Below are 143,041 nucleotides of genomic sequence, written 5' to 3'. Positions count from 1 at the left end.
CAATAAGAAACAGAACTGAATCTAAAAGAAAACATAAAACTACAGTAAAGAGACACAAAACCAACTGACAAAGACACAGAGCATTTCTGCAAAGACAGACAAGATGACCCAAAAGGGACACAAATGACAGCAGAGCTACACGAAACCGCCAAATTCATCTTCGTAGCTTTTCCAACCTAGGGCCGTTGTGCACGCTACAACCTATCCCAACCTACACAGTTTGATGGGGAAGGAGTGGGGGCCAACCTTGGACAGGTTACTGGTCCATCACGGGGCTAACACAGGAAGACAGACACCAACACAACCACTCACATTCACACCTACAGCGAGTTAGAATCATCATTTCGCCTAATCGGCTTGCATTTTAGCCTGTGGGAGGAAGCCGAAGTATCCAGAGAGAACCCATATGGACACAGGAAGAACATGCAGCTCCACACAGTAGCAGACCAGGAAGTCTGAAACAGAAACCTTCTAGCTGTGACGCAGTCACCACTGCCCCCTGAATAGGACAAGATGTTGAATACAAGCATAGATAAGTCTCTCTCTCTCTCTCTCTCTCTCTGTGTGTGTGTGTGTGTGTGTGTGTGTGTGTGTGTGTGTGTGTGTGTGTGTGTGTGTGTCAGAGTGACACAAAATAAAAAAAACTGATTGATGGATTAATGATCCTATTAGTTATTAATGACTTTTTGTGTCCTTTAAATGTTCACTCTTTACTATGCTAACATTATAGCATCAATTGACATTTTTAGTCCATCTTTTAACATAATACAACCACGATGCATAAGTTTAATAACTAAGCAGCCTTCTTTCCACAATGCCTTTGCTTTGTTGCCAATACAACTTATCTAATTAGGGAATATGACCACTTGTGATTTAACACGTGGACCAGAATGATATTCCTGGCATTAGTGCTTTGTCAATATGGACCAATACACCCAGGATCAATACTTTGTCAATATTTGTTTATCTCGCTCTACATTTGTGTGTGTGTGTGTACATGTGTATGTATGTGTGGCTCTGTTTGTGTGTGGAGAGAGGGCTGCTTGCCAGCTGTGCAATCTGTTCAGTAATCTCAGGTCTGGTCTGTGCACACACTCCACAATCTGCTCCAGTAAATCTGGCCATACCCTCGACCCCCCCCCCCCCCCCGACCCCCCCAAACACACACACACATGCACATTGATCCTTCATTTCTGAAGGCATCAGACTTTAATCCTAAAATAAATTTCTTTTAAAAAAGCTGCGCATTGTAGGAATTCTACATGGTGTTTAAATTCAGCACAAGCGTGCTTCCGATTCTCAGTGGATCTGTGCAGACTCTTCTATAGACAACAAGCCCCACTGAACATTATTTCTCCCTCCAAGTATTCTGTAAGAATATTAAAATCATTGCTCGCCACGCACTGCTACTTCCCAGCAGCTAACCCACTCTCTTCCTGATTCACAATAACCCTTATCAGCCCAATTTCCCTTTTCTCTTCCTTTTGCCCATTTTAACACGCCACCCTGTTTGTTGTTTAAATGGAAGAGAGAGAAAATTGGCCACTTTTGCCGTTCAGAAACTCCCGCAGCTGTCAGTAATCACTGCATGTGTGTGTGTGTGTATGCGCACGCGTGCCGTGGTAATGTGCAGTTACCACAGTGGGGATGCATGGGGTGGGGGCGTGGAGAGAGGGGTCATGGCGTGTGGCGGAGAAAGCGCTATTAGGAGAAAATGATAGGCCTGTCCCTGAAACTCCATTACACACCAAACACTTAAAAGACTGGACCGGCTTCATTACAGGGCAACATGAATCATGCAGCACTCACACAAGCAACCGGCCTCTCTCTTTTTCTCTGTGTCCCACTCTCTCCCCCAGCATTGCCTTCTGTTTAAACTGGAGGATCGCCAGGAAAGAGGGTTGGAGAGGGATGGAGGGAGGGAGCAGAGTAAAGAGGAGCAGAAGAGGCTTCAGTGTTGCCGAGAGCCAAGCCTGTTTGCCTCAGGTCTGACAAACAGGAAGAGGACAGGCAAGAGGAGAGGACAAAAGAAGAGTAGAGGGAAGGAAATGGGGGAGGAGATATATCTAATAGGTGAAAAAGAAAGGAGTTTAAGAGAAGAAAGATAAAAAGAAAAATGAAATGGGAGCAGAAGATAAGGAAAAAATTAGAAAAGTACATGTGGTGAGGAAAGAACTGAGGAAGAGATGTAATTAATATAGCAGAAAAGCAACGTACAGAAGGAGTTAAGAAATGATGACGAGTGGAGGGGAAATACAAAAGGCCATAAGAAATAAGAGGAGATGAAAAGAAGAGCGGAGGGAAAGGGGGAAAGAGGAGGAGACATGAAATAGAGAAGAGGTGAAATATACTATATTGACAAAAGCATTTGCTTGCCTTCACACGCATATAAATTCAAGTGACATCCCATTCTTAATCCATAGGGTTTGATATGATGTCAGCCCACTATTCTACTCTGGGAAAGGCTTTACACGAGGTTTAAGAGTGTTTATGGGAATTTCTCACCATTCTTCCAGAAGCGCATTTGTGAGGTCAGATACTGGTGTTAGACAAGCTCACAGTGTCTTCTCTAATTCATCCCAAAGGTGTTTTATCAGGTTGAGGTCAGGGCAGTCAAGTTCTTCCACACTAAACTCGTTCATTCATGTCTTTATGGACCTTGCTTTGCTCACTGGTGTGCAGTCATGTTGGAATGGGAAGGGGCCATCCCCCAAACTGTTCCCACAAAGTTGGGAGCATGAAATTGTCCAAAATGTCTGGGTATGCTGAAGCATTAAAAGTTATTTTCATGGAAACTAAGCGGAGGAGCCCAACTCCTTAAACACAACCCCACACAATAACACCCCCCCCCCCCCCCCCCCCCCCCCCTCTACCAAACTTTACACTTGGCACAGTGTAGTAGGATAAATACCGTTCTCCTGGCAACCACCAAACCCAGACTCACCCATCAGATTGCCAGACAGAGAAGCCACTCTAAAGAACACGTCTCCACCGCTCTACAGTCCAGTGGCAGCGCGCTGCATCTGATGCTTTGAGTTGTGCTTGGTGATGTAAGCCTTGGATGCAGCTACTCAGCCATGGAAACCCATTCCATGAAGCTCTCTACACACTTTTCCTAAACTAATCTGAAGGCTGCATGAAGTTTGGAGGTCAGTAGTTATTGACTCTGCAGAAAGCTGGTGCCACTAACCCCACTCATCAACTTGTGGCTGAGTTGTTGTCCTTCACAATCACTTCCACTTTGTAATGATATGACTAACAGCTAACTGTGGAATACTTATTAGCAAGGAAATTTCAACTAGACTCTTTGCACAGGTGGCACCTTATCAAAGTCAAGTCAAAGTAAACTTTACTCACTAATGTAAAGAGTGAGTACACACAATAATAACTTGGACTGAACCACCACTTACAACCACTGGCATAACTACTGTATAATTTATCCTTATATCTCATTGATCTCGACTGCACTACTGTAAATGCTGTATAGACAATCATACTGTACAATACAATAATTATAGTTTTATATAGCTTTTCAAATTTATAACCATACGTATAACCTGTTCAGGCCTGTACATAGCTTGTACATTCACTTCAGTTATAGCCTGTACATACTTACTGTACATACATACTGAAATCTAATTCTAATTGTAATTCTAGAATGTACAGAGAGTGTACAGAAGCGCAACAAAAAGTCAAATATGGCATATACATAAAGAATTTGAATTTGAGTTTAAACACCTGTAGTCATGGAAGTGATTGGAACATGTGAATCCAGTGATTTGGATGGGTGAGTGAATACTATTGGCAGTATAGTGTATGAGTTGATAAGAGGAGTAAAGGAAAATTAAGTGAAGGAAGGAAAGGAGGAGAAGAGAAGAGTGGAGACTAAGAGAAGAGTTTATGACAACTGAGCAAAGGAGAGAAAACTAATGAGAAACCAAAACTACGAGAAGCAGGGAAAGGAAGGGAGGGGGAAAGTAGGGAAGGAAAGGGATGAGAGATAAAAGAAAGTATAGAAAGCAAGGATGCAGTCATGTAGGAATAGATTAAAGTAAAAAACAATTCTGTGGGATTGGGTTTGGGAAAGATATGTGGAACTGTGAGGCAAAGCAAAAAAGGAAACAGGTGAGAAGGGGCCATAGGAGATAGAAGGAAATGGAAGAGGGGAAGACATCACATAGCACTAAGTAGGGAAAAAAATAGTTTGAAGAAGAAAGGAAAGAAAACAGTGATGAGTAGTGTCATGATTTCATCATCATAATAATAATAATAATAATAATAATAATAATAATAATAATAATAATAATAATAATAATAATACATTTTATTTAAAAATAGCACCTTTCAGAGCACCTAAGGACAATGTACAACAGATAAAAGAGATATATATTTTAAAAAAACCAAACAGAAAAACTAGAAATATACATTTGATACATTTGGCAAAAGATGGATCCAAAGAGGAGACTCAGACAGAAGTTGGCAGGTTTAAAGTGTTTATTGTCAAGGAGTGAATGGTTTGCTGATAGAGAGTAGTTGGCAGGGAGATTCAGCAGCACTACAGGTTTCTACACAGGAGCTCTGTCAGAAAAGAGATAAGGAATTAGCAGGAGTCCAAGAGGAGAACTTGGTTCACTTGTGATATCTTGATAGCTAATAACAGTTTGTGGTTAGGAATGAATACAGAGTTGGAGGGAGTTTGTGGGCAGCTGGTGGTTATCCAAGAGTTGGTGGAGATGGCAGATGGAGAGCGGGTAGGCAGACGAGCAGGTAACTCCTTCCTTTGACAGGTTACAGAGAGCTGCTGTCAGAGCAGGTAAGCAGAGCTGGAGGTTTCCACCAGCAACACTGAGGTGAGTGAGGTTTCTGTTTGGACACAAGAAGAGACAGAAGTAAAAGAAGCAGGCGATTACAAACAACAGGTCAGTGGCCTGATCTTCATCATAATGGCAACAACAATCTGGCAGAGAACTTTTGCGTCCTCCAGCCTTGATATACTCCACATTTGATTATTAGACAACGGCAGGTCTGCTCCAACAGAAATTCCTCCCAGGGGCGGGCCCAGAGAGAGGAGCCAGCAGAGCTACTCCACCTGAGACTTAGCATTGCAAAAAAAGGTTAATGAACAATAAAAACAGATATCCAGTCCAGCCAGCTGCCCCACGACAAGTAGAGAAAGTAGAAGGAAAAGGGCACAAGGAAAAGAGGAAGTAAGAGGAAAGATTGACAGTTACAAGAGAAAAGACGCAAGAAAAAGATGGTATGTAAGAAGGAAGCAATGTAAGAAAGGAGATAAAACGAGGCTGGAGTGGGAAGTTGCTGAAGAGACTGGAGAGCAGAAAAACGACATGGGGCAGGACAGGCTAACAACAAAAAGAAAGGAAATAAAAGGAGGAGAGTAGACTTGTCGAGGCATGCAATGGTAGTGTGTTGGAAAGAAAGTGTGACTTCAAGTTGTCTGTTTGTGTGTTCACACTTGCCTGTGCCTCTGTCTTTATTTGCCTGTGTGACTGCACACACATGTGTAAAGACCGCCTGTTAGCATTTGTGTATGTTTGTAATGAGCATGTGTGAAGAGTGTGTCCCTATATGTGCACAGGCATAGTAAGCATGTGTTTTTATTTGCGTGCATGTGTGTACATGTGTGTGTGTGCGCACGCTCCAGAGCGTCTCGCAGCATGCTGCCAAAGGGCCGGGGCAGGCAGCCAGACCCAGGGCACAGCATGACACTGCATCCCGATCTGTGTTGTGACTGCCTCAATTACCCATCATCCTGACAGCGAGAGACGGAGAGAGCGAGAGGGAGTATGTGTGTAGCTGTAAACGGAGATGGATGATTCCTTATTCTTGTGTCTTTTATCTCCAGCAAGCTGATGTTTCCCCAATCTCCACTTATTTTTTTGAGTGTGCACTCGTGTTCTCATCTGCTATTTCACAGACACTTAAATCCAAAGCACAGTGTCCTCACCAAACCTTCTATCTCCACTTCTTTTCATGTTTTTCATCACACTGGCACAAGCAGCTGGATTACTAACCAAGCAAAGCTCCCATCCCAAGACATTTGTATTACCTCATATAAATTTAGTTGACATAATTTGATTAATGAAAAATATGTTGGAAAATTGCTCCAGTGACGGGGCCCTCTGTATACCATCTTTTTCATTTGTTTGGACCTATAAGAAAACATATTAAATAAAACGTTTATAACAATACGAGTCAGTATAATGAATACTCACAGAATGATTTTTTGGGGGGATATTTTTATAGTGGTACTGACTGAAGTATTTTAGTTCAGTCAAGACCACTACCAAAAGAAGATTATTACTTCCTCCTGCAGTAATTTATATATCTCTGTGACAACGAACATTCCTCATGTTGCACCAAAACGTGGAAATACACAGACAGCCACAACACAACCAAAGGTTTCACTGCCAACCTCCTAATGCCAGATACAACAAAGAAAACCCCAAGAGGGCCAGTATCTATGCCTTGAAGATGATAATCATATTTGTGTGGTACATTATATTTGCCACGGGTGACCGTGGCTCAGGGGGTTGGGAATCGCATCTGTAACCGGAAGGTCGCCGGTTCGATCCCTGGGCTCTCTGTCCTGGTCGTTGTGTCCTTGGGCAAGACACTTTACCCTACTTGCCTACTGGTGTTGGCCAGAGGGGCCGATGGCGTGATATGGCAGCCTCGCTTCTGTCAGTCTGCCCCAGGGCAGCTTTGGCTACAACTGTAGTTTACCTCCACCAGTGAGTGAATGAATAGTGGTATTGTAAAGCGCTTTGGGTGCCTTGAAAAGCGCTATATAAATCCATTATTATTATTATATATCATTATATTTAAACCATGTGCAAAAAACATCAAAACCTGTATAAAATAATAAATAAATAATGAAATAATAGATAAATACAAATAATATGATATTCAGCAAGTCATTTAATTGTGGCTGATAGATCATTTTCATAAAGAAACTGAGGCTAGTAAAAGATTTTGCCCCACATTTCTTTATTTGTAATACCAGATGGTATTACATGATAGATCTAACTCTGGTGAGATGTTTGTGCATTCATAGTTCCATCAGTTTTGATAAGATAGGAAACACCTCAAACATGTAGACACCCAACTGTTGTACTTCTCTCCGGATTTCCTTTGGATATACTTTTAACAATTTGAAACCAAAAATGTCAAATTTGGATTCATCACACCATAAGACCTGCTTCTGAGTCCAGCTTTTTTCTAACCTGACATACCTCAGAGGGTTTTTTTTGTTTGTTTGTTTCTATGAGGCTCCTATAAGGCCTTTCCAGCTGAGAGAACATTTCTGATGAGGCTTTTCCAAACAGTAGATGGATCTCCCAGGTCCTGTGTCAGGTCTTTACTGGATTTTTTTCCTATTTCCTTTAAGATACCATTCATTTGCTGTAAATAGATTTTTAGGGTTACCACTGCTTGTTTTGTACCGCACTTTGCTATAATTCACAAAAGTGTGCTGCACTGTGTCCGGTACTGCACACATTTTGTATTATATTTTTGGGTATTATGTTGTTGGTGCAGAGAAGGGAGCCGGAGATCGACAGACTGATTGGTGCTGCAGCCACGGTGATGTGGACGCTGCACCGGTCCGTAGTGGTGAAGAGAGAGTAAAAGCGAAGCTCTCGATTTACCGGTCGATCTACATCCCTACCCTATGGCCCCGAGCAATGTACCCTCTAATTTTTCATGTGTCTGAGCGAACACACAAACTCCCTGAGCGGTTCCTTGGACCACTGTGAGCAACAGTAGACGTGGTCACTGTCAGGGCTGGACCGGCCCACCAGGTATTACAGGAAAAGCCATAAAGCCTTTGAATGAAAACAGATGCTGTTGTGACAGTGATGTACACTGTCTTGTTGGTATATTTATGATTTCTATACATTTTACATCAGATAAAAACTTTGGTTGTAAGATTCAGACAATTATTTAATAAAAGCTAAACATTTTAAATGAGAATAAAAAAGAAAAGTATTTCTTTGTGCCCCCCTCTCCCTGTTACCTGTCCCCTGGCAAAACTTTGCTAGACCCGCCCCTGCACAGTTACCAGCTGTCAGCTACGTAGAAAAGGATCCTGGTGTTATTTGTCTCTCAGAAACAGTTCATAACTTCCCTTGAACTCATTCATATCACCTAAAAGGTAAACCTGTTTCTCCATCACAGCTCTGATGATTCAGTAAGAACATCTCCTGGTTTCATCTTCATGTTTCCCTCTCACCACATATCCAAACCGACATCATGACCAGCAGGTTTACAGCTGTGGCTGCAGCAAACATCAGCTGATACTAGAAATTAAAATAAATTCTAACAACAGCTGTTGCTGCTGTTGTTTAGCGTGACATCCGCTGGTTGACTCTTTCTGGCGCAAAGTGGACGATAAACAAACAAGAGAGAAAAGCCGATCAGCTGATCATTGATCAGTTTCATGATTGAAGTAGCAACAGGAGAGGAAGGGGAGAGAATGAGAGAAGAAGAGGCAGCTGTGCAGCAAAGACACAGAATAAATCCAGCTTTGTGTGTTTTTCCATTCTAGCTGAAGTCCGGGACAAACTGTGTTCCTTTTCAGCTCAATACAAAACGCGTAATATTTTCTCTGAATACGGGACGGTTGGCAACTCTAACTAACCTTATGAATAAAATAAAGTTCACTATCAGAAACATCATAGCACCCACCCAGCTGTATAGAAACTTATTGTATTGTAACTGTCTGTAAAAAGTCAGCACAACGAAAATAAACTCCACCTAAACTTGGTTGATATCTGACCCAGATAGACTGCAGGTCATAACTTCTTACCTGAAGTTCAGTTCACCTGACACTCGGACCGGCGGCTGCCTCGGGTCTTTCCTCCTCCTGCCTAACCTTTTCCTCATCCACCTGCTGGCCTCTGTGGAAGCTCCGCCATAGCCACCACCAAACAACTGAGTTATTTTTACACACCGGTCAGCATCTGGACAATCCACCACCTTACATTGTTTATACTGTTACAAAAAAAAAAAATCATCGGCCCATAAAAACTAAAAATCACCATCGGCCCACCGGGCAAATGCCCGGTATGCCCGATGGCCAGTCCAGCTATGGTCACTGTGGTCACGCCAGCATCGAATCCATCCAAGTTACAGGGTTTATTAAAATAACCAAATTACAGCATTTACATTTATGTTAGACTACTTTTAATTAACTGCTTTAGCCCACTTACAATGAAATTTTAAATAAAATCTTGTTCATGACCTGTGTAGTATGTTAACACTATTGGAAGTAAAAATAACTTGAACTTCAATTTTGAAAACAAAACTTTCTTTCTTTCTTCTTCTTTTTTTTTTTTTTAATGAAGCGCTGACTTGTATCATGAATCTGTGGTCTGGGAGAGAGTCCTGTAACTCTCTGTCTGCAAAATACAGTATATAATGACCAATGTTGGGCAATTAATTATATAGTTACTTCTTCAAAAAAGTAACTGAGTTATGCAAACAACAAAGTTTTTTGCAGCTGTTTACCTAAAAATGCAGCCAAGGCGTTTGTGTAAATAAATATTTCAATTTACAGAACAATCAGCTGTTCTGCATCAAATTTGATGCCACACAAATTATTTGTGCCACTCCAAAAAAATTATTTCTGTCCACTATGAGATAAAGGAGAACAACAGCCTGATACCTGCAGGCCTGACAACAGGAGATGTATCACTCCTGTAACACCTTTAACATTCAGTAGTCGCCTCATTGTTCTGACACACACAACAAAACTATTGACTACACTAACTGCACAAGATTTACGTTAAACGTGCAAATATCTCACATCTCAAAACACCGCTGTCACTTCTAAAACTTCCCCCTTCCTAAACAACTAAATGCCATGTTGCCATATTATTTTTTGATTGGTCCACATGGTACATTTTTCGACCAATGGTGGAAAGTGTCTTTGAGCTTTTTCCTTATAAAACGCCGTTTTTACAGTTTCTTCCCACAGTAAGAAAACCAAACATTTTATATATTTTTATCATAACTCTGGTTTTACGTGGCCTATCAACACAATTTAAAAACTGGTATAAAGTCCACACTTTTTCCGTCAATTGTTCCGTCGGTCCTGCTCACATCTCCAATGGCTGTGAATAGTTCCTGTTTCTTTCTCAGGCACTCTTTCCTTTGAAATATTCAAAGTGTAACAATGGAATTTCCTTTCAATCCTAAATCAACAGTAGCTATAAAGAATACAACTGTGGCTGTGCGACAGTTTTCCTCACAACTCAAAGTATAAAACTCCCTAAAACCTTATTTAAAAGCATGGTTCTTATTGGATTTCTAGATGCTAATAGCTAATTCTACCCTTTTCCTTAAGATAATCAACATTTTCTGCAGTTTTATTTTTTCTACTTATACCCTTAAAATCAACAACAACAAAAACAAACTTGTATTTTTAAACAACCAAAAGAGTTTTATCCACAATTCAGCATTATATAAAACTATTCTTCACAGGTAGAAATATGATTATTATATTCACCAAAATTTGCAAGGTGGGATTGCAGAGAACAGTTCTAACTCTTATGCCTCAATGCATATCTGGTATTGCAAATACATTTCTACATACAGAATGCAATGAAAGCAGACTTTTTAGAGGATAAAATAAGTATTGGTGATTTGGCTGAGCATGAAATGCCAGTGCTGAATCACTTACCAGCACACGCAACCATTTGCTGTCTAAAGGTAACTTTAAGTAAATGCGGTGATGTTTGCTAGTCTATTTGAAAGTCCAAAATATCTAATTTTTCCAACATCAGAGCATCCACAATGCAAACAAACAGAAAAAAGCAGCTGATGTGGTAAATATAAAATACTGAAGTAATATCACTCTTTTGTCATCCATTTGTTTTTATTGGATATAATATCAGTGTGTAACAGCATCTATCTCAATGTGTTTTAAGTTGCAAGGGCAAGACCTTACCATGACAGAAAGAAACATGCAGTCCTCTATCACTTTTTTGTCACATTAGTGAAAACAGTGGTTGTAGAACATGGCCATATGACCTGTGTCAAAAGTAAGTGTGGAAATGGTCTTAATCAACTAGTGAAGTGTATATAGTATATATACTGTAAGTATATAGTATTCAGGGAGAACACATAGAAAACATTCCTAAATAAATCATTCTTAATATTAGAACATTTATAAATAAAGACTTTGAAACATAATAACAGAGAACAGGATAAAGTTCATTTCTAGAGTGCCAACCTTTCACTCCACCGTTTCTCTTCTATTTCGTGTTTGCTGTGCTTACAAGTCTCTCTCCCCTAACTACAGTGCTATGAAAAAGGATTTGTCCCCTTTCTGATTTCTTGGTTTTGTGCATATTTGTCATGCTTATATGTTTCAGATCATCAAACTAATTTTAACATTGGACAAAGTCAACCTGGTTAAATACAAAATGCAGTTTTTAAAGGATGATTTCATTTATTAAGGGAAAAATTTATCCGAATCTAGCTTTGTACTACTTTGCAGTAACTCGTAACAAGTCTTTCACTTCAATGTGGAGGATTTTTAGTCCATTATTCCTTACAATTTTTTTATTTAGTCACACTGGAGGATTTTCAAGCATGAATGGCTTGTTTAAGGTTGTGCCAAAGCATCTCAATCAGATAGGAGTCTTTACACAGTCCACGTCAAACTTCTTTTCTTTTTTTTTAGAGATGGATTTGGTCTGGTGCAGATCATTGCTACATAACTTGCTGCTACATAACTTAAATGAACTTGACCTTCAGGGCATGAACTTATAACATTTGATCCAGCATTTTCTGGTAAAAAGCAGCTTTGGATCCATTATTTACAGCAAGTTGTCCAGGTCCTGAAGCATCTTCAGACCATCACATTACCACCACCATGTTTAACAGTTGGTATGAAATACTTTTTATGTTAAGTTTATGGCAGATGAAACTGAATGCAAACCTTCCAAAAAGTTCAACTTTTTTTGTCCATGTGATATCTTTCTAAAAGGTCTTGGGGATCATCCAGATGTTTCTTTTTGGCAAATGTGAGATGAACCTTTGTGTTCTTTTTGATTAGCAGTGGCTTGTCTGGGAACTCTCTCGTTTATCATTTATTTGCCCAGTCTCTTTCTTATTGATGTGTCATGAACAATAACCTTAACTGAGTCAAGTGAGTTTTGCAGTTCTTTACATGATGTTCTTGGTTCTTTTTTGAGCTCCAGGATGAGTTGTTGATTCACTCTTTGGAAGTTTCACCACTGTTTTATCCATTTGTAGATAATGGCCCTCACCATCATTCACTGAACTTGGAATCCTAACAAATAGCTTTGTAACTCCTTCCAGACTGAGAGATGTATATAATTTTGTTTCTATCGTGGGCCCTGAGTTTCAAGTTTTTGTGGCTTTAGAGAGGTGATTAGATTAAGAGGAGATTACAAGTTTTGTTAAGAGTATTTGTATTTCCTAGTGGTCATGAGTTTTAATATTTGTGCCTCCTAGTCTTAGTTTAGTTATTAGTGACTCCAGGTTTATTAGTTCCTCCTTGTATTTTCTTCTTGTTCCCTCACTCTTGTCTTCGTGTCAGTCCTGTCCCTGTATTTATTTTCTCTGTGCCACGTTTATCTGTTTTATTTTCTTAATCCTTGCCCCTGTGTTCTGTTTTACTTTCCCTAGTCTTGTATTTCCCAAGAGTTTCAGCTGCTTTCCCCCAGTCTTTCCTCTCTGCCCCAATAAACCTTCTGTGTATTTATACTTGCTGTCTTCTGTCTTTGCCCAGTGTTATTCTGTTCCACTTCTCCATGTCCTGTGAGTTTTCTCTCTTGAACTTTGTTTTTCATTTGTCTTTGTCTTTTGCCATATTCTCTTCACATCAGCTTAGATAAATGACTCGCCTTTTGTTTGGCCTCAACCTGTCTCTCTGCGTCTGCATATCGGGCCCTCACTCATCAAACTTGACAGTTTCTCATCTGTTTTTTTTTGCATTGTGTCATGGTGTGTTGCATTTTGAGATTTTTTTTTTAGCCTACTTCACTTTGTCAGACAAGTTTTATTTAACTCATTTCTTGATTCAGTAGGTCTGTCAGTAATCAGGTTTGGGTGTTGCTTGTGAGAAACTGACCTTTCCAAAATTTACCTTTCCAAAAGAGTATGGTTAATCACAGTACATTTTAATTTAACTACAGAGGCACTTAGTTATTCACATAGGATCAGGCAGATTTGGAGTTTTTTCCCCCCTTAATAAATAAAATCATAATTTAAAAATTGCAGGAAGGAAGTGAATATCTTTTTCAGGCATTTGGTAAGAACACAAGCAATAAGTATTGTTCCCAAAGTAATAAAACTTAATACATATATTGAGTAGAGTTTACATACATATAAAATACATACATGCTTTTTGTTTGTGTGTGTGTGTTCATGAGTTTGTGTGGGTGGGTGTTGGGGGAGGGGTCTTAAATATTTATGATATGCCATTTTTGGAATGCAGTTTCATGCATTTCTCTTTTTTCTGTCATCATGGCTCATTATTATAATTAGGCTGTTATAGATATTCATGCATGAAGGTGAGTCACTTTTAAAGATACTGGTATGTACACCAAATAGTCTCTCTCTCTCTCTGTCTCTTACTTGTATTTCATATTTTTTACTGATTACAGCGATGGTTCGTACGCTCAGAAAGACAAATTAAAGGACAATACAAACACTGATTTTATTTTAGCCTAACTTAACGCCAATAAAAGATTTTGGACTGATGTGCTAAATACCTCTCTCCACTACCATCATCAAAACACCAGCATTTTAATTTTAAATGTTACTCATGTGTAAATCTTCCAGTTACTGTTGAAGATGTAATATGAATCCTGGCAAATCCAAGCCATCCAAGAGGTTGGAAAACAGCATCATGTGAAGTTGTCGTTGGCTTACTGTAATTCTGCCTTACATGTTCCATGGCAACTGGTCAAACACTTATCCAAAGAGTGCTGAGCTTTACACAGACTAGAAGTACTGCACTACAATTTGATGAAGAACCTTTTTTTTTTTTGTTTTATTTCTTTACAAAAATTAAAAATGAATTTTCAATCTGTAGGAGTTGTAGGAGTAGATATGTGACATAAAAATAGCAATGCTTTTAAAAAGACTATAAATTAATTGACTGGGAAAAAATCACAGAAAGTAATGTTTTATGAATTTCTTGTTTTCTCTTTCCAGCCACAAAATATACTACCAGGGGGAGCTTTGGAAGTCACACAATATGCAGTACTATGCCAATGTTTTAGTCACTAAAAGTAAAGTGGAGATGCTTTCAAATATAATTCCATCAATAGGTTTTATTTATCGCTTCCAAGAAAGTGGAGTAAACAGAAAAAAACAAAACAAAAAAACAAAATCAAATCAATTTGGCATGACTACCCTTTGCCTTTCTGACAGCACGGTGCCGAAGACACATGCACTCACGCACAGTTTTGCAAAGTACTTAGCAGGCTGTTTGAAGCATATTGGAGAACTTGCTAGATTTCTTCTGAGGATGCAGGTTGTGTCTCTTCATGTAGTCCCAGACCGACCAAAGACTCCCTGTTCGCCTCCCAAGAAAATTCTTTATTGCCTCTTTTCTACAACTGCTGAGAGTGATGCTGGGCCAGTTTTGCCTTTAACTTTTTAGAATATCTCCATGTCTTTTTTATAGGTTTGAGATTTTCAGACTTTCATTGCTTTACTACCAAAAGTTAAAATCTCGGGGCTGCATATCCCTGTCATTGTTTGTCATGTGATAGCCCATCCCATAACCACAGTGGTTAGTGATAGACTACTTCTGTCCATTTTCTTGCAGCTTTTAAATGCTGTTAACTTGAAGATTTTAACGTGGGAGTCTACGGGGACTGACTTGCTTTTAGAACCTGCGTGTAATAAATGAAGTATCTGCATTGGCTTCATTTTTCAGTCTTGAAGCTTGCTGCTTAGCTGTAATAGGACACAGATTATGGATGTTTAAGTTATGGTGCTTGTTGAAACTAGCATGGTAAAATGTTTCATGTCCATGTAGCATTTCTTTAGAGCATTTGTAGCTTTTCCAGTATGTCCTTCATTCCATTTGGCATCTTTTGCTGCTGTGGGCATGGTAGAATCTGCTAAAACAGGAGGATGACTTGACACTGAAGTGCTGGCTCCATATCACACAAGCTCTTAGAAACGACTGAGATGTCCACATTTGCAGTTATTCGCTACAGCGGGATGAATTTAATTTATGCAGCACCTGGGATCATTAACATTTTTTATCTCACCATGGAAGTGAAGTATCTCAATGAAGGATTAGATGTTTCATCGATGCGTCTACAACACAGGTCTTTCTTTGCTCCTCTATCGCTGTGAACAGATAAGCTACGTGTGCAAGTAAAACAAGTTGAGGCTGGAGAAAAAGGTGACAGCATCAGTGAGCCATCTTGAATTTAGCTAGGGCTAGTTGGTTACTATGGCTACCATTTATGTATACATATAGTGTATATACTAACTCTTGACACACACTTCTTTAGACCTGACCTTCTTCCCTCCCTCCTTCACTATCATAGCTTCACTCACAATCGGCCCTGTCCCATTCTCCTCCCCACCAGCATAATGACATTTGCATACAGATGTCTCACTTGTGCTGATAATGCATTCACCAGTCTGTGTGTGTGTGTGTGTGTGTGTGTGTGTGTGTGTGTGTGTGTGTGTGTGTGTGTGTGTGTGTGTGTGTGTGTGCAGTTTGCAACTGTAATCAGCTGACATCTGAGCACAGGTTAAGGCTTCAAGGCAGAGCAGCACGTGCAACCTTTTGAGGGAAAAAAGCCTCATTACTGTCATTATCGGGGTCATTATCAGAAGTAAGACAGCTTCTTTGGCTTGGAAAAATAGCAGCAGAAAGAAGGCTCCAAAGTGAGTGATTTGGGGGAGGAAGTGAGGATGGAGTGATGGGAGAATTGAGAGAGAAAAAACACTCCTTCTACTTTGCTGGAACAACTGTGCCTGGCAGACAGAAGTAAAAAGGGGGATTGAGTTGAACTTGTCAGGGCCAGGTTCTAAATCTGTGGTCCTTCCCCCGCCCTCCCTCTGTCTCTTTTTCTTCTTCTTCTTCTTCGTCTTCTTCTTGTAGCATTTTCTTCTCTTGCCTCATGAAACAAGCCACCTACACTTTAGGACATCTGCTAAGCTGATTTTCTGGAGCTTAGCAGCACCACAGTGGTATCAAAGAGATTAGGTGAAACAACATCCAACTCTGGCTTTGTGCTGTGTTTCAATAATGTAGCGCCGTGCAACCATGCGCAAGTGTTTGTTGTGCCTGTTTTGCCTCCAGTGCACGCTTTGCTTTGCTCGCTGGCGCGCAAGCTCGGCTGTGTATGTGTGTGGGTGTGCGTATTATGCTCAGTGTTATAGTGCCATAAGTCACAGAGCTGGTGTAATACAGTTGGATCTGGAGTGTGAGCTTTTTTTGTGTGTAAGGATTCAGACAGCATAACCAGAGAGCTGCTTCAGAGGATCTCTCAAGTCTTTGTTTTTGAGCCAAGCCCATTATCACTGGAGAAAAATCATTTCCATAAAATAAACTGGTGTTTGGCTGTGCTGGAAATACACTAAATGTTAGGACTTACTATTGCCTTGCGAGGCCTTACACTAATGCATACTTGTATTTTCCTTTTTCTCACGTAAATATGCACCACATATGTGTTCACTCGGTGTTCTCCTGCCATACATTTGGTAATGAAAGGGGTGCTTTATGAAGCAAAGTAACTATACTGAACTGGATTATGCATGCATGATGGCTAACACTTAGTAACTATCCACACACGTAATTAAGTAGTGAAATGTAATAATGTAATTTATCCCTCTGGGTTTAGGGTTTAAATAATTGCTGCAGAGTCAGCCTACTGTGCATTGTGTGTGTGTGTGTGTGTGTGTGTGTGTGTGTGTGTGTGTGTGTGTGTGTGTGTGTGTGTGTGTGTGAGAGAGAGAGAGAGAGAGAGAGAGAGAGAGAGAGAGAGAGAGAGAGACCATGGTTGCATGCTTTCTTTTTATTCCTTATGTGTGAGACAGAGATCAAGAAAGGGAGTTCTCAATTAGTTTTTTTCTTTCTCTCTAGCAGCTTTCACTTTTTTGTGTTCACTAACTAGAGAAAAAAGAGTGGAGAGGGGAAAAGAGGGAGTGGGAGGGAGAAGGAGGGGGTGAAAGAAGAAAAGAGAGCAAGCCAAAGAGCGTCGGGTGCTGTGTCAGTCTGATATTTTCCGTAGTGACAGCTGGGCCCAGAAGCTCAGACCCTTTTCTTCTGGCACACAAAGCCCATTAAGTATGCCACTCGCTCAATGGCCCCCACAGCCTCCAAATTGCTCCAAGCTCCTCCCTAAAGTGTGGCAGCCTTTGTCATTGTAATCAGGCCTTGTTTTTGAAGTGCTGCCTGTATTTACCGCTGCTCGGGCTGCATATTTGCCAAGCCTGCTGCCGCTGCTGCTGCCCGGTCTGAGAGGGGGTGAGAAACTGTACGTGGAGAGGGCTAAAAGACAGGGAGGGAAAGATGGAAAGCTGGAGAGAGAAAAAGAGGAGATGGAAGCAGTTGTCGACATGAGTAGAGAGAGGATGAAAGGATGGGAGGGGTCAAGTGTGGAGAGAAGGTGCGGTGACTCCAGATGGAGAAAGAGAAGTGAAGAAATCAGCCTGGAGAGGCCTGGAAGAATTTGACTTATCGACTTGGAGGGTGACAAGAGGTCAGGCGGGTGACCTCAGCGGGGGCACAGAGTGTAGGACGCGGGGGGGGGGGGGGGGGGGGGGGGGAGTGTGCTAGGATGCTAGTCTGTACCACTGGATTGACAAGGAGGGGGGTGGAAGAGGAGGGCTTATTTACAACTCCGATGCTGCATTGTGGCTCAAGCTCACTTTAAGATATTCATATTCAAGTCAGAGAAAGAGAGAAAAAGTCCTGCAGTGTAGATTTGTGTAAGTGACAGGCAACGTGACAGAGCGGTACAGAGGACAGACAGAGGAGCAGACGACGCAGAGGAGCTGAACGACGTGATGCATTTTGGCAGAGCTGCCCACCACTCCCACCCACCCCATGGGGAGGCTCAGGCTGCGGATGGGGTTGGGTACGCAGGGGAGGGGTCTCTAGAGATGACGGTCATCAGAAGTGGCATCCAGACCCAACTTTGTCTGTCTCTTGGCCTTTTCCTTTCACTCTGAGTGTATGTGTGTGCACGCCTGTTACAAATTCATAACTCCCACAAAAGACAGAGGAAGGAGAAGGGGAATCTGTGAGTAATGAAGAGCTACAGGCAGCTTGTGTCTTCATCATGCTACAACAGCATATATTTTGACTGCATATGAGTTGATTATGGTAGAGAGTTGGTTCACAGTTTTAGAGCTAAGTGCACATTCGAGGTGTAGATTAAAATCGATGTCACTTGCTATCATCTAGAGCTCACAAAACGTCTGATATAGATATGTCATTCTATGTCAAACATCTGACCTCTTACAGATTGTTGTGGATTGGATAAGCAGATGGATGGATGAAAGGAAACAGTGATGTAAATGTATGGTTATTCCTACACAGTATTTGAATTGACGTTGTTTCCAATTTGCAGCGCTGCATTTCACAAATGAGGGCCACTCTGCATCATTTTTTTGTATTAGGTCTTGTTTAAAACAATAAAAAATAAAAATGGTAAATGTCAATGAGCATATACACAGATATAGATGTATCTGTGATATGCTCACTAACACTTGGCTTACCCATGCTTGAAACTTACCCGTTAAGCTTCGAGCACGACAGTGAACTTAACTATGCTTGTGGTTTCAACCAGCCACAAGACTTAAGAAATCAGGGAGCACTTTGACTCCTTCTCCTCAGTGTTTCTCCTCAGGATTTCCTTTATAAAATATCATCAGTTTCTCAGATAATGAGGTCAGTGTACGTACAAGTAACAGATGTTCAGGTTTCAGACGGCTCTCTACATCCAGTCTTCAGGAAGTCTTTACTCTTGGATCTGTATGATGTGTGTGTGGTCTACATCCACCTGCTATTGACATGTTCCGATTAGGAGGGACAGCCAATCAGAGGTAAGGTGGATTACAGAGAGGGGTACAGTGTTCCAGTCAGAGGTTGAACTGAAAGCCTGCAATAAGGATTGTTCCGAACTATGGCTCATTCAAAGTTACCTAAACAGTGTTAAAAAAATAAATGTATGGAGCTGGGAATTAGCAGCATATCTTTATGTAGTTTATTATATTGTGACTTGTATCTTATCATGGGCTATTATGGCACATAATGGTCTTTTTATTTTACTCTTTTTGTGTACAGCGCTTTCTAAATCTTTGTCTGTGACATAAATAAACTTTACTTGCTTACACCTGAGAACCATGGGAATGCCAACTCTGTTTCAAAATGTGAACATTTTAAGACTGTTTGTGCATCTATATCACTTTGTCACATATCCACAATACATAAAAACAAGGAAATTCAGAAGCAGTCTAACGTCTATAAGATTTTACACTATATGCTAGTCTAATGGCAACTATGATTTGATTTTATCCACCAGCTGAATTGCTAAGGCTTAGCTGTCATGATACGCACTTCCATTGTAAGTGATGTTGGACATAGTCCTCATGTCACCAAAAATACATGAGATAGTTTAGGCAAAAGTAACATGGCTCTCTGTTTGTATCAGCTTTTCTTTTGCTCAGCAGGAACAAATAATGGGGAAACAAAAAGGAAACTACTTAAAGCAGACCTGAAACTATTAAGGGAAATCAAAACATATTTACTATTTTGATTGATCTATAGTTCAGTCTTCAAAAGCTGTGAAGAATACCAAAACCCTGCTTTCAAAGACATCACCTTGGATTTCTACTTTATTTTCCCTCAGTCCGTTTAACATTTAACAAAACAAAGTGGGGGTCTTTACATCTTAGATGTGGAGTTCCTACACAGCCTGTACATGTAGTGCCCATCTCTCCATCAGCAATTCTGTTTTCAGATAAAGTCCTGCTGTGATCTTCTCCATGACAAACATCATCTTAACCCTTTCTCTCAGTGCTTTTTTTTTTTTTTGGGGGGGGGGGGGGGGGGGGGGGTATGGTTTTAGCTGAAAGATAGCAAATCTTTGCTTTCCTACAAGCAGCAGAAGAGATCTGACTGGATGATTTTATTTAGTTAATCTGCTGATTAATTAACAATGCAAATACTCATTATTTGCAGCCTTCTTATTTCATTAAAAAATTTGAAGTCATGTCTATCAGAAGATATTTCAGTATGGGTGTGTTATTATTTTAGACCAGCCTGAAAAAAGTGAAGCTGTCCTTTAGCAAAACACTGCTGGGTGGACATTTAAAATCATGGATTTCTCAGAAATCCAAGCACCTTGGCTTATCTGTATCTAATGAAAGCTGACAGATATGGGTATGATAAAGATGCATGCATGTTGGAGAGAAAGAAGAAGCAAGGTTGGGGGTATGACAGTAAGAGAGGGGTTGGAGGGAGGGGGCATGTAGGAAAATAAAGTCATCATGTTATGAATCTGATTGTTGTCACAAGAGTGGACTCTGGTGTCCATCTGTGCACGAAACCAGGATGTGTTTCTGTGTCAAAGTGAGCGTGCGTCTAGTTGCTATTTTTTTAAAAAAAGAAATAAAGCTCTTTATTTTGCTTAACAAATTATTCACATCGTTCACATCATTTGTTACTTCAAACACAAATTTGCTCGTTTATCAAAGAGAAAAACTTTTTCCCTTCCGGTGGAGCACTGACTCTTACGTCTTTCCACCAGCGCAGCCCAAAGTTGTTCCAAATAGAGATGCTGAATAATGATAATGAAAGCGTAGGAGTGAACATTTAAGAGGACTTTTGAATAACGATGATGATGAAGATGGAGTGAAATTTCCATTAATTAACTCACGGGAGTCATTTTCTCAACAATGTTCTGTTTCCTGCTCGTCCCTGTGTGTGTTTCTGCGTGTATTTGTTTAAACTTTATTGTCACTGGTGTCTCTAGGACAGCTGGAGGCTATGTCAGAGTTCAGCTGCTTGTTATACAGAGCAGAGAATGAGAGGAGAGAGGGTTGGGGGTGGGGTGGTATGGTGTGGGGAGGAGTGTTCACATTCATTTGCGTGCGTTTGCATATGCCTGTGAATGTGTAGTGTGTGTGTGTGTGTGTGTGTGTGTGTGTGTGTGTGTGTGTGTGTGTGTGTGCATGTTTAGTCCTATCTGGGTAGTGGAACAGAAGGGTGAAGGGGGGTGAATAGTGAAGTTAATGGGCTAATGAGAGCACCGTGCTTAGGAAGAATACAAGAGGCTGTCTGGCATGGCCAGATAAAAAAAACTTGCAGAGGCATTAGTGGAGACCCAGCAGTCCTCCTTAACGGCGACACGTTCTTTGTCCACGCACACCAAAAGCCACTTTAATAAGCAGTGAATTCATTATAGATGTGTTTCTCTCGTTTTTTGGAGCCATAAAAGCAAAGAGATGGAGAGTGAAGGGATGTGGAGAGCAGATGTGTAAACTAGAAAACCACATCCAGTTTTTTAGGAGCATTAGTTTCAGTTTAATGTTTAGATATGGTTAGCTTTGTTGTTCACTCGATGATAAGAATAAACATGAAAACTACGCTTCAGTTAAAGGCTGTGTCGGTCAGATATTTGTTGACAGCATTTAGAACCACACTTCTGTGCACATTCAAGTAAGTTTAGCTCAGATGCGCACGGCTAAAACTAAAATTCATCTAGTTAGTTTCATTTCATTCAATGTTTAGTTCAGTAATCAGAGTTTGGGCTCAAATAAGCAGATTAAGTTGATTTTGTTTTATTTGATCTAGTTGGACTTCTTAGTTTTAAGTAATTTTTAAGTAAGCACTTTAGTTTAGTTTAGTTTAGTTTAGTTTAGTTTAGTTTAGTTTAGTTTAGTTTAGTTTAGTTTAGTTTAGTTTAGTTTAGTTTAGTTTAAGCCCCGTGGCAGCATGTAGAGCTTGTACCACACCTTTTACCTTATGTCAGCTGGAACAGGTTACAGTCCCTCTGCAACCCCATTTAAACAAGCCTCCAACAGTCTGTTTAAGGGCATTTGCAGCAGCTGTTTCAGTTAGGTTTAGTTTAGCTTCATTTAATTTAATCTGTTGGAGTTTAGTTTTGGTTGACACAAGTTGAGTTGAGTTTAGCATACACAGTTGTTGTCAGCTGTTCAGATTTGTCTGTTTGTTTTCTAATTCAGTTACGTTTTATTTGAATATCTTTAGTCTTCAGTGTTGAAAATTCAGGCTTTATGAAGCAAGTTAAGGGATTTTTCTTTGGGTCAAGAGGAATGCATTTCGTGCAGATTTGTTACATTTGTTACAGTACAAACGGGCTAGGAGCGAGCTTTGTGAATTTAGTTTTGTTTTCTTTCATTCTGTCTTTCATTTTCTATTTTCCAGCTTGGTGAAACAATTATTGACTTGTTCTAATAATTCCTTTTTTATGATGAAGACTGGAAATTTGACTGTAGTCCGACTGTGTTAATTTACTGTGCTGTCACAGCTTAGTTTAGTTTGGGGGGATTTTAAAAGTTTTTCCAAGTCATCCAAGTTCTTTTTATTTTTGTTTAATTTAGCAGCATTGATTCTTCTAATAATGTATACAGGTAGCTTAGCTTGGTTTAGTCACTTACATCTACTGTGCTTACACAGAAAGGGAAAGTTGAATTCAGTGTAGTTTAGTTTATTTATTGTGACCATTCAAGTTTAGAAGTGAGTCAAGCAAATGTGGGGTTTTTTTGGTTTTGCTTGAGTTTGTCTTTTAGCTTACTCTAGTAACATATAGTTATTTGCTAGCGAAGCTTATACTCTGGTTAAGGATAATGAAATTTAGTTTAATTCACTTCAATTGAGCAAAAAGGGAGGCTAAACCGAATCTGGTTTTACATTAACACTACAAATTTCAAAGTGTAGACAAGCACACGCCTCCAAGAAAGGAGAGGATATTGTTTGGCAATGTGCAACTCTCTTCAACAAACAATAGCAATAAGCAATCAGAACATTAAATGTACATGAAAAGGCTGTAGAATGTGTTGAGGTTGCTTTACCCCCCATTACATCTTGGAGAGATGGGGATGGGGGTAATGGGAGCAAGCAATGGGAGAGCTCATTATCTGGCAGACCATCTGCTATTGGGAGGGAGGAACTGTCTGTCTGTCCCAGACACAGACGCTCTGAATAGGCCTGAAGTTCCAGTGAAAATGCTCCTCTAACTTCCCTAAATTAGCTGTACATCTGGTACATTTGGTCACACGTGATGAGGGAGGCTGGTGGAAACTGACCAATCATGTTTTAAAAAAAAGTAGAGAAAAGAAAAGAGATGTTGCTAACATAAGCAGAATGTAGAAAAATATACCTTGCTTTAATTCCATGTTTGTTTACAGCTAGATTCATCATTCTGCAGCTCGGTTCTACTTCATTACGTGTCCATGCAGTTGTCCACGAGTTTGTGGTGGACTTGTGAGATATTTGTGATCTAATCCCGCGAAGCTCTTTGTGCAACACGTTTGAATCTATGTTTGATGTCTGTGGACGTTTTCAGTGCAGCAGCATGTGCAGGTTGATGTAAATGAAGCAGATGAGAGTTTATGTGCATTCAGTCAGATCGCTGGGGGAGCGTGAGTGTGAGAAGTTGCCCGGCGCAGCAGATGCTCTTTGTTGCTGTTGTTCGGGCTATTGTTGTTGAAAGCTGACACTGAAGGGGCGGGATAGGCTCCAGCTCTTGGCAGCAGGAGGGCAGCCTTCCTTCCTATTGGCTCCCGCGCGTGTCGGTCAGTGGTCTGTCACCGCCCCTCGTCACTCCGTCGGGAAGTTGAAGTAAAGTTTGAGCAACTTTGTTAGGCTGAAGTAAACTTGCCAGCAGCACTTGACGGCCGCTGCGGGACTTTTCAGAGGGACCGAGAGAAGGAGCACCGCAGAGATGAAGCTGTGCCGCACTTTTCTAGGTTCGTATCGCTCACTTTTTTAAACTGTAGAGGAGCAACTTTGAAACTTAGTGTTTAAACTTTGTGTCTCGGCATCTCCATCTCTCTTTAGAATCATTGTGCTGACGCAGATATAAGCAGACAGTCAACAGACACGCGCCGGAACTTTGTTTTAAAAAGTTGCAGCAGCTCTGTTAGCGTCCAAGAAATCCCTTTAGAGACATTGTGACCATCGCTGTACTGAATTAAAAGACGCTTACAGCTCTGTCTGGTTACACCAGTTGTAACTTCAAAACATCTCCGCGGGGCAAACTCATCGCATGCAAGCATTTCGAAATAAACTTAAGAAATGTAAACTTGAGTTCTGAGTACACAGCAGAGATAAACTCCAGCCTCTTCGGATAAAAACTGGCCAGACAAAGGACAGTCGGTCCCTGGGGGACCGTGTGGCCCCGGTACCATGGGGACACTGCCAAAGCTGCGGGCTTATTAAAAAGTTTTTTTTCTTTCTCTCTCTCGGAGTGTGTGTGTGTGTGTGTGTGTGTGTGTGTGTGTGTGTGTGTGTGTGTGTGTGTGTGTGTGTGTGTGTGTGTGTGTGTTTAGTCTGTCGGCTTGTTCCATCTGTCGAGGGACTATAGGGGCCTCCCCCGGTCCCATCCTAAGCGCTCACTCAGCTGCTGCCCCCATGTAATATTTATACTGGCTGCCTGCACTCCGCACAATATAGCCACCATACAAGAGCTATAGTGCTGCAGGCCTCTGCCATCTGCATCTGCAGACAGACTTTAGAACAACAGAGGAACAAGTTTTCCCAGCTCGTGCACCGGCTGCTCGATTACTCACACTCAGCCTTCAGAAGAAAGTTTTTGTTTTCAGTTTTTATTTCTTCAAAATAATAGCCACAAGGGGCGACCGATTACAAATGTTAAACTGTGCCAACATAGGCTTATACAAAGTGACACGGTGTATTTTACTTTTTCTTTCCGAATGAAGTGAGTTTACCCGTGTCTTACCCTTCAAAATAAAAGGCAAGAACAAGTGAATGACTTGATATTGTAAAGTTTTCAAACGTATACATTAAATAGGTTTAGATCTGTCCATTCATGAAAGTGATATTTATTTATGTATTTATTTATTTATTTATTTATTTATTTATTTATTTACGGGGGGGGGGGGCAGTTTGGGGTGAGTATGGAAAATAGTTTTATATATATTTATATATGTTTTCAAAGTAAAAACGTAAATAGATCGACTATAAATACGAGTCATTAGATATTTAAATTAAAGACAGTTTAATTTTCAGAGCTTGGACTTATAAAAGCTGCATTCTGCTTTGTTTATTTCAGTTTATATTAAGGATGAAATGATTGTACTTTATTTTGTCAATGTTTCCGTTCAAAAAATAAATAAAATGCAGTGGTGATATGATAAAGTTTTTAGACCTTTAAATGGAATAAACATTAGTTTTGGATATTCATTTTTCATAGATTTGGCATTCCGTTTTGTCTGTATTAGTTTATAACGAAGGCAAATATGGTTCAAGTTTTATCCTTCAAAATAAAAGCCACAACAGTAAAAAAACAACAACAACAAAAACCCACCCACTTGGTACTCTTGTGACAGTGTGTTCAACAGTATTGAAGTTTACATGTAAGCATTCATATTATTAGTGTAAAATGATTTTACTTGAAACCATAAGATTTACCTTTTAAAATAAAATATGAAAAACTGACAAGTTTGAAGCAACGTTATCAATGATTGGGACAAATGGAGCAAATATTGCCTATTTTAAAGGTGAAATATTATCATTTTAAAAATAGAACCTTTGTTTGATGCCATTAAAGTTAGCTGATGGCAGATAGTTAGTGTCAACAGTGGGCAGACAAACGCTTTTGTTGCCTCAACAATGAGCTGTAGTAGATATTGTTTGCCAGAGCTGTCCACGGTTCTGAACACGCACAGAATCTCTGGAGCAGCACTTTGGAGCTGTCCGCAGTGCTGATAGCAGCGAGCGATTGTGATTTGAGATTTGAGGCCTTTTCTCTCTTCTCTTTTACCGCCAGAAAACCTCCGTGTGTCTCTAGTTCACACCTGACCTACAGGCCTCAACTTTGCGACACCGGTCCACCCTGTGCTGGATCATGGCCCAGGATATTTCCTATCCCCCCTCTCTTTTGTTTATTGGGTTGTCGATGGCGTTGTTGTGAATCCATTCTCTCTCTCTGCGTGTCTCTTTCTGCACACCACTGTCTGAAATCATACTGATGGCGGCTGCACGGCCGGTGATTGATTTCAGCTCCAATGCATAACAATGGGATTTCACAAAAAGAGCCTGCTGCAAAGAGATAAGAATTTAATAGAATTTCTGAAAGCTGAAGGTTGGGCTTTTTGAATATTCCCTACGTGCGCGGCGTGGAGACAGCAGATAAAGGATGGCATTTGTGGGGACTATTCTCAAATGGCTTGTAATGAATGGTTGTCATTTCCACTAATGGTTTCAAAACGGCAAAGCAAAAAGCATGATGTGAGCAACATTTGGGAGTGACTCCAAGTTGCTCTGTTAAGACCGGCTGTTTGTTGTTCGGAGCTGCGGCGGTCAGCCTAAAAACGATGAGCAGATCAGGAAGTGAGAGTGATTAGTTGTCTTAGTAAACTCCTGCTTCTCTTTTTATTCAAACCGATATCACACTTCAGTCCTTTCGTCGCCTCCCCTGAGCATAAATATTTTTTATGCTCGGGGGAGACATATAATCTCCCTCTTTGCCTATATGTCGTTAACCCCCACCCCCTTCTTCCCATACGGAGGAGTTATCAGATGCTGTCAGCGCTGCGCGCATATCCAGACTCTGCTACTACATCAATTCACGGTCCTCGACTAAAAAAAAAAAAAAAAAAAAGTCCCCCTGAATGAATTATTGGACGGTACCACTTTCCGGGGTGCGTTGGGGGTGGTGAAGGATTACAGTAATGCTTTTGGGAGACATCAAGAACTTGTCAGCGGGTGAAATGTATAAAACATGAGCTAATTCTGGTGTCTAATATTGTGTTGGAGCCCAGAGGCGTAGAGATGCTTCACCAACGATTACACGCTGATAATGGTGTTTATGGGATGTTTGGGGAAATGGAAACTTTATTTTCATATGTGGGAAATGGCGCGCAGATAGAGTCAAATCTGGTTTAAAGTTGTACGTTTCGCTGGCTTGAGACATGCTTAGGAGAGAGGAAGGACGAAAGTCAGGGAGGGGTGTGTGTGTGTGTGTGTGTGTGTGTGTGTGTGTGTGTGTGTGTGTGTGTGTGTGTGTGTGTGTGTGTGTGCACATATGCCCATTGAGTTAGTGTGTAGTAAGAGGGGACTTCAAGCCCTGCCCATCTGATGCTGGAGGTTTTACTACAGCTTCCGTGATGTCATGGCAAAGGGCGGAGGGAGGAGTTGAAAGGGGCGGGTGGGGAGTTGAGAGGGGATGGGATGGATGGAGGGAGGAAGGGAAGGGTGGAGGGAGGGGGTGGTACAATGGCTCATGAGGGAAAGGTAAGTCAATATTACGTTTTTTCTCCCCTCCTCGCTGACAAAGGCAAATGAAGCCATGTTTTTTGCTTACAAACAAGTAACATCTTAACGCCCGGATACGGAGCCGTGCGCCGATGCGCTGCGCAAGAGAGGCCGGTGCAACCTTCAGCTCGCTCTTCTTATTTATCACATCTGGACGTTTAGAACGGGATAGACGATTGCTTTTTACAAGAAAAAAACAAACACATAGAGCTTTTACTCGGGATATCGTGCCTCTTTAAAGAAAACTACTTGGCCTGCAACTCTAAAAAGAGAGCGAGAACGCGGCGCCGAAACCACAGAGGAAATATTATCGGATACAGGTAATCAGAAATGTTTTGAGTGTTTAGATCTGTGATGATTCATCTGGAATTACCCAGCCTTTGTGCGTGACTTTGACTGTGTGATATTTAAAAGCATCCCCCCACAGCGCGATTTAGCACCGGTTTAGTGTTGATGTCACATTTTTATATTTCCTAATTCCCCGGTGTGGATTAAAACTTACCCACAGCTGCGATCTCCCCACAGTTTGACCTGATTTTTTTTCTTCTTTTTTCCATTTATTTACGTTGTCAGCTGCTATTAGTATTTTCCGCTCAGGATGGAGATGAAGCTATATTTTAGCCCCTTCCATGCTGCGTGTGTTTACACCGGCGCCGTGTAATAAGTGGGAATAAACCAACTATGGCGCTTTCTCGGAACCTCAGTTGATGCGTGCACTTCTCTGCCACTCTGCCCCTGTCGAATAGTTCATCATCAGAGTGTGGGGCTTGAAGAAGACACACTCAGTACGATGCTCCATCCTCTGCTCCGTCCTCTAGTTTCACCTTCCTGTCTCCAGGAATAAATTTGCTCGTTTACTGTACCACGTCCCACCCTTTCTAGTAAATTGAGATATGTGTGCAGAGTTTGTATTATTAGAAAGGTAGAGCAGCAGGAGTCCTGCGTGTGTTTGTGTGTGGACAGATGGATGGATGGAGTGAGTGTGATTGCGAGAAAGAGAGAAAGGCAAAGGGAAGGATGGAGGGAGGGGTTGACCATTTGATCCTCTGCAGCAAAAAACAGAGATGCTCTCTTCAAATGTCAGCCGCCTTTAGTAGTGCGCAGATGAAAAAAAAAGTCCTCAGAAGCGCACTGAAAATAGACGCCGGGGAGGGGAGCCTCGAGTGGCACGTTTCACTGGATCTTTTCGGACTGTGGCACGGTGCAGAAAGCGAGCCCGTGCGTCTGTGCTGTTGTTGTTTTTTTTTCTTGTTTTTTATCCCTCACACCCCCCACTCCCTTCTCTTGCTCACCCCACCTTCTTGCCTTGCTTAGATGGCCGCGTGATGTGTGCGCCTCGCGGCTTGTCAAAGCACCCGCGTCCTAAGATGGAGGAAAGAGATGGGGCTGCCGATGATGGTGATACACAGAGTGTTATGTCACCCGCTCTTTAAGTTTCTCCCCACTCCACTGTAGCAGTAGTAACCTCAGAAGAGAGTGGGAGAAACTTGAGCTGCCCGTCAGGAAAGCTTTCGGCGTTACTTTGCTTCCTGGTTTTCGCCGTTGGAAACGCGGACTTTAAACGGCAGAATGTCTCCGCTGCTTTTAAATATCTGCGGCTTTAAAATAGTTTTTACAATCTTCCACTGGAGTTGGTTAAAGCTCATTTAAATGCATGGAAAAAGCATCCGCAGGCCTATTGTTTGGCTTAATGTAGAATAAATACCGAGCCACACATGTAACGCATCCTAGGCAGAAAAGATAAAACACCTATTGTTTTTCTTCTGTTTACGTTTCCAGTGAAATGTAGCCTAGTTTTGGAGGGGGATTACCGAATTAGGTTATTGGTGCCTTATGCTGCTACAGCAGCGTATAGAGCTGCGTGTAGCAGCCTCTGATATGACCTGCTCCTGTGTGTGTGTGTGTGTGTGTGTGTGTGTGTGTGTGTGTGTGTGTGTGTGTGTGTGTGTGTGTGTGTGTGTGTGTTTGTAGTTACTGTGATAGGAGGAAACCTCGCTATTTATGAAGGGTTGAATAGGCGATGGTGAGGACAGCAGGTGCCGGAGGAGGGAGCGCAATAAACGCACTGGAGGAGCAGCTGGGGCCAAATTGCACCCTCGTCATTCAAAGCCTATCAGAAATCTAAGCAATACAAGCAAAGGTCAGGGTTGGCCCTGGCTTTCAGTAGAGAGGAAGCATTTCAACTGAAAGGCTGGAAATAATGAATTTCGTGCCTGCATTGAAATGGGAAATAAATAAAAAAGAAAAGTGAAAATTAATTAAAAAAGCAAGACAAAAGTGCACAGATTCTTCGAGAGAGGAACGCAACTTGGAGAAGTGTTTGGAAAACGGAGAGGTACAGATTTTCAGGTGTGCGGCTCAGTTTAGTCTTAGAAGCAGCGGTTTGTGTCATTTTCTCAGAGGTCAAGGTGACCCTCAGGGGAGCTCCCCCCTCCTAAAAGCTGGTTGCCATGGTGCTGTTGCCTTTCCATCCAATCCCCATCACTAAACTGATAGTAGCATCTTGCAAGCTGCCCCTCTTTTAGTCACCTTTCCTGTTTAATTTGCCCTTCAAGCTAGGATCTTTAAATCACAAATTTGCTTTTCACACCTGCCTCATAATCTGGAAACTCTCCTTTCTTTTGTGCTTTGACACAAAGAAACCAACAGAGTAACATGAAACCACCCCGCCGGTGCACAACTTTTGATTTCTCGCTCCCGTCTGCTCAGCTCGCTGTAATCACACTAAGTTGTCTCTAAATCCTGCTTAACAGGGGGCCAGGGGTGTACAGCTGGCCCCAGCGCTGTACACACACTAATGCTGTTACAGACAGTTCACCCTGGTATTTAATCTAACTATGGATTTAGACCTCTTTGCTCTATTGTCCCAGTACAGTAAGCCGTAGTCCTGTAATGGTATTACTTCAGCCTAAACTTTGTTTTCAGGTAAAAGGTTTTCTTTTTTGGATCAGGTATTGATTCTTATCATTTATTTTCTTTGTGTGCAGATAACTGGCAAATCTGCCCCTCAATAACAAAAAAACCCAAGCTAAAAACCCATTCATTTTGCATTCACTCCCACCTACCGTCTCACTTCTGATTAACCAAACATCCCCGGTGAATGGCTAATTGTCTCATACTCCTCCAACTTTTGCTGTAAAATAATGAGCTGTGAGTCTTTTAGATGGAGAAAGAGCAGCATGTGATCAAAGAATCAGAGAGAGCAGATCCTGAGCACGCGAGGTTCAAATCAGTTTTCTAATTTCCTTTTTTTTGTTCTAAATTTAACACAAGATGCCAAAGAAGGGTTAATTCTGACACCTCTTTCTGTGATGAATCGCTTCAGCTTTGGTTCCAGCTGTATTCTCTCTCTCTCTCTCTCTCTCTCTCTCTCTCTCTCTGTGTGTGTGTGTGTGTGTGTGTGTGTGTGTGTGTGTGTGTGTGTGTGTGTGTGTGTGTGTGTGCAGCACGAGGTCAAGACTAAGCAGAGTGAACGGGGGGCTGCTGACACACGGCCCCAGGCTATGTGTCCTAATAGAGTGCTGTTATATGTTTGGCATTTAGGAAGGGCTCTCAGCTCCTTGTCCCCAAAACTAACAATACAGGATGGATGCTCACTTCACTTCACTTTAAAAGGAGGGAGAAAGACCAGAGAGGAAGCAAAATAGGCATGGGAGTTTGCCTACTTGTGTGTGTATGTGTTTGTGTGGAGATAGCTGAGACAGAGATAGAGATGCAGACCTAAAGTATTGCTGCTGTAATCACTTTTTCACTCTGGGGTGGGGTGGTGGTGAAAGTTGATAAACAAGCATTTTGTAAATGGCTGAGCTTTGGTGTGTCAGGGTGTGTGTGTGTGTGTGTTGGGAAAGGGGAGGGGGTGTTCAAGGGGTCTGCTTCAGGACCCCTTGGATGCGGACACACAGCCTTTTGTTGTCTCGTCCACCATTGCTCTCACTGCTTTTAGTGCGCCACTCTCACTCACGGGTTCACGCACAGGACAGTCAAGCATGGAAATAAAGAATAAAAAAACTTAAGAGAAATGAAAAGGTAGGGATGCAGTCAATAAAGGCCGAGGATTTGTTCAGAGAGCTTTAGGTTTTGTTGCCTCAGAAGACTGCTGGAGGTTATTTGTAAGAGCTGCATTAGTTATTTAAAAACATTCTATCTTGAATTCCCACCACAAATTCTGAGTTCTGGGCATGATTGCTCTCAAGCACCACTGCAGCTTCCATTTACATTTTCAACAGAGTGGCCCAAATGCCTGGTCATACAGTCAGTCTAAGCTGAAGGACGCTTTCTCTTTCAGAGTGTTCTGATATATATCTATATCTATATATATATCTATATATATATATATATATATATATATATATATATATATATATATATATATATATATTTATGTGTATATATATATATATATATATATATATATACACATAAATATATATATATATATATATATATATATATATATACACATAAATATATGTGTGTATCTCAGAAAGGATCAGATTTCACTGTACCAGCTCAGCAGTGCTTGAAAACCGAGTGGGAGAAAGAGACAGAGCTGAAGCGACACGAGTTGCAAAGTTCAGCCTTGAGCACTCCCAGAAAAAAGAAAAATCTACACTTTATTTCCCCACCTGATCTTGAAACTACGTCTCTGTTTTGTATTTAACACCTGCACTGGCATCACTATGAGCACAAAGGGATTTGTAATACTGTGTTTGTCTCAGGCCGTCATCACAAAGATAAACTGAAGAGCTATTACCTTGATGAAAAAAGAGTGAGGGGGGGAGGAAGAAGAGCGGTTTGATTTATGTGCGATTCATTATATGCTAGCCATTCTTCAACCTCTCTCCCCTGACATTGCTCCCCAGCACCACCACCATCACCACTACCACCACCCCATTTCTTCATATATACGCTCCCTGAAAAACTTGATAAAAATGCACAAATTTGATTGATTCTAATAGTAGACTGACAGGGATCCCAGCTGGGGCACTTAACTGTGCCTCGGTGTGTGTGTGTGTGTGTGTGTGTGTGTGTGTGTGTGTGTGTGCGCGTGCGCCCACGAGATGCATACATACTTGTCTTTTAGTTAATAAAGGATCGTCTGCAGCACGCTTGAGTGCCCCAGCATTCCCTCAAAGTAAAACCCCCACCCTCTTCTCTCTTCCTCTAACCACACACTGCCCATCTACTGGCGCTGATGATTTCACATGACAACTCTCTCTCTTTTTCCCTTCTTTTTCTTTCTCCCAAATCTGTCCCCTCTCCTAACCCATCCCTTTCTCTTGCCCCACCTCTTGCTCTTGTTTCTTCCTTTTCTACCAACAGAAAATGAGTTTCGGGGTGAGCTGGTGAACCAGCGGTGGACACGAGGCGAGAGGACCAGCAGCCGCTGTCAGGCCTCCCAGAGACTGCAGAGCCGTCGACCAATCATGGTGAGTGACAACACAGCCCCCTTGTACATCCCCACCCGCTTCATCACTCGCCACCACACCCCTTTCCAATCTGATTCTGCTTCCTGAGCATTTCCCTCCAATCCCCAACTCAGCAGGGGAAAGTCAAAAAGGGTGGAGGCAGATGGAGCAGAGGGCAATAAAGCAGGCTGTGTATATGTATGTGTGTGTGTGTGTGTCTTAGGGTGCAGGGTATTTTAGACAGCCATGCAGGACAGAAAAAACATGAATCAAACAGCACATCAAATCTCCCGCTTGGCCCTGCCCATCTTTTGCCTCGGCCCCACTCAGCTTAGTTAAGCTCAGCGTGGCACAGCTCAGCGTTTTCCTGCTACTGCTGAGTTCACTTCACAGGGTTTTTTTTCCTATTGAAACACAATAAAAAAAGAAACTCAAAAGGATGTCCTTGAGCTGCTCATACTTTTTTTAAGTGCATGATATTCTGCCTTATCAGCAGAGGAGAAAAATGCTCCCTTCCACCAACACCTCTTTTCTTCTCTTTAACCTGCTCTGCCGTGTCTAAAACTTCTGACCTGCTTTGCCATCCTTTCAAGGAGGTTTCTCCATTCTGAAAACAACAGTCTGACAGTCCTCTCTGAGATTTTCAGACACAGCCCAAATAAATTCCGGCAAGGACTCCCATTCTCAAAGCAACTCTGAACAAGGAAGGGACTAAAACGTTTACATTTTGAAACTGATAGCCACTGTGACATCACTGATGGGTTTTGGACCTGCTGTCGTAGTTTCCTGGAGCCAGAGGTAAATGAATTTGGACGAGAGGTTGAAGTTATTAGCTAGAAAGCCTGGTTTGAAAGCATAATCTATCTGTGTGACTGAAAAGCACAGACCCACACGTGAAGCAAAACTGTTGCTATTAATTGCTTATTTTGCACAGAGCCCCCTTCCCGATTTCTTATTCAAATCGCAGTTTTTATATCCCGATTTCATTTATTAATGGAAGGAAGCTATCCAAACCTTCCTGGTGCTGTGTGGAAAAGCGATTGCCCCCTAAACCTAATAACTGGTTGGGCCACCCTTGACAGCAAAAACTGCACTCAAGCATCTGCGCTAACTGGCAATTGTCTTTCACTCCACTGTGGAGAAATTTTGGAGTGCTCTTCTTTGATGCCAAGGCATCTCAATTGGATTTAAGGCCAGACCTTGACTTGACCACCTCTTAACCTTTTTTTTTTTAGCCATTCAGAGGTGGACTTGCTGTGTATTTTGGATTGTTGTTCTACTGCATAAGTCAGGTGTACTTGAGCTTCAGGGCAGACTTTAGAATTTTCTGGTAGAGAGCAGAATTCATGGTTCTATCAATTATGGTAAATCACAGCGGTTCTGAATCAGCAAAACAGCCTCACAGCATCATACTACCACCACCATGTTTGACTGTTGGCATAATGTTCTTCTTATGAAATGCTGACACAAGCCTTCAATAAGATCATGTTATCAGTTATAGGGGACATTAGTCACTGATATTGCATTTGCTTTGACCCCAGGTGCCCCTGCTGCTCAGCACTTTGTCTTGCTGCCGTTTTGTCCTTTTGAAAAACTCCCGAGTCTCTTTAAAGCCCCTTTTTGTGCTTCTACTAATTTTCTGCTTTGGAAGCTCTTTTGAAAAAGATGCTTTTGAAATAATTTTTACCTTAACTGGGTTTTAGTCTTTGAGGGGAAATACCTAGAAAATGTCATAATTCTAAGAATTCTACTTTCATCATTAAGACCAACTTTTAGTTTTTTCTTTGCACTGCAAATGAGAGCGACAATTAGATGGAACGAGATGGAAGAGAGTTTGAAGGAGAGAGGAGCGGGGGTTGTTTCCCCCTGGGCCCAGTAAAAGTAGTTTTGCTTCCCCCCTGATGGCTAGGGTTCATCTAAAGTGATGACTTTTATTGATTTGGTTTGATTTCTGCTACTGAAGGAGTGACAGAGAGGAGGAGAAGAGAGATGTGCTGCTTTCAAACACTACATCACGTGAAGAGGCCTCTGCCACTTATGATACCTTCTTATTGTCTTTTTTGACTTGCAGTAGAGATAGATGAAACAGACTGAGCATTAGCACCGAAAAGATGTTTAGTTACAAACCTTGAAATCATTCGAGGATGACTCACACTGTAAATGGCAAACCTTTGACAGCAGCTGACCCATTATGCAGTCAGACATGCTCAGTCTTCTCGCGTGCTCCTTCCTCCCTGAATCATTAAAGTGGAGCTGTCAAGGGGCTCGACGTGCGACGGTCCAACATGGAGGCCATGCAGAGGGAACTGTAGGCCCGCCTCTAATTGGCAGCTTCAGGTGATTTTTGGAGATGTCAGTCTTCTCTGTCAGTTGCAAATGCTTTTCTCCAACTCCTCTCCCTGTGTCGCAACCCCCCACCTTAACCCCCTCCTTTCCTCATCTACTCTTGTAAACCTGAAAATGAATAAAAGAGTCATTTATGTGCACCAGGGGACAGAGGATGACCTTCTCTCTGAAGTCATTGCCCCCAGCCAGCCATTTACATAGAGCTGTCAGAATGCAGAGCTGAGCTGAGGTCCTCCTGCACACAAAGAAGGACATAATTGATAATGTATAACACAGCCTGTAGGGAAGAGCCTTCCTCCTCCTCTTCCTCCACCTCTTCTTTTCTCCTTCTTCTGCTGCCACATTTCATCATTTCATACTAGTTAAACCCCACATCGCACACGCGCGCATATTGCCGCACACTCACAGCCTGAAACACTATCTCCTTCTTTTTCATTCTCTGCCTTTCTCTGTTGTGCATAAGACATTACTGGTACTGTGTAGGTCCACCTACATAGGTGCAATGTTCAAGGAGTCTAATTAAAAGAAAGCAAGGTAAAGGACAAGTTTTGAACATACCTTTAAAAAGGACCTTTTGAAAATGATTATAAAAATCAGGTGAATGCTTGCCTGGCTGCATCTGGATTCATTTGCAGTGACTTTGTGTTCATACAAATTTAATGAGCTGGAATTGAGAAAAAGGACAGGAAAGAGGGGAGAGCTCAGATGTGCTTACCTATTTAAATGTGCGTAGCTATGGTTACACAAACATGAAAGCAATGGGAGCCCTTTTCAGTCCAGGTTTTGATTCATCCAATGCCTATCAATATAGGGAGGAGGGAAAGGAAAGAGGGGGGAGAACTACAGGGGTAAGAGAATAGTATATCATCTTTTCATGAAGGAGGAATGTGTAGTTCAGTCTCATATGCACATATTCTGTATTGCATCTTCACAGACATCTTCTTTCCTTTCCAATAAAACCCAGTCACATAAAACATAGATCACATAGATCTGTTTTCATATGTTAGCCTTTGATTCTTTGATGCATCTACTAAATCTCTTAATCACATTTAAATATAACTTTACCTTTTGTAACTGTGAAAATCTAAATTGATTTAGAGGTTAAACATTTATTAGAAAGCTCTTTTTGTGTTTCATGTCTTCTATTTTTTCTCCAAATTGCTGCCTTGCAAACTGTCTGGCCACTCTGCTTCACCGGTAGAAAAAGTAATCATATCATATTGGTTAAGTAAAAGTAGCAATAAGAGCTGAAACGAGGAATTGATTTTTCAATTAGCCTTGTTGTTCAAAGGAAAAGGAGTCTGCAGCTGTTTTGATGACTGATTAATCTTTTCAGTCAATTTTCAAGCCAAATCAATTTCTTGTCATGTATGTTAGCAAACTTGGGTGTGGATAAATAAACTATTTTAGTTTGACAGTTGGGGCTTTGGGAAAGCCATTTAATTAAATTATAGGTATGGGTGTTAATATTACAAGGTTATATGCTGTATCAGTAATAAAATCTAAAATACCAACAAGAAAAAGTTGTGTTCATACAAGTATACAAGCTGGTTATTATAAGCAAAATATATTTCTGCTCCACCACTTTTCTCTTTGAGGTATCGTACTATATGTCTTAACTTTTAGCTGTTTTATCTCTTTAGCCATTACTTCTACCTAATATTTACATTCATTTTCAGATTCACTTATCTATTACTTTTACTTTTTTATTTAAAATACTGAGCTAAAGTTTTTAATGTTTAAGCTTGAGGGCTCACCTGGTTATTGCATTTTCTCAGCACATGCTGTTTAGCTGTTTAGCTGTTTTAATATTTGACATTCATTGCTATTGATAATATTAATTTGTGCTTAATATTTCAAATTAGACAAGCCATTCCACATTTTTTCTAAATCTAGTGGGGTTAGATGAACAGTATTCTCTTTGAGACAGAATGAGAAGGAGGAAAACCCCCCAAAAACAACAACTCCGAAACATGCACATGAAGTACAGGAAGCTTGCAAATCTATTTCTTATATTCCATGTCTGCGCTTCCATTCTAACAAGTGCAGACAATTGAGTGTAAGGAAATGGATTTGAGCTATATGCAGGCAGGCACGCACTTGTGTAGGCTAAAAGAGCATACACACATGACCGAGAAGTCATTACTGCACACTCATCCGCTCCTCTTCCCACACAGCACTGAGAGTGGAGCACAGAAGGAGTCAACTGCTCCCTTCAGGCAGGGCACAAAGCTGGTGCTTGTTGCATGACTTCTACACTAAGCGCTTGATCAAAAGAGCTGAAGCCAGAGTGGCAAGAGACAGTCTGTGTGTGTGTGTGTGTGTGTGTGTGTGTGTGTGTGTGTGTGTGTGTGCGTGCATGTGTGTGTGTGAGGGAGCGAGAGGGAGAGAGAGAGAGAGAGAGGAGCATAGGGCAAGGCAAGGCAGTGGATGCTCGCAGAGGAAGGGAGGGGCCTGTGCCTGCACCTGTACCTCCGGCCAAACACTAAACATTAATGAATGAAGTGCACCCTCTTCGGGAGACAGGGGGAAAGAAAAGCCCTTAACAAAAACAACAACAGCGTGTTTCATCCTCCTCTCATCCCTCTTTCCCTCCTTCTTTTCATAAGTAGTCTTTTAGCAGGAAAGGGACATTGCCAAATAGAGAGAGGAGGAGAAAAAGACTACAAGAAACAGGGACCCCGTGTTTGAATCCCACTGTGGCTCTGCCAACTTGACTATAGAGAAGCAACAAAGCAGCTAAGTGGCTGGGCATGAAGAGGGGAGTACAGGCAACCGGGGGGATAAAAGGGTGGTAGACGAGCATAGGATGGAGGAAGAGTGAGACAGAAAAAGGGGTAGACCTGCGATTAAAAAAAAAAAAATCTACCCAGAGTCCAGTAATCAAAGCTAATGGCTCCATTGTGTCTAAAAAGCATCTGATAGCTTTAGAGTGCATTGGGAGCAGTGTTCAGTGTGGAGAGGTAATGCTGAGGAGGTGTGGTCAGTGTGTGTGTGTGAGGTAGCAGGGTTAACACCTGCTCCTTTGTGCCTTAAAAGCTGAGCCAGGAGTTAGTGGCAGACCCAGCACACACACACACACACACACACACACACACACACACACACACACACACACACACACACACACACACACACACACATACAAGTCCTCTTCTTAAAAGGGTTATTACAGTGGCTTTCTGGCTGCCTGTGTGTTTTTGCTTTATTATTATATTCAGCATAGTTATGATTGTCAGTCCCTTTGCTTACAGGGGCCATGGCCCCTCTGCGTTCACCGCCTGTTGCCTCTCTACAGACTACAATCATGAGCACCACTCAGATGCAGGAAATTACAGGGGGAGTGATAAGAGGTGTGTGAGGGGTGAGGGTGGGGAGGGAGCTAAAAAGTAGCTTGAACAACCAAGTTTGTTTTTTCTTTCTACACCATGCTGCCCTTATAGTAGCCTAAACGAGACTGATGTTGGCTCTAGTGGGTTATAAGGTTTTTAAAGTATACTAAGTGAGTGAGGTTGGGCGAGCAAAGGAGAATTAAAGATATGATCATCTCTTTGTGTCAGAGCTACCTTTGGTGTGTTTTAATGGGAACTTCCTGAGCGTGGGTTACTATAGTCGTTGTTTTGAAGGAAGACAAGTGCAATTAGCTGTAGATGTGTGGTGGAAAATAGTGAGAGCATTGAGAAATTACCTCTGATGGTTTCTTTCCCCCTCTCCTTCTCCTCTTCTTTGCTCTCTCTGCTCGTGCTTTCTCCTTTTCTTCACAGATGAGCGTAGAGGGTGACGATAAGCGAACTCGCACTCGGTCCAAGGGAATCAGAGGTGAGTGTCGGCCACTCAGGCCCAGTCTGCAACAGTTACATTTACAAACACTCCTTCACAGCCAAGCATCTCTTCTGCTTTTTGACAAGCGTGTGGGTTCGTGGACTCAGAATGTATGTTTGTCTGTACACATAAACATGAGTGACAAAGACGGTGAATAAAAAAAGGTCTCTCCGTGTCTTTACTCAGCAGTATGTACACACGCTGCTCTCCAACATCAGAGCTTCTCTGTAGTATTGGATGTAACACATAACACGTGGAAATGTCTGCCCCAATATTAGCAAAGGCTAATTTGCTCCTCTAAGTAAATCTGTACATGTATGTGGCTACTGATTCCTCAAGTCTCTGCAACTCTTCTTTAAGAATGAACACCGTTCTCCCAAAACATATTTGGTGCTGTAATAACGGTGTTGGAGAGGGCTGTCTTAACACATTGCTCCAAATCCTACCATAGGTGTTCAATTATGTCGACATCTGATAACACCAGAGCATGATTCTAATCATTTTCATCCTCATTATAAACCATTCAAGTTGAGCCCTCATACCCAATGTATGACCCTTCTCTCTAAGGGCACAAACGAATGAAAGGAAACCTTGTGGCTTTATGTGTACGTGCTAATGCCCACTGAACAGATCAGTAATATCGATGCATTACTTTTGAGTCATAACTCCTAGAATATCACAAAAACCACAGCCCTTGCTACTCCATATTTTTTTAGTCCACATGTACGTATGGCTGTGTGTTTATGTGTACAAACACATGTAAATTTAATGTGCACTTGAATGAATGTGTAAATATCCATATTGATATGTGTGAGTTCCTTGGTGTGTTTGCATTTGCACGTGTGTTTGATGTTTAGAAACAAGACAGCAAAGCAACAGTTCACAGGGCGTTCAGAAGGCGTCCAGTCATTCCAACTGCATGATGAAAGACTGAGAAACTACGATGTTGCATGCGCGCACACACACACACACACACACACACACACACACACACACACACACACACACACAAACTTGTGTGTGTATGCATGTGTGCATGTGTCTTAGTGCTCTTAGTGTATCTTGATACCCAGGCTATTTCTGACATGTGATTAATGCATGTGATATTGGAGGCCAAACTGAATTCTCCAGGATCCTATTGTTTTTTCATTTTGGCTTCAAATGAAAATAGGATATTTCTCCAAAAACTCGTTCTATCGCTCAACTCCCAATCGATGCCCACAGCCGGCAAGTGTGCGCGTGCTCTATGGGAGCAGAGCGTGATTTATGTTTTGAAGGCAATTACTATAAGTTGGCCCTGAATGAAGTGCTGTTTTCTCCTGATGAAGGCAGTTTTCCTTTTAATTTCTTTTCCCCAATTATGGTAACTAAAGTGTAACAATTAATCATGTTTTATTGCTGAAGTCTGCATATAACTGTCACTTTTTCTGAACAGTGCTGTGCAGTTTGGCTGATTTAGCCTTTCTGTTTGTGTGTGCGTGCCTTTTTTATGCAGCATGTTTGCTTTACTCTTGTTTGTTTTACATGTAGATGTGTATGTGTGAACCCAGGAGCATGTAGGTGTGTTTTAGGATTTTTCGGAATGTGTGTGTGTCTAAGCCTCTATGAGGAATCCTTCTGGGATTCATATGCATTTGTGATTTATTGATCTGAGTTTCTTTTAGCAGCACGGCGTTCTGAGCAGTTGTTCACCTTTGTTCTCTCTCCCCATGACCCCCCCCCCCCTTTCAGTTCCTATTGAGCTTGTAGGACAAGAGCTGAGGTAAGGAAACACCTTCATCTTTGTGCAAATCCCTTTCATAAAGTTCATTTATATATCCCGCCAAACCCTCACCTTGTATCTCCCCCACCCTGGCAATCATACACTCTCTTTAGATGACGCTGTATATTATTCTTTTCCTATTACTCATTATCAGCACTTCTCAGTTTGTGGTCAGTGCCTCCAACAGGCTGCTATTGATTTCTTGCAGCCTTTTGCTGTTTCCTGCTATGAACACATACAGTACATCCAATGAAAAAGGTGTACGATCTTTTTGCAGTCTGATCAAAGGATGCAGCACAAGAAGAGAGGACTGTGAAGGGCTATTATTTAGTTTTTTCTCCCGCCCTTAGCTCCTCTCCATAGTTTCCCACTCAGGGACCAGCTTTCAGGGTCCACAAAAGCCAGTCATCGCCCTTCCTTGCCCTCCTTCCAAATGATTTTTTCATCCTCTCTCATTTTGTCACACTTCACCTCTGAGCATTGATCTCTACTCAGCACTCCAAAAAAATACTTGAGGTTTTGGGATTAAGAAGAAAAAAAAAAGAGGCCAGAGAGTGGCTGATTTAAAATGCAAATGCAGCATTTTTTAATAAGTGAAATTAATAATAAGGATAATTGGAGTAATGAAGGGCAATTGCTGGGGGAAGTTAATGAGAATTGAAATGAGCCATCCTGAGGGGTCATAGCAACCTGAATCAAAGGAGAGAGAGAGAGAGAAAGAAAATAGAGTGAGCAAGAACTGATGATGATGACTGGTGAAGAGAGCAGAGCAGGGGAAATTACAGCAGGCCTCGGCTGATCCTTATCTCTCACAGTAACAGGATATAGGCCAGGGTTGATGTATGACAGAGAATATTATGTTTTCTCTTGCATGATACCACCTGAATTCATGCATTATGTGTGTCTGGTAGAAGAGTGGGGACACGTGCGTTTGTGTGACACATGTGCTCAGATTGCATGTCTGTGCTTCACTTTATTTTGTTTGTCTTAATTGACCTTTTCTTTTTTATTTACTGCCTGTGTTTATCATTGCTACTGCACAGGGACTAAAATGCACCCGTGCCTTAAACATATCTCTAACCTCCATCCATCCCATCCAGCTGCCCCACCCCTGGATGCAATGGCTCAGGCCATATCAGTGGGAGATACTCACGACACAGAAGGTAGGGCAGATTAAAACCCCACCCTCTGTCTCTCTGTCCTTTGTCTCAGTCTTGTCTGTCCTCTCTGTTCTCTGTCCCATATCGTCTGCTTTGTGCTTTTATTCGGCATTACTCGCTGTAATACTGAGCGTTAGACGAGAACATCAATGCTACTTTTATATCTGTGCACTAATTATGAAGCTCAAGCCAGCAGCTGGATTTCTAGCTTAGCATAAAGAATACAGATGAAATGTAAAAAAAAAAAAATTATTAAAAAAGCATAAAGAACAGAATTGAGTGAAATAGCTAGGTTCTAACTATAGGTATCCATGGCTATATCCACCCAAATTCTTCCAAACAGCACTTTGGAACCACAGTTCAAAGTGGTGGTCTTGGGAGACTTTTGTCCTCACCGTGACAACAAGATTCCAAAATCTATCTCCTGGCATAAAACAGTGCTATTCACATTACAGACAAACAAATGATTTCTTGATTAATGAGCTTTAAAGATTCTTATCAACTTAATTACTTATCTTTGGACACAGCCAGGCTAGACGTTTGTTAAGCTGAGGTAAGCTACATCTTTTAGTTTTGTAGTGTTAATAGTATGATGTTACTGAAGTCAAGTCATGAGCAAAATGGTCCTCTTTTGCAGTGCTAATGGAAAAGGATGTAGCAGAGAGTTAGTTGTTTACATTCAGATCAGAAGAAATCAGGTTCAACAAAAGTGTTTTTGACAAGAGAAAAAGCACAGATTAGAGGGAAGCTGATTGAGGATACGTTTTTCTGCTTTATGTCCACATTTCCTGCTTTTACATCTCCCAGTCATCAAATGAATCTAGTTCTCCCACTCATTACTATCCTTATAATTCCTTCTGATTATTTGTAAAATAAAGATAGAAATAGAAAAAATAGAAAAACCAAATGGTAAACTGCACAGCTTCTTGGGTTCCTCAGCACCATTTCGATTCTTTGTTATTTAAATCGCAGATGGAGACAATGTGAATGACTTTTAAAGATACTTACTGAGTCAGATTGCAAATAGAGCACATTCATTATGTCACATACCAGACTCCCAGAGCATCTAAATCTAAACCTAAGTAATAAACCTTTCAGTGGGCAGTGGTGAAATGTGATTTCTTCAGGTGTTATTCCAGCTTCATTCCCCATCCCTCCATTCATCGTCTGTGTCGTTCGCCCTGGGAGATCCTGGGGGACTCGGGGCAGCTCACTGGCTTGTGACTCGTCTTTATTGAGGGGCAGATATTAGCTATCTGTTTACATGTGTATTTGTTCAGCAGGCAATTTTGAGGTGCACTTTGTTTATAGATCGTTCCTCAGACTCCCTCAGCGTCTCCCAGGTGAGCGTAAGAAGGAGTTTATTGGATTTCACCCTCTGCTGCATCGCCCGCCCGCCTCTCCATACGAGTTGTTCATTAAACGTTCCACTCAATTGGCTGAGATTGGTTGTGATATCTGAGTCAGCTAGCATGGCGCCCCCCTCAGGCGTGTTGATTCATACTGGAAAAAGCAGCTCCATCCTGTTTCATGTCAGAAAAAACCCCTGCCTCCTTCTGCTGTGGTTCTGTTAGACGTGTTAGGTTGTTGTTTCACTTATAACCCAGCTTGATTTTCTTAATTTTGTTCTCTCCCTTTTCTTCTTGTCTTCTCCTTTTCCCCCATCACAAGCATTCTGGGTTGCCCAATAGCAAGAAAGCGCCGTCTAGACGAAGCAGAGGCAGAGCAGGAACAAGAACAGGAAACAGAACGGCCTGCCTCCAAGAGGAAGTCCCACCCCCTGAAACTAGCCCTAGATGAAGGTTTCAGTGCAGAGAGTGACGCAAGCAGTGAGGCTGAGGGCGATGGAGAGAAAACAGAAGGAGCCAAGGTAGAAGAGGAAGTGGAGGAGACAGACACAGGTGTGGAGGAGGAGAGAGAGGAAATGACAGAACTCACACAGGACGGACAGACAAACGGTCGGGAGGAGAACACACAACAGAAAGAGGAGGAAGAGACGTATAAGAAGGAGGAGAATTTTGCAGCTGATGAAGGTATGAAACATAGCTTGTTGGTAACAAAGAGGGGTACAGTGAAAAATAACCACAGCATCAAAGGAGCACATATTCATCATGTACTTCAATACTGAAGCAGATTAAGGCCAAGATACCTGACTGTAATTGCTTGATGGGTTAAGCTCCCAAATTGGTTGATCGTACGATTCCCACTGGAGTGTCTTTTATTTAGACCCCACTCAGCTTCCTCACTACCTGCTTCTTCATTTGAGTCAGGACTACTATAATCAAGGAAGACTGGTATTTCCATTAGCAGAACTGATATATTTAATTGTATCGCTATGTTGGCTCTAGTCAGTGTTGGGAAAGTTACTTTTAAAATGTATTCCACTACAGATTACAGAATACATGCCCCAAAATGTATTTTGTAACGTATTCCGTTACGTTACTCTCATTGAGTAACGTATTCTGAATACTTTGGATTACTTAATATATTATTATGCTGTTTTACAACTACATGATTGTACTATGCTGTGTGATTTATTACTATTACTGAAGGTTACTCACCATACCAATAGCAACTAGATTTTTAAATCTTAATATAAATGAGTAACAGTAGGTGGACATTAGGTAAGGCTGCACTTTTTGCAGCGATCTCGTATAGAAAACTATTCCTCACTTATATAAAACAGAACCGTAGTAAAGGGACCTCTGGCCAATACGTTGGGTTCCGTTTTGGACCCATAGCCAAAAACTAGCTTTACTTTGTTGTCTGGGTCAACTTTGCTAGCGAGAGACAGAGAGAGGCGTTGAAAGGTTGCTCCAATGGAACTTATTGTTTCGGAGCAAAACACGAACACAGTGTACAGTCAATTCTTAATAGCTTGCTTACAGCTGGGCTTGTCAGACACTCTTTTTAGCTGCAGTGGTTATTATTATATTTACATGCTTCCATCTCCCATTTCTGGTCGGTGACAGCTCTACTTTTCCACTCTCCTTTTTCTCCCCAACACTGGCTCTAGTGAGCAGCAGCATCAGCAGATCTCCAGTCCAATAGAGAGCAGGTATCAGAGACAGTAGATGTCACTCTTTACCAATAATCATTTGCCAAACTCTTTGTTTGTATATATTTCAAAATTAGGAACTTCTTGTCTTCTTGTCCATTAGTCCATGAGACTCACTGATTGTGATAGATTATAGCCTTTAGAGAAAAGATGAAATCATGGCCACTAGGAGCACAAGGACTTTGTGAGTGTCTTTCTCTGTCAACAAACTGCTTTACGGCTACAGTTTTGTAACAGTAGGTTCTTTTTATGTCACATATATAAATATACACAGTGAAAGACTTAGCAGGCATAAAAGTGATACAAGTGAAGATAAAGATATTGCTGACAACAGCCTGATGTCACTATGTGACTCATGTTTTCCTCTGTGTCACTGTTCTGACTTCTTCATCTTTACTCCGATAGAGGAGGAGTGTGTGATCATCGAGCCTGAGCTCAGAGCAGCGGTACCTGCAGCTGAGGAGTGTCACTCTCCCTCACAGAGCACCGAGGAGGTGGCCAACTCTCTCCTCCACCTGGGCTGTGTCAACAGCAACAATGCTCCAACTGTGGCCATTCAGCAGACTGTTGCTATGGAGACCAAGAAGGATGTCACATTGGCCATTACACAGGGTGAAGAAGTAAAGGAAGAGCAGGAGAAGGACACGAACGAGGGAGAAGAGGAAGATGAGGAGGTGGCACATGGAGTTCAAGCACTGAAGGAGTCATTTGCTCTGCAGCAGGAGGCAGCTGATGTGGAGGATGAGCAAGGGGAGCACGAAGATATGAGCAACCACATGAGCCCACAGCATCTGACTAAAAGGGACCAGTGTGAACAGTTCATAGGTAAAGACAATGAAAAAGAAAAGATAGTAGTGCCAATGCAGCAGAGGCAGGGCACTTCAGCAGATGAGGAGGAGCACAGGGATGTTTTGCCCATTTCTGATGTGCCAACTGCCATCCGCATCATCACCAGCACCGCAGCAGCTCAGGGAACACACAAGGCTGAAGACCACAGGGCCAGTCCTCTGGAGGACTACAACTCATGCGGGGCAAGTCCCTTTGAGAACAGAGCCAGTCCACAAGACAGCTCTCTTAAAGCTAGCTCAATTCAGAACTATAAGGCCAGCCCTCCTTTAAGCTACAGCTCCCACAGGGCCAGTCCACTGGAGGACTACTTTCCCATTCCCAGAGGGGAGAACTACAAAATCCACAAAGCTTCATCCTCAGCCTCTCCTGACATTATCGAGGTACGATCCGATAAGTCGGAGGACAAAGACTTTGACGATGTGGATGGAGATGACGAGCGCGATGATGAAGACAGCCTGTCACAGCGCTCGGCAGTGACGGACGAGTCAGAGATGTTCGACATGACCCGAGGGAACCTGGGCCTGCTAGAGCAAGCCATTGCCCTGAAGGCAGAGCAGGTGAAGCCAGCAGGACCCAGAGAGCTGCTCCGCACACCAGATATCCACCACCAGCGGTACTTCACCATGGAGGACAGGCCCAAGCACCTGGACGTCATCCGCAAGGGCTATTTCAGCAAAGGTATGAATTAGTAACCAGGGGAGAACAGAGCTACAACATGTACTGAGAGGGTATTGTGAAAGTTGCCTGAGGGAGACAGCACATCAGCCACATTTAGTCCGTTTCTTTTTATATCTTTGTTTTTTTAAAGCTACATTAGCTGCACATGGTACTGAAATACCATGTTGCAAACTTATTCCTCATCCAACAATGTTTTATAGGTTTACCTGGAAAATTTACATTTTCTCCGTTCTATGAAAATTTTCTGAAAACCCCAACAAAACTTCTATGTGATGCACTGAGCACGTCTTCTGCACCCACCTGTTTTTATTCGCCTTAAAAACAGAATGGTCCTGTGTTAGGGGAGTGTTCTTGTAAATCTTGGCATCACTTTGTGTCTGCCCACAGTTCGTACAGTGGAAGAGCACCTACATGTCACAGGCTTTAAGTACTTTACTCTGAACAGAGCTGGACTGATAATCTACTGCAGTATGTTTCTCACAGGCTATAATGTGTGCAAAACAGTATGTAATCAAAGTAACTAAGTTTGACTAATACAATTCTTAGTGAAACTAGACCCAGATGTCATTAGCATTTGACAGGAAGAATCAGCTGGCACGTTTTCATCCAGGCCTTAAAAAAAAGCCTAATGAACATTTGCTATTTTTGTTTAACCTCTACACAAACCAGCACAAAAAAAAAACATCAGAGGCAAGTGCCAGAATTTGACAGTTTTACTTTTGTTAGGTTAGCTAGCTTTAAGGGGGCAGTTGCCCCCTGGCTTTATCCTTATATTAAAAATACAGGCCAAATGTGCTCTTTCATTATTTTCTCTAATACTCTGCAAGACAGCAAGTGCTTTTTTAAATACCACAACAATATCAGAGGAATACAACCAATAAGGGAGCACACAGAAAATGATGTTCTGAAGTTTTGGCAAATGTGCTAAATGTTATGTTGGGAGCAGAGGGTACAAATAAACACAGTGTACCAAATAAGAGATGAGTCACAGAGCTCTGTTTGGATCCTCCCTTTTCTATTGTAATGGGGTTGAAGTGGTTCCAGCTGAATAGACTTCCATGAAGAGCTGGGAGGAAGTACTCAAAGAGGGAGCGAGAAGGGATGACAGCATGCGAGAGAGCACAGGAGAGACAACAACATATCAACAGAGAAAAAGGAGGAGTGCAGGTTGTTCCACAGTCAGCCATGGAGTGTTTGTTTACATGCTACGTGTGTTCGGGCCTTGTATTACACAGTTGGCACGCTGCCCGCTTGTCATGCTTCTCACAGTATAGCAGCAGTGTGATTACATGCCCGGTAGTGCTGCCCTCTCCTTGGCCTTAACTCCCTCCTGCGGTGACGTTCCTGTTCTGCTCGACGCTAATTAGGAAATGCGTGTCTCGTTAACATTCAATTTGAAGGCCAATAGAGCATCACACCATCCTCTTGCACCCTTCTCCTCTCTCCAGTGCCACTGATACTGCCTGGCCTGCCTCCAATAGGAGAGGGGAGGAGCAGGCATCTTTAATTATGTGTAAATTATATAGTGGTGTGAATTTCTTCTGATGTATTGTAAGGTGCTGCTTTGTCCAAGATCTAAACAAGGTCTTTGAAAGTGTTGTGCAAATGTAGCCATGGGGGGATTATCCAGCTCAACAGGATAAGATGGTGTAGTTTATCATTTTTATAGTATTTTATCTTTAAAAGTATTTAAATAAACATTAAGACAAATGCATGGAATACCTGGTGTATTTACAGGCATGCATAAGCCATGAGTCGGGGGATACAGATGGTGTGGGTTTTGTGCAGATGTTGGGAATATGTCTGGATTTCATGCTCAGCCAAGCACACTGTCTGATGACATTAACCACTTGCTTTTGTGCACCTTATTCATCCCACCTTCCCCTTTCCTTTTACTTGGCCTTCCATCTTCCTGTCCTCCTTTCCGTTTTCTTCTACATTCCTACCCAACTCTGACCCAGAGAGCAGCAGGCCAGAGAAGAGGGAGAACAAGTGTCCCACACCGGGATGTGATGGCACTGGTCACGTGACCGGTCTTTACCCCCACCACCGCAGCCTGTCAGGCTGTCCGCACAAGGACAGGATCCCCCCAGAGAGTGAGGTTTTGTTGTTGTTCTTTGTTATTCCAGCTGCTTAGCATAAAAAAATAGTTAAACAGTGTAATTGTTGTGCCATGAGGTTTTTTGAGGTCTCGGGAGCCACCGATTCCATGACTTGGTATATATGTTTGGAAGAAACCAGTCCTTTGATTTGCATCGGTCAAATGCTGTGAAATTCAGTCAAAGAAATGCCCTCAAATACGTAATTTAATTCTAATTTTATTCTATTATTGGGGATTTTGGGGTTATACAGTCTGTGCAGCTGTGTATTCAAATCTATTTTTGCAGGAAGACCAAAAATATTAATATGAGAAATAAAAACAAATTTAATAATAAGCAAATCCCACTTCAGTGATTTTCATTTTCTGAGTTTTCTCTGATCACATGATTGTGCATCTTGTCAGTTCTGGCCATGCATGAAAACGTGCTGAAGTGTCCGACTCCTGGCTGCACAGGTCAGGGCCATGTCAACAGCAACCGCAACACACACCGCAGGTATATTTATATACATTGCACCTTTATACTGTATATCTATATATGAAAGTTGTTTGTGTGTGTGTGTGTGTGTGTGTGTGTGTGTGTGTGTGTGTGTGTGTGTGTGTGTGTGTGTGTGTGTGTGTGTATCTCTGCAGGTTAGAGTGTTGTGCACTTTGTGTATTTGCAAGCTCGTATATTCATGTATGCAGGGCAGCAAATGTGTCAGCCCACATCAGTACTGTGATGTAGATTTACACAGTCAGCAGTATGTACTTGTAATATTCATCTGCTTTGCTTCCTTTATCCCTGCAGTCTTTCTGGTTGTCCCATCGCTGCTGCAGAGAAGCTATCTAAGAGCCACGATAAGCAGCATCTCTCTCAGTCAGCGAGCGAGCACCTCAAAGGAAGTCCCAATGACAGAGTGCTGAGGTGGGTCATCAAAAAAGTACAAACTCATAGTTCAGGTTTTTTCTGCTTTATTACATTACATACTGTAGATATGGAGCCCTAATGCCCTCACGAGAGGTCAGTTATACAAACGTGGCAGTTATTGACTTTGGCCAATATCATTACATTGACATGTAAAGATTTTATCTATTTGATAATTTAATTACAAGTTATATGCATAGAAGGGAACTTTTTGATTCCTATATTGATTAAAATTTTGTAAATAACTGTATTAATGTTGCACAGTTAAGGTTTATGTGGCAAAAAAATTCATGCCTTTTGTCCTTTTCCAAAGCCCATCATAGATGACACAATGAATAGCAGAAACTAAGATAGACTGGGCTCAGTGACCCTTTCACCTACATAAAAGCTGTCTCCTCCAATCCAAACCCCTCACAGCTGAGTCCTTGTCAAGGTTAGCCACTTTACTGCTGAGCCACATTGAAACCGCAGAGAGAATCCTGACCTTGGTTACGGTACCCTGCATGAAAGGTGGAGCCTGGCCTCTGAACGGCTCAATAATAACAAGAAAGTCTTGAAACATCCTGGCTGGCAGGCTAATCATTACTGTCACCTCACATGCTAAGATCTCTTTATCTACATTCATCTCACCCGACCGGCCAGATCCCGGCCAAAAGAATGATAATTAGTGCAAACCAGACACTGGTATTATGCTGTCTGTGCTCTTCCTCATTGGTATTTTAATTAATAATGCAACCGATAAGCTAATTATGCAAGTTATAGGGGCATTGCGGGGGGATAGGAAAAATAATTGCTTTCCTTGAGGAAAACCTCATCAGTGGTTGGACAAAGCATCGAGTATTAAAACATAATAAGGCCTGCTTTGTTTTTTTGTTATAGATTGTTATTCAAATGAGCTTCCTTGCCTCTTATACGTGGAGCTGCAGAATTCTTCGTTTTAATGGAACAATGTTGAATTAATAAAATGGAAAAAAGTCACCTGTGATCAGTTGTAGCTCTGCTTTGCACACTTATTATTAGTGGGCTTCTATGTGATGGCCACCCCAGCTGCAGCAGTATGACTACAGGCCAGGTCTTGTAGACTATTAATGAAAAACACTGAGGAAAGGCTTCGGTGCAGAGGAGAATAAATAGGGCTGGGCCAAAGTGGGTGGAGGGCTTGGATAAGATGGTTAGGGGATGTAAAAAAAAAAATGAGTAAGGTCACTTTGTTCCTCCAGGCTCTATACCCCCAACCTACCCCTCCTCTGTCTCTCCTCTTTCACCACTCCCCCTTCTTTGGTTCCTAGTCTTCTCTTCTCCCCCTTCTCTCTTCTTTCTCACTCCCCATGCCCTTCCACCTCCCCCTGGTCTATCAGTGGATTTACGCCAACAGGTCTGACAAAAGCCCGGGCTCTCCAGAAAACGAGAGGGCTTAAAGCTCATAAATTCCGTGCTGTACAACATGCAAATGTGCCCTCTGCTGATAAGAGAGCTTTTAATCCTGCTGCACTCCCGCTAAGTACACCATTGCTCCTGTCTTCACTCTTTCTGTTTCATTCTACCTTTTTCTCTCATTCTTTTATTCTCTTTTTCTTCCCCCGTTTTGCTTTTATGTGTGTGTGTCTTTTTATTGCATCAATCCTCTTTTTATTTCTCATCTCTTGTTTCTGCTTTTATTTTTGTCTTTAATCCCCAGCCCCACCCTGACGTCCTCTCCCTCTCCCCCCTGCAGACCCATGTGTTTTGTGAAGCAGCTAGAGGTGCCCCAGTATGGGAGCTACAGGCCCAACATGGCACCTTCCACACCTCGCGCCAACTTGGCCAAGGAGCTGGAGAAGTACTCCAAGGTGTCCTTCGATTATGCAAGCTTCGATGCTCAAGTGTTCGGGAAGCGCACGCTTGCTCCAAAGATGCCCACCAGCGAAACCTCACCTAAAGCCTTCAAAAGTAAGAGGGAACCTCGGGCTTCTTCTCTATCGTGCATATTTATTTATTTGTTTTTCTATAAGGCAAACCTGTGGCTAGGTTACAGCAGCCGGATTCACTGTGAGTTAGAGTCTTTGGTCAAAGCCATGTGAGCCACACAGAAAACTGAAGATCTGGGCCACGTTATTTACTAACCATTCACTCATTGCTATGTGAGATAGTGTGATATGTTCATTTGTGCTAATTCTTGCTCTCAGTGTTGGCCTTTCTAAGGCTCTTGAAAATGTTACTCCAGCATGGCTCTTTGGCTGACTTTTATTCTTCAAAATGAGTGAAAAGAAGAGAGAGACAAATGTTCAAATTTCAGTTACTGTTTCACTCAGTTTGCCATTTCTGTCCTGTCTGCATGCATAGCAGTGGCTGTGACTCAGTGGTGTGCAGTGACTTTTACAGAAAGGCAAGCAGAGACAATTGCCACACACAAACGAAAACATCTTCCTCTGCTATTTAACTTTATAACAAGATAAATTGGATCAGATTAAAATGTGCCATTTGTGCTGTCTGTCTGCACTCTGCGTGGACGTATTCTGCACTCCTTCATGGCTGAAGAATGGTAGCTGAATAAATATCTGCTGTTTTACCAAATGACAATGACAAGTGGTGGATACTCCTTTAAGAAAAGAAGCAATAAAACCCAGTGAACGCACCTCAGTACACATAAAACTGCATTATTGGAAAACTGTGCATGAAGTAGCAAATTAAAAGATTATTATTCTGCAGAAAAATGTTCCTCGTCAGTATTGGATGGTTTAATATTACTTCTGCATATTTTTAAGGTTGAGCTCATTTTAAGTACTTTTATCTGTTTAATGTCTGGCATCATATTCTATAAATCATGTGTTTGTATTGGCTGTCCTGTGAGGAAGATGTATTTCTGAAAAATACAGAAACGTAAGATGATTGATTGATTGATTGATTGATTGATTGATTGATCTTTATTTAATATATATTGAAATATATTAATTTAAAAAAATCAGCTAAATTAAAAAGCTTCAGCAGTGTGGGGCAGAAAATAATCATGAAAAATGAAGGTAGAGTGTTAGCAAAACACAAAGGTTCTCTTGAGCGCACATATTTTTTCAATCCCCTTTTGTTTTAGTACTTTCCCAGAATATTAGCCAATTTGGGATTTGTGCCTTTGTCCCCCTGCAGCTAAGCCGTCATTCCCCAAGTCATCATCACCTAGTCTCAGCCTCCACGGTTATGGGAAAAGCTCCTCATTGGCCTACGACTACGCCCATGATGCCGAAGCTGCTCACATGGCTGCCACTGCCATCCTTAACCTGTCTACTCGCTGCTGGGAGAAACCTGAGAACCTTAGCACCAAACCCCAAAACAAGGTAAACCCACCATTTTTTCAAATGTTTTTTTCCCAGTCATTATAAAGGAGCACAGTTGGAATGAAAACAGCACAGTTGGTTTCATCATCACTTGGTAGTTCTTCGATGATCAAAAATGTACTCAATTTGAAGGGAGTCAAGTACAGATGGTTTTACTGTCGTAAAGTACTGCCTTGTTCTTCTCTGCAAAACACTTAGAGAAAGATTTTATTATCTGATTGTAGTGCAGATGAAACATTGCAGGCCACAGCTGGTAAGATGAGAGGAGATAGCAGTGGGTGTGCCTTTTCCACCCCTCTTCTCTCCTCTCCTCTCGCTCATTTTTTTTCTCCATCAACTCTGCATGAATATATCATCAGGAGGCATTGGTTTACAGCAACAGGATGGTGTTGAGATTCAGTTGCATCACCTCTCCCATCCTCTTTCATCGTTTCATCCCTCCATCCCACACACTTTTCATGTTGTTATTGAATTTGGCTGACTGCCAGTTGCCTGGATTACTTTTCCACCAGGTAGCCTTTTTTCATTATCTGCTGGACGGATCTCCCACTCTCTTTCTATCATTTTCTTTCTCACATGTCCTTTTACCCTCTTTCTCTCTTCCTCCCTAAGCAAGCCTCCCTGTTCCTCGCTCATTCCCTATCTCCCTCACTTTCTTTCTCTTTTCTGTGCACAGGAGGTATAATAGGAGCTCCACTTTCCCCCATATTGTGATTTTTAAAAGCCTTTTTGCCTCACAGAGGAGAGAAAGTGACTGCTTCATCATTTTTCGATTTCTGACATGCTTTTAGGAAGATAAAAAGTGAAAATTAATGTCTCTGGCAGCAAAGCAGAGCAAGGTGTTCAGCAAGGCACAGATCCAAGAGCATGCCTTAGCTGTGCAGATCAACTGGGGACTGATCTGGAATCAGAGTTGGAGCCAGTTGAAATCCAATATTGAAACACTGGAACACTGAGCTCATCAACCTGGGACATTTCTGGGAACTGTTCCCATTTTCTCTCCTCTTCTCCTAACCCTTTGAATTTTCTGGCCCTTGACCAGCCCATATGAGCACCATTTTACATGAATGCTGAAAACATTGCTCTTTTCACCCTTCTGTTTCTCTTCACCTGCCAGAACTATAATAAAGCATGGAGAGATGGAGCACAGTGTTCGTGCTGTTGGCACCAGAGTACATTAGATATCATGACTAACATGCTTAGGCGATGAGGCTGGTGTTCTGAACTTGAGTGTGTAGTGCTCTGAAAGAGGCCGTCACTCTGGTGCATGACTGTGAAAATGCTTGTTTGATACAGGCTCGAGGGCAGTTTTACAAGCAGGTAGAAGCGAAAGCAACATTTCTCCACATGAAAGTTCAGTTTTTATTTAGAATATATGAAATTAGAATTCAGGCAGATATGTAGCGCTGCATCAGAATCTGCTCAAGAGGGTAATTAAAATAATCCCAATCATCATCACACAGGACTGCCTCACATATACAGTGAAGTGCACCAGAGGAGACTGCATTAGTTATTCACATTTGAGAATACTTAATTAGATGTATTAGTTAGCTGTGTTTCTCCATTAATTTTCTCCCAGATTATGCACTGAGCTCCAAAGTTTTTAACAGGAAATAAAGCATAATTGCATTCATATACAGAGTGAGCTGCAATAAAAACAAATATATTTTAAAACTCAAGTTTCAAACAGGGCAAAAGTTTCAAATAATGACATGAATGTGTGTAAGACTAAGTTCTGTATGCCCAAAGCTCAATTAAATTCTACTGTAATGGTATCTCAGTGCAGATTTCAGCAGACTATTTCGTGTGTAGTATACCCTCAAAGTGGGCATATAGGGATATTATTAATCATTTTTCATTTGGTACTTCACTGTCACTTGTCTAAAATTATTTATTTGTTGAAGTCTCAAATTGGGGCTCAACTGAAAATTACAAGGATACTTATAAGCAGGTAATAACATAGGCTCAGCTATAAATTCCTGTTGCATTGTCTCCAGGAAATGGACATTGAAGTGGATGAGAACGGCACCCTGGACCTGAGCATGAAAAAACCCATTAAACGAGAGGGAAGTCTGTCTGGGACGAGCCCCGGCGTTCGGTCTCCAGACCCTTCCTCCTCCTCTTCCTCACTGCATCATGGTGGAAACAGCGGGATGACATCACCAAGCATACACACCTACAAGCAGGAGGACTGGGAGGGACCTCTGGATTACACCAAACCTAACCGTCAAAGAGAGGAGGAAATGGATGAGGTCAGTACAATTAGACAGAACAAAAGTACGAGCTCCAAACACGGTGTATTTCCTCAGATGTTACTCACAGAGGAGATATTGCGACATAAATAACAACAGACAAAATTCCCCCTAAGCCTTTTGAATGAAAAACTCTTAATTGTTTACATCACTTTGTCTTTGTGTAATTCCCTTTTCTTATTCCCTGTTCCCTTTTCCTCTTTGTATTATTCATTTATTTCACTGAAATGTGAGAGTTACTGTACAGTTAAAACATTGCACTGTGTAACAGAGGTAGTGTGTCAGGTGCATTGCACCATCCTGGATTTGGCATATGCTAATTTTTACTCCTTTGAACTTTTTCAAAAGAAATATAAAGGGCCTTGAATGTTAATTTTTTATGAGGACACTCTGCATTTGGAAACATCACTTGTCTGCAAAAGAATAAAAGAGGATTGTGTGCACATGGTGTTTGCAAAGTTTCTTTGCTTGCATTCAGATATACAATAGCAAACTATTACCTGGAAGCAGATATTTAAAAAACTAAATTCAGATAATAGGTCAAGCCACAATTTAAAGAGCAAAAGGCCTGCAGTGGATTTACCAGTGTGTTAATCACTTTTCAGATGGAGCATACCGGCCAGTCGTACGTCTCATCCGAACCAGAGGACTGTGACATGATGCAGGATTGCCTAGAGGAGAGGAAATACCCAGGAGAGGTCACAACCCCAAGCTTCAAGGTCAAATTTCAGCCCAAAGATAGCAAGAAGGAGTTGCTCTCGTAAGTAATAAGGCAATGAGTTAGAAGTCATTCTTATATCCTGATGGGTAACAAGATTATATGTGGTCAAAGGAGCTTGCAAAGAAAAGCGTCTGGACTTCTTTAAGTTGCTTGAAGACGTTTCACCTCTCATCCGAGAAGCTTCTTCAGTTCTAAGGTCAAATGGTGGAGAGTCCCAGATATAAACCTAGTGGGAGTATCCCCCCACAGAGGGACAAAAGGACCCCCTGATGATCCTCTAATCGCCTGAGCCAAGGTGTGAAACTGGGCGTGGGTCCCAATCAGCCAGAGTTTCGGGTGAGTTCATTGTGAAACCTGGCCCCACCTTATCATGCGAATTCCTGAGGTCAGATGGCCCAGGATGTGAGTGGGCATTAAGGCGTCTGGGAAGGGATCTCAAAACTGGATTATAGATGGCAGAGAGTTGGTGTCGTAAACCCCCGCTTCTGTTCAAAGATGGTCGCTCACAGTGGACATAGATGGCTTCTTTCACTCCTCTTTCAAACCATCTGTCCTCTCTGTCCAAAATGTGAACATTGGCATCCTCGAAAGAGTGTCCTTTATCCTAAGATGCAGATGGACTGCTGAGTCTTGTCCTGTGGAGGTGGCTCTTCTGTGTTGTGCCATGCGCTTGTGAAGTGGCTGTTTGGTCTCTCCAATGTAGAGGTCTGGGCATTCCTCGCTGCACTGTACAGCATACACCACATTGTTAAGTCTGTGTTTTGGCATTTTGTCTTTCGGGTGAACCAGTTTTTGTCTGAGCGTGTTGCTGGGTCTGAAATGCACCGGGATGTCGTGCTTGGAGAAAACTCTCCTGAGTTTTTCTGATACACCGGCTACATAGGGGATGACAATGTTGTTGCGTCTGTCCTTCTTATCCTCCCTCGCTGGTGTCTGATCTTCTTTTCTGTGCCTCTTTGCTGACTTTAAGAATGCCCATTTAGGATAGCCGCACCTTTTGAGTGCTTCCTTTACATGTGTGTGTTCCTTCTTTTTTCCTTCAGGCTTAGAGGAAACATGTTCTGCCCGGTGGTGTAGGGTCCTAATTACTCCAAGTTTGTGTTCCAGAGGGTGATGGGAGTCGAACAGGAGGTACTGGTCCGTGTGTGTGGGCTTCCGGTAAACTTCGATGTTGAGGTTGCCATTCTCTTCAATGTGCACAGCGCAGTCCAGGAAAGGCAAACAGTTGTCCTTTGTGTCTTCCCTGGTGAACTTGATGTTTTTATCCACAGAGTTAATGTGCGCAGTGAAGGATTCCACTTCTTGTGTCTTGATTTTGACCCAGGTGCTTTTCTTTGCAAGCTCCTTTGACTACGATGACCTGGATGACTGAGAACCTTCACAGACATAAGATTATATGTGCTTAATTACATCAACCCAGGTTAAGAAATAATCATAAAAAACTAATTTAAAGGAAATAGAAGAAGAAGATTTTATTAGACATGATGTTGAGATTTGGCTAAAAAATGAAAAAGTTTTCTCTTTATGTTAGTAGAGGGAATCGATACATACCCAACAATATCATAATATCTCAACTGAACTCAAGGTTAATTCAATTCAATTCAATTCACTTTTATTTATACGACAACAGTCACCTCAAGGTGCTTTACATTGTAAAGTACCCTACTTTAATACATACAGAGGAAAAAACCCAACAATCATTAGATCCCCTATGAGCAAGCACTTTGGTGACAGTGGGAAGGAAAAACTCCCTTTTAACAGGAAGAAACCTCCAGCAGAATCAGGCTCAGGGAGGGGCGGGGCCATCTGCTGCAAACGGTTGGGGAGAGAGAAGGGAGACAGGATGAAATACATGCTCTGAAAGAGAGCCACATATTAATAACAAGTATGATTCAATGCAGAGAGGTCTATTAACACATAGTGAGGGAGAAAGGTGAGGAAAAAATACTCAATGCATCATAATTGCAGCATTACTAAGGGAGGAGTCAGGGTTCAGTTACAGTATTACTGTGATTTTTAACATTTTGCATCCTGATTACTGCAATAACATATACTGTAATTTATCACCTTTTTAAAACTACAAAATATTCCCTCAAATTTACACTTTGTCAATATCTGTTTTATTGAATATGTTTTTTCTTTTTGCAGCAAAACAACACTGTCACTAAAACCTGCCATAAATTGTTATAAGAGTCAGTCTGCTATCAATCTGCTACCAGTTTGCAGTTGAATGAGGTCAAGTTGGCAATTACATGAAATCTGTTTTTGATAAAACAGCAATTAACTGTGATAAATCACATATCCATTTGCTGTCTAAATAAACAGAAATTCACATTTAACTGTAACGTTTCTGTTTCATAGGAATATAAGCAGAACAAAACCAGAGTTGAGGCCCCTCGCGTTGTGTTCATTGACAGACTCATTCAGACTGATGGCAACATGCTGGCAATCTGTCTGAATTTATAAATGTATACATTTAATAGCAGTTATTTGCAAATCTTTGACAATCTCTCTGAGAGTGATTGCAGACTGCTTGTAGAAATGGAGCCTCCTATCAGGCAACCTGTGCAATCCAATTACCTTGCAATCAACACCCTCAAGCCATCACTATGAGTTGCAACTGATCACCAAATGTGACAAAATTCACTATAGTCACAAGTCACTGATCTTTTTTGTAGATGCACAAAGGTTGATGTTGTATTTTTTACTCGTGTGACTAAAACCATAAACTTGCACTTCGTTATGAGGTAGCTTTGTCAAGCTAAGTGGTGGTTTTTCGGTTTTAACATATCTTCACATTTAATCAGCACTCTTGTTCATAGTGCTCCCATGGTATTTTAATTAATTTCATAAAAAATATCAATGTTTAGTGTTCCTATATCGATACTGTGCTGTAGTGATTTTTTTGCCATCCCTACAGTTCAGTACAAAGATCAGTGAAAAGGGATGTAGAAAAAGACATCCTTTTAGTTCTAAATAAAAGTTAAAGAAGAGATTTCTGTTGACTAGCAGAACTTTCTCATGTTGAGCCAGTAATACTCACCACTATACCACCGTTCTGACTGTCCAGAGACTCGCACAAAAAAGCTTGCAAAAAAAAAAAAAAAAAAAAAAAAAAAAAATATATATATATATATATATATATATATATATATATATATATATATATATACATATTTATTTATTAGGGGTACAACGATACACAAAATTCACGGTTCGGTTCGGTTCGGTTCGATACTTTGGTGTCACGGTTCGATATTTTTTCAATACAAAAAAATGTTCATGCCTTTTTAATTTGTCATTTATTAAAATTATAAATATATATTTTAACTCAAAAGTACAGTTTTTAAATTTAACCCTAACCCTTGTGCGTGTTTTTTATTTTGACAGTGAATGCGCACCTGCGGACCACTTATGTGCAGCCCTGGTTATTTAGCTCGTCATATTGTAGCCACAGAAATTATTTTGTCCATGAAACCATGAAGCTGCACTTTCTTTTTGCCTTATAGTCTGATTTGTCATAACTTCTCCGTTTTGTGGTAAGCTTTTCTTTGGCTGTCACTTCTTCACCCTGACCTGTCTTATTTGGCTCAGCAGAACTAAAATATATATCCTGCTGCTTTTACACACGCACTCACATAAGCTCAGCGATTCTCTGCGCGATCAACCTCTCACATGTTTAAGCTTGCTGTGGGAGATTTCACTTGTCATGTTTGCATAGTAAGCTAACGATTAATAAGACGATGTCAGAGGAATTGGTGCACAAATTATCATCACTCACAGATCAGTGCTGTCGCTCTCTATACACAGTTCGCACGATTGCAAAGTGAAAGCAAAAAAACAAGCGCAAATTCAAACGCGATTTCAATATGTCACATATTGACAGTGGCTCACCGATGCCAATGACATAATTACCCAGCTACATTTCTGAAAGAATGCAAAAGCATTGACATATATTTTTCCTTCCTACAATAGCCCGACGGGCAGGGCAGAGATAGATTTTGGTAGCCTGACTGGAAAAATCGCTAGCCCCGGGACGTCGGGCTAGCAATATTGCAAGCCCTGTATCTGATTGAGGAATCACTCATCTTTGGAAAAGAGAGTTTATTACAGAGAAATGTCTCTTTCCAAAATAAAAGCTATACTATCCGCTTCTTCTGGGCTATATTCTCAGCAGCATAAGGAGAATCATGTGCTAACAGCTGTCTAAATGACTCGGCTAAAGTTAGTAGCATGCTTGTTGTTTTTGTCTTTGCACTAGGATGATGTCGGCGTAAATGTGCAGTCATATTCGTTGTGTTCCCACTAGTGCTTTCAGGTTAATCTCGTTGAAATGACCTTAACGCCACAACACGGCAAATCTCCGTTAACGAGCTACCGCCGATCGCCCCGTGCATGGGGCTAGACGGCCAACACGTTAACGAGCTAACTGCGCTAACACACTAGTTTCCCACCCATGTAATTGAGCATTGCATGGCACATCCAACGTACTGTTTTACTTTAGTCCATGACTCGCTTACCTTCAGGGTCATACGTCACATGAAAACCAAAATAATTCCAAATGCCAGATCTGAATGAGGGTGGGGGAGGTCCATGTTGCAAGGAGAGCTTAACTTCTGTCTTGCTAGCTTGCCCTGCACTCTTCCTTCTGAGTATGCTGTCTGTGTTGAGCGCTCAGTGGATCTGCGCTCGACAGTGCAGCCTAGGCGGAGTAGTCGAACGCAGATTCACTGAGCGCTCAACACAGACAGCATCGTCAGAAGGAAAGTTGATAAAATAAATTACAAATGTTGTATTGTTCGATACATATGCGTACCGAACCGAAAGCACTGTATCGAACGGTTCAATATAGATACGAATATCGTTGCACCCCTAATATATATATATATATATATATATATATATATATATATATATATATATATATATATATATAAAACACCCAGCAGTATCTTAGCTCTTCCCAGGACTGCGCTCTTCTGGACAGAGATCTCCGATGTTGTTCCCGGGATCTGCTGGAGCCACTCGCCTAGTTTGGGAGTCACCACACCTAGTGCTCCGATTACAACGGGGACCACCGTTACCTTCACCCTCCACATCCTCTCGAGCTCTTCTCTGAGCCCTTGGAATTTCTCCAGCTTCTCGTGTTCCTTCTTCCTGATATTGCTGTCATTCCGAACCGCTACATCGATCACTACGGCCATCTTCTTCTGTTTGTCTACCACCACTATGTCCGGTTGGTTAGCCACCACCATTTTGTCCGTCTGTATCTGGAAGTCCCACAGGATCTTAGCTCGGTCATTCTCCACCACCCTTGGGGGCATCTCTCATTTTGACCTTGGGACTTCCAGGTTATACTCGGTACAGATGTTCCTGTACACTATGCCGGCCACTTGGTTATGGCGTTCCATGTATGCCTTGCCTGCTAGCATCTTGCACCCTGCTGTTATGTGCTGGATTGTCTCTGGGGCATCTTTACACAGCCTGCACCTGGGGTCTTGCCTGGTGTGATAGACCCCAGCCTCTATGGATCTTGTACTCAGAGCTTGTTCTTGTGCTGCCATGATTAGTGCCTCTGTGCTGTCTTTCAGTCCAGCTTTGTCCAGCCACTGGTAGGATTTCTGGATATCAGCCACCTCCTCTATCTGCCGGTGGTACATACCGTGCAGGGCCCTGTCCTTCCATGATGGTTCCTCGTCTCCCTCCTCTTTCTTGGGTTTCTGCTGCCTGAGGTATTCACTGAGCACTCGGTCAGTTGGGGCTATCTTCCCAATGTATTCTTGGATGTTCGTTGTCTCATCCTGGACTGTGGTGCTGACACTCACCAGTCCCCGGCCCCCTTCCTTCCGCTTAGCGTACAGCCTCAGGGTGCTGGACTTGGGGTGAAACCCTCCATGCATGGTAAGGAGCTTTCTTGTCTTTATGTCAGTGGCTTCTATCTCCTCCTTTGGCCAGCCTATTACCCCAGCAGGGTACCTGATCACGGGCAGGGCGTACGTGTTGATGGCCCGGATCTTGTTCTTACCATTCAGCTGACTCCTCAGGACTTGCCTGACCCTCTGCAGGTACTTGGTGGTTGCAGCCTTTCTAGCGGCCTCTTCATGGTTCCCATTTGCCTGCGGGATCCCCAGGTACTTGTAACTGTCCTCTATGTCTGCAATGTGGCCTTCTGGTAGTTCAATCCCCTCAGTTCTGACTACCTTCCCTCTCTTTGTTACCATTCGACTACACTTCTCTAGTCCGAACGACATTCCAATGTCATTGCTGTATAGCCTGGTAGTGTGGATCAGTGAATCGATGTCTCATTCATTCTTGGCATACAGCTTGATGTCATCCATGTACAGGAGGTGGCTGACAGCTGCTCCATTCCGTAGTCTGTATCCGTAGCCAGTCTTGTTAATGACCTCACTGAGGGGGTTCAAGCCTATGCAGAACAGCAGTGGAGACAGAGCATCTCCTTGGTAGATCCCGCACTTGATGGTGACTTGTGCTATGGGCTTGGAGTTGGCCTCTAGTGTTGTACGCCACATCCCCATTGAGTTCCTGATGAAGGCTCTTAGGGTCCTGTTGATCTTGTACAATTCTAAGCAATATATATATATATATATATATATATATATAGAGAGAGAGAGAGAGAGAGAGAGAGAGAGAGAGAGAATGTTGCGTGATAGTCTGGCCGCAATCCTTTGTTAATCAATTATTAAAGTTAGAACACACAGACACATGTATTTGCTCTGGAAAAAAACAAACAACCTGCTCGGTGTGATGTAGAAATCTACTAAACATTGACCCTTGAACCACATGTAACCCTGTTTTAGCATGTACCATTTAGACGTCTTTTAAAGCTCTGATAAACAGAAAATTGCTCAGTGGGCTATTAGTGAAATTAGGTTGAAACTAGTTTGTTGTAACATCCTGAAAAGATGACTTTTCATATTGCAATTTTCAACCACATTTAGATGTTCTGTGGATGTGAGTTTAAGGCCATGACCAGCCAACCGGGATAAAAATCATCCCTGAACGTCTGGTGCTTTGTGAGAAGGGTAGTGACACTCTGATCGTTCCATCAGAGTGTGTACAAATGTACTACCCCCAGGTATTTATGGGAACCTTACAACTAACGACCTTCTATGTAAACTCTATGTATATATTTGCCGTGAATATAGGTGTATGATCAGCCTCTGTTTTTCCTTTATAAAAAATAACTTTGTACATCTAATCCCTAAAGTTGTCGCTTTCTCCTTCTGCCACTGCTAACTGCGTGTCTGTCCCCTCTGCAGGTGTCCAACACCTGGCTGTGATGGCAGCGGCCACATCACTGGGAACTATGCGTCCCATCGCAGGTATGTAGGCTTATTCGGGCACTAGTGTGCACTGCTGCTTTCTATATAAGCTTGTACATGAAATGTTAGATCTACTGAGACTCTCCCTCTGCTTCTCACTCCAAAGCCGGCACACCGAGACTAATTCAAACATTTTATTTGATCCTGACATGCCAGAGGCAATAATGTAGCGTGAGCCCAGGAAGCAAAGACGGTCATTGACTTTGATATGCATCAGTAATTTACTTCTTGCTGTCTGTCCTCTTCTTGCTAAATGACCTTGGTATGCCTTGCATTCTTGATTTCCCTTTACTCACATCTTTCTCCTCTCTCCTTTCAACCCCCTCTCACCCCTTGCTTCCCCCCTTTTCGTCCTTCTCTTCCTCTGCCTGTCTTTTCTCTCTCAGTCTGTCTGGGTGTCCTCTCGCTGATAAGAGCCTTCGGTCCCTCATGGCGGCCCACACCCCTGAACTCAAGTATGTCTGCTCTACACCTTCACTGCCTTTTCGCTGCCACTTCAGCTCACTGCTACTGACACTGTCCAGCACCACAGCACTTCATTCTGCTGACGTTAACTTATCTATTGTTGCTGGCTGCTTTCTGTGCTACCGCTGCATCTGTCATGGTGGTTTTTCCTGTGTCTGTGCTTGCTTTCACTTCAATTACTTCATGTAAATGTGAATGAAACTTACAAAGGCTTTTCACAGCTCAACATGTACAGATACCGGGTGTGTTCGAATGGCAAAGAGCCTGGAAAGCTAGAATAACTTTTTCATATAGCACGGTGAAATCAGAGCTTACAATACAATACAAAATGCAAATTATCAATGTAATTGATAAATACTAAAACAAGCAATAAATCAATTATAACACAGTTATACAATTATACACAGGTAAGCTGAAAAGCAGCTGACAAATATAAAAAAAATACATTAAAAAAAATTATAGATCTATAAAATCCTAAAATCAGTTCTAATACAAATACAAGGTGTAAATGGCTGGGCAGGATTGGGATGATATGTGTTCAATGATGATCACTCAGAACTAAACCAGAGTCCAGAGAGAGTTTTTTGTGTGCGTATCAGAAAGGAGGAAACTGAAGCCTAGAAGGGAAAAAAGGGCTGAATTTATTTTATTTTTTTAAGATCAGTGGATTAATTTTGACCATGGGCCTTATTTGAAAGACAGGACTAGACAAGATCTTTGGTGTTTGACTGAAATAGTCACTTAGATGAAAATAAACATTTCTCCCACTGAAAACACAACATCTATGAACAGAAGCAACTTCTTGGTCATTACAATTACATTTATATAGCACCACTTCACAGCAAGTGTTCATTATTATTGTAAAGACAACAACAACAACATTATTATTATTATTATTATTAATAATAATAATAATAATAATAATGAAAGATTAGACAGAGAACCTCAAAGATCAGACAACTATGTGTAAGCACTTAGAAACAGTGGGAAAGAAGAATTCCCTTTTAACATGAAGACGCCTCAGGCAGACCCGGTCTGGAAGGGGCGAGTGGAAAGAGAAGAGAGAAAAGCGCGTCGTTGATGTGTGGTTCTGAAACTATACTCTTCCATGTTAGCAGATTAGGTCACTTTTAGAATGAAAGTTGTATTGCAATGGCTAAGAAATATGATTTCTGATTTTGTGAGGCGCAGCTGAGAAAGCTGTGTGCCATTCATGAGCTGACGGTACCAAGGGAGTCTAAAACAACAGCTAGACTTTTAGTGTCTCAAGGTTTCAAGGGTGGGTGAATCTGGGAGACACCTCTCTCAGCCCCTCCCTCAGCTTGGTTCTGCCAGAGGTTTCTTCCTGTTAAAAGGGAGTTTTTCCTTCTCACTGTTGCCAAAGTGTTTGCACACAGGGGGCCATCTGATTGATGTGGTTTTGCTGTATTGTTTTAGGGCCTTACAATATTAAGGGCCTTGAGGTGACTATTGTTGTGATTTGGCAGTATATCAATAAAACGGAACTGAATTGAATATACACATTGTGATCGTTTGTTTAAGATTAAGCAGATAAATAGTAAACCTCAGTTTTCAGTTGTGAAAACTCCCTGTGTTAATTTTTTCTGCCTAACTTTGAACATTGCTTTGTTTTTTTTCCCTAGATGCCCCACTCCCGGATGTGACGGCTCAGGTCACATCACAGGAAACTATGCCTCACACAGAAGGTAACAGAACACAAATGCGCGTGCACACACACACACACACACATACACAAACATACATATGTATAGCTAGTCAGAGAGGCCTAGCGACAGTTCACGATAGATTAGACAGGCACCACATACACATAATCCTATTTTCATCCATATTAGGCGTTTTTCAATGGATTTGGTTTGTCATTTGGTTGAAGAACCTCTGTAAAATTATTCTTCCTTACCATGTTCTCTTCCTTTATTAAGTAATCACTTCACCAGACCTTTTCTTTCCAGCCCTATGTTATCAACTCCATACTTTCTGTTTTCAGTCTCTCTGGGTGCCCGCGTGCCAAGAAAAGTGGAATTAAAACTCCTGCCAAGGACAACCAGGAGGACTCCGAGCTTTTAAAGTTCGTACCGCTCAGAAAGTCATAACGTCTGCTTTTAGCATGACTGACGGTAAAACTAAAATGCAATAAAGGAAAGAGAGAGCGAGAGAGAGAGAGAGACAGAGAAAGAAAGAGAGGAAAGTCACTGTGAATCATATGCAGAGGTAGTGATCTGTCCCCGTAACTGAATCAACTTACTCATGGGAAAATACACTTACTGCAGATACTGATTCTGAATATAATTCATGGTAGACTATTGCAGAGTACATTGTTATTACATAAGAAATACATGGGCTTCATATTGCACACAAAACTGTTAATATAACAGTATGTGGAGAAAGCATGTACCAAATTGTAATAGCTCATTTGTCAGCAATATCTTGCATTGTAATAATATGTCCAATACAGAATTTAGCAAAACTGCTAAAAACCTTTCAGTTTTTAAGATAAGAATTATCTTAGTTTTCGCTTTACTTTCATTTTTGCATTCTCCTTGTCTAACCTTTGTGCCCCGTCATTCTCTTTCTTTCCGTATCTGCTTCCTGTCTTCCATACTTTTTCTTCTCCTCTCTTCTTCTTCTTACCACCTCTGCTCTCTGCAGATGTCCGGTGCCGGGCTGTGACAGCCTGGGCCACATCAGTGGAAAGTACGCCACACATCGTAGCGCTTACGGGTGCCCGCTGGCGGCCCGTAGACAAAAGGAGGGTCTTCTGAATGGCACGCCATTCAACTGGAAGGCCTTCAAGACAGAGGGTCCAACCTGCCCCACCCCAGGTTGTGATGGCTCTGGACATGCTAACGGAAGTTTCCTCACACACCGCAGGTAAGCTTAGGCTTTGATCAGTATCTTCAAATTTGAAACAAATCGATTAAATGAGGAATTCAGATTTTATAAAATGCAGCCAACGGCCAAGTATCTCTGAATCTCTCTTTTTTAATGTGTGGATATTTTAGTTATTTAGTTATCTCTTTTAAAAATTTATCACAAATGCTAAAATGTAAAGCTTCAGTTTGATACTATATTTTTAAATCGCTATGTCTGACCCAAAGAAGAATACGCAAATCTCTGTAAACACCCCATAAGTTGGTCATTTTCAACTTTAAACTGATTTAAACGTAGTCAAGTCTTTATTCTAAGTTAAGCTAATTTACAGCTTGATAGTTAAAGATGAGCACTTGAACACTTTGGAAATATTTATTTGCTTTGTCGAAAGTTAAATAAGAATATTGAGATGTTTTCACCATGTGTTAAATAGTCTGTCTTGCCGTTTCCAGTTATTTTTCTAGGCTAAGCTTTTCCCCCATAGCAGCAGTATATAACTAACACATGCCACTGTAACTTATAATGTTCTTTATGTAGATGTAATGTTAAATTTGACCCTCTCTGAATTTCATTTCAGCCTCTCAGGATGCCCCAGAGCTTTGTATGCTAAGAAGAAGGCCAAGTTCCCTACAGAAGACTATCTGAGCACTAAGTTCAGAGCCAGTGATGGTACGATGGTTAATTAAGAAAAATCTATGTGTTTACTGAGCGGAAAATCCCCCCCCTTGTTACTGAGTCAAATAATAAAAATGCCAATGTTAGAATAGAGTTTTTTTTCTGTTTTCTTTTGGGGGTTTTTTTTTTTGCAAAACGTGCTTTTCTCTTCGCCTCTCCTTTAGTTTTGGACAATGATGAGGACATCAAGCAGCTCAACAAAGAGATTAATGACCTTAATGAATCCAACAATGAAATGGAGGCTGACATGGTCAACCTGCAGACTCAGGTGTGTGTTTGTTGTTGGGGGTTTTTTTTCCCCTTTAGTGTGATCTTCAGTGTATGCTCTTGTTTTCTCGAGGAGCTCCAGTTTCTCCATGCAACAGCAGTACTGCCTACCTTAGCCAGTCTCTTGCAAAAGAGATAAAGTAATTATTGATCACTGTCACCACCTTATGAAACCTTGGTTTCATAAGCATGACACTGTTGAGAATGAATAGAGAACTATAATTTTAGGAGGATATTTATCTGGAACGTCTTTTACCAGGATTACAGTTTCTGCAGTTAAGACTCTAAAGAGCACTGCAGGCAGCAGGACACTTTAAAGATGGGTAAAAATTGTCCAGTATCAGTATTGCATCTGACCAATCACATTGTTGTGATGTGTGATGCATGGTGTTTCCACATCCCAAAATTATGTCATCGCTACAATCTGACTGGTTACTTGCAATGTTGAACTGGAACCAACATTAGATTTGTGGACCCAGGAACAATGAAGATGGTGCGAGCCACTAGAGAAGACAAAAATGTCTGTATAATGTCTGGACTATGGCCACTACATTGCCAGTCACCACAGCTGTTATTAAATAGATATGAATTTCTAGTTGAATATTAAAACATTTGCTGATGGTCTGCTGCTGTGCGTTGCAGATCTCCTCTATGGAGAAGAACCTGAAAAGCATTGAGCACGAGAATAAGATGATTGAGGAGCAGAATGAGGCTCTGTTCATGGAGCTGTCTGGTCTGAGCCGAGCCCTCATCCGCAGCCTGGCTAATATCCGTCTGCCGCACATGGTAAGTCCGCATTCACACCCTGTTGTCATTGATTGTGCATTTGTTTGAAGGCAAATCTGGTGCGCTGAAGAGCGTGTGGAGCCTTGTTTCTGTTTGCCCCCCTCAGTTGAGATTGGTTTTCATTTGCACCACAGCAGGAGCCAATCACAGAGCAGAACTTTGACAGATACATCAGCACCCTGACTGACATGTACACCAACAAGGACTGCTTCCAGAGCCCCGAGAACAAGGCTCTGCTGGAGAGCATCAACAAAGCTGTGAAGGGCATCAAGGTTTGAGGCTCCACACATACAAATGGAGAACGCAAACTGTCCCAAAGTGCGGAGAACACGGTGGAGGTGGAGTCAGGAAGGAGAGAGGTTGAAAAGCTCTATGATATATCGAAATATGATTCAAAAACAAAAAAAGGGAATTCAGGTTATTTAAGTAAATGGCAACTTAAAAAAATCAACCCAGGGAGCACTCTGTTGAAGAAAAGTGACGCGGACCAAAATCCACATCATGCTGCTGCTGGGATTCAAAGGAGGAACCAGAATAAGATCCATGTTACTAGAAGCTGTATCTGGGGGTTTAAATATACTGTATGTTTACCTGTTGTCTCTTTTGTGTCCTTAACTGTTTTTCGGAGAGGGTTTCGCAACTGGTCAGTCAGTTTTTTAGCATTTCTCCTCGGCCGGAACACTGAGACAGGCGAGGCTCGAGTATTGCTCACCAGAGCCCGGAGACAGGAAGAGGAACACTAACTGGAGCAGAAGACTCCCAACGCCACTGTCTCCTGTAGCATTCTCAATGGCAAGCATCTGCAGCTCTGAAAATCTCTCTGATCCACAACCATACTCGCACCACACCCCCCGGCATGCACCAAACTGAATGTGCGTTTGCTTGGTGGTATTACTGCAGCAATCATCAGTGGGGAAAAAAAACCTCATCGAGCAAGGTCGCGAGTTAGATTTAAACGCTGCAGCCACCCCCCCACCCCCCCAATAAAATGATAGTAATAGTGTGCACACATTTCGAATTCAGTTAGTCATATCTATAGTACTTATCAGCCTAGGAATTGCACTTCATTTCAATGACTAGTTTTTGTGGTACAATAATTATTGTTATATATGAATTATTTATACCTGTGAACTTTTAAATTGTAACTTATTGCCATTTATGTTATTGAGGTTTATTTATTTGAAGCAATCTATTTATTAACTTTGTTTAGTGAAACACACACATACAAATGCATCTTTACTGATTATCAAGGTCAAAAAGCAATTTGCAGATGTCGTACGTCAATATTTTAAAAGTCTATATAGATAAATGACAAGGCATAGTTTGTTTTGGAGTACTTTTTAAAAATCCTTTTTAAGTGCAAATATTTTATAATAGACTCAAATTTTTTTTGATAATTTTACAGTAAAAAAAAATATTTTTTTGGCTTGTTGCTCTTGTTTTCCTCGTTTTTATTTTGTTTGTGTTCTTTCTGTTACATTAAAAAAACACAGATGAGGAGATGAAAACAAAAAGAAAGTATGTATTTATTATTTATTTAATATGAAAGAAATTGACTGATATGGCTGTATATTTATTTTGTTATTTATGTGCGTGATGTGACAGTTGAGTCTGAGTAGTCTTAAAGATCCTCTGCTAATATTTAAATAAAGAACGAAAAAATAAATAAAATCAGTACAAATACTGTTTGATTGCTTAGGCATAGATGTACCAGCAGCTGATTGTTAAAAAACAAAACAAAACAAACAAACAAACAAAAAAAAACACTCAAAAGCAATCACTTTCACTATCCTCTGAGTATTTGCTTTTGTCAGGTGATGAGAACAATTTGTAGAGGAATTTAAAAAAATGTTACCTCTCCCAAGCGCTTTGTAGCAGCCAGAAGTGGCTCACCCACAATCTCTGTGACGTACCATGGCTGTTTAAGTGACGGTTTTGAATTCTTTACATCAGTGCAGTGGTACATGTATAGAGCTCTATTCCAGCAGTGTTTTAGTCTGGATGTACGAGTCTAAAACACACACAGCGACATATCCAACCCTCGAGGATACTGTAGGATGGCCTCCTTTGACAAACTTTTATCAGATAAACATACACACCCTTGTAGCCTTACTCTAGATTTTAATTTTTTGATGCACAAAGTGCCACTAAAAAATAAATAAATAAAGGAGAAGAAGAGAACTCACTTTCTTTCCTGACTCTTCGCATTTCTGCAATGTAACAATGTCTGGTCCTGAGGAGACCACAGCATCGAGAGAGTGGTGATTGTTTCAGATGCCTTTATTTCTCTGCCAAGATGGCCATAAGTACACTATATATACATTCTGTATAAATAGATTTTAAAGATGCTATATATATACATATATATATATATGAATATAAACATACATATATTTTTACAGTGTAATTGTTGACTTGCTCTTCTTCTTCTTCTCTTGTATATCCTTATCAAAAGATCACTAGCTTATTGGAAAGAGAAATGAGGAGGGATTATCAGTAGGAGGCAGTTACACCTTAATTAATATCACTAAGACCTGCTCAACTGTGGCTTTAAACATACCATTGAGTCAAAGCTGAAGGCTATGATACAGTACAATACTTTGGAAGTGTTCTCATAGGATTCCTTTTTTAAAATTTTCTTTCCTTGTCTGTCCCTGATCCAGAAATGTCAGAAACATCTACTGTATGTTGTACTACTGAATCTGAGAAATGAAACCATCAGTTTAGATGGTTGGCTCTTTGTTCCTAAGTGTCATGTGAGTTCATGTATGAAAATTTTTTTGAAAAAAAAACACAAAAAAAGACGATGATGATGCCTCTGAGTAATGCGCATAGTGTTTAGCAACATTGTGCAGTGATTGTGTTAATAATGGAAACAGCTCATGCTCTGTGAGCTTTCCGATACTGAAGTGAGCAAGTAGAAGACCGTAGTGTAACCTGCCTTTGCGTTGCACCTGCTGTGGTGTACACGACCCCGTGTGTAACTCTGATGTCGAAGGCATGTTTTCAATGTGCTTTTAGCCAATGTAGAATGAATCTCCTTTGTGCACTTTCTCAATAACTGTTGAAGATGCCAGCATTTTAAGTCCTGACTTGTAAGAAACCCAATAGATAGATGACAGGCAATTGTCCCGCCTGTTTGTCACATAGAAAAAAACACACAAAAAAACAAGCCGTTTCATTCAGGGGGTTCAAAATGTATTTTTTAAAAAAGGAAGTGGTACTTTCTTTTCCAAACAAACAGGAAAAAAAGAACAACCAAAAGAGACTGATGGGAAGCAGAGTTTGGTTCTCAGGTGATTGGGGAGAGCTGCTAAAGCAGAGCAGAGCAATGCCATAGGTCAGCCAGTCAGCTGAGGCTAGAGGCAACAGCAGCGGCTGGATCAAGGCCTAGAAGAGTGTGTGGGAGTGGGAAATTGATTTGCCCGGCTACACAATCTCCCCTTTGCTTTAGGAGGAGGCGTTTGTTGCATAAATACGAGCCCGTCACTCAAAAGAATGTCAGAGCCTTTTATGACTTTTATACTCCCCACACACCCCCCGCCAAAGCCCCCACACCATGACCCCCCCCCCCCCCCCCCCCCCCCCCCCCACACACACACACACACACACACACACCCCATTCCTCATATTTTGTGTAACCTCTCTCCAGGAAAAATAGTTTGGATGCATTTGGTTAACAAAGTAGCGTATTCCCTCTCTTGAAATGCACGAGAATACTACCCGAGAGTGTTAAGACTGAATATTCTCCCAACTTATTTGATAAGGCATGACCCCTTTTAAACTGCTTGATGAAACTGTCTACTGAGGTATGTAAATGAATAACACTGAGGCCATGAAAGCATAGCATTTCAAAAAAAAGAGAAAAAATGTCAGCTGAGAAAGCAAATGCAGCCCACGGTTGGTTCTGCGCCCACACACTGTATGTTTTCTTATTTACATAAAAGTACCGAGTGATGGAGTGAGCAGATTTATTATTCTAAATTGCAAAGGAACAACAAAAGTGGTCAGGGCTCAGTTTCCCCCGAAGCACCTGGGACGAAAATTGAATTGAACCTGATGAAACATTCGGGGGAACCAGAATCTTGTTTCAGAGGGGTCGGGGGAGGGGAGCGCATCGTCACCTGGCGAGAGCAGGTTGATGCCCACGCGCGCACACTCTACACTGAGAATAAGAAAGAAATATCAAGCTGAGCAAAACCAAAAGACCCCCAACATCCTCCCTGTTGTAGTCGCAAGCTGTGTGGTCTTATCATGTGTGCCTTTCTCGCTGAACTCATTTTGAGATAGGGTATGTTTACACCTGGTTCAAATACTGCTGAAAACATTTGGTCTGAATCTGGATGTTTTACGTTCAGGGGCGGGGTTAGCTTTGGGGAGGGGCTGGGGCCGATCATGTCGAATATATGCGTTTTCACATCCAGGCAGAGGCCGTTCTGTGACAGAGATGGCACGAAACAACGAGCCTAAGGAAACTGTGATCCCATTCTGTCGATTCAGGTACCAAAACTGCATGGACAGTTTCTGTGAAGGAATCTGAAGAACATCATCATCATTATCATCATCATCATCCTATCCATCCCTAGATAATGCATTAGTGTGCAGGGCATTATTTTGAAACAAGTGGAAGTGTCTGTACATATTTGTATTAAGAAGAAACAGTGTTATTGTTGTTGTATCGAAGACGAGTTGAAAATGGTTTTAAAAAAAGGAAAAAAAAAAAAAGAAAATAGGTTGTGACAAAGAGAAAAAAAAATCCACAGCCAAGGGTTGTCCTGCTAGCACATTTTTACACAGATGAGCTATTTTTACTGGTGATTTTCTAGGTATTGATACTGATATCCTTTTAAAGTACAAAACTTCCAAAATTACAAGCACTTCCACAACGATAGATTGTACGGTGGTTTTTGTTACTTTTGTAGATGTGGTCGTTCCTTTGCTACAGCAACGTTTTTTAAAGTGGGACAGGCCTTGGCTGTGTGTCCTTGGGGTCTCCTGTTTGTTTGTTTGGGTTTTTTGCCTAATTTGTTTTTGTTTGGGAAGTAAAACACTGTAGATGGGCCAATTTTGTGACTGATTGTTTGTGTACTTGTGTACGTTCCCCTGTTCCTGTGTCAGTGTTATAAAGCAGAGAAGTGATGTCAGTTATTGTGGGAGTATGAACCATTTTAAATGTTCTCTATGAAAAACACAAATAAAGACTCATAGACAAGTGTGACTTTGTTATATCATTTTGTGCATGTGTGTGTGTGTGTGTGTGTGTGTGTGTGTGATCTTGTATATCTGTCTATGTGGGGAATTTTACACCTTGTGAGGGACATTTGTTGATCCCTGCCTGAGGAATCGGGTTCAGATTAGAATGGTTAATCCATATTGTCTTTGAGGGTCCCCACAAAGTAAATACATGTGTGTTTTCTTCTTTCTGTTATGATAAAAGAAAAATCTTAAACACATCTCTCCAGTGTGTGGATCTTTTGACTGGTCCTAACAGCATCACATGGTTGACTGATGATTAAGATTTGGTTTTAGAGTAAAGTTACAACAGTTTAATCATTCGTCCCTTCAGAAACCAAAGTTGATTGCCCACAGCTGAAAACTTTTTGCCAGTGTTGAGTAAAGTTTATTTAAATTTCTGGAAAATTCAAAGTCATTACGATTTATTTTCCAAACTAAAGAAATGCTTGAGCAAAAGTGTCTGCATTTCTTCTTATTTTGCTTCCAAGGAGCCAGATCTTCTTGTATTTTTTTTAAGAAGTAGCTCTTCAGGCCTTTTGTTTTTCTGCTTTATCCACCCATTTTAAATATATTCCGTTGACAATTTTCAAAGGACTGCTTTTGTTTGTTCGGCCCCTTCAACACCAGTGTTGGTCAAGTTACTTGAAAAAAGTAATCAGTAACTAATTACTGATTACTTCCCCAAAAAGGTAATCCCGTTACTTTACTGATTACTTATTTTCAAAAGTAATTAGTTACTTAGTTACTTTTTAAAACCACGATTTACAACCTGAAGAGGTGATAAAGCGATAGATCTTTCAGCCCAATTCTACTTTTTCTGCATAATCCATCATACAAAATGTAATCAAATGGAAAAGTCTCTTTTTTTTTTAACTTGTTTTAATCTTTTAACTTTATGCATCAAGCAAAAATTTAATTATATGCAACATTCTCTGACTTGAATAAATTAGTTTAACATTTAAACCTATTTTCTGCACATTCCAGCACATAAAATAAAATATTTTTTGTGTTTACACTCACTCTTTCAAATAGATGCAAGTAAAACACAGCAGAAAATAAATAAAGTCAAAGACTCAGCGGTCCTGTTGCTCTATTTTCACCTGTAAAGCAGGACTGGGGGGTAGGCGGAGGTTTACCATAGGCTGATCCCTAATGTAAACAAAGGAGCCATGCCCCGAGTGTCCAAACACGGGTGAAAAAAGTGGAGTAAAAAGAAGAGAAAAGTCAACATAACTAGCACGAAGCGGTAATGCAAGATGGCAGGATCTGATTGCTAAGACATAAGTTTAAGGTTAAGAGAAGTAAAGAGGAAAATAAGAAAGAAGCTCAGCTCATTACCTGTTAGCTGCCATAACAGGTAACACAGTTAAGGTTTCAGAAAAAGTATTCTGTCGTTTGTTTGCTCGATCATGCCTTAAACACATCAAAATGCATAGTGGGATTATAATACAAGTGAATACTGTGACAAGCACTGGTACTGAATAGGCAATCACTTAGCAGCAAGGTGAATCGGTGATGCATTAGTGTGGTCTGCACTTCCTCTTCTTTGATTGGGTGAAATGAGTTGAAAGTAATTGGATGAGGGAACCATGGGGAGTGCCCTGCATAATTTCAACAAAACGCCGTTTTAAACGCCGTTACAGCTGGCAGAGAACGCCGTAAAAAACGCCGTTCAAAGATGCATAAAAACGGCGTTTTGTGCCGAGTAGCGTAAAAAACGGCGTTTCCGTCTGTCTTTGAACGCCGTTTTTTACGTCACTCGGATGGTGCGTTCAGGGCGCCATCCGAGTGGCGGAAAAAGCGGCGTTTGTCGGAACAGAACGCCGTTTTTTTCCGGCGTTTTGAATAATTAAACGGCGTTTTTTACGCCATTTCTTAACCAAACGGGTTAGGAAAGTGGCAAATTTTGGCTCTAATGGCTTGCCATAGTGTTTCTCTGTGAATTTCCCATTACGTCGTTGCGCACTCGGTGCTTGCTTGGAAGTTTAGGGGTTTTTTTTCGCTGTAAAAAGTTTTCTTCCCACGCACAACGGACGCTAATGTTTTTGTCACTTTTTATGGAATCAAACTCAAAGTAAGGTCAGTACTTCCACGCTTTAGACGCTGCATGCTCATACTCTCTTCCACAATCGATATATGATCCACTGTTGACCTGCACACAGCTGTTGTCACCAACGGCGCACTTGCTTACGTCACTGTCATGAGACATTCGCGCAAAAAATCACGGTTTTTGTAACGCAGTGTTCCTACGGGAAAGTAACGGTAATCTAATTACCGATTTTGCAATACTTACTGCCTATCTCTGTTCAACACTGACCTATGAATCAAGCATAAATAGGGCAGTTTGTTACTAGCAGGCTGTCACAAAGGACCTAATTTGATCCCATTTCTTCAGATGAGTCTATGAAAAATGACAAAAATAAGAGTTTGATGGGCATACAATTGTATTTCTGCACCAACAAGGCGATTCCCAGAGAACTATTAACTGAAAACTTGGCATAGTGAGCAGTGTGTCCTTGGGAAACACTGATGGAATTGGAAAAATAGAGGGCAAATGATGAAGAAGCAGGACTAAAAAGCTGTGTACAGCAGATCATGTCATGTCCTTAAGAAGAAAATCCAGCAAAGACCTGACACAGGTCTGCAGTGATGCCTCTGGCCCTTCAGTTGATCCATCTACAGCATCATCAGTAATGCTTTAAGTGGAAGGGTGACTGTCATTCTTAAGGAAGGAAAATGGGGAGGAAAGGCTGAGGTACAGGGCCGTGCAGAGAGGTTTAAAGGGGCGGGTGCTCAAAGTTAAAAAGGGGCACATTGAACCAGGCTGAATAACAACAACACACATTCATCAAAAATCTAATATGGGAAGGGCAGGGCTGTGCTGATCTGAGACTGTAGACATTAAAAAGCCCACAGGAGAGATGGTAGCTGATTAAATGTCATGAGATAATAACAAAATGCAAAGATTGGTGACAGCGCTTGGAACCATAAGGCAACAAAAACTGTGAGAAATAATTTAGGCTCTGCCTGTGAATCACTCTTTGCTTCTCTTCTTCCTTCCTTCCATCATTTCATATATCACTCTCCACTTGCTATGTGAGAACAAGGCACAACTTGCTATTGCAATAAACTATAATCTAATTATCCACACCTAACAACTCCAGCACTTAATCTATAATAAAATGATCACAGAAAAATGTTATAGCCCTGCCTTTAGTAGCCTCACACAGCTCCTGCTGTTTCCTCCTCATGTCCTTACCAGCCATGTCTGGACAATGTTATATCATGAGTAATAATTAAAAAAAATCCATCTAAATAAAACACACACATGCACACACACACAGTGACATTTTAGACCTTCTTCAGAATACTGTATATACTATGGGCTGTGCTGATCCAGAATCCTTACATTATTATTTATTACTAGAGCTACAATAATAAAGCAAAGAGGAGGGGGAAGTAATAAATAGGAAATAATGTAATTATGATGATTCCATTTGTTTCACTATCCACTCTGTGCAGGGGCAAAGCTTATTACATTTTTAAACTGTAGATACAATCATTTTACTGCTGTAAAATCCAAATTTTGTCTTATTTAAAATATAAATCTAATATAATCTGCTTCTTAATGTATGTTCTTTAAAATACAGCGTGTGTTTTTTAATATATTATAATTATAATAATGCATAATTATGTGGACATGCATATTAGATCGTTTTTAGTGAAATATAATCCCTCCAGAAAGGCAGGAAAAGCCCGGAAACTTACTTTAAAACTAAATATGTTCCCTGAAACGGTGACAGAGCTACAGACCCATGACAACTATATGCTAAAGCATATAGTTAGGGCTGGAGCAGGTGACCCTGAATCCTCCCTTAGTTATGCTGCAATAGACGTAGGCTGCCGGGGGATTCCCATGATGCATTGAGTTTTTCCTTTCCAGTCACCTTTCTCACTCACTATGTGTTAACAAACCTCTCTGCATTGAATCATATCTGTTATTAATCTCTTTCTCTCTTCCACAGCATGTCTTTATCCTGTCTTCCTTCTCTCACCCCAACCAATTACAGCAGATGGCCCCGCCCTTCCCTGAGCCTGGTTCTGCCGGAGGTTTCTGCCTGTTAAAAGGGAGTTTTTCCTTCCCACTGTCGCCAAAGTGCTTGCTCATAGGGGGTCATATGATTGTTGGGTTTTTCTCTGTACCAATGAAGCGCCTTGAGGCGACTTTTGTTGTGATTTGGCGCTATATAAATAAAATTGAATTGAATTGAATTGAAATGACAGCCAGGTAGCCAGCAGCTGTGACCAGCACTACTTGTGCAGTTAATAAAAGGACAGGTAATGTTTGTCGCGCTGTTGCACACACAGCTCGGTCATTTGTTTCAGTTCGTCAGCTGCAACAAGACAACTTACCAACGTGTACGTAATAAGCTGATACTCCTGGGTGCTACACACTACAGTGTGCGCTGTACACCTACTTACTGGTTGTGTCGCATCAGTCTGTGTCTCTGAGTTAACTTGTGTTTCTCCTACAGCTCCGGACCGCTAAAAATGCGCGTGCTCTTTGTGAGCTCGTTCCCGCCTCGTAACCAGCGCGTTTTGCCGTCAAGGGCGATCATTGGTTAAATGTGATCATGTGACTGATGCAAGCCAGATCCTTTTATTTAGCAAAACTGTGATTAATAGTTAAATATTATTGTTGAGGGGCACAGACAGGACTCCGCACACACACACACATTAAAAAATAAATAATTTTTTTTTTTTTTTAAAGTTGCCTCAACAAAAGGGCACTTTGGGCACCCATCATGAAAGGGGCGGGTGCTCAAGCCCCTCTAGCCCCCCCCTCTGCACGTGCCTGCTGAGGTATGCTAATTTACACAAGAACTGGACTGAAAATCCATTACAGCATGTGGTATAAGTGATGAATCCGAAATTTCAGTTCAACTTGTCACCAATATTTACCCGGGAGGTCAGAAGAGAGGGACAGAACCGAGTGCTTCTACGGCATCTTTAAACGATCTAGAGGCTCTCAAGAGTGATACTGAAAAGCTAGTTCATGTATTTATTACTTCTAAATTCATTATTATCAGGAGGCTCTAGAAACTACCTGCAGATCCAGAATACTGCATAAGAGTACTGACTAGTAGGAGAGAGCATATGTCTCCTATATTGTCTTTTCTTCATTGACCTCCTGTTAAATCCAGAACTGAATTTAAAGACCTGCTCCTCACATACAAAATCTTATATAATGAGGCTCCATCATATAAGACCTCATACTACCTTTTTGACAGAGCACTTTTCTTACAGACTGCTGGCTTGCGTGTGATTTCTAGACATTTCACAAAAAGAATGGAATGCAAAGCCTTCAGCTTTTAGCCAGTTAGTAATATACGACACACTGTCTTTCTACATATTAAACAAAATTAGGGATCTGAATTCGCTAGATTCATTTCAGATGTAGCTAGATTATTTATGTTTTCATCGCTCTATTTATATTTTGAGCAGCACTGCCATCTAGTGGATCATTTTCTGAACCTTTGTTGTATGAGATATGTTTTGAACTTTATCTATACTTCTGTGAATTCCAGGAATTAATCATTCCTGGAATTCTCAGAAGTATAGATAAAGTTCAAAATGCATAAGTGAATGAGACCACAGTAATATACTGTTGTCATAAAATGCAGCGAGTTACCGTAACTGTTGATGCGGTTTAGTGAAAAGAAGAATGCTGTTGGTGTTCTGGTTTAGCCAATTAGTACTCATTATTATAATACTCCGTGATTTTGACACCATATTTTTAGAGGTGCTTTCTTTTTTTAATTTTAGCTGTTTACAAGAACAAGTTACAGGTATGTGGTGAATATGAGCTTAAAGTGCATACTCTTAGCTTTTATTTGAGGGGGTTGAGAAGAAGTTTATTTATTTATTACAACAGAGATTGAAAGGTAAATTCCAGCTGGGCTAATGCAGTATATGGAGTATGTTAAAGAATTCTGTTATGACTTCAGTTATGTTAAAGAATAATAAATTCACAACAAACAACTGCAGATCCATCACCAGTCTTTATTCTTCTTTCTGGAATCCAACAAAAAAGTTGACAATAAGATAATGAAAGAGCACATTTGTGCATTCATGTTAGTGTTTCTCTATAAAAAATAAATAAATTTAAAAATTGTGTGTCTTTGAAAGAGTCCCATTCACTCAGTGAGCTGTGAACCTTGACACCTGGATACAAATACAAAAAAAAACTAATTTGCATTTATTATCACATACTGAGAGAACGAGTTTCTAAGGAGCCAGGTTTTCTTTAGTAAAAAGTAAAGTAATTTTTAAAGTGGATCTCTGAGGTTTCTGAAGATCTTTCTTTGAAGTTTTTCTTTGAACATTTGCTCATTTCAATACAGTCCTAGTACCTGAACATTTTCGGGGGGGAGGAGGGGGTAACGCTGACTTATGAATGTTCAAGCATAAAAAAGGGCACCTTATTCAAGGGATAGACCAGCATTGTAGCTACGTGTACAGACAATTTAGCAAAGAATTGATTATAAATTGTATCTTTAGGCCTTGTGTTACTAGCAGCTTAATTTGTTCCCACAACTTTTCAAAGATAACAGCTTTAAAAAGGTAAAATAGTATTTCTCCACCAACAAGGTGGTCCCCAAAGACCTATTAACACAAAACATGATATGTGTCCATAACAAAATGATACTGGACAAGCGGAGGACAAAAGAAGCACGAGGTCTAAAAAAAAAACAACCTACCTAGTACCTACACTAGATAACCATTTTCTGAAAGTCATGTCCTAAAGAGATGGGGAAAGCAAAGACCTCACACAGGACCTGAGAGATGAATCTGGCCTTTCAGTTAATCCATGTACCAGTCATTGAAGGAAGGGAAATGGGTGGGAAGAGAAGGCTGAGAAATGCCAAACCACACATTAGCTGGACTGAAAAGCAGTGATAACAAGTCTTGTGGGGTGATAAATCCAAATATGAAAGTTTTGGTTCAAATAACTGTCATTAAATGTATGGAGAAGGTCCATTAGTACTGCATCCAAGTAAGGTACTGACTTGACTTTTAACCTACTGACCTACAGATGTTGGAACACAGCAACTACCAAAGCGACTGTAATTCAGTAATAATTAGTAAGACGGTGACAGGCCAATCAGAGCGAAGACATGCTTAGGTGGGCGGGAAAACAAACAAACACACAAACAAACACTGAGCAGCATCGAAACTCAGTTGGATGAAGCTGTTTTCCTCTCGCTGCCGTTCACATTTGCGCTCTCCGTCGGTTTCCACCCGCGTCTGGCCTGTTCCACTTCCACAGCCCACACTGCTGAAAGTAGGCCATCCCCCTCTGGCCGTTACTCTGCGTGTGTTACGTCTGACGTCAGAGCGTCAGCTGGCCGAATGTTTACATCCAGCAGTGATGTGTTTCTGACTGGATCCCCCACCAACAAAAGGCTGAGCACAAGGAAAAGCGCAGAGACAGAGAATATCAGGCGGCGTTAATAAGAGGTACACGCTTCAGCTGGGCCGTGTTGTGTGTGGAGGCGCGCTGTGTGGCTGCAGACCAGCAGCAGCTCGCTGGGCTCCTCTCGATTTTCCTGATCTTCCACCGACGATAAGAATGCAGTTGTGTTTCTGCTTGTGTTGACCTTGTCGTTCCATGGAGGTTTGTTACGAATGCATTGTGCTGTTGTTATCCTTTAGGCTGGGTGATTATTGGCTCAACCGAGCTCCATTTATTTATTTATTTATTTCGAAACTCGATCACCTGAGTGGCGCAAATGGCACCGCAGCACAGCAGCGTGCAGACGGGTATGCTGGAGTTGGAAGTCCCGGCCGGAGCCGGACTTTAGACTCGACGTGAAAAGCGTTTTTAGAAAGGAAAGGGCGTGTTAGCTGATCACTAAATCAGGAAATAAATAGCCAAGTTCAGTTGGCACTGTTTGGCATGAAGCGTGTACCCTACTAGCCTACTAAACCACTTAGATACTAAATTACGAAAATGACCGGCAGCGCCCTGCTGTGGCCATTTGTGTCCACAGCCCAAAACAAAACAAAGTAAATCAAAAAAGAAGAAGAAGAAAAAGGCGGGTGATCATACTCACGGGGGCATAGATTCCCATTGTATGCCAAAAGATAAAATAAAATAAAAAACATAACGAGGCAAAAACCTTGTTCTTCTCCTCCCAAGAATTCATGTTCCTTTAGGGCTTCACCACCTGACACTTTTTTTTAAACGAAGACAGTACATCCTCTGTTATTTAAATGCACTCAGCCCTTTCTTCTTTTATAGCCTAACGAGGGTGTCCAACATTTCGCAGACAGTGCACCCTGCAGTGATCTCTGTCCTTTGGCACTGCCCTATGGTGTTTTTAACAGAGTTGGTCACATCCTAGTCACATTCTGCTGCTAAAAGCCACACCTAACCCTCTTACTGCAGTTTGATCATGTAATTGGTGCTGAAAGTCTCCCTGGGAAGCGTTCACTACTAAGATAAGATAAGATAACCTTTATTAGTCCCACGTGTGGGAAATTTGTTTTGTTACAGCAGTGGACAGTATAAAAGTTACACAGAAAAATTAGAAAAAAAAATAAACACCGGAATAAGATATCAATAAGATACTGTGTGCCATTAAATTTATCCAGGAGTTGATCCAGATGCATCCTGTTGAAGTGAGAACAAAGGAAAAATTTGAATACTACTCTGCTGCAATGCTTCAGTTCTTTTTAAAAATTTATATAGCACCAAATCACAACAGCAATTGATGGCTGTAAGGGTACTGTTCACGTGCTAATTAGTGCTGACAAGACTAGTAATTTGGTAGAATTCCACTCTGCTCCTTACAACAAGTCATATTATTTGTAATATAATTCCATTAAAAATGCTCCAAAAGGAAACAGCAGTAGCAAGATGAAAAGGTCCAGTTCAGTGGCCTGAATCAACAGAGGTGAGTCTTAGTAGACCGCTAGAGGCCATGGCTGCCAGTGTAACAATCCTTAAGAAAAAACATAGACTATGTATCAAAGTGACTATTTTAACATGTGAGTCTGTGGATATTGATTGACTTTTAAAGTTAACCTTAAGAGGACATTAGAAGACCTGGACATTTTGGCACTTCTGTGTTTGCTCACTTTCAGCCATACAGGTTGATAATCACCTTCTATTCACTTCATCCATTTGAGGTTAAGAAAATGAAAAAAAGATCAAATATAATACAATGTATTCTGCCTCTTTGTTGAGCCAAAGCTTGATGGCGTTTGTCTACATGTAAATGAAAGTAAATGGTTCTGAAAGTAAGTTTAAAGCTGCCAGAATACTGTTGAAATGTGCAGGGCAAGGAGCAGTACTTAATTTGCTTAATAATTTAATCAGATATGTTGTTCAGCTTCAGTTTAACTTCAGTTTTTTTAGTTTAAGATAGCCTGCTAACCTGTTTAACTTTATGTGTCTGTTACAGATTAGTTTTGGAACCCACTGGCATATTTTCTTATTTCTTGTTGTTTTTGACACTGTTTGTTTTGCACACAAACCAGAACAAAACTCTAAGATATTTAATGTTTTAAGGAAAACAGCCTATCCTTTCACTGTAGAATCCTGTCCTAATGCCTTTTATTTGTTTCAGATTTTTTTTCCCCACAGGGTTGTGAAATTGACACTAAAAGAACAAAGACAGTGTCATTTGGAAACCTTTAAAGTGTGCAAACTTCTGGTGTGAGAGGGCACCAACCTAGAAGTCCTCCTTTAATGAATGAACTTATATAACACTGAAAGACTTAAAAAACAAACAAACAACAACAGCATGAACAGCTACTGGAACTGTGTCTCAAAGTGAAACCGTGCCTTATGCTTTTGTCATCTGGTCTTCAGTCAGGATGGGTGGAGCTGTGAGTGCCGGTGAGGACAACGATGACTTGATTGACAACCTTAAGGAGGCTTACTACATCCGCTCAGACCTGGTGGAGCGAGCTTTCCGAGCTATCGACCGTGCAGACTATTACCTGGATGAATACCGGGATAACGCATATAAGGTCAGCACAGTGAAAGTGTGTGGAATCAGCCCACAGGGGTCTAAGCTGGTAAATGTACTATATGCTGTTGTTGCATTTAGGATCTGGCATGGCGGCACGGAAACATCCACCTATCTGCTCCGTGTATTTACTCGGAAGTGATGGAGGCTTTGGATCTCCACCCTGGACTCTCCTTTCTCAACCTTGGCAGTGGGACGGGCTACCTCAGCACCATGGTCGGCCTCATTCTGGGTATGCAGCTCCTTACTTTTTCAGCATATATTCTTTGGTTATTATTTAAAGGACACCAAATTAGCTATTAGCAGTTAATGCTTTTAGCGTACCCAAACAATGACAGCTGTCACTGGATTACTTTACTCAGCAATATTTTTGATGTAAAAAGAAGCATCATTTTCCTGTGCTGTCTGTGAAATTCTTTATTCACAGTAGAGATGGATAATGGTGTTTTCTTAGTTGTCTAAAATATCTGCATGTTCACAAAAACAGTTAATAATAACAATGGTTGTTTCAAGGCTTTTCATATTATAAGATAAAGACCCTACAACATTTTTACAGTTTTTGCCCACTGCTTGAACACATTTTGCAAAACTCCGCTCTCTGTGCCAAAACTGTACACACAAGTACACATGACACAACACTGGGAAATATACCATTCACATCTGTGCCAAATTGAAACTCTACTCCCAAAACCTAAACTCTGCTGTCAAAACCTAACATTCCTTTGTCAAAATGTAACTCAAAATGACAAAATGACACATACTTGCATCATATGCAAACACTGACAGATCAGGGGGAACACACTAGTCTTCTTTATATAAAACACTGCAGTCCTTGATTTCCATTGTTTACAGTTTTTCTCAAATGTTAAAACACAAAAGCCAATCCTGTAACCCAAATGACCAGTAGTCTAAACACATTTACTAAATGTAGCCACCATATTCCAGTACCATAAACACATGTCACATGAAGACACAATTCACAAAACACAACCCTCTGTACTCATAAATCTAAACACATTTTTCCTTGCTAAAACACATGTTGCAAAACAACTCTGCTCATATCCTCAAATGAAAGCCCATGTGATGCAAAATGCTTGCCACAGTCACCAATCTTTGAACACAGGGAACACACCTGGCGTCATTCACTACACACAATGACTCAAAATTGAAGACACTTGTTGCTAATGCTGTACCCACATGTAAAAGCAAGTTCAGAGTGCACAGTATGCTGAAGGTTCCAAACAAACACAATGGATGAAGGCAGAGTCAGGGGAAGAGGAATTTGATGCAGAGGAGGGAGATAAGATAAGATAAGATAAGATAAGATAACCTTTATTAGTCCCACACGTGGGAAATTTGTTTTGAGAAGAGCTGGCCCTGGAAGAAGAGGAGCAGGCCAATGAGGAAGAGGAGTTCAAATGAGAGGAGGAAGAGGAGCGACCAACGAGGAAGAGGAGAAGGCCAACATGGGAGAGGAGAAGGTCCAGGAGGGAGAGCAAGACAACCTCGCACCATCATTACGGACGAGATGCGAGCAACAGCTCAGCGACATGATGCCGCACAGTGATTGTGGTGTGTGTGTGGTGTGAATAACGTAAATAAAAAAACTTCACACCCTGTTCATGTTTTCAAGATTACTGTTGTGTGCAATAGATTCTGTTTTTGCATTGAGTTGTGTTACAGTAGTGTACGTACATGCAGGATTTTCTATAGATTTATACTACTCATATGAAACTCACAAATCTAAATGCCTAATCCTCTGCAGAGATCTACGACGATCCGTTACTGTATAGTTTCTAAAATATGCATTGGCAGTTATGGAACAAAGAACCTTCTCACAAATTGAGCATTGTGTTTTCAATTGTTTTGCTGTAGTGTGTAATGCTGTGTATAGTGTTTACAGTTTTGACAGCTTCGAGCTGCTCTCTTGGTGTGGGAGTTTGAGTTTTGCAGTGGGAAGGTGTGGTTGTGTTTATGTAGCTTTAGAGAAGGGTGTTGTGTTTGGACATTGGGGGACCTGGTGGTAACGTTTGTGAAATGTGTTTTAGCATTTGAGAAAAACTGTATTCAGAAGGCACATTTACAGGACACACATTTTCAAACAACCAAAAACGCAAATAGACCTACTCAATATTGTACATTGCAGTACCATGAATTCAGATAAAGCAAAAAAAACAACAACAACAACACAATAATACTGCAATAGAAAAAACACTATACTGTAAACACAAAAAACCATGACAATTGTGCATAAGTGGGCTCATGGATCCCGCCGTCTGTTGGGGTCTGGCCACAGGACCTCATCAACATCGCAAGCAACGTCCTCTCCCGCTAGGCACCGGGGGAAAATATCCTCTTGCATGTCGAAACCATCCATGGATTGCTGTCACCTGAATGTCGCCGCAGGCCTGTTCCATTGCCTGCAGAAGAGGCATGCGGGCATGTGGTTGGCGGTCATATACTCGCCATCTCCAAGCCGAAAAAAATTCCTCTATAGGGTTCAAAAATGTTGAGTAAGGGGGCAAGTATACCACTTCAAATTGATTGTGGTTGGAGAACTAGGCCTGGACCAGAGCAGCCCGATGGAAACTGACATTATCCCATATCACCACAAACCTGGGCTGATCTGGTCTGTTCTGTACAACTATATCATGGAGAGCATCTAGAAATGTGAGTATGTGTTGGCTATTGTATGGACCTAGTATTGCATGATGGTGCAGAAGCCCTCGAAGGCATATGGCGGCACATAATGTGATGTTTCCCCCGCGCTGCCCTGGGACGTGCACAATTGCCCTTTGGCCAATTACATTACGACCCCGTCGTCTTGTTTTGCTCAGGTCGAATCCAGCTTCATCAATGAAAATGTATTCATGAGGCTGTGCAGCTCCATCCATGGCCAAGATTCTCTGAAAAAAAGGGGAACATATCACTGTACTACAGTGCTACACATACAGCACCCTCACCCCATCACACAGGTACCTGTGTAGCTCTCAGAATAGATCCATGTGGTACTGATATGGTACATATTCAGCTGCTACTGGACTTCACCAATACTCTATTGTAAATGTAAGGGACAGTTACACGTACCCGTACATATTCAGCTCGAAGTCCTTTGACCCTGTCACTGTTCCTCTCGAATGGGACTCTGTAGAGCTGCTTCATGGTGATGCTGTGTTTACCCAAGATGCGTCTGATGGTGGTGATGCTCACATGGTCTATGTTGCTGAACACTCGCCTGTCTGCAAGTATTTTCCGTCGTAGCTGGTGGAGACGGATGGCATTGTCTGCCCTCACTAGGTCCACAACAGCAAGTTCCTGCTGTTGTGTGAACAGGCGTTGCCGTCCTCCCCCAGAAGGTCTTCGAGTCATTCTGGAGAAATACAACCACATATTGTCATCGGTTTGCTTATTTTTCTTACACTACTTTACTGTATGTACTGTGTCATCCACTGTACAACACTACTTCAATATAAGGAATCAGCCACTTTGGCTGCAAAAGGAGCATTAGCACCCCGTACACTTGATATGGTAATGTGATATACTGTAGAATAGTGCTATAAAACCATCTGAGTAGAGCAGAAGGTATGGAGGTGAAGACATACCTGTTTTCTAGTCGGAATGTTCGTATTACAGATGCCACTGTGAAGCGGCTTAGATGTGGGTGGACTCTCTGCCCAGCTTCCCTCATAGTCAGGCCGTGGTTGATGACATGGTCCACCAAAGTTGCTCTTATATCATCAGAAATATGGGTCCGTGCATGGCCTCTTTGACCTCCTCCTCCTCTTCCTCTTGCTCTCCCTCCATCCATGCTTGCAAAGTTCTTGAAATGGCTAAACTGAGGGCTTTTTGTGGTTGGCTAATTGGTGTTCAGTTTTGCAAGTAAGTGCCTTCAGGTGTATATTTGAGTGGTTGCAATTACCCGATGTGTTTTGTATTTTGGATACATGTGTTTTCCAAATGGCACCCTGAAATTTCATTTTTGAACGAAGTGTCTTATGTATGAAATAGAGTGTACTATGCAGGACCATGTGTGTTGCATAAAGGAGTAAGTGTGTTGCATAATTGCAACCAGAGTGCAAAGCAGCACTTTTGTTTAAGGTATGGGTACATGTGTTTGAGGTATGGTAACAAAAGCTTCAAGTTGTGTTACTTTAGTCTAAGCATGGGTTTATAGTGTTCAAGCAACGAGCAAAAACTGTAATACAAAGACACCTTTGGCAGAACCAGGCTCAGGCAGGAGCAACCACTGAACGGTTGGAGAGTGAGTGTTAAAATAGAAGAAAGGGAGAAGGAACAAAAAGGCTACGGAAATTTGGTTTGATGAAAAACTTTGTGTTGATTTAATTTCTTGATTTATCATTGATTTCTTTTCAAACTGTTATATAACTTATTTATCAATGCTATTTATTTTCTTGGTTAAGGATTTGATTATTCCTATGGGGTAAAGGATAGGATAATTATAAGCCACAAGGCTTCAGCCTATTTCTTTTTCGGTTACTGTATGATTGAGTACTTTTATGTAAAATGATAATCTATGTTGTTGTTGTTGACCGAAATAAAAATTTCACTTCTTTCACTTCACTTCAAAAGGACAAAATGAATCCAGTACACTGAAGATGTTAACACTGAAGATACTCTGATATTCCTTTAGTGGTTGGATGTTTTACTGATAGTGATTTTGTGGACTGGTCTGCTTCTGAATGTGAGTAAGATCAAAGAACCGGTGGTCAACTTCAGAAGAAAAAGGACAAATGCAGGCATAGGTGTGTACGTGTGTCTATCCTGGGACAAGATCTGGATGTGGTGGAGGAGTACAAGTAGCAGCACAGCCACGTCAACAGCTTGAACACCAACACAGATGATGTGTACAAAAGGGGATGAGCAAGCTCTATTTCCCAGGAAAGCTGAGCTCCTTCAGTGCATGCTGGAAAATGATGAAGCTTTTCCAGCTGTGGTACACTGCAATCAGGAAGGATGGCTTTGTGATTGGCTGCAAACTGAACACTTTTGAAGGCCACCAGAGAGTCTAGGAGATCATCTAATTATTGGGGTTCTCTATGTTATTGTAGGGTCTTTAACCTACAATATAAAGCACCTTGAGACACCTGTTGTTGTGATTTAAAGATATATAAATAAAATTGAATTGAATTAAATATTCATAAGGTTGATTAGACACTGTGCTGTGCTGACTGTTACAGGTCCCTTTGGAGTGAATCACGGCATAGAGTTACACGCAGATGTGATAGAGTACGCCTACCAGAAGCTCGACTCCTTCATTAAAACCAGCGACAGTTTTGACAAGTAGGTTTCTTGACTTGTCAGCAGCATTTTTTTAATCTCCTCCATGGCTTGTTGTGCATTGCTGCTCTCTCACTTCAGATTTGAGTTCTGTGAGCCATCCTTTGTGGTGGGAAACTGCTTGGAGATCCCTCCAGAGAGCCGTCAGTATGACAGGGTGTACTGCGGGGCCGGCGTGCAGAAAGAGCATGAGGATTATATGAAGAACCTGCTCAAGGTGGGGGGCATCCTGGTGATGCCTCTTGAGGAAAAGGTTTGTGGTCTGTCTGAGTCTCCATGGTATTTTATGTTACTTTTTAAAATATAAGTGTAACTGGAAATATTCAAGAGATAATCTCTATAAATAAATATCTGCATGTAGTAATGTCACCCTCGCTTTTGGAGCTACAGTAGTGATTACAGGAGCTGCAGTTTTTGGCACACAAACTGATAGTATGAACTCTTCATGTTACTGAATTCAATCAGATGAAAAAAAAAATCATTTATACACACAAACGTATTAAAGGACTACCCTTCTGTTTTATGCAGTTGACCAAGATCACTCGAACGGGACTGAACAGCTGGGAGACCAAAAAGATCATCTCTGTGTCCTTCGCCCCTCTGGTGCTGCCCAAACACAGCACCAACAGCAAACCCAAGACTGTTCCACTACGTGAGTGTCATTTGTCCTTCTTTCATTTCTCGCCATTTTCATTTCCCTGATGTTGACTTGCCATTCTCAACATTTCAGCCAAGTTTGAGGTGCGATCGTTACAGGAACTGGCCCGTATCTGCATCCGCCACACCCTCAGGGTGACCACGGATGGAGGAGACAGCCACTCCCGTGGCCGAGGCTCCTCGTTCAGCGTTGGCCGGGGCCTGGCGGTGGCAGGGCTTCATAAGTATGGGCCTCGTTTCAAACGCAGGAGGGTCCACCGGCGGCACTGCAACGCCCTCGTCCTGGCCACCCGCCAGGTCGTAGCCAGCAGTGGGATTGGTCCTGCTTCCTTGGACAACAACAACAACCAGGGGGCACGAGGAGCGGAGGAAGAGGAGGAGGCAGGAGAGAGGGAAGTGAGGCAGCAGATGAGAGGGGGCAGGAGGGTGGGGAGGGGATCTGGAGGCAGGGCAGTCGTGGTGGAGGAGGAGGAGACGGTGGAGGAGGAGGATGAAGAGGAGGAGCAGGAAGAGGAAGAAGAGAAGGAGACGGGCGAGCTGCTCCGACCCCAGCCCGCTGTGAATGTCCTGAGAGAAAGGATCCTGGGCCTGCCGCTACCCGAGCCTCTGAAGATGTACCTGCTGTACTACAGAGAGAAATGAGCTGCAGCCAGGTCCCGAGTCAGAGTCCAGAGCTGGAATCTTGCAGGGGCTAAAGCCTCTGTTCCAATCCCACCACCTCCTGTACAGGCAGGACGATACACCTTACTGACCCCAAGCTCCGCCACGGGTCTGTTTCTCTCTTTTACCTGCCCTCATAGTCGCCATCATCCATCCTGTTTCTGCCCCCTCTTTTTCCCGCTGCTCTTTACTCGAGTCATTTTCTGGTGCTGTGAAAAGTCAGCTCCGTACGTCCAGGGGAGGGGGAGGGAGGGTTTTCCATTTGTAAACTTTGGACCTCCTTTGGGGTGCAAAAAGACAGAAATTGGTATAAAATAAACCATTTATGAATTAGCTCTGCAGCTCTAATATTAGAAACAGCAGTTTAACAGTCCACTGTTGCCTGAGTACATAGCTTGTACAGGGGCATCTTAGTGGCACTCAGAGAAGATACAGTCACAGGGTAAACAAGACAACCCAAGATCAAAGACTGTAGCAGAGGGATCGGTTTAGCCACAGCCTGGAACTGATTACAGCTGGAGAGTACAGAATGATGGAGTGGAAGCCAGTTTGTCCACAAGCAGCTGTTATCACTGGGATGATGTCATTTTACTAAAGAAGATTCAGATTAAAGGGTATGAGAACTAAATAGATTTTCTTTGGTGATGTTGTAGCTATAGCAGACAACCGCAAGATAGCGTGGCAGGTTTCTTCCACAGATTTCTAAATAAAATGGGAGCTGTGCCTTTAGCCCCCAGTCCATGATGTAATTTAAGCCCTTAAAGGATAATTGTGGTTTATTTGTTTCTGTTGTGTCTCGACACTAACAGAGATGCTCTAAGAGCCATTTCACTTGCTGTTAATCCCAGTGTAGAGAGAGTAGGCTGCTGCAGAGGATGCTGGTCAGCTACTAGCTTTTTTTACACCTGCTTCTAGAATAAAAACACAACACTGATAATATGTCAGGCTGGAAATCAAATTGTACTCGTCTTTTTTTTCTGTTTTTTTTTATTTTTAAACAAGGAAACTGGTTCTAGTCTCCTGCTAATACATGCTAATTGGTCAGCTGAGCATTTCTGCCATGCTTCCTTGATGGATTCAAATGTTTACAAATGATAAGTACATACTAGAAGTCTGGGCTAGCATACAGCTGCCTGTGTTGGCACAACTTTCAGTCAAATCAAAGTCTGAGCCCTCGCTTAATTTTTCAGCCTGAGAGGTTGCTGCTTTGAGGAACCCACAGAACTACAATAACCAGGGGAGCACAGCAAATTTAAATAAAACCAGAATTACCCTTTAAATTATCTTATTTTTAAGGCTGACGCTCGGTCATCTTTTCCCTGTGTTTTAAGAGCCTAGTTGACGATCTACTGGGCTGAGTTTTCCTTTATTTTTTTTTTCTTCTTTCTTTCTTTCCTATGCATAGGTTTCATCATACATTTGTCTTTGTCTCCTTGGAGATGAAGCTGACTTTAAGCCTCACATTTGCATCCAAAGGGCAGTCTCACTGTTTTTCTCTGCATCCCATTAACCAAAAGAGAATGACCATAAAATATACTAATATTCCATTTTACATAAAAAAAACAGCATGATAAAAACACACAAGTAATTATTCTGATGACTGGGTGTGTGCTGTCATGTTCCTTGTAATATTTAGGTTTTTGTGAATGAAATCACTTTTTGAGACTTGAAGTGGTGTGTATGTATGAAACTGGTGTACTTTTTGTTTTGTGAATCATAAGAAAAAGCAACTTTAAACAGGTACTTTAAAATAGAAGATACTTCTTTAATTACCATTTTCCCCACTGTGGACTCTAGTTTGATGGGCATTATTCCTTTGTACTTTACACCTTCTTCTGTGCCAAACTTTAGTTGCATGGACTCAAATCTGGAGTGGGACCAGCAGATCAACAGCAAGTCACTCATCACAAGAAAAATACATTTCTAAAACTACACCACTTCCACTGTTTGGTACGTAAAAATCATCTAAAGCCTTAGATTATTTTTTTTCCATTTGAAGGTTGTTTGCATTCGAAGAATCGGTTTTGAAGCACAAGGCAATGCAGAAGGCACTCTGCATCAGTAATACAGTGTATCAGATAAATCATGGATGTGACCACAATAACGGGAATCAGAGAAAATAGTTCCAAGTGTAACGTCACGCTTCACTGTGATTTCTTTTTTTCTACTGCTTGATCTACTTTCAAGTACTGTATGTGCACCATTCCTTTATTCAATACAAATACCATTCTGCTGTGCTGTTGTGCTCCTCTGCTGAATGTATACGATCACACACTTTTTTTTCTCCTTTTCCTAAAGATCACAGTTTGGTGAGACTGACTTGCTTGTTTTTCTGAGTTGAGCTGTAATATTGACCTGCAGATAATAAAGTTCATTATATAAAAGTTGACAGTTTCTTGTGGTTTTGTCAGGTGAGTATTGAGCTTATTTTTCTCTTAGAGAAAAAATGTGAAATATGACAATAATCCCAGAGATAACAGGTTTGCAAATATATGAATTTATATAATATATAATTTAAAGGCGACATGCTAATTTATTGGGGGATTCCACCAGAGCAGGTCCAAAAAAACCTGTTTTACAATCTGGGGAAAACAGGTCACAGCTTTTAATTTAGGGCTTTTCAGTCCCTTTGCTACAGAATTAGAAACCTAAGCACCTATCCATTCAGTCTGCCTTTACAAACACTGAAAGAGTGGGTTTTTCTAACAGCTCACTGAATTTCAGGTAACACGATGCCACTATTGCTGCAAGTCACAAGTGAAATTTCTTCCCCTGCTTGACATCAGCTGTATTATTCCAAAGTGGACACATGCAGCAATCACAGTCCACATAAAGTTACAGAGCAGAATCACTGAGTTCTGAGGCTTATAGCTTGGAAAAGTCAGCAATGGTCTAACTCAAAAATTGCAGTTCCACGCCTCCTCTATAATTAACATAGAAACTGTTAGCCTCATGACAACTTTCCATGGCTGGAGTAATGCATAGGCCTTGTACTGTTGTCTATATAGTATAGTTGCACTGGACCTTTGTGAGAGGCCACAGTCCTTCTGCTTTTCCTGGTCTAAAACAAGTTTTAGCTTTGCCTTAACCCTTCTACTGATTAACCATGTTTAATTTCCATCTACTTAGCGTGCGTGTGTGTGTGCGCGCGTGCGTGTGAATGAAAGAAAATACGGAAAAGTAGAGGGAAGGGTAGGTCCTAATGTGTAACATCACACATTCTTAAATACCCTCAAAGACACACCACAGTACTCCCATTAATTTCTCTTTATTAATGTAAAGACACTAAACAAGTAGAAGACATAGCCAAGTCAGATACATAAGCGCACCAGCAGAATCGTCATATGGCTACAATGACAGCATGTAAAAATTGATCGCAAACAGTCTGGGAGTTTGGATCCAGTGATACAAGATTTTTCAATTAAATTATACATTCACATTTTGTTCACTAACTTTCTATGACCGATGAACACAGTCACAACCAAAACATGTTACTCAAGCGTGCTAAAGTCATGCGTATACAGCATTTCAATGTTAGCTCTTATTTTAATATTTATGTTTGTGAAGTACAACTTACAGCTAATGTGCCAATACTGAACCGTGACGCTCTCTGCACAGGCCCACATCAACAACATGACCCATGCTTTCAACATCCATGTGGAAAACTCATCAACTAAGTGGGGAAAACAAGCCTGTAACTTGCCGAATACAAAGACACATAATATATATATGATGAAAAAAAACAACATTTCAACATTAAATTACAGAGCTCCAAAAATAAAATAACAACAATCTATTTTCAAGAAAAAGAATGAATAAAAAATTATATCTACATTTGTATATAAAAACATAGGATTGTAATAAGTTAAGACTTTTTCAATATGGAAACTCATGTGTTTCTTACAGATCTAAAAGTGACTAAGGATTGCCTTTAAACAAGTTATATTCATTACAGTATCTAAATAGATACGCAGGCATGGGTCAAACAGCAGAGAGATCCTTGAGGTACCCTGTGAGGTCGGACCCCAACTTTAAGTCGGTGGTTTGAAAAGAGGGGGGGGGGGAGGTTTTGGGATAAATGTAAATAGACGTTAGTTAAAAATTTTTTCCTTGTTTTCTCCCCGATTGCCACGACTTAGGAAAACAATTTTCAAAAAAAAAAAAGAAAAAGAAAAAAAAGGTCACATACTTTTATTGCACAGAGGTAGAGTTAGGGCTACCTAGACCTCACAGGGATTGTTAGAGACATAGCCCTGATGGTTTACAAGTCTTCAACTCACAAACTGCACACATCACAAGTATTTTAAAAAGATTTGCCACTTGACCCACGCTTGCTGAAATGACACAGTGGGTTGGAAAACCCTGCATGGTAGCAGCGAGCAGAGAGCGCACCCCTTCACGGTTAAGAATATGGGGAACAGAGAGCAGCAGAGAGGCAGGCTGAACCATGACGGTTAAAACTGCATATTGTCCACCTGGAGGCAAATGTTGAATGGTGTGTCTGTGGGGGTTTAATGTTCTTTTACACTCACACAAATACCAAGGTAGATAAAAATAAAAATCACAAGGAAAATATGTTGACCCTTCATCTGCCCAACTTTGCAGTGGTGCTTATCCAAATGACCCAGGATGCCCCCGACTGAACTTCACGCTCTTAACGATTCTCTGATCCTGGAATGAATTTGTAGATGAGCCGACGAAGACTGGGAGGCCTGTGTGTGCACGGCTCAAATGAAGGAGCAGAGACTGAGGATGCAGATTAAGGCACCATGGAACCCTGACAAATCTGAGGCACATTCCAGGACAGTACTTTTGACGTGGCTCAGGCTGTAGTTCAAGCTGATCTCTGGTCTGGTGGCCAACTGCTATGTCATGCAACCTAGAAACTGTCCACAGAGGGTACATGTGTCGGGCTCTCCCCCCATGTTCCCCACCTCCCTTGTGTGTCTCAGGAAGAACAGCATCTACTGATTACAGCAACTCGTGACTGAGTCCAGATCTGGAGCATGCTTTATTTCCTGACCTGCACACTTGCAGACTTAAAGAAATAGTCCACCATTTGAGAAAGTTTGCTTATGTATTAGTGTGAAATCTGTACGCTACATAAACCACAAGCAGAAACTAAGAAGCTTAGCTTGGCTCAGCTGAAGAACAAAAACAGTTCTAAGGTACTCAATCATAATATGTCGTGTGTATTTTTTTCCAATAAATATTTCATTTTAAATGTGTTTGTGCTCATTTAGAAAGAGTGACATCACATAGTTTGAGCTCTGACTGCTATTAGTAAACCTTTCAGTACTGTCTACAGCACATGCAGCTTTACAGCTGAGGGATGCGGATTGTTCATGGTAAGCTACCAACTAGCTTGTGAATCATCACGACATAAAGTTAGCCACAGTATGGCAAAGGTACTGTGGCACTGCATTACAAGGGAAATGTAACTATTTAATAACTTAAAATGTGCTGACTGGGTAACAAATCCAATAACATCACTTTTAAAGGGAAGTAATCAAAGCAAAAGGCTACAACCATTTCCTCTTTTGACACTGGTCGCATTTTCACATGCAAACAGGCTTCGCTATGTGCATGCCTTTGGTTTCAGAACTGAAAAACATTTTGGTGAGATCCTACTTAAAAGCTCTTTTTGGCTTGAGAATTCAACTTGACTAATAATTTACTTGTTCTTATTGCTTTTGTGTTGTGCTGAGCTGAGCTAGATTTAACACCGATATTCAGGTTGTACAGAGTAACATCCATTAGGTTGACTGGATTTACCAAAAACAATTAAATGTAAACACCAACATTTTATTTGGTAATTGTAACAGACTAACTGCTTTGCAGTTTGTTTATTATTCAGTTTATAATTTATTAACTAGATTCTATGTCTGCATTTGCATAGTTTTGCCTTTTCAGCTGAGCTGACATGCTCCCTATTAGAAATTTAGTACGAGAATTTTTGAAATTCAAATGGCAGTTTCACCAGCTATGTCTAAAGCCGATCACTTTCTGCTTCACACTTCAGCGTAAAGGTGGTAAAAATTCTTAACGCTTCTCTTTTGTAAGTGTATTTGCCAAAATGTGCAACTATTCCTTTAAGACTGAAGCCAGCACATGCAACCACACGCAATCTTAAAGCTCCTCTAAAGCAACAATTAAAGTCGTGGATAAAAACAGAAAACAAACAAACCCATTCAGACAGTGATTCAAAGATGCACAGACATGCAGCCAGATGTACAACACCACATTCACACACACAACTATGTTAGTGCCAGGTTCAGAGCTCTCAGCCCCCTCCCCCCACTACCACACACACATGTCCACATTTACAGTAACATGAAGGACATCTAACACACATCTAGGAAGATATGAAGTAGTGCAAGGGAAGGTTAAGCCCACCTTTACTTTTTTGTACGTTAAGAACATTGTGATGCGTCTCTCACACACACACACACACACGAAATTACTGACATTCATCAATATCTAGGGAACTGTAAAAGCAGTGCAGTATAATGTCATGCACAGCTGCTATTGTTTTGTTGTATTCAAGAGATCAGTTAACAGTGGTGTAGTTAAAAACTAGAAAGCAGCATTAATCTTTTTTTATACCCATCCTCTAAAGGTCATTCCCAATGTGGACAGGTGCAAAACAGGTTGGCAGGCAGTGACAGTAGCAGTAGGAACCATCACTTTGGCACCAGGCCACGGGATTGGGGATAAAGAGGGGATCCTGGGCTGGAGGGGCTGTATGAAGAGGTCGGGGTACTCGACTTCTTGCCTGTTCTTGGTCGTCTAAAGGAGAGAAAAGATTGGCATAGAGTTAGAAAACCTTTTGGTGTCACACCATCAGTGAGTTTATGCTGTTTACAGGGTTCATCTGTCACATATCAAAAATTTGCAGAGTCTTTAACAGGGTAAATCATTTCCTCTGAATGCAAATTTACAATCTGCTGTCTCCTTCCTTTTGTGTTGCGTTGTACAATATGGACAGAAATGAAACAAAGAGGAAGAGATTATTTTGTACAACAAGCCAATGTAAAGCTGTTGCAACATGGTGGGTGTAAAATATTACCAAAAAAAAAAAAAAAAAAAAAAAAAAAAAAAAAAAAAGCACTAGTTTCTTAACAGGATGCGGCACTCGAAGGTGAATATAACTTGTGGTACTGTTGCTTACCCTGACTTTGGCTTCTTGAGGCTGCCGCTAGCACCAGCAGGCAGCATTTGTCCCAAGCTGCTGTGAAAGCTTGAGGCATCTACCTCGATCTCATCCTCATCCCGAAGAGCATCCTCCAGAGCTGCCGCCAGCTTTGGGGCGATAACTGGCTCCTGGTACTCTTTAGAGGTCCGTGCAGGAATGTCCATATCCAGCATTATGATGTTCTCAGCCTAGAACAATGACACAGAATCACATTCATCTGGGAAAATTCAGTTATATACAAATGTGGTCAGAAGATTTACACATGTTGGGAAGGTCTCTTAGAGACTTTTATAAACAGCTGCAGATCATCAGTTCAAACTCCTGTATGCAAGTATAAGTTTGCCAAGATCTTGAAGAAGACCAGCTGTTTAAGAACAACCCAGGAACCACCATGCCTCGGGCCTACTGTGAATTGGAAACTACTAGAGCACCAGTGTGAAAATAATATGATGTTATATAATGCATTGCATTATGTTTAATAACCAGTAAAGTATTTGCAATGAGCTCAATCTTAAACCTGTGCAGCAGTAACGTTAATCTTTTAAATACTGACAACTGCCATTGCTACGTCTCAGCCTAACTTTAAAAAGTTAGGCGTACTGGCACAAAAGTTAGGCGCACACAAATTTTATAATAATTTATATAATATAACGTGTTTTTCTGGATACACTGCTTTTTCAGCTTTCAAAGATTGATGACACCGTGTCAGAGCACTGGCTATGAATTTCAGACGGATCAGGCCTTAACTTAACAGAAAAGTTAGCAATAGTTCTTTTCCTATTCCACTTCTGTCGTGCCTAGGCTGCTCACTACGGCTGGGTATCATCACTGATTTCTATAATCCATTCGATTCCGGTTTTCAAAGTCCCGATTCGATTCAACTTAGCCTCAGACAGTCAGAAATATTATTTCTGATCATTTATCAGTACTGACTTCTTCAGAATTGTGAACATCACAGCAGATGCCTTTGTGTGAAAGTAACTGAGAATAAAACAGAAAAACATGAAGGAGATTTTCCTGGTCTGGCTTTTTATAGCAGATAACCTTAAAAATATTCTACAATGTTCTGCATATAAAGTTTAAATTTCTTCAGTATTGAACAACAGAAAAAACAGGCTTTCTTGTCCGAGGTCATTTAAGTGAAAAAAAGAAAAGAAAAAGACAGCAGCCACAGCGCTGTAAACAACGGTAGACTGGTGGGTAATAAGCGAATGAATAATACAGAAAACAGAGATTGGAGACGGGAAACTGTTCTTGAAGGATAGAGAGAGAGAGAGCTAGCTGTGCATGGAGTGTGATTTTAATAGTCGTGGAAGAAAAACAGCAAAATTCATGACGACATTAATCAAATGTGAAGCGCAGTTTGCTGCTTCTTTTGCTGCTGGCTCGGTGGATTTTGGTTGGAGAGACAAAACCTGCAGCTCAGAATCAGCGCAAAAAGACGTAATCACAGCGCGGACCGGACGCATCAGGATCGCTAAGCTCCAACAGCGTGTACGTCTACGGGCCGTCGGGTGAGAAAGCCGAGAAAGTTGATTCTGATGCGTCGGTCCATTCTGTGTTTACGTCTTTGTGTGGAATCCGTGTACCTGCTCTCATTTGCTGTTTGGTTGTTGTTGAAATGGTTTTGTGAGCTTTAATCTGAGAATCTGGCGTTTCTGGCAAAATACAGTTATATTTAAAAGTCGATTCAGGATTTAATGAATTGATATCGCTTTATTCAAGCTACTCACCTCCCACTTCCACCTGCACTTTCAACTGGACCACGGCCAATCAGAGAGGTCCCGCCCTTTACTATCTCTGATTGGTTTAGTCCACGATAGGGGCAAAATGTGTGTCTGTTGACCACAGGGAAGGTTGCAGATTTTTTTTTTTTGCTACCCGAACAGTTGGTCGCACAGGTGCAAGCAAATTTTTTTTTTTTTTTTTAGTCGCACCACTGAAAAATTTGGTCGCATTTGCGACCAAATTGGTCGCACTCTAGAGCTCTGCTACACTGCAGCATTCGAGTTATCACATTCACAAGACCTTCAGAAAATTGGACGTTTGATTTAAGCTCGTTTGATGCACCTATGGTATCATTTTGTAAATCCTAGTTGACTTCTTCTCAACTATGAGCAGGGATCTAGATTAACTTTTTGCCACAGTTGCACTGATGCACTTTTTTTTCTTTAAGAGTACCAGTACAAAAGTTAGATGCACCCAAATTTTTCAACCTCATCACTTAACCCCCATGTTTTACATGTTCACTATAACTTTACGTTAACTTAACAAAAAAAGTTATCAATCGTTCTTTTCATCTTTTCTCATTACCCACAGCTACATCTACTTCTGTCGGGGCTAGGCTACTTACTAGGGCTGGGTATCATCACCGATTTCTATATTTGATTCAATTCCGATTCGAAAGGTCCTGATTTGATTCTATTCAATTTTGACCCAGACAATCAGAAATATTTTAATGCTGATCATTAATCAGCACTGACACGTGTGAGACTTCATCAGAGGTGTAAGAATCCCAGCAGATGCCTTTGTGTCAAAGTAATTGAGGATAAAACTCAGAAAAACATGAAGGAGATTTTCCTGGCCTGGCTTTTTAAATAAATAAATACAATTTTATTTATATAGCACCTTTCTAGACAGAATCACAAAGTTCTGCACATAAGATAACAAATAATAAAACTGTAAAACAGACAATATAAAACAGGCAGAAATTTAACCAAAAACCGTTTTAAAAAGGTGAGTTTTGAGTTGTTGTTTTTTTTAAAAAACAACTACCGAGTCCACAGTTCTTAATGTATGAGGGAGAGAGTTCCACAGTCTTGGGGCCACAGTGGCAAAAGCTCTGTCACCCTTTGTTCTCATCTTAGTCTGTTTTATAGCAAGTAAGCCCTGATCAGATGATCTCAGGGACCTGCTAGGGACATAGGGCTGTAGCAGATCGGAGATGTAGGATGGTTCCAGTCTATGCAAGGCTCTAAATGTCAAGACCAGGATCTTAAAATGTACTCTAAATTCAACAGGAAGCCAGTGTAGCTGAAATAGCAGTGGTGTCACATGTGAATACTTTGAGGATTTTGTCAACAGCCTAGCTGCAGCGTTTTGCACAACCTGCAGATCCAGAGAACCTTTGCTTAGACACAAACAAACAGATACAATAGTCCAAGCGTGAGGAAATAAATGCATGTATAGCTATCAGTTCAGGGAGAGATAAAAATGGGGCTTAATGATGTAATTTCTTAAATGATAAAAACAAGACCGAACCAGAGATTTCACATGCCGATCCAATGTGAGAGTCGAGTCAAAAGTGACACCTAAATTCCTGATAGAGGATTTAACATGCACAGAAAGAGGACCAAGGGCTTTCACTATCTGGGATAAAGTCTGTCCGGAGCATATATGAGGACTTCAGTTTTCCCCTTCTTGAGTTGGAGTGCTTGATGGAATCAGTCATTTAAAAGCTGAAGCTTAGATAAATCCTGGGGGCTTAAAAGAAATGTACAACTGAATATCATCAGCATAACAGTGATAAGAAATGTCCTCAAAAGAGCCCATTATATGCTGGAGGGGAGAAGATATATTACAACCAATAAAGGCCCCAAAACCGAACCCTGAGGGACACCACAAAAGTAAGGGAGGTAGAGGATGACCTACAATCGGAGACCACCACAGAAAAAGATCGGTTATGTAGATATGAGGAGAACCACCCTAAGGCAGTACCTGATACACCAACCCAATGTTTAAGCCTTTCAAGGAGGATGTGGTGGTCAACAGTGTCAAAAGTCGATGTTAGGTCCAACATAACTAGGACCGAGCATTTTCCTGCATCATTATTCATCAAAATGTCACTTGAGACCCTAGGAAGGGCTGTTTCTGCGGAGTGAGCTCTGCGAAAGCCGGATTGAAACTTATCGCAAATGTTATGTTTGTGAAAGTAACCAAAATGACAGGGCGTGATGAGGTGGAGACAGACATAACAGGTGCTGAATGAGAAAAGTTCATTCTTATGTTATTAATCTTTGCAAGAAGAAAAGAAAGAAAACTGTCACAGTCCTCATTAGATGAAATGGGAGCTATTGAAAGTAGAGCAGGGCGATATGGCCAAAAATATTTATCACGATATATATTTGAAAATTTGCGATAATGATATAACTGACGATATAATTGATGCGAGACAAAATACAACTCCACAACATTACTAGCGCAAAAAGACAACCTTCCATTTATTTTCACTTAAACAAGAAGCTGGTTTTTATGTACATTAAAGCTTTATAAAAATGTAACAGTGCAAATGCAAATTCCTTGCTGAAAGTTTAACCAAAAGGCATTTCCAGTAGAAATGGGCTGACATATCCTGAGCATAACCATGTATAATATCCACTGAAGTTAAAAAGAGGTGCTTTGCAACATTAAACTGCAGTATGCAGTACGTATTTTTCGGACCATGAGGTGCACGGGATTATAAGGCACATTAAGCGAAACAAAGCAGTCAGATAAATCAAACTTTATTAAACTCATTCTTCTTGCTTCCTCCACTTCTGTACCATTGATTCATTAATGTTGAATTCTCTGGCAGCTGTTCTATTCCCATGTTGTTGCAGTATATTAATGACTAACCTGGTATTGTGGATGGATTATCTCAGTTGTTCTCCTGACTGAAGTTTGGTCCGTTTACAGCATCCTGCCATGCGATTGCATTTGTCTCTAACCATGAGGAACCTTCACGTTAACTTTTATAAGTGGAAAAGTGTTAGTGTTCGTCCTCCAGCTTCACTGTTTATGTTATGCTAACATAGCTGTGTCGCTAGCGATCACGTAGCACATCATTATATACCAGCTAGCCCAACTTCAGTAACCCTACAAACGTCACTGCTGTTTAGTTTCCTGTCTTCATTTATGTTGGACGTGATAGCAGAGCTGTACGTTTGAATTTTTTCAGAAATCTCTCAGTCAGAACATGCTATATCATGCTTAGGTAACTAGCGAAACTAGCGAGCTAACTTCCGCTAGCTTCCTGCTAACTTCTAACTCCGTTAAATGTAATAAATTTTGTTTTCATGGATGCCTGGAAGTTAAACTTCATAGTTACACCTGGTAAAGCAGCAATGCTGATCGTTTTATTAAAGATGAAAGAATTTAGACAGTTTTTAACTCTCAGTGATGCTGCAGTGTTTGTTTGACCTGAAGTATACGGAGTTTAGGACCCAGATTACTCCCAGATTTAAGAGCATCTTAGTCCGACAAATACGACAATAACGACGGCCGCTTGCATGTTCTGCAAAAAAATGTGCTTTGTTGTGTATCTGACGGACAAACACCAAATCAGTTCCACATCACTGAAGTTGCACCATTTTTACAAACCAATTCTGGTTCATCTGTTTCACTCAACAATCGGCCATGTGCGTATGAAAACAAAGGCATTGCGCATGCGCGTTTTACTCATTCTATCGCGATATTTCATTTTCCTATCGTTGCCTAACATTATACCGGTATTACCGTGAACGGTATAAAATGGCCCAGCCCTAATTGAAAGTTTACATTTCTACGCTATTGAACAGCAGAAATGAGGCTTTCTTGTCAGACGTAAATTTTTTGGGGGGGGGGGGGGAGAACGCGTCCGACAGCGCTGTAAACAACGGTAGACTGGTGAAAAATAAGCAAGAAAATGAATGCAGATTTTAGATGAGAAACTGTTCTTGAAGTACATTGAGAGAGGGAGAGCGAGAGAAAGAGCTGTGCAGAAAGTGTGATTTTTATTGTGGTTGAAGCAAAGCAGTAAAAGTAAGAGAGAATTCATGAAGATGTTTATCAAAGGTGAAGTGCAGTTTTGATCTTCTTTTGATGCTGGTTCAATGAGTTTTGGTTGGAGAGAGACAAAACTTGTAGCATCAGAATCTAGCGCAAAATAAGAAGTAAACACAAAGCACGGACCCGGAGCATCAGAATCATTGAGCTGTCAGTTTTCATTTATATTTAAAAGTCGATTTAGGATTTAATGAATCGATATCGCTTCATTCACTACTACTACTCACCTCTATCCGCCTGCACTTTCAAACGTACACACGCTTAGGACTACAGGACTATCTGGACCATGGACAATCAGAGAGGTCTCGCCCCTGACTATCTCTGATTGGTTTAGACCTCGATATAGGCATAATGTGTGTCTGTTGTTGACCACACGGAGACTTTCAGAGACTTTTTGTATGGCTGGTCGCACTGGTGCGACCTACGAGTTTTTTAGTTGCACCATTGAGAAATTAGGTTGCACCATTGAGAAATTAGGTTGCATATGCGACCAAATTGGTCGCACGCTAGAGCCCTGTATGAGAGTGAGGTGAATTTCAACGCGTTGTGCTCCCATGCACAACCTTTGTTGTCCCCATCAGCTTTCTACAGCTGAGGGAAAATACAGTTTTATATGCAGTGATAACTTAACTATAATAACAACACTATAAAGGAGAGGGAGAAAAGCTTACTTTGTATCTCATGTCAGGCTTCAACATCATGGCCACACGGGCATGGTGACTGAGGGGCCTCCAGTAGCCGACTGCAGACCGAGGCCTGCTCATCATCTGATGGTCACTGAGTGAGAAAGAGAGAGAGAGAAAAGGAGTATTACAAAGCAGCATGGGAAATTTGCTTCTTGCTTTGGTGTTTTACAATAAATCAGTTGCCAGCTCTGCCACTCTGCAGCACTATAATGAGCAACTGTGTGCACCATTTGCTAGAATTGCATGCCAAACAGCATCTATTGAAGGGACTTTTAGTTTCCCTTTCCTAATAAGGCACAGGTTCCACAGCTGGTTCTCCAACACTTGTCTGTTTTAGCTCTTTTCCAGTAGAACCTATTAGGGTCAGGTCGGCTCGGTTTTTAGGGTTTTCCATTAGGTGGCAGTACCTGGTACCAGGTACTTTTTTAGTACCTACTTGGCCGGAATTCCAAGCGATCTAAAGTGATCAGAAAACATGACGTCAAGACTGCATGCCACCGATTGGCTAGTCAGTGATGTCATTCGATAAGTCTCCTTCACGAGAAGCAAAACTTCTACTTATGAATCCCTGCAATGAGGAAAATGGCTACACAAAAAACAACAGCGTGGTTCCAGACCGAGCAGCAAGTATATCACCGACTCAATGTGTTCCTTTGTTGTGGTGTTTAGAACGACCCCACGTACATTGGGTGGTACTCGATTGTAATGGACAACCAAAACAGAGTCGAGTAGGTAGTAGAGGAAAAGCACTATTTGTGAACCTAAAGGTAAATATAAGCTAGTCAAGCAGAAAACATTCTAAAAATGTTATGATTTGAGATGGAAAGACCCACTCTGAATATTCCCAGACTTACTCCTCAATACGTGTGATGGGCTTCATCTTCCATTCCTCAGGCTCCTCATCGAAGAAAGCCCTGTTGACTATTTTGTTTTTCTCCTCTAGAGGAATGAAGTTTTCAATAATCAGATGTCTGAAAGAAACACATGAACATTTAATAGACAGACAGGGAGACAGAGAGAGACAAAGAAAACTCAGACATGTTATTTAAAACAGGAAAGGTTGAAAGCATTTGAATGTAATGTATCTGTTCCTCATTAAATATTTCATTTCCATGCACTACAGTGAGAAAGAGTCTTAAAGCACAAGAAGCTCCACTAATTCGCTAGCAATCTTTTTACGGTTCCTCCTCGATCACATGACACAGTCTTGATCAGAGATTTGTGTCGGGCCAACATTGATATGCAGACTTCATACTTGAGTTTGAGGTCCCTGGTGAGTTCGTTTTGGATCTGCTCCATCTCCTGGCGCTCGTTGATGTGTGCTTCTTGGAGATCTTGGATTTCTGCCTTCACTGACTGCAGCTTGGAAAACAGCTAGAGGAGAGAGAAAGAGAAAACTAGAGTGACCAGAAAAAGACTGTTAGAGCATTCAGCCTTAAATGTTTTTGTTTAAAAGCCTGATTGTCATAAGGAATAATGAACAACCCAAATAGAACACCACAGACAATACCCGACTTAAAATAGCAGTTGACCTACTTACTTGCAAGAAACTTTATTACCCGACAAACCAAAAACACTGTACCTTCAACAGTGTCATTATGATGACAAGGTATGCCAACTTTGTCAATCTCAATATTAGATTCTGATCGTTTTATTTATTTATTTCTTATTTTTTGTTAAATGAAGGTTATGAAATTCAACATTTTTTTTACCATCCAAATCCATATACATGTTGATATAGTTAGTTTGTTGCACATTCAGCACAATTATTTTCATATTAAACAAATTTTAATACTAGACAAAGATAGCCCGAGTAAATATGAAAGGTTTTGAAATGATTACATCATTTAAGTAAGACAAATAAGCAAAAAAATCTAACTCAGGAAGGGGGCAAATACTTTCACAGCATTGTAAACGTTCAGTTCAATTGAGTCAGCTCACAATCACCTCAATGTGCTTATATTGTAATAAAAAAAATTCTATAAGGTTACTGAGATCTGGTAATAATGATGGGGAGGAAGAAGCCCTTTTAACAGGAAGAGAACTCTGGGGAAAACGAGGCTCAGAGATAGACGGCCATCAGCTGGAGATTAGGGTAATGGCTTTTGAAATGAAAGATACCATGTTTACACTGCAGGTTTACCTCATTCTACATAAAGTGGAGAGTTTGTTTCCAGCCAGTCTGGTTTATCAACGACTCTATACTCTGCAATGCCATCATTAATCTTTGGTAACAAAGCAAAACACTTTTCACTTGTTTTCACTTTCATTAATTTCCATTTCTATATTCATTTTAAATGTCAGGGGCTGATATTGTAAAATCATAGCCTCTTTAAAAAAAAAAAAAAAAAAAAAAAAGGAGTACTCTCAGAACTCAGTTCCTCTTTTTCTTTTGTGTCAACATGAAAACAAAAACTATTTTGACATTTGGGAATCAATTCAGAATTCTTCCATACCCATGTGAACCAAATTTGTTGATAATGCCTTGGGCAAATGTGACAACCATCCTCACCTTTTTCAGCTTCTTGGTTTTAATGTCAACTTCCTGTTGCAGAGAAGTGTAGGTCTCCTTAAGCTCCAGTGTCTCTTCATCACGACTTTCCATTTGCTGCTGCATCTCTCGCTCTCGCCGTTTCTGGACACACATAAACAAACTTGCATGTGTTCACAACTTTTAATGGGTTCTGTCTCTGAGATCAAAGACAATTTACTGGCTGAAAGATGTTTTCGTCTGGTACTAAATGGACAAAAATGTTCACTTTCAAAAATCAGTGCCTAGTCTGCTGAAGAAGTCTGAAATGCCTAACAAGGAATTTGATGAATTTGGAATCATAAGTACATGGGATAGAAAACTGCTAGCAGAGTAATGTTTTGGTAATATAGAAAGTATTACCCCTGTACTTGGCCTTGGTGCCAACCCCTTTACTATACCTGTTCAGCAATCTCCTGCCTCTTTTGCTCCAGCATTCTTTGCTGCTCATTGGTGTGATCCACAATGTTCTTCCCCCCTACTAGGAGCTTACTCTCCATCGCCTGGATGCAAATAAAAATTAGGAAAAGATCTCTTTAAGTCACACAAGGGATAAAAGAAAATGACTCCAAGCACAGGACCAGTACAACCTCAAAGAAGCTATGGTAACTTTTGTGAGTGTAATTTAAATAATTTTGAGCTTGAACGCTTCCTTTTGTTCAAAATTGCTTCAACAGATAAGTAGAAGTTCCCCACAGCACATAGGTGCTCATGTTTGATTTGACAGATTTGTGTGTTATTTTTAACACACTGGATACCCTTCTTTGTGTCTACATCCAGGGATCTTTTGTTTCTTAAGTGAATGTGTGAACCACTGCACTACGGAGCCACAGCTAGTTCTAAAAGGAAGAACACCTATGCCAGAGTCATTTTCATTGACTTTGTCTCAGCTTTTAACACGATCATTCCACAGCAGTTGGTGGAAAAGCTGATTCTATTAGGCGTGAACCCTGCAACCTCCAACTGGGTTTTCAGCTTCCTGACAAAGCGGCAACAGACAGTCAAGGTGGGCAGCCACACATCAAAGACTATCTTACCGAGTACAGGCTCTCCTCAGGGGGGTGTCCTGAGCCCGCTGTTGTTCAGTCTGCTCACACATGACTCTAACCAAATTGTGAAGTTTGTAGATGACTCAACAGTGGTTGGCCTCATCACTGACATGAGTGATGAGTCCACTTATATAATGGACATGGAGCAGCTTGAAGTGTGGTGTAGATCTCATAATCCCACCATCAATGTGTATAAAACAAAAGAGATGGTAATTGATTTCAGGAAGTCTGGCAGAGTTCACAGACCTCACCATAGATGGTGCTGCTGTGGAGAGGGCCAGCAGTGTTAAGTTTCTGGGTGTGCACCTAGAGTTAATACCACAGCAGTTTAAATTGAAACAAAAAGAAAAAGCACAAAAGCGTCTCCACTCCCTCAGGAGACTCAGAAAAGCAGGACTCTCCACACTTCACCTCACAACTTTTTGCAGAGGCACCATTAAAAACATCCTGACACAAAGTTTTACATCTTGGTTTGGCAGCTGCAAGTCCAATGAAAAGCAACAACTCAATAGACTGCCAGGAGGATTGTTGGTGCCCCTCTCTCGTCTCTGGAAGAAATCTACAAACAGAGCTGCATACACTTAGCTATCTCCATCATCAGAGACTCCCACCACCCCTCTCATAGCCTGTTCTCCCTCCTGCTGTCTGGCAAGAGAGAGGAGCATCAGCTGCAGAACCACCAGGATGCTGGAAGGGTTCTTTGCACAAGCAGCGAGACTGACAAATGAACTGTGCCCCCTCCCCATCCATTCCGCTATTCACAAAGCTATACTGTAAGATCTACGAGCGGACTTTGATAACCCCTATCTACACATGCATGCACACACGCATACAATATACAGCTCAAATACACACACGACTTAATTTAATTACCCCCTTCTGTGAAAGGACTGCTGCTGCTATCGGAATTAGTGTGACTATTTAGACTTGAGTTTGTTTTAGAATTTAGATTTTGTTTTTTGTTTTTTATCCCCGTTTATTGTTATGATTTATTACTGCCTTTTTAAAAACATTTTATTGACTATTTCACCAGCTGATGAGTGTTTCATTTCAGCCTGGGTAACACCATACGAAATGACAAACTTCTTGAAACTCTTGGTACTTAAAAAAAAAAAAAAAATCTGCTTACCTTAACTTTGGCTGCAAGCTTCTCTCCGGCCTCCCTCTCCTTCCGGAAGTCTTCCATTTTCCTCTCTTTCTCTTTAAGAAGCCGGGCTTTCTCCTCAGCTACCAGGCTGTGATCCTCCAGGATTGCCTTTCTCTCCTTTTCCAACTTCTCCTGCTGTTCTCTCCAGTAGTCCCCCTTGTCGTCTCCATCTTCCTCATCGTCCTCTGTCTCGCCACTTTCCAGACCCTCATCATCGCTCCCTTCCCCAGCTCTCCTCCTCAGCCTTCTCTTTTTCTTTCCTGAGCGTTTCTGCAGCTGCGCCTTCAGCCTGGCAATCTCCTCCTGAAACTCCCTGAGCAGGGCATCTTTGGGATCTTCATTGATACGTGGTTTGTTCTTGATATTTTTTGCCCTGTTTGAATAGCGCAGAGTTGTTAAGGTCTCCTCCACATTGTAGGATGCTGGGCCAATGTTGGCAACCATGACAGTGCGGGCATTGCCCCCTAGGGAGTCCTGCAGCAGACGTGTCAGCTTCGAGTCTCGGTAAGGGATGTGGCTGCTCCTGCCATCCACCAGAGCTGATATGACATTACCAAGAGCAGAAAGGGATAGATTTATCTTTGTGGCTTCTTTAAGCCTCTCCCCCTGAGCTCCAGTCTTGGTTTGCCTTTCACTGCCAGCTAAATCCACCAGGTTGAGTTTGCCAACTCTTATGTGGTTCTCTCCATCCACACCCAACTCACTGCACTCCACCGTGATGACAAAAATGGCGTGAGAGCGTGAGCTGTGCTCATTCATATTAGTGGCTCCAACTGATCGATTCTGGTTTCCCACATTCATGACATGCTCGATCTCTCGCACACTCTTGGTAACAAATGATGAAAGATCTTTAACATACACACCCGTGTCGGGCCTCTCCCTGAGCTCGAGACGACGTGACTGATCTTTTGAGAGCAAGTCTCTGATCTCCTCCTGGTAGATTTCTAAGTATGACGCTCTGACAAGGTACTGTTGGTTCTGTGAACGTGAAATGTGTGTGAAGATGTGCTCAAAGGAGTTTGGGATCACTCCTCTCTTCTCCGGATCATTTCTCACCCCTTCCATAGTGTAAGTCTTCCCTGTACCCGTCTGGCCATAAGCAAAGATGGTCCCATTAAATCCCAGAAGAACAGACTCAACCAGGGGCCTGAAGGTTTCATCATACATTTCTAGCTGTTTCGAGTTCCAACCATAAACAGCATCAAATGTAAAGATTTTGGGCAGTTCGTTGCCCGAGGACTCCCTTGGGTTTCTCACAATAATTTGGCCCAGTTTGACATCAACAGACACCACACTCTCATACTTGGCGGCCCGCTCTTTCTCGTTCATAGGACGGCAACGGACCACCACCTTGACTGACTCCGAGCTCTTGCTCTTGGACATGGTGAGGAGCACCTGCCAATCCTTGCTGCTTGGCACCTTGTCTTCCTAAAGAGCAGCTTTAGTAACACTTCAGCAATAGATTGCCCAAATCTGACACTGCTGGGGTGAAAACAATCAGTGAATTACATCTCAGATCATGGTTAAAGCATCGCACAGGTTAAAGTGAAATTCTGCCACCGGATGGCACTGCTTACAAGCAGGTGTTTTGATTTAGGATAAGTACTAGTGCCTAACTTCTTTAAATTTTATGTGTTTTTAGATATCCTCGCTTCTGCACAACTTTGTGGAAGATGGTTCCACTAGCTCACTGCACTACCTTGTGTTAGAAAGGGGTATTACAAAGAACTAAATACCAGCCCTAATTCAAACAGCTGGTGTCTCTTTATGACAACATATAGATGTTTTGGACACATGCTAATGACTGTTATTTCTTCAGTCTCTGTTAACAGGTTTAGTTGATTCGGGAAGGGTTAAAAGTATTTTTAACTACCTTTAAGGACAAAAAGAGAAACCCACTTGGTTAAGGTATCGGATAGGCAGCGAGACCGCTTACCTGACACATCTGAGCAGCCGTTCCCTTGCACATAAAACTAAGCTTCCTAAGACTTTTGCAGCTATCACCGTAAAATACCACAGCAACAGGCATAATCACACATTAAGCTAAATATAGTTGTTTAAATGAATAACCGTTTTCCTATTCACATGCAAACTGAAAAAAACAATCGCACTGATACACTGCTCTGTCAGAGTACATAGCAATGACACTACTTTAAATTGGCTAACTGGATTTCAGCTAATTAGGTGAAGAAACCTCACCTTGGTTTAAAGTTGGAATGTCAGATAATTAAATGACAGCCTTTAGAAAGAAATTTGATAAATGGTCAATTTTACGATGGCAGGTTAGTAAACGTTACCAGTTGATTAGTCAAACTCACGGATCAGCTTTCTAGCGTTAGCTCATTTTAAACACGTCCTGTAACGAGACCACAACACTGGGCTAGCAACTGCAAACAAACTGGTAACCTAAGCTACAAATCTGGTAGCACTGCCCGGCTAACACTCTTAGCAAATCTAAAGATTATATTCAAGATATCGCTACGCGAAATTTCGCAAAACCTACTAACACAACTTTACACCAGCCACACAGAAACGTAATTTAACACTAACCAGTGACAAACGTTAGCTTACGCAAAACTCCCACTGCGATGAAGTGAATCGTCGATGGCTAAATTCCTGCCGAACCAGCAGCGGTTCGATTTTGTTGCGCGTCTCCTCGTGAATTTACGGAACGGGTGCTGGAAGTGGCCAAAAATGATCACGTGAAGTCTGGCGTTTAACTTTGTAAGACCCAACCCATCTCAAAAAAAAAAAAAAAAAGCAAGAAAATTCTGATTTTTTTTTTTTGGAACTAAGATGTCTTATTAACCCTCATAACAAAATCCACGGGTTTTTTTTTTTGCTACATCATGTTGTGTATGACATATTTAGTGTATCGCATTTGATACATCGGGTGTTTTTGGCACTTTTTTGTAAACAATGTTATTTTAGACAAAAAAAATAATTTTGTCCATAACATTTTGAAATTATGGCAAGTATTGATCATGTTGATGAGATCTCAGGTCTCAGAAACTGATACTCATGTATCAAATATAATACAAAGGGCATTATAGGGTTAACAGCAGCTGGTATCCTGTATGTTACATTACTGCCCATTTCTAATTCCTTAGGCAGGAATTGTCATTTCATTCTTTGAAAAAATTCAAAATCTTGTGTGCTCTGAGAGATGTCCTCTTAGCTGAATATAGCTATCAATGTCCAGAGATGCACTCTAGAAAAAAAAAAATTTTTTTTGGTCCAAAAGTTTGCCATAGTGAGGTTGGATTGCAAAGCAAAGACAATTTAGTTGACTTTTTGTAAAAGAAAATATTCACTTTCAGTCTAAACACCTGGACAAACTACTTTTAGACATTTGCATCAATGCATCTCTATAGGAAGGAGTTACATCCAAATGACTGAACTTCAGTCAGACAGCTAATGTTTGAAATTGGTGTTTTATTACAGAAGCATAATAGTCTTTAGGCTTCAAGCTCAGCACTCATTTCTCAAATAAAATGCACATAGAAATTGGGGTGTGACAATTAAGACTAACACCTAGTGTTTTTTTGTGTAAGGATTTTCCTCAGCTGTGTCTTTGTGTTTAGCATGTGTGCCATGACACTGTCTGCTCCAGCCCACCTACCACAGATCACTCACAGGACTACCCGGTCTCTGCAAGTTTCACAAAAGATCAAAACTTAAATCTAGAATGGAATCTCCCATTTTTGAGCAAGTAATCAAAGAAGTGATGAGAAATCCCCACCCCCTCAAAAAATTCAATAATCATTCAAATAAAAAAATAAAAATAAAACAAAAGAAAATGCAAAAAATAAGGTGAGAGTTTAGCTATGGATGATTTTTAAGTTGCTCTTGGAGCTTGCTCCAGCAAAGCCCTCATGTCCAGTAGTGCATCCTTCATATTTTGGATCAGATGACGTGTGTTTAGTCTCTTGTGGGTGTTGGAAGTTGCCATCTCAATGATGAAGTGACTGTTATGTACACTGTAGCACAAACTGTATCCAGAGTTTTCATCAACCTGATGGACTCCCACAGAGCCGGTATTGGATGTCACCTTGTGAAGAGAAATTTAAGTGAGAACGTTGCTTTACAGACCTTTAGATAACATTGTGAGTCCCACCACAAAATATGTGAAATGAAATGTTAGAGATGCAACTAAAATGCACTACTAATTTAATTCAGTCATGTTAAAAGTGTCAGATGTTTAAGAGCTGCGATGACTTAAACATTTCTTCCAATTTAAATCTTTGTGTGAATGTGAAGAAATCTAGTCTTAAATAAAAAGGTTCATTTTTAATACAACATCAAGAATCGGGCAGAAAAATGATCGCTCTCATGGACATGAGAATACTTGCACCCTGCAGCCATCCACAGTTGTTTGTGGGTCTTTCTGCTGTATGAAGTCACTGTTGGGTTTTATGGATGTCTTCCACTCCAAACTGACTTCTATATATTATGTTCAATATCAGAGTTTAAAAGAAATGTAAACTATACAATTTTACAAAGGGTCTTCTTTAATGATGATTTCTTCCACTTTAGTATACTTCCACTGGTTGAGTATTTTTTTATGAAATTTGAAGGAACATTTAAATAAATGTCCAATTTTGTTAATAACTAAAATATCTGTAGACACATACAACTGATGATTTTTTATAATTTTTAGATTTTTTGGACATGACATAATGACCTGCAAGGACTTCTGCTGGGTAGCTATTTAATCACATGCATGTGTTAGTGAGAAATATCAGTTTTACCTATAAGCCCTTCACCAACATAAACAAAGCAACATTAATGTGTTTTTACCTGACTTGCGGCGAATTGGTAGTTAAGGATTTTTTTGTATGAGATGTCTCTGAAGATGTCAGGCATGGGGAGTTTATTCTCAACAGCTTGCAATCTGAGAGCAATGATATGGGCTACAATATCATGTCCTCCAATTACCTGTAAGAAAAGAAAAATACTACATATTTAACCAACAACTCTTTGGGATACTATTACATGTCTGTCACACTCATATCTTTAATTAAAGATTAAAGACACAGGACCAAGTTATGCATTGCAACCCCTAACCCAATTTAAAATAGGAACTTGGCCTAGTTCTCTATTATGTGTAGATGAGTGTGGTTTATACATAGAGTATACTTAAATGGTTTATAGGTCAATGTTAAGGGATGTTAAAAAAAAAAGAGAAAAAAAAAGGAGGGGGGGGGGGGGTCAGGTACAAGGACAAGAATGAAAATAAGTGGTGGCTCCATCACCAACTACAGGCACTGCATGAACTTGTACACAGAAACACTTTCTGTTGCTTAGTAGTTAAATAGCCCACTATTGTTCTGACCTTGTCAGTAGCACTGAAGTACACACTTTGTAGTTTTATTAATGCAGTCACACTGTGTATTCATTTACAATTTTTTGAAGTGATGTGAATATTCAACATTATCTAACAATCAAACAAAAACGCTTCCTCGATCATGCCAGCTTTATATTCATTCTCGTTAGATGAATATTTGCAACAATCTCATTGAATTCAAATCTGAAAATCTACAAAATTACAATATGATTAAATAAGTTGATTAAATAGGTTTGAAAGGCTGAGAAGCTGCAGTCAATCCTTACATCAACAAGGGCAATGCAAAGCATTGACAGGGGTGTGTAAAACACACTGCCTCTGGACTCTAGAGTACAAAGTGATTAATCACCCTTTTGAGTTCGCCAAGCCAGTGGTTGCCAGTGGTTCATGGTTGCCAGAAGAACGGCACTTGTGTGACTGCACTGTCCAAGTGTACAATTTGGTGGCGAGGGGTTGTTTTTCAGGAGTTGGACTTCCAGATAATAAATGTGCTTCTAAAAGAACGGTCAGAAATTCCCATAAACACACTCTTAAACCTTGTGGAAAGCTTTTGCAGCAGAGTTGAAGATGTTAAAGCTGCAAAAGGCTGGCAACATTATGTTAATAGATTAAGAATGGGATGTCACTCAAATTCAATGCGTGTGAAGGCAGGTGAGTAATATAGTATAGTTGCATCTACTCCATTTTCTAAGATTGATGGTAAGACCTGTCTAGTTTTCCCACCAAAGCAGTGGTGCACATCAGTACATTGGTATACCATGCTCCCACTATTCAACTGTGTAGGTACACAGGTCTTCTTTGCTTCTCTAGAGTTCTTTTTCGTTGTCAGATATTTTCACTGTCACACCTTTGAAGACTGATGGAATAGGTTATTATTATACTTTAACAAATTTTTATTTGATAGAGCAACATGCAAGAGTGAAAATTTAAACTAATTCAGAGTATATGGAGAGAACAGTTGCTGCCAGAAGATATAAACTCCACAAAACTGAAGAACTAAATGTTGTAAATGTTACTCACCGCCTTAATATTCTCTTTGTGTGTTTTTATGGCTTTTTCCAACAGATCAATCTTCTCCGTGTTCTGTGTAAAACAGAAAGATGAAATCTGGTGAACTGCTGTACTCTGACCCAAACACAAACTGTGTCAAATACCGAGCTGAGAATGACAACATTGTTTTAACTGTACATCTGTAAGTATGAAATAAAGGTTTATATTATGGAGAAAAAAAACCAACCAAAAAGCACGAGTATCAACAGTACTCCACTTTAGTGCTGTACACACTCAAAGGTACAAACAACAACTGTCCCTGTGCAGATATTTATGAACCTGATTGTAAGAGTTGGATTTAATGTTACCCATCTTGCCAGACCTGCTTTTGAGGGTCATCAAAGGCCTTGACAAAGGCAGCTGAGACACTTGTCGTTGAAAGCAGTAGGGACACACGTCCACGCCTGAACATTCGCTGGCTGACAGCTTCATATGATGCACAGACCTGCTTATTCATCCTGTCAAGAGAAGGGAGAGAAAGATTTTCCATAAACTGCGTTGCAACAAAGTTCTAAAACTTACTGACTCATGAGAGAAATACTGGCTCTGCGATGTAGTAATTCCTCCTTCCTTTGGGCTAATGTAAGCATACTGGCTGAGATCACAGCAGTTTTTCCTCACTATAAATGCCAGAATTTTAAATACCATATGAAATACATTGTGGGGCATCCCAATCTCTCCAAAGTGCTTATAAACTATGAACAAGCTAGACATCTCATGTCAGGGAGTGTTATTTCACATATCTCCATGTGTGAAACATTCTAGTAAAGCTGCTTGTCTGTCTGTCAGATCTGACAACATTCTGCATACACATCTCATTCTCCATGAGGTTTCAGGATTTCACCTGTAGTAGGCCAGCTGTATGGCCATTTGGATGAAAGCATCAGGGCTCATGTTGTGGGCCTTCAGATAATTTTTCCCAAAGTGGTCAAAAACCAGAACACTCAGATCAAAGTTTTGGATGTTTCTGTAGTTGGAGGAATGGAACAAACATTATACAGATGCAATAACAGACTGTGTCAAACACAAGTAACCATTGAATACACACAAATGCCATTTTGGTGCACGAGGCGAGATTATGGTTAGGCACTTTGTTGATACTTGACTTGTGGTAACAAACTGTAATAAAGGTCAGGGATATATTACACACTATTAATTCTAATTACAGAAAACCTGAACATATTCACATCTATTAATTGGGTGCTTTACATACATTGAGATTTTTATGCAGCAAGACCAAAAGCCACTTTTTTGTAGCTCACTTGAGTTTTATGAAGAACAGGTTTACACCAACACAATAAAAATACCACAATGTATTCAATTTTGAACACATTTGTTGCTTTGTGTTGTGAAATTTATTTTAAAACTCACACAAGATGTGTTGTGTGTAACATCCCATTTTGTTTTTCAACATCATTTCTAAGTGCAATATAACCTTTAACCATATTCTTTTCATACATATAACCAAATGTTTTATTTGTTCTAATAGCCATGCCTTAGCCCTAGCTTTGTTAGTGGATGACAGTCTTTTCGTGCCAGATGTGCAGATGTTTGTTCAACATGAGCCATATTGAACAATTTAAAAGTGATATGTACTCACCTGTCCATGCTCCTTTTAGCCTGCTCAATGATCTCTTTGATATCAGGGGTGACATGGAAGTGTAGTTTCTGGGGCATAGGTAAAGGCAGAATGGAAGCTTGCCTCATCTCTGGCTTCTTCCTGTTTCAAAAATGAGGGCAAATACATTTGGTGGAACAATATCACATGAAGTAACAAACCAAAGGCACCATACAGTATGCCAAACAAACAGAGCATGTGCCCTCCTTTAATCCTTAAGTCATGAAGGAGGTGATGTTTGCACAGCCAAGTGATCATAGCCCAGGCGTGAACAATTAAATTCATTCATACCTTCCACACATAAATACATACATATACCCAAATTGTGTGATTCACGAAAACCATACATCTGCGTTAATGCCATGTAATGATTTTAAAATTTAACATCGGAATTTTCAGTAATGTCATAACAAAAGAAAAAGCCTAAATCTACATAACCGAAAAACAATTTGGTTCCACTTACATGGATGCGACAAGATAGTCAGTTAAGGCCATACTAACTGTACCATCAGCAACAATATGAATCAGATTTAAACCCCATGACCCATCTTCTGCAACAATTATCTGAAAGACAGAAACAGTATTAGGATTTAATTGCAATTGTGTTGTCTCCATGTTTGCAATTTTTATGATCCTACCTGTCACTAAATGGTTGTGGATTAGAAACTAACATACCCCACGAATATGCTGCTTTACACACATTTGTGCAGTGAAACAAATCTTTTTTTGGGAGGGAATAGCACATACTCAGAGACCTGGCAGATAATTCTGGTGTTGGCCAGAGGGGCCGATGGTGCGATATGGCAGCCTCGCTTCTGTCAGTCTGCCCCAGGGCAGCTGTGGCTACAACTGTAGCTGCCTCCACCAGTGTGTGAATGTGAGAGTGAATGAATAGTGGCATTGGTAAAGCGCTTTGGGTGCCTTGAAAAGCGCTATATAAATCCAATCCATTATTATTATTATAATTCAGGAATTTGAAGGAAAAAAAAAAAAGAAAAAACTACTTTCTTACTTAGAAACCAGGAATGTCTGCTGGACATACCTCGGGTATAGAGGAATACAACAGAGGAGAAAAAACAAACAAACATTTTAGTCAACTAAAACAGATTAAAGAGGTACACCATGATATCTACATGAGTCAAGTCGCTGTACTGTAACATTTTTGAACTTTTTAATTACAAAAATGTAATTTAAACTTACATTGCAAGACACGGGTCTTCTGGGGTTTTTTTTTTTTTTTAAAGGCAGAAAGATAGCAAAATAAGTGAATAGAGTAAAAGGCCACGAAATAAAATGAACACTGAATTTTTCTCTTTAGCTACATTGTATAAAGGGTTTTCCTTAACCACATCATTACTCGAGAAGGTCAAGTATACAATCAAGAGATCCCTTCATGTATGTAAATACAGAAGGTTATTCTTAAGTTTTTCAGTTTAACCAGTGATTTGCACCTTATTGTATAAACTAGAATAACTGGAAGAAAACAGCATGGAGAAGGAAAGGAACAGCTCATCATCGTCTGAAACATTTCACATCAGTCCTCAAACATAGTGGAGCCAATGCTGTTGCACAGTTATGTATGCATGGGTCACTAGTGTTTATTGACTGATAGAAGTAGCAGGAAGACAAAAAAAGCAATTACAAGCATAGATTTCAACTCATTTCTACACAATTTTAATAAGAAATTGTATAAGAAAATACCCACCCACCTACAAAGACAACATTTTGGATGGCTTCATTAAGTATACTAAAGTAAATTCATTCATTTTCTTCTAAATATCCAATTCAGGGTTGCAGGGGGGGCTGAAGCCTATCCCATCAGCCACAGAGTGAGAACAATTCACACTCATACCTAAGGCAGACGGCTACGTGCACACGTACACGCATCGTTTTCGTTCCGTTTTGGCCTCCCGTCCACGGCGCTTTACCCAAAGAAAAACGCAGCGTTTTGAAAACCCTCTCGAAAACGCATACATTTCAAAACGGAGCTGTCCCGCGTGGACACTCAAAAAACGCAGACTTTCTAAAATGATGACGCATTTTAGTCATGTGATGCAGGCATGTGACCAATTTTTAAAAAAAGATAGCGGAGGGCATTATACAGCAGTTGTTTTGTTTGCTCTCAATTTTGACAGCCCTATTAAAGATTTGTATCAGTTTGTACATGCTGCAGATAGCTTTTCTTCAAATTATTTAATTCTCACTCGCTTTGGCAACTTTGTACTGTTGTGTTACTGGCAGCAACAACTCCGCCTCATTGTTAGTCTATTTAAAAAGCTTGGTGCTTTCCCTCGACCTTTTGCCGCGATGTTTCAACGAGCTGATAATGGATTGGAAAACCAGTAACTGCTTACTGTGAGGCAACAGTGAACCACTGAACCTCCATGTTGCCCATTAAATAAGTTAATGAATATCAGGTGACTGAGGGGAGCCAGTTGGGAATTTCGCCCCCCCCACACACACACAAAAAATACCACATAACCATCCATTTCTTCAGGCAGGTTGTTTCTCACCTGCAGTGACTTGTCAAACCAGCGGTTGGCACTATTCCACTGGCTGCCTCCTCCATGTGTTATTAGGTGGAAATCACATGTGACGTACTTGTCAGACTCTCGAGGTATGGCTCTATCCAAACACAATGTGAAGATGCTCCTTTCAATGGCTGACAGTGATTCTTTGTTTGTTTGATCTACAAAAAACAAAACCAACCAAACCCAATGATTTTTAACAGTTTAACAGATCTTGCTATGACAGAGTGTCTCCATCACAGACCGCATGAAGCAGTCACAGGTACACATGCAAATACACAAAGGCAAGTAACACTATACAATTTCACCCCTCACTTATGTGCAAAAAAAAAAAAAAGTTAACATTGCCCCAGAAAGTTAATTCTGTTCACCTGAAGGTACAGTTTTCAGCAGGAGAAACATTTCGTCATCCAAGTGACTTCTCATCTGACTGCAGGTTTCCCTAACCTTACCTGGATAATTAGGCATGCATCAAGTCAGTTAACATCGCCATCATTCCTTTTCTCGTCTCTTTTTTACTAGCGTGACCAGGGGTGTAGGAATTGGTTGATCTATTTATCCATACATTCATAAAACACACTCACCAACTAGAGAAGTGCTCAGCATGCTCTTCCCCACCCAACCTCAACGTTTGTAATGCAAAAATAGGGGCACCTTCTTATTAAATAGTATGTTCATATGCACGTCCAAGGTCACACATATTTTAAAATGCACCAAAGTTTCCTCTTTGGTGCATTTTTCATCCTAAATGAGACATTTTGGTTTAACAATAAAATACCTTTGAATAAACAAAATTACTGGTCGAAAGATTTTGTTGAAGTAATTGTTACAATTTGTGAAATATTCATTAATTAAACAGTAAACATGGCATCTGGTGAGAATTTGTTATATATTCTTTTAATGAAAATGCTGAGTGGAAATGATGAGCATTTTAAAAGATTGTACCTCTTGTATTTTTTTCCTCCTCCCATGCTAATCCAATAATGGCTGATACTGATGGTGTAGGAGGTCCTCTACCAGCATAACTAAAGCATGGTTCAGGGTCAAGTTTTATAAAAATTGAATCTCTGACATCTAATCTTAAAACTGGAGTGGATCTTTCTCCTGAATAGGAGCTGGTTCTACAGCAAATAAGCCTGTAGTTGAAAACATGGTAGTATGATATTTAAGCTGTGATGGGGCTGATCATTCTGGACTTTGTGGAAAATGATTCTAAGCAAGTTCTTAATTTATAGAGAAGAATATCACACTGCTCAGCCTTCCTGGAAAAGTGTACTCCAGAGTGTTGGAAAGAGGCTAAGACTGATTCACTGAACTAGAGACACAGGAGGAGCAATTTAGATTTGAGTTGAGTTCAAATATCTAAAGATTCTGTTCTCAAGTGTTGTCAAGATGGAGTGAAACAGATCACTAGATTAGTAGCGAATTATGACAAAGAGTTGACAGTGAAAGCAAAGAATTCAGTCTACACTTGATTTTCTAGCCCTCACCCAGTGTCATGAACTCTGTTTACCAAAACAAAGATATTTTGGGCACAAGTGGGAGAAAAAGGTTTCCTTTCAATTGCTGGGCTAGGTTTGCCAGAGGTTACTTCCTGTTAAATAGTAGGTCTTCCTTCCCATTGTCAGCAAGCACTTGCTAAGGGAGGATTCTCTGATGTTTTCTCCACTATCATAGGGTACTTACAATGAAAAAGTGCCTTTTTTTAAACTTTGTTTATTGAGTGTTATTTCAGTGTTGTCCTTTTAGGATAGGACCCTGGGGTGTGCAGTATTGATGGTTGCCCAAGTCTAGAAGTTTGACTTGTAATCTTTTTTTCCCTCTTTTCTATTTTTTTTTTTTTAAATTTACTAAGGAAAATCCTCTTGCTTCATTTTACAAATTCAGTTGTTGCTAACAAGCTAGCTTTGGCTCTTCCATTCACATGTTTTATTTACCGGCTAGCCAGGCTGATAGTCTTTTGTAACTCTGTAATTGTAACCTGTAAATTGTGTTGTTGTAATAATTAGCTGAGATCCACTGCAAACTAGCTGGGTCACCCATTAGAACCTGCAGCACCATGATGTGCACTTAGCCAAGCTCACCAAGGTTGCAGAGAATAACGATGATGTGCTAGGATGAAATAGATGCCAAAAATGTTTTTCTGTGTTATTTTCTGGTTCATCACATCATAGAGAATGCAGATTACCCTTCTTTGCCAAGATCCGTTACTGTTGACCACTTTATGTCACACACTTTTTTCATTAGTTTAATCTGAGTTAAAGCTAAGCTTGGCCTTACCTTTCATACTGAGATATGCTTTGCTCCAAGAGTCACGATCCAGGGTGGTGAGGATACCGACAGGCTCCGTGTTAGTCTCTGATGTGGAGGTGCAAATGCTCTCCATCTGAACACAAAGCTGATCAACTGTCAGCGGAGTCCCATCATTGTGGTAGACCTCCACCACAAAGAACTGATTCAAAGGGAGGACACAGATTTATAGCATTACTGAGCACATGCTTCCCATCCAACTCAGCACTACATGCCTTACATTTGGGTAGTGGGACTAGGTGAACAGCCCACTCCTTTGGCCAACAGCAAAGAGTTTTTCAGCTACTCTTTCAAACATTTCAGGTAGTGTTCAAGTGTCTGCAGAGAGGAGAATTGAGTTGGGTTCCACTTGGTTTGCTTGGATTGTCATCTCTGGCAAACTCTCTCTTCCTATCTGGGGTTCAACTTTTGACCAGGGGGACTGTATTCAATAAGGGTCGCCAGGCTAGGCCCCAGATGCTAACCAATCTGATTTGGTTATGAGTGAGAGGGAAAGATAACTGAAACCATACTGGCTGGATTAGTAAGGCCCACATCAGGTGCTAGGGAACTGTTGGAATACTACTATGGAAGTAACCTCAGCGAAAGAGGGTACATGAGATGGACATCAACAGTTGATGCCACCGACATCAACTGTGTGCAAGGAGAAGAACCATTGTAGAAGAATAGGCCCCTGCACGGTATGCACCACTGGCAGATAGAGGAAGTGGCTGACATCAAGAAATCCTACCAGTGGCTGGGAAAAAACTGGACTGAAGGATGGCACAGAGGCACCTCTAATGGCAGTACAGGAACAAGCTCTAAGCACAAGATCCATAGAGGCTGGGTCTACCACACCAGGTAAAAACCCCAGGTGCAGGCTGTGCAAAGATGCCCCTGAGACAATCCAGCACATAACAGCAGGGTGTATTATTGAGATTGACCAAGCTAAGATCCTGTAGGACTTGCAGATACAGACAGACAAACTGGTGATGGCTTATCAACCGGACATGGTAGTGGAGGACAAGAAGAGGAAGGAAAATAACCTTTGAGCAAGGGAGAATAAAGACCATGCAAAGATAGGGTATGCGTGAGAAATGGAATCCATTTGACTATTTTTTGTAGGTCACGAGTAGTGTTTATAGAGCAAATATTAAGCTAACATTATATAGTACAGTGTGTTTTCGCAAGTCAATAGCCAGGGGTAACAAACCTGTGAAGATGTTACTCGCTACACTACAATATTCAAGCAAATAATTAAATGTCTTTTTAAAAAGGTGTGCTCATTTCACCCATTTCCTTATACACAGTAAACTATTCACTCATCCGTGTGAATTTGAGTGATATCCCATTCTTAACCCATAGACTTTAATATGTTGGCCCACTCTCATTAGGGATAAGAATAGAGAATCCCAGTAGTTCAGTTTGTTGGAATTGTTAGCTCGCTTGCCATAGAGTCCAATCAGCCGATTTCATTTTGTCTCAGAGGAGGAGGAAAATAGTGGCAGTCTACAGCGTGGATATAAACATTACTTTTATTTCTATTCCACAAAAGCACAATGGCAAAGTGTATACTGCATCCAGGACAGAAACAACCGCATTATGCTTTTAACACAGCTTTGGCTCTTTGCAAGCATCTCCACAAAGACTCTGGTAATATGTTGTGCAAAAAAAAAAAAAAAAATCTTACCTGAGAGTTATATGCCACTGTGATGTGTTTGGGTGGATTGCCGATCTTGGCATGGAACACCACCGAGTCCCTCTCCAGACCTGGGATGCGGCAGGTTGACAGCAACTGGGAATATTGCTCCATACAAAGAGGTTTCCCTCCCAGATTCTCAGCTGGTAATGTTTCACTGTGAAAGACACAGCCTCCATCAGTAAACCGAGGTGGGCTGAAAAATAGAGGCAATACACAAGTACCAAAAACTACTAAACTGATCTCTTAACCACTTTTCTTGTTTTGGTGTCTTTTGGAACATTTTGATGGAATTAGAACTTACGTTATTACAGGCATTTTTACAAAACAGACTCAGTTTCAGAGGCTCCCTAATTAATTTTACCGACTAATAGTTTCATGCTCAGGTGAGATCAGTTTCCTCATTATTTATTCTCAAAAGGTCCTGTGAGCATATGACGTGTTAACTGCACTATGGCATCTTAGATCTCTGGAGATTAATTAATTAATTAAACATTAATTTGATTCTGGTACTCACTTTTCAATGGTTGTCTTAAATTCCAAAAGAGCTATTATTAGTTTGGCTGCACACCTAAGCAGCAAACCCCCCCAAAAAACAAAACATGTTAGTCGTTTTAAAAAGCTATAAACACATATACAAGGTATCATTTTTGTGTTAGAGTGTGTGTTGGTTTACCTAATTTGTCCCTGTTTATCCCTGAAGTCCAGTCGAGGACACGCAATCGGGACATTTGCGTTAATCACCACAGGGCTCCGGTTCCCAAAGTATTCCAACTTCCCCCACAGGTCTGTCGTCTACACACAGTAGCAGGCTGTTAATTAATCCTGCAGAAAGCAGCTGATAAAAATTAGTGTCATCACTTGAGTTTCTAAGATGTTGCAAAATTTCATTTAAGTGTTCCTACTCTATCTGCAGTTCTTGACAAATTTACACCATTTTCTGTAATTGGAGTATTTTCATCAATTACTATAACTACAGCTGTACATTCTGCCATTGCCTTTAATGATAAGGCTCAGGGCAAATAGACAAATTATACATCAAATCACATTTTTTTAATTAATGGAGTGCAGTACCACAGCTCACTTAAGACAGTCAAAGAATTATATTTTATAAAAACACTTATAAACCAAAAATATTATGATTAATGTATATTACTTCTAGACTAAATATTACTTTTGCTGCTGCTTGTGAATAGCATTCACTCAATTTCACTTTGTTAGTGATAAACTAGTTTCCAAATCAGGCTGTGGGACAGTGTCAGACTTGAACACACAGAGTAAACTTTAACCCGATGCATATAAACATTTAAGTTTCAAAACTCTGATGGGCAGCTGTCAGATTAGAAACTGATGGCAGCACTTGAAGCACAGTGAGCAGTAAGACAGATTTATATAACTTTCACTTAATGAATTATTTCCCCACTTGCAATGATCAAAATACAAGTTCTCTTTTGGATTTACGTCATCACATTTGCAGCAACAGTGTTTCATTTTACTGTTTAATGCAACATTGTTAATCAATAAGACCAATAAAGATTCATTTCAACTTTTCAATCACAGTGGTTTTCAGTTACCAAATGTTCTGAAACAGAGCTGCTTTGTTTGACACAATACATTTAATTATCAGTACTCTTCATTGCTGCCTGCAGTTTTTAGGTTTTGTGAAGCCATATAAAGAAAGACTGGGTATGTTGAAATTTCTTCATAGTATAGTCCTCTGGAATAGCATTTCTATAGTACTTTTCTATTTTTACTAATGAATAAGGCCTGATGTTTTTTGTTCTAACTGATCCTACCTGAGACCTTTTTAATTCCATCTTCTTCCTTCCCTATAACATGATCATTCATTTTCAGTCAGTTCCCTATGTCTGGTCACTGCAACTTGAACCTCTTTAGTGGCAGTAAATGAGCTCACCCAGTTGTCAGTGTTGCATGCTTTCCTCTCCAGGCTTCTCTGCAGTTCCTCTCCAACCCCTCCTCTTTTCATAAAGGCCTCAACCAGCTGTTTCGCTCGCTTCCACTCATCCTCTTCTATTATGGGCTCCAGGGCACTGAGGTAGCCCTCACATGTTTTCCGCAGAGGGGGGACAGGTACCCTGGGAAGTCCCTTCTGCTGGTTCAAGTATCTGTCACTAATAAGAATCACTCGTACAGGCTTCACTAACTGATAAGATCTGACCTGGTCTGGAGGATTCAACTTCCCCAACTTCACCTGGGAGACAGAAAGACAAAAATACACGAATATAGAATAAAAGAAGATCAGATAATAAATCCTGAGACTTTTACTAGCATTCATTTGGTTAAAACATGAAAAATTGCTTCTGTTAATTATTACGTTAACAAAAACATAAAACCTCACACATATTTATGAATACAAGGTAATGGGCTTTTGTTATGACTTCAGTAAGATAAATCCTAAACAACTACACTGAATTGCTTACCATAATTCTGCTGAAGATTCTCAACATTGTATTTTCAGGAAACTCGCACAGAATGAGGCTGGAGTGTATTCACCTGTTTAACCGGCAGTTACAGTGCTGAAAAAAAATGCCAATAGACAAATAACTATCCTGAATCATTTATTGTTTGGCTTACACAGACACATCCCCATTAAGGTGATAACTGCTGAGGTAAAAACAAGCAGAAAACACTCCAGGGCTGCCAGTTTGTTACTCCACAAAAATAATAGCTTTCAAGCACACCTGCTCTACATCAGACACTGGCTGTGTCCCAATTCAGGGTCTGCACGCTTGAAGTACGCATTTCAAGTGCGGTTACGTCACCGCCACGCCACGCCGGCTGTCCCAATTCGAAGCGTACTTCAAATGCGTCGATTTCCCCAAATATCAAGCGTGGTCTGGTGCACGCTTCGTGGTCCCATATATCCCACAATTCATAGCGCGGCGGTGGGTGTGGATAATTTTGCCGCAAAATGCGGCAGACGGGAGCGGCCGAAGAGGGGTTTTTTTTCTTCCAAACTTTATTGAACTTATAAAGCGAACAGTCAGTCATTCCAGTTCAGTTTGTACAGTAGACATACAAGGCAAATAAGAGTAACAATATACAGTACAATGAAAAAAAGAAGGATAAATAAAGGATAAAAAAAAAAAAAAAAAGGGGGGGGGGGATGTGACAGACTTCATAACAACTTTGTACTTGAAAGTTGTGACAGCTCATTCGTTAAACATTTCTGAATGAATTTCAATCAATGATAAACCTTTTTTTTTTTTTTTTTTTTTTAAAATTGGAAGTTAATTTAAGAGTTAAAGTAATATTCAATTTCAATCAAAAACAAATTAAATGATGGGGTTGAGTTTTGAAATTTACATTTATGTATATGGAATTTCCCTAATAAGATGGAGCGGCCGAAGAGTGAACTGTCAAAAGTACTGAATATGACGTCACTTATTTATGTGCGACTGTTTAATAATCACACACACACACACACACACACACACACACGGAACTTACGCAAAGCAAAGGGGGGGGGGGGGAAGACTCCTACAAGAACATTTCAAATCATTAGCAAAGCACTTTTATTAAGTTAGTCATGAATCGATAAAAACAGCACATATCTGCCAAACATTTACAAGCAAGAGAATCTTTACTGCTAAACAAAGTTAAAAGAACATAACCATTCTGTAAACATGCACATTAAATATTGTGATGAGTAACCCTTTCAGTAGTAGGTCCTTGTGCAAATCAGTTTACTATTCCACTACAGGAATCCTAGGGGTCTCAAACAAGCATCATAACAATCAAATGTGTATCTTGTCCTATGAGGATGAGGCAAATAAAAACATTTTGCGGCTGCCTTCAATGAACTCTCATGGACCAACCGTGCAGATAATGCAGCTGGTGGAGAAAAAAGCTTGAGCTTTGGATGTTACCCACCTGAACACAAAAGAAATGTTTCAGTAAGAAGTTGAGCAAATAGATTGAGTGTTTACTGCTCAGACTTTATAGTAATGATGCTTCTTTTACAAATATCAGCAGTGGCTAAAGCATCATAAAATAATAAGGTAAGTCATATTAGGCACTACTTTTTACAACCCAACTGCCCAATCACTTATGTTGATTTCTAACAAGAATGTATCATTTTGTTAAAGAAGTGTAACCAAAATGGTTTGACTGACTGACATACATTTAAATTCATATTCATGAGATGTTTAGACATTCTGAAAAATAAAGTGCTGTCCATTTTTATATTTAGTTATTCATATAGTTTATGTCAACAGTATTTAGTTGATGTACCAACCTACTGGTTTTTGTGTGGTATTCTAGGACATTTGTGAGGCACTGTGCCCCTAGTCCCCTGCCTGCCAGCACAAAAATGACGTCACCGACAGGCACACATTTCACTGAGAGACTTCTCCATGGCATCCTTGAGGCAGCATGCCACTTGTTAGTGGTAATATCATAGTATTCTACTGAGTCAAGGCCACCTGGAAAACAGGGAATCCCCCCCCCCCCCAAAAAAAAAAAAAAAAAAAAAAAAACCCCCACACACACACACACAAACCACCATGCATTATACAGACCTACTAGCTATGGCCATCGTGATAAACTACAGTAGTACTTTGATTCCTTAACACCATTTTCTTTACCAGTTGACCCTTCGCCTCCAACAGCATAGATCTTGTTGTCGATAACCACTAGCCCATGGTTCTTCCTGGCAACCCTCATTTCATGCAATTTTCTCCACCTGGAAGGTTGTAGCAGAAAATAAATATAGTGTAGAGGAGAAAAAAAAAATCTAATGCGTATTCTTGAGAGTTTTATGACCCTCTGAATAAGCTTTTAAGGGAATTTATTCAGCAAGATTTTCAAATGTTTGATAATGACAACCTTGGTGCCGAAAACCGATGTCCAAAGCAAAGTGTCAAAAACCCTAAAGTTCCCGGAATTGTCATTGAAATCTGGTTCAAAATTAATCTCCAGATTCCATTGTTAAAATGTGCAGCTTCAAAGCAGAAATAGACTGGTTTACACCCACGTACAAAAACTATTCTATAATCAGTTTCTCTGCTTTGACATGAAGCCTTGAAAACCACCAATGGTTACTTATGCTATGCCCCAATTAAGGGGCTGCATGCTTCGGAGGCCGCATTTGAAGGCCGTTTATGTCACAGCCAGGCAATGAAGGCTGCTCCAAATGAGTCCTTCATTTCCCTGGACTTCGTGGCCCAACCTATCCCAGAATTCATAGCACCTCCCAGCCAATTCCAGTTTCCAATAATGGCGGAAGCTAACTAGTTGTAATATTACTCTTTTCAATACTTTATTATAAAAATATTATTAATAATATAAAAATACTTTTCAAACACTGCAATGGCAGAGGAGCCTGGCTAAAGAGTTTGAAATATTACAGTTCTCTTCCATAGTGTTCATTTTGTCGTTTCCCTTGCTCACCCCAAAAAGTCACAGCTGATAGCTGCCCCATCCTGAGCCTGGTTCAACCAGAGGGTTCTATCTGGTTAACAGGAGTTTTTCCCTTGCCACCAACACCAACTCTCTCCACTATGGTAGGATCTTTACTATATAAAGCACCTTGAAGTGACTGTTGTGATTTGGTGTTATATAAAATAAAACTTTAACTTGACAGAGTTTGTACCAACCAATCATCCTGCTCCTAGTATTTTATTAGCATTACTTAGGACTAATGAGAAGGTATTGGCCATGTAGCCATACAATCTATGGATGAGCTTATTAACAATCTTGATAATGTATCAATTATATAATTTTATTATATAAATAGAATTAAACTAAAAGTTCAGAAAACTTTACTTCTGACTTCGAATTTGGTCGAGATTTTTAGAAGATGCATTATGGTATTATTTTGAAATCCCATGTTTTCACAAGTTTTGGTGTCCTTGTTGACCACCTGCCGGGGTGGCTATAAGATCCACTGTGCACTGGGAGAAACCTGGAAACCATGTATTTTTACACTGGCGTCCACTGTGGCCAGTACAACAACAGTAACTTTTGTGCTTACTTATGCAAGATTAAAGCTACGTTCACACTGCAGGCGAAAGCTGGGAACTGTGTCATAACTTTCAAAGGAGGTCCACAGCTGACCCACCTGCAAAAACAATACATAATATCAGACTAAAACTGCTGGGAAGACAACGTTGGAGAAACGTTAACATTTTATTTGTACTGTATAACCTGCAGATTCTGACAGAAATCTGCAACTATCCTTTGAAGCACCGCTCCTCTCTTAAACAGCAATAAGGATCATTATTAGGTTATTTACATTATTATGTAAATAACAAAATAACTTAAAGCAAAAATTGGGAAACATGAAGTCCGAAGTCTTTATATTAAGGGCCATCAGTCAAACAATATAGTTTGCTCTGGGTCTAAACAGAGTGCGTTGTGTGTGAAGTCTTCTTTTGCGCATGCGGCCGCTTTGAGCGTTCACACTAGAGCGCGTTTGCTGTCGCATTTTATTTGTAGTGTGAACGAGCAGACAAAAAACAAAATAAACAAAAGCGGATTTGATCAAAAAAAAATTGGAATTGAGCATTAAGACCTGCAGTGTGAACGTAGCCTAATACTTCAGCTGCCACTTTTCTTTTATCTAATTCATCAAAATTCCAGCGTAATGCAGGAACACCATGCACAATCGCCAGTGACACTGGTCAGTCATGCAATAAAGTGGTATACATTTAGCTTTAACTTTGCTAGCCTCCTGATGCCCATTGATTCATACACCTCCTTTAAAGCACAAAGTCCCAAATATTGCAAACATACACAGACAAAAAAAAAAAAAAAAAAAAAAAAAAAGCAGCATACAGAGCTGTAGTGACTCACTGTTGTGTGCTGGGGTCATAGACCTCACAGTTCCTGAGGACTCTACCAGAAACACTGTTGCCAGTCAGTCCTCCACAAACATAAATGAGCCCATTGGCCTCCACTGAGGCATGACTGCAGCGGGACACTAGCATGCTGGTGTTGACCTGCCATGACTCTGTCATTGTGTCATAACTTTCAAAGAGGTCCACAGCTGACCCACCTGCAAAAACAATACATAATATCAGAAACATATGCTTGCAGACATGGCTAGAAACTTTCCCCACTGATAACAAGTTATACTACATTCATAGCAAAACTATAGCAATTCACTGCCCACAGTCTCTTCAAGAGATACACATATCACCATGCATACCCGCTTCTGATCCTCCAGATGTGAAGATCTTGCCCTCAAAAACACAAGCAGACATGTTCTCACGAGGTGTTGGTGGCCCTGGCCTGGAGCATCTATTCCTCAGAATGTTGTAGAAGTCTGTGTGTTTGATGTGAAAGCTGTGTGAGCCACCTAAAATGGAGCCCACCCTATTCTGGCGTTTTGACAGTTTGCAGTTGATGCTCATCCAGCTGTAATCCTGAATGGAAAGCAATACCAACACTTGTGTAATGATTAGAACAGACCTGCTATTGTATGGAACTATTGAAAGAAAACAACAAAACAAACAAACACCGAAGATTAACCAAATCGTTATTCTACTAATGTGCACCACTATTTAGCCTCATTTACTGTTTGTTGCTTCGTGCTCATCTTCTCAATCTTATTTCCCCTTAACCTTCCACCAAAAATGGCTGGCCTGCCTTGAGCTGGAAGTCACTTTGAGAGTTTTTCCTCCTTATAGTAGGTTAAAGGTAGCTCATATGTAATCAGTGGGATTCCTCTACATTTACCTAAGGTGGCAATGTAAATAATCATCAAGCAACTGCTAAAAAAGCACATACCCAAACGATATTACACAGTCTGAAGTGATGCCCCTGTGGCTAGAATTGGTAAATATTTGTTGTTACCTTGGGGTCAAAGTAGTAGCAGCGGTTACCATTAAACAGACCAATGCAGTTGTCGTACTTCTTGCGACGTGGTTGGCTGAGCTCTCCAAGGTCCCACATTGCACCTAAGGCAAAAAGCAATGAGGGTTTTTTTGTGAATGAATAGAGCCATCTACACAGTGGAAAGCAATATCGCAACTATTTGAACTTTGCCTGTGTCACGTGACGAGCCAAATTACCAATACTGGCCATTTAGAGCAACAACATATACATACACACAAAACCCAGAAAATATTCCAGCAAAACCCTGGAATTCAATTAGCCACAATATTATGTTGAACATGTATAACAGGTTTTACTGAAATTCATCAGTTTAAACTTTTTGCTTCCATTGAATGATGCAGATCATTTCATTGGGAATGTTGGTTACGCCACTGTTCTTGCATGAATGTCTTAAACTTGAATTTGAGTGCAAGCTCTCCATTTTGCTACTCACGGGTGATCATCTGTAAACAGTGTGGGTTGTCCTGGAAGAGCGGCTCAGTCTTTACAGTTTCTGACAGGAAGGTTTTGGGGACCAGAGGTAGGCGAATGCACCTCAAAACATCCACAATATGCTGTTGTCTACTTGGGATGTTATACTTTAGCCAGCGCACTGCAGCATCATAAACCTGAATGGAGCAACATGTGGGAACAAAGGCTTTCTACAGTGTTTTTGTTTTTAAACTTGCTTTAGTTAAATTTCAGGTCTAGTTTGATTTCAGTTGGCTACATTTTTTTGTTTTAAATATAAAATTTTAGTCGACACTGTGGTACCTGTGTCTCACAGTAGACAGTGAGTTTGTCCTGGTGCAGTAGTTGCGCGAGCTGTGCAATGTCCAGATTTAGAAATTCATCCAGTCTGCAGACATCAGTAAAGTGGAGATAGGAAAACTCCTCTGCTGCTGCCTTCAGCTCTGGACAGTTCATGCGGTCTGAGAGTACTGAAATGCCTGCAAAAGCACAGAACAGGAATCACTCAAAGAAATCCACAATGGCAGGTCTGTGTTTCTGTTGTTACCCAGGCAGTTTGTTGCATCAATCTGTCCAAAAATGAACTTCGCACACATCATCTTCACTGGTTCAATCTGGTACTGGTTGGCCACATTCAGCAATGACTCTGCATTAGTACTGTCCACTGTGATTCTGGGACACGGCAAAACACAAAGTATGAAAAAAGAAAACAATCTTTTATTGCCATATGATGAGTGTACTGCAAAGTAAGGTTAATGCACTAGTTATGTTAAGGCTTTCTGGTTTAAAAGTGAATAAAAAATGCCATGTTCTCTCCTATTCTTTTATTTACGGCATGTGTTTAGAGCCAAGCATTTATAAAAAAATAAATAAATTTAAAAATTAAAAAAAAAAAAAAAAAAAAAAAGGCTTGCTCTTAATCCAGTGCATTTGTCTGGCAGAAACCTTCCTTATGCCTTTATCTGCATGAACCTGTGTGTGCTGTGACTCAGCCACAGAAAAATGATCACACTTAAGTTCTTGTGAAATATCTAAGGTTTTCATTCCATGGCCAAGCATTGCACTATTTCACACTTTTCAGCAGAAGAGAGATCCTTTTTCTTTCCCATATAGCTTGAAAATGGTGGTCTGCTTAATAATGTGGAACATACTCTTTAGTAGTTTTTCCCCTCTAATTAGGCTCACCTGGTAAACTAATAGTCACAGGTGTCAGAGATTGATTTTAGTGATCCAAAGAGCACTGAGACACAGTGCCATCCATGCATTTAATTGAAAAACATCATATCTAATCTTTATGACACCAAATACAATTTTCATAATAATTTGGAACGCGGTGTAGGGATTATTCTGTGCAGAATAAGACTTGTGACACGTCAAAATCCCATTTTATGTGAGTGCACACAGAGTCTGAAGCAGAAAGCTGGCTTAAAAGAAAAAAACAAAACAAAACAAAAACTGCTAACCACTATTGTGATACCCATTACCACTGACTGTAGTTTTAAGCTTTGTCAAGCCAGTTAACACAAACAAAGCCTTATTGGGTTCAACTTGCTTCACAGTATAGCCCTGTTTTAAACACACTTACTGTGAGGTATAAATATATTCAAGCAACAGCTCAAGAATCTCAGGCTCAACACTCTTGAGCTCCACCTCAGGAGACACAGACTCCTTCATTCTGGCTGAAAGTGAAAAGAAAATCAAACAAACAAATAAAACAATTAACAACAATTAACAGAACTACATCAACAGCCATACGCGTTTCAGAAATTAGCCATCTTTGTTGAAATAAACCATTGAGCTTTTGTGTTTGAAGCCAAATGCAGTCCATTTTGTTAAATGAAATGTATATTGTGAATTAAAAGGCAGGCAAGCAAAACCAGAGTCGATTTACCATTATGTTTCAACTCACACAGTTACTTCATTTTAGTCTTTACAAGATATTTACATTTTGGCTCACATGGTTCTTTTTCTATTTTACTCAACCTGAGGGATGCTCCTCTGATGTTTCTCTGGAGACAGTTTTGTAGTAAGGCCTCAAGGCAGAGTATTAATGTGTGTTCTTTTGTGTAGTTTTGTGTTATCCTTACTGGTGAACATAAGTCTGAAGACATGGCTGGCTGCAGCTAGCACTGCTCTGTGTGCTGCAAGGCGTTTTCCCTGAACCACAAGGGTCACATCACAGAGGCTGCCCTGGAGAAAATCAGTCATCAAAAAGGTGTACTAGATAGCAAGTTCAACTTTGTCAAACTTTCCTTGTGTTTGACCTAAAGCCCCAGTCAGAGATTACCAATGTAGCGACGCCAATTATTTAGTCGGGTAAATCAGAGTTTCCTGTGTTACTTTTGTGACACAGGAAATTCATCAGTAAAATAACATCAGTATGCGTCGCTAACCCGTCAACCTTGCTTTGTACTACAAAGCACAAGAACCAAGACGGGAACAACCACAGTCGTGCCTTTTGGCAGCATTAGTCTACAGGCTTTTGTATTCTTAAACACCCACCTGTTTTCTCACGTGGTTAAGGAATCCCATGTAGTTGGTCAGACATGTGCGCTCTCTGATGGCACTTTTTCTGTTATTTTTCTTGGCACATGATGAGGCCATCATCCCATTTATGTCGGCGCTACTGTCAGAAGATATGTTTCAGTAAACAGTTTCTCTCAAACTCCTTCCCTTCTGCTGCTCTTGAACCAGGTGAGCAACACTCAAATTTCCTCAGACATGCAATATCAAAGATGTCGATATCAAAACACAAACTTGCTTTCACAGCACTACTGGGCCACTTGTTACTTCCATGTCTGTTTTATGGATGCAGGAGCTTGACAGGTTACAGAGAAGGAGATGCCCCAACAACTTGAAAAGTGAGACGCTCTGGAGAGCACTTTCCAATAGCTTTGTTTCTTGTTCTAGCTTCTTTTATCCCCCTCCCTTCAGTTCAAACACACATAGTTCAGGAGAAGACTAGCTCTTAACTGCCTCCAGTACCAGTACAAATGACGTTGGCCCCCAACAAACAATGTAGAAAACAATTAACTAATTTTTGGGAGAAGTCAGCTGGAAGGTAGTGCCAAATCCTAATTACATAAAGAGCAATGAAATAGCCAGACATCACCTAGCAAAATACTTCTATTGTTTTGCTATGTTTGATTGGGTAGGACCTTCAAAGAAAAAACAGTCTACACAAACACTTGAATATTAGCTGGCATGCTATCCATTGCTAGCATGCCAGCTAACTCTAACTGGCAGACAAGAAGAAACGAGGGAGGAATACAGGGCACGCGCACCACAAAATGGTGGCTTTAAAAAAGCAAATCAGTTACCTACCTGCACCCGATCTCTCAGATCAAGTGCAAGAAAGCAAAGCTCACTTTTATACTACAGGAAGTCCCGCTTTGTAAGGGTCAAGGCCGTGACCTTGTTTACATCCGTGCCATACTTGCCACTTTTAACTCAAGAACACTCAAACTGAGCACGAGGCCCGGGGGCGGAGTCCAAGTGTTGGCGTTACTGCATGGAACGTGAACGTTGTAATGTATGCACGAGACACTTTAACATTCCACTGGCACAATGTACATTTTCAGACTTTAAATGTAAAATTTCCAGATTGTTTTATTTAATATACTTAATGTTTATAATTAACTATTTACTGTATATAATATCCTGTTTATGCACAGTAGTAGAGGACCGTTTCAGTGCACGTCGTACTCTAAAGTCTAGTAAACTCTAGTAAAACTATGCATGTGACAAATAAAGAATCTTGAATGAACTTGTGGCACAAACGGAGCAGCCTTTCCGAGTGCTCTTCTTGGAAACTGCGGGAAAAAAACAAAAGAACTAAAAAAAAAAAGCCAAACTGAAAGAAACTAGATTTAAGAAGAGATTTGAGTTCAGATTTGTGCAAAAACTGTTCATTTTCAAGAAAAGGTTATGCTGTTTTAGCTTAACATATTCACTTCATTCACCCTCTCTGTTTATATGCCACTATTAGAGTAGAATAAAACAGTGTTTATTTCTAATATGTAAATATAGCTAAAATAACAAGAAAAAGAAAAACTTTGCAAACACACAAAGACGTGAAGTTATCATGAATATCTCTACATCCATACGTCTATACTCAAAGGAGTAGAATGAAGTTTACACTTACTTATTCCTACCTCTTTACTAAAAATTCCATAATTTGCAAATCAGTGTTCAGAGTTTGACATATTATCCATTTAACTAATAGTAATCATTAAACTCTGTCTATCCCATAGTGTGCCATTTCTCCCCCAGTGTCTCTCTGCTCTCCTCTCTGTCACCAGCCAATTGTGGTAGATTTCCTCTCTGAGCCTGGTTCTGCTTGAATTTCCTTCCTGTTAAAATTGAGTTTTTCCTTCCTACTGTCACCAAGTGCTTGTATATTGGGCATCTTCTGATTATTGAGGATTCTTCTTAATACTATTGTTACCCTAAAACACCACAATGTGACTTTTTGTGAATTGGTGCAATATAATTAAAACTGAACTTAATGGTGCAAGTAGGATATAGTTAAGATATATTTTGTAATTATGTGAAAGCATAGTATATTACACTGAAGAATACACAAAATGTACAACTTAAAATTAACTTTATTCAGCTGTGAATAAAAAAATATCCAAGCTCACATTATGAAAAATACTTATAAAGGCCCCACATGCTTAGCCTGTTCACTGATTTGACAAACTGATTCAAAGCTAAGCTTCCAGAGGGAAGTAAACAGGCTGCTGGTCCTTCAGAAAAAAAGTGTGCATGACTTTATTGATTAAAAAAAAGACATGAAAAACATTTGACTTCAAAATCATTGCGTTTACCAGCTTAACATACATCGTCACATGTATGCACATCTAAATTCCCTTAAACATCAACAAAATTACAACTTTCAGTGCAGGTGTTCACATATGGATTTTGGTCCTGAGACCTTTAAACTGAGAGGTAATGTCTCCTCTTCCCCTCTCTCGAACTGGTATATACAGCAGGCTCAGTTACTGTGATCTCCATGTTATGGAAGTTATAGAGGAAGGAAAGGAAAGAGCAGCAGAGCGTCACTGCTGAGTGTGCATTCACTCTTTTACAGTTTGTTGAAGGCAGTACCTAAAGGAAATGTTAGGGAAGTGGCGTGTTTTCCTCAGGAAAGGAAAACTGGCTTCAGTATGGGGAACCAAAAAAGGTTGATGCACAAACATGAGAGGGAACAAAGACATTAGATCACTTGATGCTTGCTGTCTAATAACTTTTTTTCTGACTAAATGTAAAAATGGGGAGGGGGTTCTGCTTATACTTTTAAGCCATGTTCAGCTGCCAACCCCTGTTGGTTGAAACCCTGAACATTCTGTTGATTATCCCATAGATGCAGAGCCTAAAAACTGGTATTTCAGACAGTCCTTACAGTATACATTTATGCCTCCTCATTGCAGTATAGGTTCCACTTGTGTACCACAAACAGCTCAGAGTGAATGTGTGGCTGACTGATGAACACTGTTAAAACATCTGCTAATTTAACAGTTTTTTACTCCCTAAAAAACTGTATTTGCATTATAATAGCGTTTATTTAAATAGTGTTTCCTGATAGCAGCACTCTCCATGTTTTAACACACATAACCCATTCTGAAAGTAGACATGCGTGTAGCCTTAATTTATAATCTTACTGGACACATTGTGAACCATTGTGTGAGATCTGAACACTCTCTCGCCTCCTCATGACATGTAATTAGAATCAGTGTTCAGAGGACGAACGCCTGACAATCAGAGCTCTTCTTTGGCATTTGATTTCCCCGGCTTGTCCATACCGAAGAAGGAGGAGGGAAGGCTGCGGACGTCCCGCTCTCTCTTCACAAAGGCAGAGAAGGAGGAAACGCAGTTGCCAATGAAGTGGTCAGACTGGCCTAAGATGTACAAGTCCATCTGGGCAAAGTCTGGCTGAAGACTCACCACTTTCACCTGCAGAGGTCACAGTGGAAACCACAAATTAGACGGGCTTTCCTTCAGGTCTCGCTCCAGATCTTCGGGTCTTAAAGCAGGGAATTCCTCCTCTTAGAGGTACAAAAATTGTAGCTTTTATGTATCACTTTATGGTGGAAATGTCTTTACTACAAAAAAGAAAAATACAAAATTGAAGTATAATGGAGTAAGGTCACATGCAGCTTTCAAATATTTTATCGTCCTATAGATTACATATGTAAAAAAATGAGTAGCTTTATGATGCGTTCCATTTGAAGTCAGAATATCCAGTCCCCAGTCTGAATTAACAACTGGAACACCACCTCAGCAGCCACACCAACCCCGACTTCACAATTCAAGATGGTGGCATGAACGTAATCAGCTGTGAGATACTGAAGCTGGGATCTGACTATCTGACTTCTAAGGTAAATGGAGTATGAAATTAGCTCCTCCCTTTAAACCAGCATTTTCTAACTGGCTGCCCCTCATAAACGGCATGTGGGTGAAGCTTCTGGGCTCACAGCCAGCCAGATTATTTTTAGTGACTCTGTAAAGAGTTTGAAAGGTTCTTAAGTTCTCACAAACCTCCCAGCCCCTCAAGTTAGCATTAAGGACAAAGATGCCAAAACAAGCTTATGACAGACTTATGAATTCTCCACACAAGAACCCACCTTGCCTTTGAAGAGCTTTTCAATGTCCTGACTGTGCGATTCAGAGTCTGTGGCGATGTAGACAGAACGGGCGTTGGTCTTCTTTACCCACAGCTTGACAGCCCCACGAATCTCTGTTAGGTCAGGGAGACACATGGCCATAGTGAGGGGCAGGGCTTTTTGACGGTTATACCCGACGCACTGAGGGGAGGCCATGAAATGAGGTCCTGCATCGCCATTCTTCAGCAGTTTGCAGGCATTTTGCTAGAAAAGGAGACAAAGATTAAAAAGTTAGAATATAAACTGTACAGACTATAAGGTTTGACTGTTCCCTCACAATATATGGATACAATGAGCCAAAGGGGAAAAAAATGAATACAAATATTTCATTTATCGACCTCATTTGTGTCCTTGTTTCATTTCCGCATAGTTTCTTTTATGGGCTTGCTCCTCCTCTGTTGTCAGCAATGTTCCCTATAATTTTTGATGTGTCTGAGCGAACACACAAACTCCCTGAGACCCCGTTGGACCACTGTGACCAACAGCAGACGTGTGCACTGTTTTCACGCCAGTATCGAATCCATCCAAGTTACATGGTTTATTAAAATAATCAAATTACAGCATTTACATTTATGTTATACTACTTTTAATTAACTGCTTTAGCCCACTTACAATGAAAATTAAAAAAAAATCTTGTTCGTGACCTGTGTAGTATGTTAAGTAAAAATAACTTGAACTCCAATTTGGAAAACAACACACTTTCTTTCTTTTTTTCTTTTCTTTTTTTTATAAAGCTCTGACTTGTATTATGAGTATGAGTCTGGGAGACTGGGCATCTGGGACAGAGTCCTGTAACTCTCTGTCTGCAAAATACAGTATATAATGACCAATGTTGGGCAATTAATTATATAGTTACTTCTTCAAAAAAGTAACTGAGTTATGCAAACAAAGGTTTTTGCAGCTGTTTACCTAAAAATGCAGCCAAGGCATTTTTTAAAATAAACATTTCAAACTATTTACAGAACAATCAGCTGTTCTGCATCAAATTTGATGCCACACAAATTATTTGTGCCATTCCAAAAAATAATTTCTGTCCACTATGAGATAAAGGAGAACAACAGCCTGATACCTGCAGGCCTGACAACAGGAGATGTATCACTCCTGTAACACCTCATTGTTCTGACACACACAACAAAACTATTGACTACATTACACACTAACTACACAAGATTTGCGCTAAACATCTCAAATCTCTCACATCTCAAAACGCCGCCGTCACTCCTAAAACTTCCCCCCCTTCCTAAACAACTAGAGGGAACATTGGTTGTCAGTAGATTTTAGTCAGTCATCACTGAGCCTTGCCTTCCTTCTCTCACCCTGGTTGGGGTGAGAGAAGATGGCCCCGCCCCTCCCTGAGCCGGGTTCTGCCGGAGGTTTCTTCCTGTTAAAAGGGAGTTTTTCCTTCCCACTGTCACCAAAGACCTTGCTCATAGGGGTCATGTGACTGTTGGGTTTTTCTCTGTATCTATTATTGTAGAATCTACTGTACAATATAAAGTGCCTTGAGGCGACTGTTGTTGTGATTTGGCGCTATATAAATAAAATTGAATTGAGCCTCAATGATGCACTGAATGAATATTCATTTACTGCTATGAACAAACCCAGATTGGGACTGAAACGGATAACCATTCACACTGACATTCATACCTATGGCCAATTTAGCTCTCTCATGAAAAACAGACTGTGCAGAGACACTTGGACCATCACAGGTATGTCTGTGATGCAGCACATGAATTCACCCAGAAGCCCACCCAACCTTCTGTTTGCAAGTGCTAGCCAATTAAGAGATCTGTGGCTCTGAAGGAAAAGGAGCTAAAACAACTCACTTTTTCAGACTGAGGGGCTGCACATAAGAGAGCATGTGAATAAAACCCTCTGTGTCCAGGCTTGTCAAGCTTATCTCACCCAGTCTATGCCAATCCTCAGATGGATGCCAACATATGGCCTGGTCAGCAAGGTGGCAATGTGCTCTTCTCCCTCCTTCACCATCTTGTCTGACCAAACTATATAGCGCTGCAGGCCCACATGCTCTTCTATCACTGGAAACTGAGCTGGAGCCCCAGGCATGGCCAGGACAGGGTGCTCAAAGGGAGGAAACCTAACCCAAGAGCATGAAACAGTGGAATAGTGAATGAGGTAGGTTTTTTTAATGTTTTATGTCACCTTTAATAATTCTGTGTATACCTGCACTGACATGTACTCACTTCTTCATCCACTGAGGTTGGTGATAGGCACTGAAGGAAATCCCACCAAATAAGACAGACTTGTCAAAGTCCACACCGGCATAGTCCCAGAATGGCCCAAATGGGTTCCCATCCTGAAAAAATAAATCGGGATAATCTGGCCATATTAGAATGTTCAAACAGGAGCTTCTGATCAATATACAATATATAATCTGTGGACTGTCCGTGGACCGCCAGAGGGCAGCATTTCACCTGTGGCTAATCACATTAAGCCAGATAAGGTTTCTTTTAGATTCTAATTCACCTTCATTGGGCAGGACTTCTTGTCCTTACTCCGATGGGCCGCCGTCTCAAAGCAGTAGGCATTCCTCTGTCCTGAAGGCCAGTATTTGGGGGCTAGCTTCTCCATGAAGTCCTCCAAGCTGATCACACGGTGGTAGGCAGACAAAGCCTCCAGCACGAAGAACTCGCTGTAGGGAACATGGACCTGAACAGAATACATAAGAGTGGAATAAAACAACACAGCCACCTTAAGACTTGGTGTGTAATAGCTTTAACAAAATCACATTTGTGTTAGACAGATATGCTCTAGCTATTTATGTATATTTTTGACAAGTACCTGCTACTAAAGCTTAGGGCTGCAGTGCATGTGTGAAAAATAGCTTTATGTCATTTGTTCTGATATACAGCGTGTGACCAGTACCTCTGATACTTCCCAAAGGGATACTAAAAGTACACCACACAGTACACTTAACAACAGCTTTGCTCTCACCTTGCTGCCTGGACTTACATTGGTGTAGGGGTGTGTGTGATGGCGGTACACTATCCAGGGAGGGACTGCCAGGGTTCGGTTCAACATCTTTGCAAAGGCCAGAGATCCTAGGAAGTGGTCAGCCTGGTTTCCAAAGCGACCTGAATAACATGCATAATGTGCATAAAGTTGCACTTATCTATCAGTGTAAACTTTGTGCTCCTTCACATGGCATGTGTGACATACATTTACTACAAGGAAGTTCGTTGTTTAAACAAGTTAACGAGGCATGAAAACATAACTACATTATAGTCATTTCATTGCAATGGATGGCCAAAAGCTAGGAAAACTACGAAAATGTCTGTAAGCCGCTGTTATGAGTATATATACATACACACACTTTTACATTCTTAATATCTGTTCTAAATTTACTAAATCTTATTGTTGGTAAGCAACAGCAGGTCACGGCATCGCTGTCTCGTAAGTGCATTAATGGAAGGGAAGCGTGTAGTAGAAAACTAATTTTAGAACAGATCATGCTTAATCAGCTGACAAATTTTACGGAGATGCCAACTTGTGTTTTTGCGTACAGCTCTTCTGTTAATTTTTGCAATGTCCTTGATTTAAGTAAGTTTCTTACTTCATTAGTAGTAGGAATGATTAGTATTTCTTATTTCATTCGCTCTAAGGGCTGAAAGCGCCCCTCCTGTCTGAGCATACAAAGACATATATTTTAGCTGCTCAAATGTTCTCCAAGTTCAGCGTTTATTTTTATAAGGTCCTCTCTACTCAGCTTCACTGTAAAAACACTACCTCCGAAATAACAAGCACCCCCTGGGACAGCTCCTGGCTCTGTGAACTCATACATGGGCATGAAAAACTTTTGAACTCGCTAACTGTATTACTCCGGCAGAATGAGCGCATGTAGCTACAAAGAATGATTTACCCATGCACGGGCAGTACAAAACGTAGCCATTCGCATCCCACTGCAGCTCTTCGGCAAAGGTTCGACAAGTTTGGAGTAGAAGTGATAAGAATAAACATTTTAGTGAAAGACCGTCAATGTTCTGTTGTTTAACCGCCATTGTGCTTCATGTCACATCCCACAATTCCTTGGGTTTCTTTCAATAGTTCAACTCAAACTTTGCTGCCACCTACTGCACTGGTGCTAAAGTGCACTCCTGGTAAAATCTTTGGTCTTTATCGAACAAAATGGGTGTATATCCAAGTAGAAAAGAAATACGAAGATCATAAAATATCAGGTAGCTATTCCTCGCAGTTTGACATTTTAGGGATTTGAAACAGTGAAACTTTTTGTCAGATTAAAGATGTTTAACTACATATTTAACCCCATTTAGTATAAGGAAAGGGATTTCAACAATACATCTCAGTTTTCCTGTATGATGCAGAAATGCTGCTGTAGAAATGCCCAGATGTAATTCCCAATAATTAACAGAAAATGTATTTTTTTCATTGTAAAAAATAAAAATTTCTGTGAAAAAACAGGAACTTACCTGTGTTTTAATTATTATTGTTTATCTATTACTTAATTACTTTGGAAAGGGAGGGGGGGGGGATTTCTTTGGAAATGGGGGCCAGAATCAGCTTGGCCTTATGTTTGGCGCCCAGGTTCTAAAGAATTAACTCTTACTTACTAAATAAGCAACAGTAGAACCGATTTAAACATAAGCAATAGAGCCAATTTTGTACATTATTGCATCTAACTATTATTTTCTTTATGAATGACATTGGTGATTGTCTTCACATTCAGTTTTTAAAGATCAAAAAACCTGCTCTAAAACCTGAGCTACAGCCACCCACAGCCACCCACTGTAGCTCAGGTGGTAGAGCAGGTCATCCACTGATTGGAAGGTTGGTGGTTCGATTCCTGGCTTCCCCTAGTTTACTTGGGCAAGATACTAATTACTCTCCGATGCAGCCATGTGAATGTTAGCTATGAAGCACTTAGAAAGATGTGCTTGTGCGAATGGGTGAATGCACAAGTTTCG

The 143,041-nt window shown here is 40.8% G+C and overlaps 6 protein-coding genes across 22 annotated transcripts; 2 read left to right on the top strand and 4 right to left on the bottom strand.

Annotated features, from left to right (window-relative positions):
- The first annotated feature begins 23,821 nt into the window (after window positions 1-23,821).
- myt1b (myelin transcription factor 1b) lies at window positions 23,822-69,274 on the top strand. 6 transcript variants are annotated; one of them, XM_012915485.3, is made up of 23 exons: window positions 23,822-23,970; window positions 32,822-32,928; window positions 39,018-39,072; window positions 40,807-40,837; window positions 41,938-42,000; window positions 43,669-44,030; window positions 45,461-46,582; window positions 48,544-48,678; window positions 49,086-49,176; window positions 49,471-49,587; window positions 51,302-51,516; window positions 52,708-52,895; window positions 54,893-55,147; window positions 55,753-55,907; window positions 63,149-63,211; window positions 63,598-63,666; window positions 65,320-65,382; window positions 65,682-65,762; window positions 66,344-66,565; window positions 67,143-67,234; window positions 67,405-67,508; window positions 68,150-68,293; window positions 68,428-69,274. In XM_012915485.3, the coding sequence occupies exons 1-23, from the start codon at window positions 23,946-23,948 to the stop codon at window positions 68,569-68,571; spliced, it is 3,903 nt and encodes a 1,300-aa protein (XP_012770939.1). In that variant the 5' UTR covers window positions 23,822-23,945; the 3' UTR covers window positions 68,572-69,274. The 6 variants fall into 6 exon arrangements, with proteins under 6 accessions (XP_012770939.1, XP_012770938.1, XP_012770940.1 ...); XM_012915484.3 differs by having other exon boundaries at window positions 51,266-51,516; XM_012915489.4 differs by lacking the exon at window positions 23,822-23,970 and adding an exon at window positions 27,406-27,478 and having other exon boundaries at window positions 51,266-51,516.
- Window positions 69,275-75,384: 6,110 nt separating this feature from the next.
- On the top strand, window positions 75,385-92,570 carry pcmtd2b (protein-L-isoaspartate (D-aspartate) O-methyltransferase domain containing 2b). 3 transcript variants are annotated; one of them, XM_076878707.1, is made up of 7 exons: window positions 75,385-75,607; window positions 83,409-83,569; window positions 83,650-83,800; window positions 88,767-88,869; window positions 88,948-89,119; window positions 89,395-89,518; window positions 89,597-92,570. In XM_076878707.1, the coding sequence occupies exons 2-7, from the start codon at window positions 83,414-83,416 to the stop codon at window positions 90,163-90,165; spliced, it is 1,275 nt and encodes a 424-aa protein (XP_076734822.1). In that variant the 5' UTR covers window positions 75,385-75,607; window positions 83,409-83,413; the 3' UTR covers window positions 90,166-92,570. The 3 variants fall into 3 exon arrangements, with proteins under 3 accessions (XP_076734822.1, XP_004573505.1, XP_004573506.1); XM_004573448.4 differs by lacking the exon at window positions 75,385-75,607 and adding an exon at window positions 80,819-81,049; XM_004573449.4 differs by lacking the exon at window positions 75,385-75,607 and adding an exon at window positions 81,056-81,206.
- An 865-nt stretch (window positions 92,571-93,435) lies between these two features.
- kif3b (kinesin family member 3B) lies at window positions 93,436-111,283 on the bottom strand. Of its 5 annotated transcripts, none has more exons than XM_004573443.4 (9): window positions 111,143-111,283; window positions 108,575-110,074; window positions 106,798-106,899; window positions 106,379-106,501; window positions 105,122-105,240; window positions 104,721-104,837; window positions 103,852-103,957; window positions 97,355-97,566; window positions 93,436-96,972 (listed from the first exon to the last, which is right to left on the bottom strand). In XM_004573443.4, the coding sequence occupies exons 2-9, from the start codon at window positions 109,973-109,975 to the stop codon at window positions 96,867-96,869; spliced, it is 2,286 nt and encodes a 761-aa protein (XP_004573500.1). In that variant the 5' UTR covers window positions 109,976-110,074; window positions 111,143-111,283; the 3' UTR covers window positions 93,436-96,866. The 5 variants fall into 5 exon arrangements, with proteins under 5 accessions (XP_004573500.1, XP_004573504.1, XP_004573502.1 ...); XM_004573447.4 differs by having other exon boundaries at window positions 108,575-110,071; window positions 111,143-111,282; XM_004573445.4 differs by having other exon boundaries at window positions 111,164-111,277.
- Window positions 111,284-112,007: 724 nt separating this feature from the next.
- On the bottom strand, window positions 112,008-125,991 carry LOC101486106 (carnitine O-acetyltransferase). 2 transcript variants are annotated; one of them, XM_004573442.4, is made up of 15 exons: window positions 125,826-125,990; window positions 125,565-125,660; window positions 125,039-125,335; window positions 123,800-123,918; window positions 123,641-123,694; window positions 123,115-123,280; window positions 121,416-121,587; window positions 119,121-119,296; window positions 117,071-117,171; window positions 116,590-116,709; window positions 115,834-115,956; window positions 115,312-115,447; window positions 114,960-115,022; window positions 113,393-113,530; window positions 112,008-112,643 (listed from the first exon to the last, which is right to left on the bottom strand). In XM_004573442.4, the coding sequence occupies exons 2-15, from the start codon at window positions 125,589-125,591 to the stop codon at window positions 112,431-112,433; spliced, it is 1,905 nt and encodes a 634-aa protein (XP_004573499.1). In that variant the 5' UTR covers window positions 125,592-125,660; window positions 125,826-125,990; the 3' UTR covers window positions 112,008-112,430. The 2 variants fall into 2 exon arrangements, with proteins under 2 accessions (XP_004573499.1, XP_076734598.1); XM_076878483.1 differs by lacking the exon at window positions 123,641-123,694 and having other exon boundaries at window positions 125,565-125,991.
- Window positions 125,992-126,635: 644 nt separating this feature from the next.
- LOC101485441 (kelch-like protein 7) lies at window positions 126,636-134,904 on the bottom strand. 4 transcript variants are annotated; one of them, XM_004573439.4, is made up of 13 exons: window positions 134,758-134,904; window positions 133,936-134,059; window positions 133,521-133,623; window positions 133,019-133,112; window positions 131,981-132,105; window positions 131,737-131,912; window positions 131,417-131,591; window positions 130,942-131,045; window positions 130,295-130,511; window positions 129,940-130,141; window positions 127,731-127,828; window positions 127,382-127,568; window positions 126,636-127,017 (listed from the first exon to the last, which is right to left on the bottom strand). In XM_004573439.4, the coding sequence occupies exons 2-13, from the start codon at window positions 134,038-134,040 to the stop codon at window positions 126,951-126,953; spliced, it is 1,653 nt and encodes a 550-aa protein (XP_004573496.1). In that variant the 5' UTR covers window positions 134,041-134,059; window positions 134,758-134,904; the 3' UTR covers window positions 126,636-126,950. The 4 variants fall into 4 exon arrangements, with proteins under 4 accessions (XP_004573496.1, XP_076734599.1, XP_023010436.1 ...); XM_076878484.1 differs by having other exon boundaries at window positions 127,386-127,568; window positions 133,936-134,056; window positions 134,758-134,900; XM_023154668.2 differs by having other exon boundaries at window positions 133,936-134,056; window positions 134,758-134,899.
- A 1,118-nt stretch (window positions 134,905-136,022) lies between these two features.
- pofut1 (protein O-fucosyltransferase 1) lies at window positions 136,023-142,142 on the bottom strand. Of its 2 annotated transcripts, none has more exons than XM_004573437.2 (7): window positions 141,979-142,142; window positions 141,072-141,193; window positions 140,586-140,768; window positions 140,303-140,415; window positions 140,004-140,196; window positions 138,060-138,302; window positions 136,023-137,388 (listed from the first exon to the last, which is right to left on the bottom strand). In XM_004573437.2, the coding sequence occupies exons 1-7, from the start codon at window positions 142,115-142,117 to the stop codon at window positions 137,194-137,196; spliced, it is 1,188 nt and encodes a 395-aa protein (XP_004573494.1). In that variant the 5' UTR covers window positions 142,118-142,142; the 3' UTR covers window positions 136,023-137,193. The 2 variants fall into 2 exon arrangements, with proteins under 2 accessions (XP_004573494.1, XP_076734572.1); XM_076878457.1 differs by lacking the exon at window positions 136,023-137,388 and adding an exon at window positions 137,413-137,537.
- Window positions 142,143-143,041: the final 899 nt, after the last annotated feature.

Source organism: Maylandia zebra, linkage group LG20 (genome assembly GCF_041146795.1).
Source record: "Maylandia zebra isolate NMK-2024a linkage group LG20, Mzebra_GT3a, whole genome shotgun sequence".
Lineage (NCBI taxonomy): Eukaryota > Metazoa > Chordata > Actinopteri > Cichliformes > Cichlidae > Maylandia > Maylandia zebra.
The sequence above is the reverse complement of the archived record's forward strand: the minus strand, read 5'-3'. Positions and strand labels throughout refer to the sequence as shown.

Bases quoted from the DNA above. Each gene is read 5' to 3' on its own strand.
- myt1b (XM_012915484.3), top strand. From the start codon at position 23,946: ATGAAGCTGTGCCGCACTTTTCTAG. The intron at 32,929-39,017 runs GTGAGTGACAAC...TTTTCTTCACAG, and splicing joins AGAGCCGTCGACCAATCATG to ATGAGCGTAGAGGGTGACGA. The intron at 63,667-65,319 runs GTATGTCTGCTC...TTTTTTCCCTAG, and splicing joins GCCCACACCCCTGAACTCAA to ATGCCCCACTCCCGGATGTG.
- pcmtd2b (XM_076878707.1), top strand. From the start codon at position 83,414: ATGGGTGGAGCTGTGAGTGCCGGTGAGGACAACGATGACTTGATTGAC. The intron at 83,570-83,649 runs GTCAGCACAGTG...TGTTGCATTTAG, and splicing joins ACCGGGATAACGCATATAAG to GATCTGGCATGGCGGCACGG. The intron at 88,870-88,947 runs GTAGGTTTCTTG...CTCTCACTTCAG, and splicing joins ACCAGCGACAGTTTTGACAA to ATTTGAGTTCTGTGAGCCAT.
- kif3b (XM_004573443.4), bottom strand. From the start codon at position 109,975: ATGTCCAAGAGCAAGAGCTCGGAGTCAGTCAAGGTGGTGGTCCGTTGC. The intron at 97,567-103,851 runs GTAAGCTTTTCT...TCATTGTTCTAG, and splicing joins AGCCTGACATGAGATACAAA to GCTGAGAACATCATAATGCT. The intron at 96,973-97,354 runs GTAAGCAACAGT...TCTCTCCTTTAG, and splicing joins CTCAAGAAGCCAAAGTCAGG to ACGACCAAGAACAGGCAAGA.
- LOC101486106 (XM_004573442.4), bottom strand. From the start codon at position 125,591: ATGTTGAGAATCTTCAGCAGAATTATG. The intron at 121,588-123,114 runs GTAAGATTTTTT...CCTTTGAATCAG, and splicing joins CAGTGGCATATAACTCTCAG to TTCTTTGTGGTGGAGGTCTA. The intron at 113,531-114,959 runs GTGAGTAACATT...CTTTTCTTACAG, and splicing joins ACAAAGAGAATATTAAGGCG to GTAATTGGAGGACATGATAT.
- LOC101485441 (XM_004573439.4), bottom strand. From the start codon at position 134,040: ATGATGGCCTCATCATGTGCCAAGAAAAATAACAGAAAAAGTGCCATC. The intron at 132,106-133,018 runs GTAAGTGTGTTT...GCCGTGTCCCAG, and splicing joins GAATATATTTATACCTCACA to AATCACAGTGGACAGTACTA. The intron at 127,829-129,939 runs GTGAGTCACTAC...ACAACCTTCCAG, and splicing joins TATGACCCCAGCACACAACA to GTGGAGAAAATTGCATGAAA.
- pofut1 (XM_004573437.2), bottom strand. From the start codon at position 142,117: ATGGCGGTTAAACAACAGAACATTGACGGTCTTTCACTAAAATGTTTA. The intron at 141,194-141,978 runs GTAAATCATTCT...CATGTTATTCAG, and splicing joins TTTGTACTGCCCGTGCATGG to GTCGCTTTGGAAACCAGGCT. The intron at 137,389-138,059 runs GTGGGTTCTTGT...TGACCTCTGCAG, and splicing joins AAAAGCTCTTCAAAGGCAAG to GTGAAAGTGGTGAGTCTTCA.